The sequence below is a fragment of the Bombina bombina genome, chromosome 6 (genome assembly GCF_027579735.1).
Source record: "Bombina bombina isolate aBomBom1 chromosome 6, aBomBom1.pri, whole genome shotgun sequence".
Classification (NCBI taxonomy): domain Eukaryota; kingdom Metazoa; phylum Chordata; class Amphibia; order Anura; family Bombinatoridae; genus Bombina; species Bombina bombina.
In genome coordinates this window covers 831,540,688-831,684,866 of record NC_069504.1, presented here as the reverse complement: position 1 = coordinate 831,684,866, position 144,179 = coordinate 831,540,688, and the positions used below count along the sequence as shown (strand labels likewise).

General features: G+C 40.9%; 1 protein-coding gene across 3 annotated transcripts; it reads right to left on the bottom strand.

Moving 5' to 3' along the window:
• Nucleotides 1-37,877: 37,877 nt before the first annotated feature.
• PRNP (prion protein) lies at nucleotides 37,878-141,097 on the bottom strand. Of its 3 annotated transcripts, XM_053718191.1 has the most exons (4): nucleotides 141,014-141,097; nucleotides 138,379-138,427; nucleotides 133,835-133,906; nucleotides 37,878-40,148 (listed from the first exon to the last, which is right to left on the bottom strand). In XM_053718191.1, the coding sequence occupies exon 4, from the start codon at nucleotides 40,136-40,138 to the stop codon at nucleotides 39,386-39,388; it is 753 nt and encodes a 250-aa protein (XP_053574166.1). In that variant the 5' UTR covers nucleotides 40,139-40,148; nucleotides 133,835-133,906; nucleotides 138,379-138,427; nucleotides 141,014-141,097; the 3' UTR covers nucleotides 37,878-39,385. The 3 variants fall into 3 exon arrangements, with proteins under 3 accessions (XP_053574166.1, XP_053574165.1, XP_053574167.1); XM_053718190.1 differs by lacking the exons at nucleotides 138,379-138,427; nucleotides 141,014-141,097 and adding an exon at nucleotides 134,296-134,371; XM_053718192.1 differs by lacking the exons at nucleotides 133,835-133,906; nucleotides 138,379-138,427; nucleotides 141,014-141,097 and adding an exon at nucleotides 134,296-134,363.
• Between the last annotated feature and the right edge of the window lie 3,082 nt (nucleotides 141,098-144,179).

The following is a 144,179-nucleotide window of genomic DNA, read 5'->3' as shown; positions in this document are numbered from 1 at the left end:
GGGGGGTTTCTCAGGGGGAATGCGCGTGGCCTACACCATCTTCATTGCTAGGATTGTTATGTGAGAAAAAGTTCTGTGGGTGTTACAGGCAATTGTGTGTCACTACCTTTCTCACCCTCTCTGCCCTCGCTTCTTTAACTTGAATCCTTCCCCTGCTTAGTATAGAGGCTCCCAGGGAAGTAAAGCGGCCCACACGCTGTCTCAGCAGTTCTATATCTCAGATTGCGTAGTAAACTTTAATAGTGCAAAAACTTTAGGCCCTTCTAGTGAGCCTCTAACGTGTATTGATGTTTAATCAGCTGCAGTATGAATAAAGAGGGCTTAGAGCCGTGGGGTGAGCAATCCCTGTACTGTGGCAATCTTTATGTGTATTGAGCTGCTTAGCTTAGGTCCTCATTCTAGGTACTCACTGTATGTCTGCCCCTTCAGCCTTGAAGCAAGATGGCGGCTGCCAACCTATTGCACAGTTTGTCTTCAGGGGGTTGCGCTGTGCGCGGTACTCTTGTGGGCCTATTTCCAACTATACGAAGCTGTGGTAATTAGGATCGATGTTCCCCTTATCTCCCTGATGTTTTGGGGCTTTCTCCTATTTCCTCCGGGTTGCCGCCGCGACCTCTTGCCAGCTGTTTAGCAAAGTGACTTGCCAGCGAGGGAGCCGATGACTCTTGCTCCTTGCTTCACTAAGTCCAGGCAGGTCCAGAGAGGTGACTCTGCCAAGGAATGTAGCTTGTCGGGCAAATTATGAGATTTAACTCAGATTTAGGAGCTTGGATACTCGGAGCTCACCAAACCTGCTCCCATCCGTTGTGCCCGCCCACCGGAAGTCAACTTGATCTACTTTACGTAATATTTTCTTTAGGTATCTGGGTTGGAGGGTGTTGGGCAGATATATAGATACTAGGGTGTAGGTGACATGGTCCAGGTTGCATACCAGAATAAAATGCCTCGCTTGTGGATCTTTAATCTCTTGAAGAGACTCAAAAGCCACTCTTTTGTTAACCAAAATAGCTACGCCTTTAGACTTCTTAGAGTAAGAGGCAGCCTTTACAACAGGGTAGTCACGGAGTGATGGGCTCCTAATAGGTGTGTTTCCTGGAGGAAGGCCACATCGGCCTAATGGGAATGTAATGTTCTAGATAGTAGGCTTCGTTTACCAAAGGTGTTAAGGCCTCTTACATTCAATGTCAGAAATCTAAGGGGTGCCATTTACAAACTATGGTCACACAAGGGTTAGGGATAAGGTAAGTCAGGGAGGAAGCGTGGGAGGGTATAGAAGGGGATCAGGGATGGGGGGGGGGCTGGTGGAAATAGTCCACCTAAGTGGGACCCAAGCGCTGGTTCCGGAGTCTGGGGGGGGGAGCTAAAACCAAACTGATAAGATAGGGCTAACAAACACATAGCCCCGCTCTCTATAGAAATACAGGGTGGCTAGCAATCCGGTCGGCCACCGCACCAACCGTGAAAATCTTTCGGGTGGATATTGGCTTACTTCAACTGCAGTTGTCCAAACAGAAGCCAGCCACCCTGCACTGCTTTTAACCTATAATCAGAAACATTTGCTTACAAAGAAAATTAATAAAAACCAGTTAACACATAAGTAAATATAACAGTAAATTATCAAGTAGGTGAGGCTTGAGGCCTCGGGATGTGGTCAGGTGGATTGGGTTTCTGGCGTTTGGGCCTCTGCTCCTTTGACAGACCATGTGGGGGCAGAGACACGCAGCTTAGACTGAGCAACTGTCTGAGATTCCACTGCAGGCTGGAGGCCCCAAGTAGCCAGGAGAGTACTGCCACCGCAGGAGAAGAAACAACATGAGACTGATTGTCCTTTGTCACTATTAATTTACGTGGGGAATCCCCATCTATATTTAATGTTGGCCTTCCTAAATTGTGCAGTGATAGGGGCATATAATCTGCATTGTTGTAGCATATGTGATGAGAGATCTGGAGAGAAGCTGAATATCCTTGAAGTTATCAGGCAGATTGGGTTTATTATAGGACGCCTGCATCAGACGGTCTTTGAATTTGAAGTTATGAAAGCAAACCACCACATCTCGTGGCTTGTCGGATGACATTGACCTCAGCCTAAGAGCCCTGTGCGCTCGCTCCATATTGTGACTATCGTCCTCCAGGGGGCCAAGTAGAGCAGTGAAGAGGGATGTGAAAAATTCTTGTAAATCCCCTGGTAGAACTGACTCAGGTATGCCCTCTAAACCGTATATTATTTCTTCTGGCCCTATCTTCCACATCGGCCCAGTTGAGGTTCAAGCTGAGAGATCTGTTCTGCCAAGTTTTCAGCGTATGCTAGGATGTTAGAATTATCTGTGGCGAGGTCGACATGTTGTCTCTCCAGGGTATCTATCCTGTCACCCATCTCACCTATGTCTTTCCTGAGTTCTGCTGAGCTCCGCTGGATCTCGGCTGGGATGGATTTATTTTGAGCCGCAAGCATCTTTTGCAATGTGCTCTGTGATGTAGTGGTTTAAGTGAGCTCCTGATTGAGAGCTGGATTGCGAGTCCTCATCTTGCGGCTCGGGGTCGCTTACTTCCTTCCGCATAGGGAGAGGATCCTTTAGGGGTTGAGAGAAATGATCGAGCACAGTTTTCTTGATTGCTGCGGGAGTTCTAGGGTTCCTTCTAGATGCGTGCGGCATGGCCAATACCTCTACAGAGCAGCTGCTGACTTGAATAGTGAACCACCCTGACCACTCCGGGACCTGTAAAAAAAACTGTTAAGGCAAAAATCTGACTAGCAAAAGTTATAACACCCAAGGCTGAATACTTCGATACAGTAATGTAAAAGAGATAGAGAGAGCGGGGCTAGGCATAACCCACAAATAGTGGTAACACTTAGAACATGATGGCTTATTACTGAGCCAACGGCTCAGGGAAAGTCGGCTTTGTAAACCGTCTGGAAAAGATGGGCAGGGACCTCAGGAACCCCCACGCACCTCGGGGAGGGGGATACGACCAAGAGGAAGGGTAAAGGGTAAGGGACATGACCAACACAGACAAGCCGGACCGGAAAGGGAGAGGTACGATGGGAGAGCCAGACAAATCGGTCCGTACCCCTAGGCACTCAGATAACCGGTGCCCCCAGTGTTGTAAATAAGAGCTTAACCAATTAGTAACAATACAGTATTAACACAGTGTTTTATACAGAGACACAGGAATTGGCTAACTGATTGGAAGATTCAGGAACGATGTAATCTGAGTTTGCTGAGTGGGTCCACCCCATGCCTAGTAGCGGCAGTGACCAAACGTCAGGCCGTCAAATGGTTGCAAGCACGGCCGTGGAGCCACCCAGCAAATCCCAAAGTGCCCCCTCAGGACTCAGGGAGTAGGGGATACGACACAGAGGAAGGGAAAAAGGTAGATGGGAGTGACCAGCCACCACTTGAGTGGGCCGGAAAGGAGAGCCCTAAGGGGAGTCACTACAGTATTGCCACACAAATCATATCTTCAACAAAAGTATAATTGGGGAAAGAAAGCATATGGGCTGCAAAGGGAAATAAAGCAGTTTAATGCACAAAATGTAGGATACAGATTGGAAGGAGAGATCAGAGTGTTAACTGCAAATAATAATACTCAACTCTGAATCGGGTTCTCAGGTTACTGTATGTAGGCACAATAACCAGGCTGGCGAGGTGAGGGTGGGGGGTATAGGATAATCACATGTGTGAACTATTTGTGATATCTCCCATGCAGCTGGTTCAGTTAAGATGTTATGCTAAAGGAGCGGGAGTGGGGAAGGCAAATGTATGGGGTAGGGGATTGTGCTTACTATCTCTGAAAAGTAAATAGAGTTAGGTATTTATGGGCGACCTGGGCAAAAGTATCTAGGGCCTAGTGTGAGGGACACCAGCAGGAATGGATGAGGGTTAAATCAATACCATTAACTTGTGTAGCGTGTATGAAACAGGTATCATATAGGAGGCAAATAAAACACTCCACTCTGTGCCTGGGCAGCAGAGGAACATATGCTGACGCAGCAGCCAAAAGGAATAACAGTTATATGATAATGTCCCCTTTAATTGAGTCCAGCATTAATCACCTTACTCAAACAGTTTGTATGCTGTGGGTGGATATGACTTTGCAGGCCAAAGCCTGGGTGAGAGATCTGTTATAAACAAACGTGCAGCAGATGTTGCTTCACGTGACTGAGGAACTATAAGTAAGCTGGGAGAAGAAATGAGCTGCAGTAAGATTCACTAAAGTAGACACAGCTTATGTGGTGGAGAATAGGCTTGCAGGCTCTAATTAGGGTAATCTGGGATTTGGCTCTGAGCTCTGCTGTGGTACCCCCAGATTAAATCCAGACTTGCAGAGAAAGAAAGGCTCTAATTACCCCAGTAGGTCTGCTTAGTCTAGTTACCTGACAGTTCCCTCTTATGGGTAGTAATTGAAGGAAGCCAGAACCAGCAGGGAGGGTCAGGGGAGATAAATCTGGGCCTGCAGTACTAAAAGTTCCCTTCACACGGCAATGTTAAACCCTGGAGGGGGAGAGGGGCCTGATACCGGGTAATGACAAGAGTCAAATAAGTCTCACCTAAGGTAGCCTGAGGATTCCAAGTGTCAGGAAAGCCACCTGGCTGCGACGGCCTGTAAGGGGTTGAAAGTCCGGCTAGGCCAAGGAGGCAAGATGGCGGCCTATCCACAACTCCCCCGGTCTTCTCAGATGGAACTCCCAGACAGATGCAGGGTAATAGGTGGAAGAGCAATCCAAAGATGCGACCCGGTTACTCACAGGCCCACCAGCTCACCACCCCAGGGGCCTGTACTGCAGGGCAACTGAAGCCGACAAACCGCATCGGGATGACCTCAGGGGAGCCGAAGGCCACGTGGGTGTAGTTCAGGCCGTATCGGCCTTTCCGGGAACCTGGTCGGTGATGACTTCTGGTAAGCGGTAAGCACACCCGGAGCGGAGCCCCGAACTCTCCGGTTGTAATGTTGAGGAGTGCTGCCGAACTCAGTAGAGGTGGAGAGAGGAGAGGTGCTTCTCACTCAGCGTAGGCTTCCCGGTGTTCAGGTCGTAGGCCCCAATAGGCAGGTTACAGGTACAGTCAGATAGTGTGCCTATCACGGGCAACTGGTCCCCGGAGCGGAGCCCCGACCCTCTGGAGGACAATGTGTCTAGCTGCAGTCAGGTCGTCTCACTGAGAGAGGGTTTCTTGGTGTTGGCTGCAAGGCCTAATGGCGGGTGCGGGGGAGCCACTTAAATCTCGACCACCAATCTCTCTAAGGGGTTGCCCGGCTTCTCCAGGGGTAAGTAAGGAAGGTATAAATAAGATGTCTGATAGAAATAAACAGACAGGAGCTATTCAAGGATCAGTTCTCTAGGATTTAATCAGTTTTTTCTGAGAGAGCTTCACCTACATGCGACTGCTCAGAATGGCGGTTAGCTCCGCTCCCTCTTTTTATTTTGAAGAAAGACTTAGCTAAACTTTCTTCTTGGTTTTCTCATTTTATATGGAGTGGTAAGAAAGCCTGTTTATCTCAGGATTGACTTATGCAAAAATATACCGCCGCAGGTCGAGCTCTTCCTAATTTACGGTATTATAATTTAGCTGCTATGCTCAAAATTGCTATTGACTGGGTTGCATAAACCAATTTAGTTTCTACTTCTGAGTTAGAATCATTTGTAGTAGCGCTGTGGTCTCTAAAAGCAATTCTGCATTGTCCCGTACAAAATCTACCAGCTAATGTTAAACCACTTCTCTCGTTTAGAAATATTAGTCAGGCTTGGCAAAAATTCTGTTCTCTGTTACAGATCGATTCTACATATTCAGAATATCTACCCATAATAGGAAATCCTCAGTTTACCCCGGGTATAAATTATCATGTTTTCCAGACATGGACAGCCAAGGGGCTGCGTAATATTCAACAATTGTTGGATGGAAATAATCAAATGCTTTCTGCTGAGCAGATCTTTCAACTATATGATCTCCCTCATAATAATCTTTTTGCTTATTTTCAATTAAGGCATTTTATCTACTCTAAGAATTGGTCTGCTGTTTTAGGTGCTGCGTGTTCCGATGTTAAGTTGGGTATTTATAAATTTAGTATGGGTAAAGCTTCAATTTCTTTAATATATGATATAATGTTGTCAAAACAGGGTGCTGGATTATTAGATAGACGGAGTAATTTATGGCTCCCCATTATTCCGACAGTAGATATTGTTAGAATTCAACAAAGTTTTCATAGTTTAGCCTGTTGTCAGATTGCCATAAGCTGGAAGGAGTCTCATATGAAATTAATTAATGACTTTTATCTATCCCCGCTCAAAGTTGCTAAATTCTATCCTTCCAAGTCATCTGCCTGTCCTCGATGTTCTAATAGAGATGCTGATTTGGCACACATGTCCTGGTTGTGCCATAAAATCAAACAGCTATGGCAAAAAGTATTACTTTGGATCAATAAAACACGTCACGCCCAGTTTACCCTCTCCTTAGAGGAGATTATTTTTCTAGTTTCTAGAGACCAGGTCAATCCCTGGATAACCACACTAAATACAGTAATATTGACAGTCAGATATTACATTTTAAAGAATTGGAAAGCAAATTGTGCACCAAGCTTTTCCCTCATTTTGAAGGGGATCCAATCTCAAATTGTGTATGAATCATTTAATTTGCCCCGTGCATCGGAGAAAAGAATAGGGCGATTCTTGGAAAATTGGGCTCCAACTATTAAACCCTTTTCAACCTCGATACAAAAGCAATTATTATCTCCATTTGTTTCCTCTATAAGTTTTGCGAAACTAGTTCTTGTGGGTATATTCCCAGGGACCTGGATCAGAAACAAAAGAGAAATATATTAGTAGCTGACCCATCGGATGTAGTATACTGCTACTTTCCTGTCATGTTGACTCCAGGTTGGGCAAATGCCTTTGGTAGTGGCAGGGGGGTGGGTGGAGAAGAGAACTCAAGTTAGGGGAAAAAAAATATTTATTTTTTCTCTTTGTTTTGTTTTGTTTCTTTGTTGTGCGTTTTTTTCCCGTAACTCAGTTTTATTTTTCTTAAAAAACACTCCAACAATGCAGTTTCAGTCAATGTATTGCTGTTTTTTTTTCTCTTTTTCTTTTTCTCTTTTTTCCTACTTTATATACCCACATATGAAAGTGTCTGATTTTTTTTTAAAATTGTTTTATAGGGTAAGACTGTGTTTGTAGTCATTATTATTTTTCATGTCTTTCAAGACTTCTTGAATAGTGACTGGGGAAAAATAGAATGTTAATTTTGTTTATTCACTGCTTTGTTGGATTATAAATAAAGATTTTTTTTAAAAAACACCTCAATATGTGTTCAACAACACCTTATGAGTACAGTGATACCACCCATGAATAGGTTTGTCTGGTTCTCAGGGGGCTAAAAGGCTTTATTTTTAGGGGGCACGTTCCAGTTTTTCAACTTGGAATTTTCACATCCCATGCACCCATGTCCTATTTGGGACATCTCTGAAGCCGCCCAATGTAATTTACCCCCATCAAATCATATATTTTTGAAAAGTAGATACTCTAGGATATTTGAAATGCTGGTATTTTAACACTTTCCATGCACAAATTCAACCATCAGTCTTTGTCAATCTATTGGGCAGTAATTTTTTTGTGTTATGTTTCACACACATTGTAATTTAGCCATAGATTCTCAGCTCCTGTTATGTGTTACTGCCAAAGAAGACCCTAATATGTGGTCACCAACATCTCCTGAGTTCAGTGATACCACCTATGCATAGGTTTGTTGGCTTGTTTGGGGGGGTGCAATGCCAAATGTCTGACATACGTTTGTGATTTTTTTTCACATTTAACATATTTTCTTTGCCTTTTTGGGGGTCTTTTTACATACCCCAATTTATTTGCTTTCCATGAATCTGTAGCTATTATAAAAGTTGACCCAAGGTATTGTATATTGAGTGCTTTGATGCCTTTGATACAACCATTTTAGCCAAAAAAAATTGAGAAAGTGTATGGTGGTAATTTTTCAATTTTCATTTTTACACACACATTGCTTTTTTTACTATGATTTAGGAGAGGACTGTTGTAAGTTATTGCAAAAAAAACACTCCATGTTGTTCCTGGTTGGGCCGGATAAACTCGATCAAAATGAATACACTTCCCAGGATTTTATACCTGTTGCAAACACTTCCTATCCCCTGCCTAAAGGCTTTATACCGTCCTTACAGAATAACATTTTTGATTTCATATGGGACAAAAAAAAAGCGAGAATTAATAAAACTTTAATGTGTTTACCTGTAGTTGAGGGTGGACTGGGGGTCCCTAATTTAAAAAAGTATAGACAGGCTGTTTTTTTTACAGAGAATTGTGGACTGGTTTAAGAACTACGAGACTAAGAGGTGGGTGGCCTTGGAACATTGCATTTCAGGAAAATCACATTTAGGAACGATATGCTGGCAATTAGCGCCACATTTGTCTACAGACTTTAAACAGAACATTATATTAATGGAAACCCTCTCAATATGGAAGGAAGTATTAAGGGAATACCCGAATATCACGTTGCAGTTCTCACCGCTCACACCCCTCACAGAAAATACCGAACTCCCCATAGGCCTTCTACAAAAAAATCAACACATAGAAAATCCCCTTAGAGCATTATAGTTGTTACACTTAGGCAACGAGACGAGACTTTTTAGCCTAGATGAGTTGTTGGAGAGGGGCCTGACCTTCTTTAATAACTGGTTTTCTCTCCATCAATGTCACTCCTACATATTCAAGCACCCTGAGAGACTTAATCTGCTTAGACCCCTTAAACCCTTTGAGACCCTGTGTCAGTCTAGTTCCCCCACTAGAAAGACTATATCCTTAATGTATACATTGTTACAAAACCCCCCAACAGGTTACACTCCATACTATATAGATAGGTGGAACGAGGAGCTAGATAATGATTTGTCTATCATTGATATTTCAAAAATGTTCACTAACGTTACTAAGGTGTCTATATCGAGTAGTCTTATAGAATTAAACTTGAAGCTAATACAAAGATGGTATCTTACCCCAGCTAGGATTAATAAATTGTTTCCTTCGGCCTCTCACAAATGTTGGAGATGCGGAGGGGGACTGGGGTCCATGACTCACATATGGTGGACATGTCCACTGATAGTCCCGATTTGGTCTTCTGTAGTTAAAGCAACAAATACAATGACGGAACTGAACTTACCCTCAGATCCTCGTATCTGGTTATTCAATGTTTTACCTAACAAACTACCAACACATAAGAAAAAGTTGATTGTCATTGCTAGCAATAGTTTAAAAAAACTGATCGCAAAAAACTTTAAGTTTCAATATATCCCGAGCATGGCTATCTGGTATTCTCAATTTCATCATGTCTCTTGAAGAGTATGCCTACATGAAAAATAATAGGAGGGACACGTTTTTGCTGATGAAGGTCATGTGGGAATCATTTATTGACAATATTTAATTGATGTGAGGTTTGATAAAGGTGGGTTGGGACTGGTTATGAACGTATTTGACTTGCTGGTGGGTGAACTACTGTTACAACGGGTGGGAACTAAGCCATACAGGTATGGCACTAGAAATTTGCAGGGATATTTTGTGGAACACTGTTACACTAAGTTAAGTTGTATTGTTCATTGTTTGGTTTAATCAAAATCTGTGCAAGTTTCCGCTTTGTATAAATGTATACATTTCTGCATTTTGTATTGTGCAACGGATGCTTCAATAAAAAGTGTTTACAAAAAAAAAAAAAAAACACTCCAGGTTGTTTTCTGCAAGACCTCCTGAGTACACCTATACCCCCATGCATAGGTTTGCCAGGATTTTGGGAAGGTTCAGTTACAATTGTATGACTTGTAATTTGAGTTGAAAGTGAGAGTATTTCTTCTCATAGGCCTATCTTTAGTTTGGGCCCTTTTGCATACCCCAGTTTTATTTATTGCCATGAAAGTGTATATATTTGAAACGTTGACACCCCAAGGTATTGTATATGGAGTGCCTCGATGACTTTGATGCAACCGTTTTAGCTAAAAAAAATGGAGAAAGTGTATGGTTGAAATTGTTCAATTTTCATTTTTAGACAGTCATCACAATCGCTTCCACCGCTTTAAACCCCAGAGGACGTGCCAGGAACACGTTAAGGGTATTTATTTGTAGAACGTTCCAAAAACGTCCTCGGTCGTCAAGGGGTTAAGCAACTTTCTAATTTACTCATTTAGTCACCAATCAGCAAGCGCTACCCAGGTGCTGAACCAAAGATGGGCCAGCGCCTCAGCTTACATTCCTGCTTTTTCAAATATAGATACCAAGAGATCACAGAAAAATTGATAATAGGAGTAAATTAGAACGTTGCTTAAAGGGACAGTATACACTAGAATTTTTTTTTTGTTTTAAAAGATAGATAATCCCTTTATTACCCATTTCCTAGTTTTTCATAACCAGCACGGTTATAGTAATACACTTTTTACCTCTGTGATTACCTTGTATCTAAGCCTCTGCAAACTGCCCCCCTTATTTCAGTTCTTTTGCCAGACTTGCATTTTAGCCAATCAGTGCTGACTCATAGGTAACTTCAAGTGCATGAGCACAATGTTATCTATATGACAGTTCTCAGACAGAATACCGCAGCATGTTCCGAGTTTGGCCAAGGGCAGATACGCTCCAGAGTGCTCTGTTCTAATCAGAGCCTTGGGCACCACAACCACCTCTGGAGACCTAACCATGGGTCCCACCCTGCATGTCTTGTTCTCTGTCTGGGTAATACTCTATCTACCTATCTATCGAGTCTATCTATCTATCTAATCTAGCTATCTATCTATCTCATGGCCGGACTGTTATCTGACGGCCACTTGTCTGTCGGCATATATTATCCATCGGACAAATGTCCGTCGGATAACAGTCCGGCCACGCTATATGACACACATGAACTAATGCCCTCTAGTGATAAAAAAAACTGTCAAAATGCATTTAGATAAGAGGCGGCCTTCAAGGTCATTGAAACTACCATATAAGCCAACCTACGTTTAGCTTTCAACCAAGAATACCAAGATAACAAAGCAAAATTGGTAATAAAAGTAAATTAGAAAGTTGTTGAAAATTGCATGCCCTCTCTGAATCGTAAAAGTTTATTTTGGACTAGACCGTCACTTTAAAATTGCACGCTCTATCTTAATCATGAAAGAAAAAATTGGGTTCAGTATCCCTTTAAACATACTTTAACATTTTCTAAATAATCTGTAGAATATAACTATATTTTACAGTATGTTAAATATTTTTTATTATTTTTAAAATGTAATATTTCAAAAACGCACCTTAAGAATACTAAGTTTTCATGTGCACCCGACCGTTTTAAGATCTAAATTGAGAAACGTGACGCACAAAATGCATATTTTCCATTCTTATGTTCTTCCCATAGAAAATAATGTAGTTTTTATTATTAAATATATATTTCTATATGTATCTGATACTGTTTATGTAAAATAAATTTCTATACCTATATATCTATAGACTGTGTGAGATTACTTGCCGATACGGCTTTCTAATGCTTTTATGTGTGCTGCTGGAATTTTTCCATTTATGCTTTTAATGATTTATCATTAAACTTTGGACTTTTACTTTGGATATCCCTAAGAGTTTTTGTACCATTGTGCCCAGTTCTTTGGATCCTATTTGTCTACATTTGCATGTGAAACACACGCTTCACTGGTGCACTAGTGTTTATACTCACCCCCCCGCTCTCCATTGTGCCATCGACCTGTTACAGGTGAGAAATTAGGAAATCAGTGCACCCATACTTACAGTATGTGTTTGGAGTTATTAAATTTGTGTCTTTAAAGGGACATGATACCCAAATGTTGAAGCATTTGAAAGAGATGCAACATAGCTGTAAAATGTACCTAAAAATTTCCAAAGTATTCCCACCCCACTGTAAAGAATGCTAGTCACAGGACTTGCAAAGGAAGTATGCATCTGGCATGTGCAGGCACAGTCATGTTATTTTCCTTTTCAGTTTAAGGAAGGTTACTGTGAAATCTCATGAGATTTAAGTGAAATTTCATGAGATCATAGCAAAGCAATGCAAGATCTCAGCACTGCTGATACTGATTTGATATTGTGTTTGTTTTTTAACTTGCAGCTTTACATCAGCTCTTACTGTTCACATAGCACTTACTCTGGTGAGCTGAAGAAATTTTAAAGGTAAAATATCTTCCCTTTTTACATAGAGATGTTCAGGTGATATTTTCATGTCAGCTTTTAACAGTTATGCTGCATCACTTTCAAGTGATTAAGCATAAGGAAATTGCTTACTCATGACTTTTATAGGTAACTACTGTAATCTGTTTCCATCCACACCACTGCTAACCCATCTGACTGAAACTTTAAGGTTGTTAGTATAGGCAGACTGTGTGCTGTTTTTCTATTTCTATACAGTCACTTTGTAACTTTCACAAGCATTGTTTTAAATTTAAACAATATTTATTAGATTTTTTTGTATAAATTATTCTAATAAAAACAAACGTGTATTCACCTTAAATAAGCAATGCATCATATATACCGTACTTCCTAGCAATGGAGTCTTATATTTGAGTAAGATAAAAATTTGCCAGACACTGTAACATTTCATATGATGTGATGAGTGACATCAGTGATCTACATCTGGCGGCCCTCTGCACTAGTTTTTGCGACCACCAGGAAAATTCAGAACCAACAATTTGTGTTCTTCTTTTTCATGCTTTGGGTTCTTCTGGTTAGTGAAAAAACTAAATGGTCACACCTCCAAATAGTCTGCTGGAGTTGAGAACAGCAGACAGTGGGTACTTTATAACTGTATCTTAATCTTCTTCTGTGCCACTGGACATTTTTAGGAGATATATTATTATAAGTGTGTTTAAAAGCCATACATTTTATGCAGCCCTTAAAGGGACATGAAACCCCAAATTTTTCTTTCATGATTTAGAAAGAGCATACAATTTAAAAAAAAACTTTCTAATTTACTTCTATTATCTAATTTGCTTAATTCTCTTGATATACTTTGCTGAAAAGCATATCTAGATAGGCTCAGTAGCTGCTGATTTGGTTGCTGCACATAGATGCCTCGTGTGATTGGCTCACACAAGTGCAATGCTATTTCTTCAACAAAGAATATCTAAGGAATGAAGCAAATGAGATAATAGGAGTAGATTGGCATGTTGTTTAAAATTGTATTCGCTACTTGAATCATGAAAGAAAATGTTTGGGTTTAGTGTTCCTTTAAGTCCCTATGCATTAGGAAGTTGGACATCAGTGAGTTAGTGATCATAACACAAGCTCATTTACATGTATCGCTAACTGGCCACAGTAAAGGAGACCAGGCTTTACATGAGGTGTATCCCTAAACTTCTCTTGATTTGCAAAATCTTCTAAATTGTGCTAATAAAATTACAGTGTCAAATTATTTAAAAACATTTATGTTGTATACAGATCTTTACATTTTTTTAAAGGGACATTGTACACTAGATTTTTCTTTGCATAAATGTTTTGTAGATGATCCATTTATATAGCCCATATGGGGGTGTTTTTGTAAAAATGTATAGCTTTGTCTTATTTTTTAATAAAATGTTGCTGGTTTTAAGATCTGCTCTCAGCCCTTTTCAGTGGGTGTCCCAGCCTAACCTCATCAACAGTGCTAAATTGGGAACTTCTAAGTAAGTTTTTAAAAGGTTTTATGCTGGATTTTTATATATTTGCAGCAAATTAGATACTATGGGGGAGATTTAATAAGCAGCCGTTGCTGCTATCTCTGCTCGTAGTTTCCGGGATCGCTGGAAACAGCAGTTAAGAAGCACGACCGCTGCTCCTTAACTTGTCCGCCATCTTTTAGGCAGATTGGCCACGAATGTGAGGGGGGCAGCATTGCACAAGAATTTCACAAGATGTCGGACGGACATGGTTCACTATAGCTGATCATGTCCCCCTACATTTGGTAAATTGACCCCTATGTGAGTGGCAAAATTACTTGATTTTTTTTTAAACGTCAAACTCCACCGACTACTTGCCAATCCGGACTGGTCACTAGAGTAGCCAAGGCTTGCCACTGTCATTTTGTTAACAAAACTTAATATGATACTTTTAGCAAGAGTGTGGTAAATGTATTAAACTGCGCTCGCAGCTTTTCCAGCTATGTGGAGCAAGTTCTCATAAGCGACCTTGCTGCCACATATTTAATAAGCAAAAACTGCTTCTTTTTTCTCTCCGCCACCTCAGAAGTGGCAAGATCAATTACCCCAACACTTGCTCGTTTGGTTGGGCCTGAGCAGGTGGCAGCATTGCACAAAAATCCTGTCTGCCTCCATGGATGGTAAATTTATCCCTGTGTATTAATTACCTCCACATCATTAAAGGGACAGTAAAGTCCAAATTAAAATTTCATGATTCAAATAGGGCATGTCATTTTAAACAACTTTTCAATTTCCTTTTATCCAATTTGCTTTGTTCTCTGGTATTCTTAGTTGAAAGCCAAACCTAGGTAGGCTCATGTGCTATTTTCTAAGCCCTTGAAGGCAGCCTCTTATCTGAATGCATTTGACAGTTTTTCACAGCTAGAGGGTGTTAGTTCATGTGTGCCATATAGATATAACATTGTGCTCACGACCGTCTGTCAAAAGAACTGAAATTAAGGGTCAGCCTACAGAAGCTTAGATACAAGGTAATCACAGAGGTAAAAAGTATATTAATATACCAATGTTGGTTATGCAAAAAACTGGGAAATGGTAAGTAAAGGGATTATCTATCTTTTTAAACAATAACAGTTTTGGTGTTTACTGTCCCTTTAAGTTTTATCATAAATAGGCAGTGTGAAAAAATATGCATTACCTTTCAGTACATAAATTGAGTCCAAATCCAGGCTAGACCCTATGCCACAGGATAGTGACAGTTATGGATTCCAGCTGTCCTCCACAAAATAATAGGTGACCAATGGGTAATAGGAAAGTGATAGGAGGGTTCTTGTTCAGACCTCAGCATCTCCTCACCTCAACATGTCCACATCAGATTAGATCTTATTGCCAGCCACACCTCTTATAGACCCATATTGCACCTCTGATGTGATCTATGTCTGTTAAATCCTTGTCGATTTTATCCCCACATCAAAGCTCAGATCAAACCCATTGCCACACATTCCCTGTCAGCAATCTGCTTACAACAGAGATTAAATAAAAACAAAGGCTATGATGTATATTAAAGATCAATAAACAAAAATAATTATCTTGATACTAAATATAACATTAATGGCAAGATTGTCCCTAAGGACTGACTGCTCACTGAATAACTCCCACATTTGTATTTGTGAAGGATTCATCTCCACAAGCATAAGAACAAAAAGTATCCAGCCTGTGACCTGCAAGGCCTGTCCCCACCTACTGCACATTGTGAAGCGCCAAAAAACGGCCCCTCCCCCTCACACACAACAGTGAGAGAGATCAGAAACTGTCAGAAATTAGATCAAGCAACTGCCAAGTGGAAAAATAGTGCCCAAATATTTATTCACTCAGTACCTCAGAAAATGAAAACGATTTTACATTCCAGCAAAAACGTTTAACATAAATTAAGAGTTATTAAAAAGCCTGTTGCTAGTCCCTGCAAAACAGAATTTATGTTTACCTGATAAATTTCTTTCTCCAACGGTGTGTCCGGTCCACGGCGTCATCCTTACTTGTGGGATATTCTCTTCCCCAACAGGAAATGGCAAAGAGCCCAGCAAAGCTGGTCACATGATCCCTCCTAGGCTCCGCCTACCCCAGTCATTCGACCGACGTTAAGGAGGAATAATAGCATAGGAGAAACCATATGGTACCGTGGTGACTGTAGTTAAAGAAAATAAATTATCAGACCTGATTAAAAAACCAGGGCGGGCCGTGGACCGGACACACCGTTGGAGAAAGAAATTTATCAGGTAAACATAAATTCTGTTTTCTCCAACATAGGTGTGTCCGGTCCACGGCGTCATCCTTACTTGTGGGAACCAATACCAAAGCTTTAGGACACGGATGAAGGGAGGGAGCAAATCAGGTCACCTAAATGGAAGGCACCACGGCTTGCAAAACCTTTCTCCCAAAAATAGCCTCAGAAGAAGCAAAAGTATCAAACTTGTAAAATTTGGTAAAAGTGTGCAGTGAAGACCAAGTCGCTGCCCTACATATCTGATCAACAGAAGCCTCGTTCTTGAAGGCCCATGTGGAAGCCACAGCCCTAGTGGAATGAGCCGTGATTCTTTCGGGAGGCTGCCGTCCGGCAGTCTCGTAAGCCAATCTGATGATGCTTTTAATCCAAAAAGAGAGAGAGGTAGAAGTTGCTTTTTGACCTCTCCTTTTACCTGAATAAACAACAAACAGGGAAGATGTTTGTCTAAAATCCTTTGTAGCATCTAAATAGAATTTTAGAGCGCGAACAACATCCAAATTGTGCAACAAGCGTTCCTTCTTTGAAACTGGTTTCGGACACAGAGAAGGTACGATAATCTCCTGGTTAATGTTTTTGTTAGAAACAACTTTTGGAAGAAAACCAGGTTTAGTACGTAAAACCACCTTATCTGCATGGAACACCAGATAAGGAGGAGAACACTGCAGAGCAGATAATTCTGAAACTCTTCTAGCAGAAGAAATTGCAACTAAAAACAAAACTTTCCAAGATAATAACTTAATATCAACGGAATGTAAGAGTTCAAACGGAACCCCCTGAAGAACTGAAAGAACTAAATTGAGACTCCAAGGAGGAGTCAAAGGTTTGTAAACAGGCTTGATTCTAACCAGAGCCTGAACAAAGGCTTGAACATCTGGCACAGCTGCCAGTTTTTTGTGAAGTAACACCGACAAGGCAGAAATCTGTCCCTTCAGGGAACTTGCCGATAATCCTTTTTCCAATCCTTCTTGAAGGAAGGATAGAATCCTAGGAATCTTAACCTTGTCCCAAGGGAATCCTTTAGATTCACACCAACAGATATATTTTTTCCAAATTTTGTGGTAAATCTTTCTAGTTACAGGCTTTCTGGCCTGAACAAGAGTATCGATAACAGAATCTGAGAAACCTCGCTTCGATAAAATCAAGCGTTCAATCTCCAAGCAGTCAGCTGGAGTGAAACCAGATTCGGATGTTCGAACGGACCCTGAACAAGAAGGTCTCGTCTCAAAGGTAGCTTCCAAGGTGGAGCCGATGACATATTCACCAGATCTGCATACCAGCTCCTGCGTGGCCACGCAGGAGCTATCAAGATCACCGACGCCCTCTCCTGATTGATCCTGGCTACCAGCCTGGGGATGAGAGGAAACGGCGGGAACACATAAGCTAGTTTGAAGGTCCAAGGTGCTACTAGTGCATCCACTAGAGCCGCCTTGGGATCCCTGGATCTGGACCCGTAGCAAGGAACTTTGAAGTTCTGACGAGAGGCCATCAGATCCATGTCTGGAATGCCCCAAAGTTGAGTGACTTGGGCAAAGATTTCCGGATGGAGTTCCCACTCCCCCGGATGCAATGTCTGACGACTCAGAAAATCCGCTTCCCAATTTTCCACTCCCGGGATGTGGATAGCAGACAGGTGGCAGGAGTGAGACTCCGCCCATAGAATGATCTTGGTCACTTCCTCCATCGCTAGGGAACTCCTTGTTCCCCCCTGATGGTTGATGTACGCAACAGTCGTCATGTTGTCTGATTGAAACCGTATGAACTTGGTCCTCGCTAGCTGAGGCCAAGCCTTGAGAGCATTGAATATCGCTCTCAGTTCCAGAATATTTATCGGTAGAAGAGATTCTTCCCGAGACCAAAGACCCTGAGCTTTCAGGGATCCCCAGACCGCGCCCCAGCCCATCAGACTGGCGTCGGTCGTGACAATGACCCACTCTGGTCTGTGGAATGTCATCCCTCGTGACAGGTTGTCCAGGGACAGCCACCAACGGAGTGAGTCTCTGGTCCTCTGATTTACTTGTATCTTTGGAGACAAGTCTGTATAGTCCCCATTCCACTGACTGAGCATGCACAGTTGTAATGGTCTTAGATGAATGCGCGCAAAAGGAACTATGTCCATTGCCGCTACCATCAACCCGATCACTTCCATGCACTGAGCTACGGAAGGAAGAGGGACGGAATGAAGTATTCGACAAGAGTCCAGAAGCTTTGTCTTTCTGGCCTCTGTTAGAAAAATCCTCATTTCTGAGGAGTCTATAATTGTTCCCAAGAAGGGAACCCTTGTTGACGGGGATAGAGAACTCTTTTCCACGTTCACTTTCCAGCCGTGCGATCTGAGAAAGTCCAGGACGATGTCCGTGTGAGCCTTTGCTCGAGGGAGGGACGACGCTTGAATCAGAATGTCGTCCAGGTAAGGTACTACTGCAATGCCCCTTGGTCTTAGCACAGCTAGAAGGGACCCTAGTACCTTTGTGAAAATCCTTGGAGCAGTGGCTAATCCGAAAGGAAGCGCCACGAACTGGTAATGTTTGTCCAGGAATGCAAACCTTAGGAACCGATGATGTTCCTTGTGGATAGGAATATGTAGATACGCATCCTTTAAATCCACCGTGGTCATGAATTGACCTTCCTGGATGGAAGGAAGGATAGTTCGAATGGTTTCCATCTTGAAAGATGGGACCTTGAGAAATTTGTTTAAGATCTTGAGATCTAGGATTGGTCTGAATGTTCCCTCTTTTTTGGGAACTATGAACAGATTGGAGTAGAACCCCATCCCTTGTTCTCTCAATGGAACAGGATGAATCACTCCCATTTTTAACAGGTCTTCTACGCAATGTAAGAACGCCTGTCTCTTTATGTGGTCTGAAGACAACTGAGACCTGTGGAACCTTCCCCTTGGGGGAAGTCCCTTGAATTCCAGAAGATAACCCTGGGAGACTATTTCTAGCGCCCAGGGATCCAGAACATCTCTTGCCCAAGCCTGAGCGAAGAGAGAGAGTCTGCCCCCCACCAGATCCGGTCCCGGATCGGGGGCCGATATTTCATGCTGTCTTGGTAGCAGTGGCAGGTTTCTTTGCCTGCTTTCCCTTGTTCCAGCCTTGCATTGGTCTCCAAGCTGGCTTGGCCTGAGAAGTATTACCTTCTTGCTTAGAGGACGCAGCACCTTGGGCTGGTCCGTTTTTACGAAAGGGACGAAAATTAGGTCTATTTTTTGCCTTGAAAGGCCGATCCTGAGGAAGGGCATGGCCCTTACCCCCAGTGATATCAGAGATAATCTCTTTCAAGTCAGGACCAAACAGCGTTTTCCCCTTGAAAGGAATGTTTAGTAGCTTGTTCTTGGAAGACGCATCAGCCGACCAAGATTTCAACCAAAGCGCTCTGCGCGCCACAATAGCAAACCCAGAATTCTTAGCCGCTAACTTAGCCAATTGCAAAGAGGCGTCTAGAGTGAAAGAATTAGCCAATTTGAGAGCATTGACTCTGTCCATAATCTCCTCATAAGGAGGAGAGTCACTATCGAGCACCTTAATCAGTTCATCAAACCAGAAATATGCGGCTGTAGTGACAGGGACAATGCAAGAAATGGGTTGTAGAAGGTAACCCTGCTGAACAAACATCTTTTTAAGCAAACCTTCTAATTTTTTATCCATAGGATCTTTGAAAGCACCACTATCCTCTATGGGAATAGTGGTGCGTTTGTTTAAAGTAGAAACCGCTCCCTCGACCTTGGGGACTGACTGCCATAAGTCCTTTCTGGGGTCGACCATAGGAAACAATTTTTTAAATATGGGGGGAGGGACGAAAGGAATACCGGGCCTTTCCCATTCTTTATTAACAATGTCCGCCACCCGCTTGGGTATAGGAAAAGCTTCTGGGAGCCCCGGCACCTCTAGGAACTTGTCCATTTTACATAGTTTCTCTGGGATGACCAAATTTTCACAATCATCCAGAGTGGATAATACCTCCTTAAGCAAAATGCGGAGATGTTCCAATTTAAATTTAAAAGTAATCACATCAGATTCAGCCTGCTGAGAAATATTCCCTAAATCAGTAATTTCTCCCTCAGACAAAACCTCCCTGGCCCCCTCAGATTGGGTTAGGGGCCCTTCAGAGATATTAATATCAGCGTCGTCATGCTCTTCAGTAACTAAAACAGAGCATCCACGCTTACGCTGACAAGGGTTCATTTTGGCTAAAATGTTTTTGACAGAATTATCCATTACAGCCGTTAATTGTTGCATAGTAAGGAGTATTGGCGCGCTAGATGTACTAGGGGCCTCCTGAGTGGGCAAGACTCGTGTAGACGAAGGAGGGAATGATGCAGTACCATGCTTACTCCCCTCACTTGAGGAATCATCTTGGGCATCATTGTCATTATCACATAAATCACATTTATTTAAATGAATAGGAATTCTGGCTTCCCCACATTCAGAACACAGTCTATCTGGTAGTTCAGACATGTTAAACAGGCATAAACTTGATAAGAAAGTACAAAAAACGTTTTGAAATAAAACCGTTACTGTCACTTTAAATTTTAAACTGAACACACTTTATTACTGCAATTGCGAAAAAACATGAAGGAATTGTTCAAAATTCACCAAACTTTCACCACAGTGTCTTAAAGCCTTGAAAATATTGCACACCAATTTTGGAAGCTTTAACCCTTAAAATAACGGAACCGGAGCCGTTTTAAGCTTTAACCCCTTTACAGTCCCTGGTATCTGCTTTGCTGAGACCCAACCAAACCCAAGGGGAATACGATACCAAATGATGCCTTCAGAAGTCTTTTATAAGTATCAGAGCTCCTCTCACATGCGACTGCATGCCATGCCTCTCAAAAACAAGTGCGCAACACCGGCGCGAAAATGAGACTCTGCCTATGCTTTGGGAAAGCCCCTAAAGAATAAGGTGTCTAAAACAGTGCCTGCCGATATTATTATATCAAAATACCCAGAATAAATGATTCCTCAAGGCTAAATAAGTGTTAATATCAATCGATTTAGCCCAAAAAATGTCTACAGTCTAAATAAGCCCTTGTGAAGCCCTTATTTACAATCGTAATAAACATGGCTTACCGGATCCCATAGGGAAAATGACAGCTTCCAGCATTACATCGTCTTGTTAGAATGTGTCATACCTCAAGCAGCAAGGACTGCAAACTGTTCCCCCAACTGAAGTTAATGCTCTCAACAGTCCTGTGTGGAACAGCCATGGATTTTAGTTACGGTTGCTAAAATCATTTTCCTCATACAAACAGAATTCTTCATCTCTTTTCTGTTTCTGAGTAAATAGTACGTACCAGCACTATTTGAAAATAACAAACTCTTGATTGAATAATGAAAAACTACAGTTAAACACTAAAAAACTCTAAGCCATCTCCGTGGAGATGTTGCCTGTACAACGGCAAAGAGAATGACTGGGGTAGGCGGAGCCTAGGAGGGATCATGTGACCAGCTTTGCTGGGCTCTTTGCCATTTCCTGTTGGGGAAGAGAATATCCCACAAGTAAGGATGACGCCGTGGACCGGACACACCTATGTTGGAGAAAATAGGCTAAAGTTTTATGTACACAGTGTAATTCCAGTGAAGTACCATTCCCCAGAATACTGAAGTGTAAAATATACATACATGACATTATATCGGTATGGCAGGACTTTCTCATCAATTCCATTGTCAGAAAATAAAAGCTGCTACATACCTCTTTGCAGATTAATCTGCCCGCTGTCCCCTGATCTGAAGTTTACCTCTCCTCAGATGGCCGAGAAACAGCAATATGATCTTAACTACTCCGGCTAAAATCATAGTAAAAACTCTGGTAGATTCTTCTTCAAACTCTGCCAGAGAGGTAATAACACACTCCGGTGCTATTATAAAATAATAAACTTTTGATTGAAGATATAAAACTAAGTATAATCACCATAGTCCTCTCACACATCCTATCTAGTCGTTGGGTGCAAGAGAATGACTGGGAGTGATGTAGGGGGGATTAGCTATATGCAGCTCTGCTGGGTGAATCCTCTTGCACTTCCTGTTGGGGAGGAGTAATATCCCAGAAGTAATGATGACCCGTGGACTGATCACACTTAACAGAAGAAAGTGTATGCTGTCTGCATCAGCAATGTCGAAAGGACATATGATAAATCAACCCCATTGGCTTGAATTTTTTTTTTTTTTACTTTTATAACCATGTGGTATTTGTTGATATGTATATTTATTTAACAAAGTTTTAAATGTTATCCATTTATCCTCCTTACTTTTTATTAGCAAATACTTTGTCCCAATTTATGTTATTTAACGATTTCCTTAAATCATTGAATTAGTTAAACCTTTAAGACACTACTTATGGAAAGTGATTTCAAATGTGACCATGTTATGATCACTGTTACCCAAATGTTCTTTGACTTCTATGTTTGATATTATATCTGTATTATTTGATAGCACTAAATCCAATATAGCTTTACTCCTAGTTGGCTCCTCTATTAATTGTGTCAAGAAGTTATCCCTGAGAACATTAAAAGTCTACCCCCCTTAAATATATAAATAAAAAAAATAAAACCTAAGATAGATACAATGTAACTATTAGTTATATTGTAGCTAGCTTAGGGTTTATTTTATAGGTAAGTATTTAGTTTTAAATAGGCAAAGCAAAGAAAGTGTCCACAGCTCTCCAATGTTAAAAAGTGATCTTTATTTGGACAAATAAATGCGACGTTTCGAGGCTAATACCTCTTAATCATGCATAGGCTGACACATCATTAAAACACCTTATATACCTGTTGGTTTGGCGCCACAGGGCCCACAACCTGAAGAAATATAGCAATAGTGACACCTGCTGGTGTATATCAACATTACAATAAAATCATTTTACATATATATACACACTTACAATGAAATATTGATGAAACAAATATAGCATACAATATTATGTAATAGGGAAATATTTGATAGTTAGTATTTCTTACATAGATATTTAATAATGATTAAGAGCTTATATTGAGTGCTAGCAAGAAAATAGTATCTGACTAAGATTAAATACCCACCTAGGTATATGCAAATGAATCTCTAATGGTCTAGAACAATACGTTATAATACTTATTAAATTTAGCTTATTTTACATTAGATCCAGTCTATGTGGCACAATAAATTGAATGTTTATGATATCTACAGATAAAGATTATTTTATGTCCATTAAAAAATAGACATTTTTTGGGCCTTAATGATAAATCATACATATTATATCTCAAGAGCGAGTTAAGACGTGAGTTATTCTTTTAATGAACATTTTTTATAGATAGACAGACAAATCTAATTCTCTGTTGAGGCCTCTAGGAACCATAGTGTCTAGCTTATAAATCCACCAAGATTCTTTTTGTTTCAATAGTATTTCTCTGTCTTGACCATTTCTTTGTACTTTTATATGGTCAATGACTTGCCATCTCATTTAGCTGATGTTATGGCCTTTCTCTATGAAATGGCTAGATACAGGGGCTTCCTTATTTTTGCAACGTATATTAGAGCGATGTTGGCTCATGAGCCAACATCGCTCTAATATACGTTGCAAAAATAAGGAAGCCCCTGTATCTAGCCATTTCATAGAGAAAGTTCATAGAGAAAGGTGTTTTAATGATGTGTCAGCCTATGCATGATTAAGAGGTATTAGCCTCGAAACGTCGCATTTATTTGTCCAAATAAAGATCACTTTTTAACATTGGAGAGCTGTGGACACTTTCTTTGCTTTGGATATTTATTTGGTGAAGTGGCAGTTCACCTGTCTACACGAGCACTCCTGTCCTTTGGTGCTGTTCCACCCTTGACTAGTTTTAAATAGGAATAATTTAGTTAATGATAGTAATTTTATTTAGCTTTATTTAAATTATATTTAAGTTAGGGGGTGTTAGGGTTAGACTTAGGTTTAAAAGGTTAATAAGTTTAGAATAGTGGCGGCGACGTTGGGGACGGCAGATTAGGGGTTAATAAATGTAAGTAGGTGGCGGCAATGTTGGGGGCAGCAGATTAGGGGTTAATAAATATAATGTAGGTTGCGGCAATGTTGGGGGCAGCAGATTAGGGGTTAATATTATTTGACTAGTGTTTGTGAGGCGGGAGTGCGGCGGTTTAGGGGTTAATATGTTAATTAAAGTGGCGGCGATGTCCGGAGCAGCAGATCAGGGGTTAAAAAATGTATTTTAGTGCGGGAGGGCCTCCTTTTAGGGGTTAATATGTAGTTTATGGGTGCTAGTGTACTTTTTAGCACTTTAGTTATGAGTTTTATGCTACGGCGTTGTAGTGTAAAACTCATAACTACTGACTTTAAAATGCGTTAGGGATCTTGGAGCTAGAGGGTGTACCACTCACTTTTTGGCCTCCCAGGACAGACTCGTAATACCGGTGCTATGGAAGTCCCATAGAAAAAAACAGAATTTATGCTTACCTGATAAATTTCTTTCTCTTACGGTGTATCCGGTCCATGGCTTAATCCTTACTTGTGGGATATTCTCAATCCCTACAGGAAGTGGAAAAGAGCACACAGCAGAGCTGTCCCTATAGCTCCCCTCAGGCTCCGCCCCCCCAGTCATTCGACTGACGGTTAGGAGAAAAAGGAAAACCATAGGGTACAGTGGTGACTGTAGTTTTACAAAAATAAATTTAAACCTGACTTAATTGCCAGGGCGGGCCGTGGACCGGATACACCGTAAGAGAAAGAAATTTATCAGGTAAGCATAAATTCTGTTTTCTCTTACATTGGTGTATCCGGTCCACGGCTTCATCCTTACTTGTGGGAACCAATACCAAAGCTTTAGGACACGGATGAAGGGAGGGAACAAGTCAGGTAACCTAAACGGAAGGCACCACTGCTTGCAAAACCTTTCTCCCAAAAATAGCCTCCCAAGAAGCAAAAGTATTGAATTTGTAAAATTTGGCAAATGTATGCAGTGAAGACCAAGTCGCTGCCTTAGAAATCTGTTCAACAGAAGCCTCATTCTTGAAAGCCCATGTGGAAGCCACAGCTCTAGTGGAATGAGCTGTAATTCGTTCAGGAGGCTGCCTTCCAGCAGTTTCATAAGCCAACCGGATGATGCTTTTCAGCCAGAAAGACAGAGAGGTAGCAGTCGCTTTTTGACCTCTCCTCTTGCCAGAATAGACAACAAACAAGGATGATGTTTGTCTGAAATCTTTAGTTGCTTTTAGATAGAATTTTAAAGCACGAACCACATCAAGATTGTGTAACAGACGTTCCTTTTTAGAAACTGGATTAGGACACAGAGAAGGAACAACTATTTCCTGGTTAATATTCTTATTGGAAACACTTTTGGAAGAAAACCAGGCTTGGTACGCAAAACAACCTTATCTGTATGGAACACCAGATAGGGTGAGTTACACTGCAAAGCAGACAATTCAGAAACTCTTCGAGCAGAAGAAATAGCTACCAAAAACAAAACTTTCCAAGATAGTAACTTAATATCTATGGAATGTAGAGGTTCAAACGGAACCCCTTGAAGAACTGAAATAACTAAATTTAGACTCCATGGAGGAGCCACAGGTCTGTAGACAGGCTTGATCCAAACTAAGGCCTGTACAAACGCCTGAACATCTGGCACAGCTGCCAGACACTTGTGCAACAGAATAGACAGAGCAGATATCTGTCCCTTTAAGGAACTAGCTGACAACCCTTTCTCCAAACCTTCTTGGAGAAAAGATAATAACCTTGGAATCCTAATCTTACTCCACGAGTAACCCTTGGATTCGCACCAACAAAGATATTTCCGCCATATCTTATGGTAAATTTTCCAGGTAACAGGCTTTCTAGCCTGGATCAGAGTATCTATAACTGATTCAGAGAACCCACGCTTAGCTAGAATTAAGCGTTCAATCTCCAAGCAGTCAGTTGCAGAGAAACTAGGTTTGGATGCTTGAATGGACCTTGGATTAGAAGGTCCTGCCTCAAAGGTAGCTTCCATAGTGGAGCCGATGACATATCCACCAGGTCTGCATACCAAGTCCTGCGTGGCCACGCAGGAGCTATCAGAATTACCGAAGCCTTCTCCTGCTTGATTCTGGCTACTAGCCGAGGGAGAAGAGGAAACGGTGGAAAGTCATAAGCTAGATTGAATGACCAAGGCGCCACTAAGGCATCTATCAATGTCGCCTTGGGATCCCTGGACCTGTAACGGGGAACTTTGGAGTTCTGGCGGGACGCCATCAGATCCAGTTCTGGAATGCCCCATAGTTGGGTTAGCTGGGCAAAAACCTCCGGGTGGAGTTCCCACTCCACCAGGTGGAAAGTCTGACAACTCAGATAATCCGCCTCCCAGTTGTCTACTCCTGGGATGTGAATTGCGGATAGATGGCAGGAGTGATCCTCTGCCCATTTGATGATCTTGGATACCTCCCTCATCGCCAGGGAACTCCTTGTTCCTCCCTGATGATTGATGTACGCTACAGTCGTGATGTTGTCCGACTGAAATCTGATGAATTTGGCCTCCACTAGCTGAGGCCAGGCCTGGAGCGCATTGAATATCGCTCTCAATTCCAAAATGTTTATCGGGAGAAGAGATTCTTCCCGAGACCATAGACCCTGAGCTTTCAGGAAGTCCCAGACCGCACCCCAGCCTAAGAGACTGGCGTCGGTCGTGACAATGATCCACTCCGGTCTGCGGAAACTCATTCCCTGAGACAGGTGATCCTGAGACAACCACCAGAGGAGTGAGTCTCTGGTTTTCTGGTCCATTTGTATCTGGGGAGACAAATCTGCATAATCCCCATTCCACTGTTTGAGCATGCACAGTTGCAGTGGTCTTAGATGAATTCGGGCAAAAGGGACTACGTCCATTGCCGCAACCATTAGACCTATTACCTCCATGCACTGAGCCACAGAAGGCTGAGGAATCGCATGAAGAACTCGACAAGTATTCGAAAGTTTTGACTTCCTGAACTCCGTCAGAAAGATTTTCATTTCTACCGAGTCTATTATTGTTCCCAGGAAGGGAACCCTTGTGAACGGGGACAGAGAACTTTTTTCTACGTTCACCTTCCACCCGTGAGACCTTAGAAAGGCCAGAACAATGTCCGTATGAGCCTTTGCTCTGTGAAAGGACGACGCTTGTATTAAGATGTCGTCTATGTAAGGTGCTACTGCAATGCCCCGCGGTCTTAGTACCGCTAGAAGGGACCCTAGCACCTTTGTGAAAATTCTGGGAGCAGTGGCCAACCCGAAGGGAAGAGCCACGAACTGGTAATGCTTGTCCAGAAAGGCGAACCTTAGGAACTGATGGTGATCTTTGTGGATAGGAATATGCAGGTACGCATCCTTTAAATCAACGGTAGTCATATATTGACCTTCCTGGATCATCAGTAAGATTGTCCGAATGGTTTTCATCTTGAATGATGGAACTCTGAGGAATTTGTTTAGGATTTTTAAATCCAGGATTGGCCTGAAAGTTCCTTCCTTTTTGGGAACTACAAACAGGTTTGAGTAAAAACCCAGTCCTTGTTCTGCGGTTGGAACTGGGTGTATCACTCCCATCTTTAGAAGATCTTCTACGCAGCGTAAGAACACCTGTCTCTTTGTCTGGTCTAAAGACAAGCAAGAAATGTGGAACCTTCCCCTTGGAGGAGAGTCCTTGAATTCTAGAAGGTACCCCATAGCAACAATTTCTAATGCCCAGGGATCTGGAACATCTCTTGCCCAAGCCTGAGCAAAGAGAGAAAGTCTGCCCCCTACTAAATCCGGTCCTGGATCGGGGGCTACCCTTTCATGCTGTCTTGGTAGCAGCAGCAGGCTTCTTGGCCTGTTTACCCTTGTTCCAGCCCTGCAAAGGTTTCCATGTTGGTTTGGGCTGGGAAGCGTTACCCTCTTGCTTAGTGGCTGTAGAGGCTGAAGCCGGTCCGTTCCTGAAATTGCGAAAGGAACGAAAATTGGCCTTGTTTTTAGCTTTGAAGGGTCTATCTTGTGGAAGGGCATGGCCCTTTCCCCCAGTGATATCTGAAATAATCTCTTTCAACTCTGGCCCGAATATTAAGCAATTTTGTTTTGGACCACACATCCGCCGACCATGATTTTAGCCAAAGCGCTCTGCGCGCCACGATGGCAAAACCAAAATTTTTCACCGCTAATTTAGCTAACTGTAAAGCGGCATCTGTGATGAAAGAATTAGCCAGCTTCAGGGCGTGAATTCTATCCATGACTTCTGGAGCGAGTTTTCCAGTTCCTCAAACCAAAAAGCCGCTGCAGTGGTTACAGGAATAATGCAAGAAATTGGTTGAAGAAGGAAACCTTGTTGAACAAATATTCTCTTAAGTAAACCTTCTAATTTTTTATCCATAGGATCTTTGAAAGCGCAAATGTCTTCTATTGGTATAGTCGTGCACTTGGCTAGTGTTGAAACTGCCCCCTCTACCTTAGGGACCGTCTGCCACGCGTCCCGTCTAGGGTCAACTATGGGGAACATTTTCTTAAATATAGGAGGGGGAACAAAGGGTACACCTGGTCTCTCCCACTCCCTAGTCACAATATCCATCACCCTCTTAGGGATCGGAAACGCCTCAGTGTGTACCGGGACCTCTAAGAATTTGTCCATTTTACACAATTTTTCTGGGACCACCAAGGGGTCACAATCATCTAGCGTAGCTAAGACCTCCTTAAGCAGGACGCGGAGGTGTTCTAGCTTAAATTTAAACGCTATGGTATCTGGCTCTGCCTGCTGAGAAACTTTTCCTGTGTCAGAAATTTCTCCCTCAGACAGGCCATCCCTCACCGCCAAGTCAGATTGTTGTGAGGGCACTACAGATAAATTATCCAATGCGTCTGATTGCTCATTTTCTGTATTTAAAACTGAGCTATTGCGCTTCCTTGGAAATGCTGGCAGTTTGGATAAAAATGCTGCAAGAGAATTATCCATTACTGCTGCTAACTGTTGCAAAGTAATAGGGATCGATGCGCTAGAGGTACTGGGCATCGCTTGCGCGGGCATAACTGGTGTCGACACAAGAGGAGAGGAAAGAGTACTATCCTCAATACCTTCTGCTAAAGAATCATCTAGGGCTACATTTTTAAGTGTCACTGCATGGTCCTTAAAATGCTTAGATGCTATAGCACACTTTAAACACAAATGCAATGGGGATACCGCCATGGCTTTTAAACACAAGGAACAAGGTCTATCTGAAGGCTCAGACATGTTGACAGACTTATACAGCACTACAATGCAAGAAAAAATACTTTTTGAAAAAACGTTACTGTGTCTTTAAATAATAAAAAGCACACACTTTTTTACCAAAACATCAAAAAACATCCGATCTTAATGAAATTTTCACCACTTTATCCTAATGCTTTGAAATGATTGCACACACATTTTCAAACCAATTAGCCCCTTATTGCCCAAACCGGAGCTAAAAGAAGCAGTCAACCGGTTGCAAACACTACAGCACGATGCCACAGTCTCTACTGTGGCTTTTACCTTCCTTAGGGATTATTTGAAGATGAAAAACAGAATTTATGTTTACCTGATAAATTACTTTCTCCAACGGTGTGTCCGGTCCACGGCGTCATCCTTACTTGTGGGATATTCTCTTCCCCAACAGGAAATGGCAAAGAGCCCAGCAAAGCTGGTCACATGATCCCTCCTAGGCTCCGCCTTCCCCAGTCATTCGACCGACGTAAAGGAGGAATATTTGCATAGGAGAAACCATATGATACCGTGGTGACTGTAGTTAAAGAAAATAAATTATCAGACCTGATTAAAAAACCAGGGCGGGCCGTGGACCGGACACACCGTTGGAGAAAGTAATTTATCAGGTAAACATAAATTCTGTTTTCTCCAACATAGGTGTGTCCGGTCCACGGCGTCATCCTTACTTGTGGGAACCAATACCAAAGCTTTAGGACACGGATGAAGGGAGGGAGCAAATCAGGTCACCTAGATGGAAGGCACCACGGCTTGCAAAACCTTTCTCCCAAAAATAGCCTCAGAAGAAGCAAAAGTATCAAACTTGTAAAATTTAGTAAAAGTGTGCAGTGAAGACCAAGTCGCTGCCTTACATATCTGATCAACAGAAGCCTCGTTCTTGAAGGCCCATGTGGAAGCCACAGCCCTAGTGGAATGAGCTGTGATTCTGTCAGGAGGCTGCCGTCCGGCAGTCTCGTAAGCCAATCTGATGATGCTTTTAATCCAAAAAGAGAGAGAGGTAGAAGTTGCTTTTTGACCTCTCCTTTTACCAGAATAAACAACAAACAAGGAAGATGTTTGTCTAAAATCCTTTGTAGCATCTAAATAGAATTTTAGAGCACGAACAACATCCAAATTGTGCAACAGACGTTCCTTCTTTGAAACTGGATTCGGACACAAAGAAGGCACGACTATCTCCTGGTTAATGTTTTTGTTAGAAACAACTTTCGGAAGAAAACCAGGTTTAGTACGTAAAACCACCTTATCTGCATGGAACACCAGATAAGGAGGAGAACACTGCAGAGCAGAAAATTCTGAAACTCTTCTAGCAGAAGAAATTGCAACCAAAAACAAAACTTTCCAAGATAATAACTTAATATCAACGGAATGTAAGGGTTCAAACGGAACCCCCTGAAGAACTGAAAGAACTAAATTGAGACTCCAAGGAGGAGTCAAAGGTTTGTAAACAGGCTTGATTCTAACCAGAGCCTGAACAAAGGCTTGAACATCTGGCACAGCTGCCAGCTTTTTTGTGAAGTAACACAGACAAGGCAGAAATCTGTCCCTTCAAGGAACTTGCAGATAATCCTTTCTCCAAACCTTCTTGAAGAAAGGATAGAATCTTAGGAATTTTTACCTTGTCCCAAGGGAATCCTTTAGATTCACACCAACAGATATATTTTTTCCATATTTTGTGGTAAATTTTTCTAGTTACAGGCTTTCTGGCCTGAACAAGAGTATCAATGACAGAATCTGAGAATCCTCGCTTTGATAAGATCAAGCGTTCAATCTCCAAGCAGTCAGTTGGAGTGAGACCAGATTCGGATGTTCGAACGGACCTTGAACAAGAAGGTCTCGTCTCAAAGGTAGCTTCCATGGTGGAGCCGATGACATATTCACCAGGTCTGCATACCAAGTCCTGCGTGGCCACGCAGGAGCTATCAAGATCACCGATGCCCTCTCCTGCTTGATCCTGGCTACCAGCCTGGGGATGAGAGGAAACGGCGGGAATACATAAGCTAGTTTGAAGGTCCAAGGTGCTACTAGTGCATCTACTAGAGTCGCCTTGGGATCCCTGGATCTGGACCCGTAGCAAGGAACCTTGAAGTTCTGACGAGAGGCCATCAGATCCATGTCTGGAATGCCCCACAGATGAGTAATTTGGGCAAAGATTTCCGGATGGAGTTCCCACTCCCCCGGATGAAATGTCTGACGACTCAGAAAATCCGCTTCCCAATTTTCCACTCCTGGGATGTGGATTGCAGACAAGTGGCAGGAGTGAGTCTCCGCCCATTGAATGATTTTGGTCACTTCTTCCATCGCCAGGGAACTCCTTGCTCCCCCCTGATGGTTGATGTACGCAACAGTTGTCATGTTGTCTGATTGAAACCGTATGAACTTGGCCTTTGCTAGCTGAGGCCAAGCCTTGAGAGCATTGAATATCGCTCTCAGTTCCAGAATATTTATCGGTAGAAGAGATTCTTCCCGAGACCAAAGACCCTGAGCTTTCAGGGGTCCCCAGACCGCGCCCCAGCCCACCAGACTGGCGTCGGTCGTGACAATTACCCACTCTGGTCTGCGGAAGCTCATCCCCTGTGACAGGTTGTCCAGGGACAGCCACCAACGGAGTGAATCTCTGTTCCTCTGATTTACTTGTATCGTCGGAGACAAGTCTGTATAGTCCCCATTCCACTGACTGAGCATGCACAGTTGTAATGGTCTTAGATGAATGCGCGCAAAAGGAACTATGTCCATTGCCGCTACCATCAAACCTATTACTTCCATGCACTGCGCTATGGAAGGAAGAGGAACAGAATGAAGTATTTGACAAGAGTTCAGAAGTTTTGTTTTTCTGGCCTCTGTCAGAAAAATCCTCATTCCTAAGGAGTCTATTATTGTTCCCAAGAAGGGAACCCTTGTTGACGGAGATAGAGAACTCTTTTCTACGTTCACTTTCCATCCGTGAGATCTGAGAAAGGCCAGGACAATGTCCGTGTGAGCCTTTGCTTGAGGAAGGGACGACGCTTGAATCAGAATGTCGTCCAAGTAAGGTACTACTGCAATGCCCCTTGGTCTTAGCACCGCTAGAAGGGACCCTAGTACCTTTGTGAAAATCCTTGGAGCAGTGGCTAATCCGAACGGAAGTGCCACAAACTGGTAATGCTTGTCCAGGAATGCGAACCTTAGGAACCGATGATGTTCCTTGTGGATAGGAATATGTAGATACGCATCCTTTAAATCCACCGTGGTCATGAATTGACCTTCCTGGATGGAAGGAAGAATTGTTCGAATGGTTTCCATTTTGAACGATGGAACCTTGAGAAACTTGTTTAGGATCTTGAGATCTAAGATTGGTCTGAACGTTCCCTCTTTTTTGGGAACTACGAACAGATTGGAGTAGAACCCCATCCCTTGTTCTCCTAATGGAACAGGATGAATCACTCCCATTTTTAACAGGTCTTCTACACAATGCAAGAATGCCTGTTTTTTTATGTGGTCTGAAGACAATTGAGACCTGTGGAACCTCCCCCTTGGGGGAAGCCCCTTGAATTCCAGAAGATAACCTTGGGAGACTATTTCTAGCGCCCAAGGATCCAGAACATCTCTTGCCCAAGCCTGAGCGAAGAGAGAGAGTCTGCCCCCCACCAGATCCGGTCCCGGATCGGGGGCCAACATCTCATGCTGTCTTGGTAGCAGTGGCAGGTTTCTTGGCCTGCTTTCCTTTGTTCCAGCCTTGCATTGGTCTCCAGGCTGGTTTGGCTTGAGAAGTATTACCCTCCTGCTTAGAGGACGTAGCACTTGGGGCTGGTCCGTTTCTGCGAAAGGGACGAAAATTAGGTTTATTTTTGGCCTTGAAAGACCTATCGTGAGGAAGGGCGTGGCCCTTGCCCCCAGTGATATCAGAGATAATCTCTTTCAAGTCAGGGCCAAACAGCGTTTTCCCCTTGAAAGGAATGTTAAGCAATTTGTTCTTGGAAGACGCATCCGCTGACCAAGATTTTAACCAAAGCGCTCTGCGCGCCACAATAGCAAACCCAGAATTTTTCGCCGCTAACCTAGCCAATTGCAAAGTGGCGTCTAGGGTGAAAGAATTAGCCAATTTGAGAGCACGAATTCTGTCCATAATCTCCTCATAAGAAGAAGAATTATTATTGATCGCCTTTTCTAGCTCATCGAACCAGAAACACGCGGCTGTAGTGACAGGGACAATGCATGAAATTGGTTGTAGAAGGTAACCTTGCTGAACAAACATCTTTTTAAGCAAACCTTCTAATTTTTTATCCATAGGATCTTTGAAAGCACAACTATCTTCTATGGGTATAGTGGTGCGTTTGTTTAGAGTAGAAACCGCCCCCTCGACCTTGGGGACTGTCTGCCATAAGTCCTTTCTGGGGTCGACCATAGGAAACAATTTTTTAAATATGGGGGGAGGGACGAAAGGTATACCGGGCCTTTCCCATTCTTTATTTACAATGTCCGCCACCCGCTTAGGTATAGGAAAAGCTTCGGGGGGCCCCGGGACCTCTAGGAACTTGTCCATTTTACATAGTTTCTCTGGAATGACCAAATTCTCACAATCATCCAGAGTGGATAACACCTCCTTAAGCAGAGCGCGGAGATGTTCCAACTTAAATTTAAATGTAATCACATCAGGTTCAGCTTGTTGAGAAATTTTCCCTGAATCTGAAATTTCTCCCTCAGACAAAACCTCCCTGGCCCCCTCAGACTGGTGTAGGGGCCCTTCAGAACCAATATCATCAGCGTCCTCATGCTCTTCAGTATTTTCTAAAACAGAGCAGTCGCGCTTTCGCTGATAAGTGGGCATTTTGGCTAAAATGTTTTTGATAGAATTATCCATTACAGCCGTTAATTGTTGCATAGTAAGGAGTATTGGCGCGCTAGATGTACTAGGGGCCTCCTGTGTGGGCAAGACTGGTGTAGACGAAGGAGGGGATGATGCAGTACCATGCTTACTCCCCTCACTTGAGGAATCATCTTGGGCATCATTTTCTCTAAATTTTGTGTCACATAAATCACATCTATTTAAATGAGAAGGAACCTTGGCTTCCCCACATTCAGAACACAGTCTATCTGGTAGTTCAGACATGTTAAACAGGCATAAACTTGATAACAAAGTACAAAAAACGTTTTAAAATAAAACCGTTACTGTCACTTTAAATTTTAAACTGAACACACTTTATTACTGCAATTGCGAAAAAGTATGAAGGAATTGTTCAAATTTCACCACAGTGTCTTAAAGCCTTAAAAGTATTGCACACCAAATTTGGAAGCTTTAACCCTTAAAATAACGGAACCGGAGCCGTTTTTATATTTAACCCCTTTACAGTCCCTGGTATCTGCTTTGCTGAGACCCAACCAAGCCCAAAGGGGAATACGATACCAAATGACGCCTTCAGAAAGTCTTTTCTATGTATCAGAGCTCCTCACACATGCATCTGCATGTCATGCTTCTCAAAAACAAGTGCGCAATACAGGCGCGAAAATGAGACTCTGCCTATGATTAGGGAAAGCCCCTAGAGAATAAGGTGTCCAATACAGTGCCTGCCGGTTATTTTACAAAATTCCCAAGATTAAAATAATTCCTCAAGGCTATGGAGTATAAAATATGTTTATATATAAATCGATTTAGCCCAGAAAATGTCTACAGTCTTAAAAAGCCCTTGTGAAGCCCTTTTTTTTCTGTCTGTAATAAAAATGGCTTACCGGATCCCATAGGGAAAATGACAGCTTCCAGCATTACATCGTCTTGTTAGAATGTGTCATACCTCAAGCAGCAAAAGTCTGCTCACTGTTCCCCCAACTGAAGTTAATTCCTCTCAACAGTCCTGTGTGGAAACAGCCATCGATTTTAGTAACGGTTGCTAAAATCATTTTCCTCTTACAAACAGAAATCTTCATCTCTTTTCTGTTTCAGAGTAAATAGTACATACCAGCACTATTTTAAAATAACAAACTCTTGATTGAATAATAAAAACTACAGTTAAACACTAAAAAACTCTAAGCCATCTCCGTGGAGATGTTGCCTGTACAACGGCAAAGAGAATGACTGGGGAAGGCGGAGCCTAGGAGGGATCATGTGACCAGCTTTGCTGGGCTCTTTGCCATTTCCTGTTGGGGAAGAGAATATCCCACAAGTAAGGATGACGCCGTGGACCGGACACACCTATGTTGGAGAAATAAGCCTCTCTGAAGTCCTCCCTGAAGTCTCTGGACTCTACACGTGAAGCTGCATGAACTGCCTAGTAAAACAACTGCGCAACTGAGGCGCGAAAATGAGGCCCCCTCCCTCTTCATTCCGGAGTGATGGGGCCTTCTGAAATAGATTAGGTGTCTAATAAAATGCCAGGCAAAATAAAAAAACCCAGAAAGTGTTTTATAAGTCTAAATACACTAGATTCAATATGAAATCATGCTAATAAAGCAATCGATTTAGCCCAAAACAGTGTCAACCAGTATTTAAGCCCTTAACCTAAGCTATCCTTCTATACTGAGTCTCAGAAAATGGCTTACCTTCCCTCATTGGGATTCCTGTCAGTCTTCTAGCATTACTGGGTCTTGTTAGAAAAAATGACTGATCATACCTGAAGCAGTTAAGCCTGCAAACTGTTCCCCCCAACTGAAGTACTCTGGTACTCAACAGTCCTGCGTGGGAACAGCAATGGATTTTAGTTACGGGTGCTAAAATCATATTCCTCTCAGCAGAAATCTTCATCACCTTCTGCCTCAGAGTAAATAGTACAAACCGGCACTATTTTAAAATAACAAACTTTTGATTGAAGAAATAAAAACTACAAATCTAACACCACAAACTCTTTACCCTCCCGTGGAGATGCTACTTGTTAGAGCAGCAAAGAGAATGACTGGGGGGGCGGAGCCTGAGGGGAGCTATATGGACAGCTCTGCTGTGTGCTCTCTTTGCCACTTCCTGTAGGGATTGAGAATATCCCACAAGTAAGGATGAAGCCGTGGACCGGATACACCAATGTAAGAGAAAGGATTTACAAACTTTACGTAAGTCGGTTTGCGGTAAGGCCAAAAAAGTGTGCGGTGCCCCTATACCTGCAAGACTCGTAATAACAGCGGTAGTGAAAATGCAGCGTTAGGACCTGTTAACGCTGCTTTTTCATCTTACGGCAAAACTCGTAATCTAGCCGAATGTGTTTTTTATACTTAGCCCAGAAAAAGAGGCAAAGTTGGAAAAGTTTGTTTTCTTTTCTAAAAGTGCACCTAAGCACTTATACTTTGTATTCTGTACTGTCTGTCACATATGGTTATGGCAAAGCCTTTAGAATGAAATGATAAGGTGTTTACTATTTAACGTTTTTACTAAAGATTTTTACATATAAAAACTGAGCTCCAGGCACCGTGACCCGGTACCTGTACTGAAGAGCCTGAAGCTCAATCTCATAGGGGCATGTTTCTTTGAGAGAATCTGCCTGTTTGGCCCCGCCTTTTTGTGGCCACACCCTTTTGTGGCCCCGCCCACACATGGCCGGTATTTTTTTTAGGAAAAGGTGGCAACCCTAATGCTAAATAGCAGTGCAAATTGAACATATAGATGAGACCAACAAAAAAGAGAAAGATATAACAACAAACAAATCAGGACTGATGAGGTGTCTGAGAATATCATAGTGGTAATCACTACAGGGATTTTTTTTGCTCGCAGAGTGTGCAACAATGGGCTTCTCAGTTGTAGGCCAGTTACCCTGTTGAAGTGGACTAGTGTGTTAGTGATTGATTATATCAATGAATATTCCATACAAGTGGATCCAATTTCAAAGACACCTCAGCAGTCCTGATTTGTTTTTTGTACAATATACTTTTTAAATGCAGGCATTTAGGCCTTGTTGATGAGCTGTTACAGGCACATAGGCCTTATTGATGAGCTGTTACAGGCACATAGGCCTTGTTGATGAGCTGTTACAGGCACATAGGCCTTGTTGGTGAGCTGTTACAGGCACATAGGCCTTGTTGGTGAGCTGTTACAGGCACATTATAGGCCTTGTTGGTGAGGTGTTACAGGCACATTATAGGCTTTGTTGATGAGCTGTTACAAGCATATAGGCCTTACTGATGAGCTGTTACAGGCACATAGGCCTTGTTGATGAGCTGTTACAGGCACATAGGCCTTGTTGATGAGCTGTTACAGGAACATTATAGGCCTTGTTGGTGAGCTGTTACAGGCACATAGACCTTGTTTTTGAGCTGTTAGAGGCACATAGGCCTTGTTGATGAGCTGTTACAGGCACATTATAGGCCTTGTTGATGAGCTGTTACAAGCACATAGGCCTTGTTGATGAGCTGTTACAGGCTCAAAGGCTTTGTTGATGAGCTGTTACAGGCACATAGGCCTGCGCATAGACCTTGTTGATGAGCTGTTACAGGCACATAGGCCTTGTTGATGAGCTGTTACAGGCACATAGGCCTGCGCATAGACCTTGTTGATGAGCTGTTACAGGCACATAGACCTTGTTGATGAGCTGTTACAGGCACATAGGCCTTGTTGATGAGCTGTTACAGGCACATAGGCCTTGTTGATGAGCTGTTACAGGCACATAGGCCTTGCTGATGAGCTGTTACAGGCACACAGACCTTGTTGATGAGCTGTTACAGGCACATAGGCCTAGTTGATGAGCTGTTACAGGCACATAGGCCTTGTTGATGAGCTGTTACAGGCACACAGACCTTGTTGGCGAGCTGTTACAGGCACATAGGCCTTGTTGATGAGCTGTTACAGGCAATATATATTAATATAGGTACATATGAAATAAGGTAAGAAATATAGAGCCAGAGTGACATTATACAAGCCATTTATCCCAGGAATAGTCAAGTACAAACAAGACAATCAGACATAGTTGTCAAACTCATACTGTAAATATAACCAGGCTTTGTGAGTACAAATTTGTGATTTTATTACTCGTTAAGAGCTCGGCATGCTTTATTGGGTTACACGTTTCTAACCTTAAACAGATTAATTTTGCCAGGAACAGTGAAACACAAGAAACACTAAGTACTTTAAACAGAAGATATTCAGAGGTGGAGAAACAAGTAAGAAATTAGGCTTTAACTATATTTAAAGAGATATTCCAACCAAAATTGGAATGCACACTGGTGCACTTCTTTTTGAAAAGAAACATTTTTCAATATACTTGTATTATCAAAAATGCTTCTAGTAAAAGCTATAGCGGTTTCAAGAGGGTATTTAAGTATGCTCTGTGAACTAGCATTTTAAACAAATCACTTGCTCAGTGAGCCTAAGGTGCTTATATCATTTGGTAATGACTCAATTTGCAACACTGCTGACATGATACAGTCTCTCTAAGCAGCTGAATTATTTAAAATGTTGTTGCACTGAAAATATCTTTTTACATATCAGTGATTTCCAGCACACGCTGTTTTCACGTGCACAGTGTGGATAGGGCTACTGCACATTCCCCATATATTCTTCCAAAATATATATTCCAAAAAGTGGCAATGTTTGGAGTTATGCACATTTAATCATGGCATGATTAAGGGTGCATAACTCGAAACGTTGCCACTTTTTGCCTGAGACCCATATGTTCCAATAAAGGTAGAGATATTCTCAGTGGAAAATAAAGCACTTCCACCAGCACCATGGAATATCTACCTGAAGAATTTTTGCAAATACATGTATATTGCAGATATGTTTCTATTCAAAGGTGCAATTCATCTATGTGCATTTTAATTTTGACTGGAATGTCCCTTTAACATTAGACTAGTAACTTTTCACCCTTCCCTTTTCCATCCTTGTGTGTGTGTGTGTGTGTGTGTGTGTATATATATATATATATATATGATATAAACAAACAATGTATGTAAAATTACGCATTCAGCTTGGTAATACACCCTTATAATAATATTTTTCTACATTCTACTGATTGCGTGTTTTTAAGCCCTGCAGATGACAAAAGCAAAATTAAGACATGTAAAGGAAATCTATAAGACGGTCACAGGAAAAATTAAACCTACACAATCTGTTAATTATGACATGCATGTACATGTTCCTTAAATGTAAAAAAAACACATAATAAATTATACATGTCAACCAGTGTGGTAATACAGATCAGTTTCCTAGTGAGAGTCCACTGCTTGCTTTCATACTGTATGCAGCGCTGATACTTGATTTAACATGATTGTATGGCGCTGCATACTTTTGTATAGAATTCCACATCGGTGACTACTGAGGGAATCACAACAGATGATAGGCAGTGGTACATGACATTTTTGATCCTGCATATACTTAGAAATCTCTATATACACAAACGAGCTCTTTAGAACCTTCACTGGATAACAAAGTAAATGAAGATACTAAGTGAAATTACAAGCCATGGACTGGAAAAAAGTTTCAGTCCAGATCCCCTTCTGTACTCGCTAATACACATCTCACGGATCATTTGTCTCTTGACGCTGTTTTCCAGTGGATTAATCTCGCTGGCATTCTTCCCTTCATCTAGTTTTATGACGTACTCAGTCACTGATACGTTGTAGCAATCAGTCACAAACTTATCCCTTGAGACATCCATGTTTTCGTCGTACACTGGTCTATAAACCCGATTAGGCATCTGGTTGCGATATTGGTTGTAATAACGGTACTCATCGTCATTGCTAAATTGGTACCTCATGTTGCTAACAGCATTTCCCAGCATGAACCCACCGAGAACACCAACTCCTGCTGCTCCGGCCACCATTCCCATGTTGGTTTTGGTCTTCGGAGGCTTAAATTGCTTATTGTAGTTGTGGCCACCACTGGGATTGTAATTGTGGCCCCAGTTAGAGCCAGTATTCCAGGTATTGCCAGGGTTGTTTGGGTAGGCAGGGTTACCAGGGTAACTAGGGTTCCTTGGATAACTAGGGTTCCCCGGGTAACTAGGGTTTCCCGGGTAACTAGGGTTCCCCGGGTAACTAGGGTTACTAGGATTCCGGTTATTTCCTGTGTTCCACCCACCACCTTTCTTTGACCCTTTCTTTCCGGCTTCAGCCAATAGGAGGAAAACGGAGATGATGACTAAGAAGATGTGAAGATACTTCATCATGTCGAGAAATCTGCAACCAAAAGAAAGACTCATTAAAGGGACAGTACACCAGAAGTTTTGTTGTTTAAAAAGAAAGATAATCCCTTTATTACCCATTCCCCAGTTTTGCATAACCAACACAGTTATAATAATCCACGTTTTACCTCTGTAATTATCTTGTATCTAAGCTTCTGCTGACTGCCCCCTTATTTCAGTTCTTTTGACAGACATGCAGTTTAGCCAATCAGTGCTCAGTCCTAGGTCACTTTACGTGCATGAGCTCAATGTTATCTATATGAAACATGTGAACTAATGCCCTCTAGTGGTCAAAATGTATTCAGATTAGAGGCAGTCTTTAAGGTCTAAGAAAATAGCATATGAACCTCCTAGTTTTAGCTTTCAACTAAGAATACCAAGAAAACAAAGCAAAATTGGTGATAAAAGTAAATTGGGAAGTGGTTTAAAATTGCATGCCCTATTTAAAACATGAAAGTTTTTTTTGGACTTGACTGTCCCTTTAATGAACTGATTTGCTTGGTTTTATTATACAGCAATAATAGGATAGCTACTGCTGTATCAAACTCCCTAAACTTTACAGAACAAGATTGCATTTTTAAGCTAAAATCTATATAAAAATATCTGTGAATCTTTTGTACTTCACTAACACAGATGTAAGAAGGTTTAAAACCCAACATTTTTCTTTCACTATTCAGATGCATATTATTTTTTTGTATACAACTTTCTAATTTACTTCTATAAATGTTTCTTCGTTCTCTTAGTATATTTGGTTAATAAGCAAGGATGTATGCTTAGGAATCAGCCCATTTCTGGAGCACTATATGGCAGCAGTTTTGCAATAATGTTATTCATTTGCAAGAGCACTAGATGGAAGCACTATTTCCTGTAGTGCTCCAGATGCCTACCCAAGTATCTCTTCAACAAAGAATATCATGAGAACGAAGCAAATTTGATAATAGAAGGAAATTGGTATGTACTGTCTGAATCACAATACACATTTTTTGGGTTTCATATCCCTTTAATGTGCTTGCAATTTACTTGTTATACCACCTGCAGAGTATAAAATGTATGAGAAATTGCATTGTTAGTGTTATTTTTGTATATGAAGTAGCTGGTTTTGTTCTTGGAAACAACAACACATAAATATGGGTTGAGCTTGCAGGGAAATCAGATCTCCTTATTTTATCACTTTCTGTACACACACATACTTGTCTGTATACCAAACCCTAATAGATAACAATTGAAAAATAAAATTGTATTACTTATATCTCCTAACCCCCACTGTTAATAATTTAGTGTAATTTTTTCTGCAGTCTATGTTTACACAGCTTTTCTATAGCCAATGGTATAGAAACTTTTAGTATAGGTAGGGATACCACAGGAGAAATGTATTATTTCATATGTCAAAATGAAGGATAAAATATGTATATACATTTTAATACACTCCAGCAGGTAAAATGGACCATTGGGTACAAACTAAAGCAGAGAAAAAGAAGCATTTTTGAAATGTACTTCCATCAGCAAAAATGCTTCTGGTAAAAGTTATTAGTGTTTTAACTGCATTCGCACATATGCTACGTTTGACTAGAGGATCAGGATTCAAACACTATATATTTTAAAACTGAAATGCACCTATGCACAATTTTGAACTTTCTATCCCTTTAAGTGATATAGAGCAGAGGTTGACAAATTCATATAGAATATTGAGAAGTAGTGATGTCGCGAACCTAAAAATTTCCGGTGTCCACAAGCCCTGAGCTTTCAGGGAGTTCCAGACTGCACCCCAGCCCAGAAGGGCTGCATCTGTCGTTACTATTGTTCAATCTGGCCTGCGGAAGGTCATACCCTTGGACAGAAGGATCCGAGATAGCCACCAGAGAAGAGAATCCCTGGTCTCTTGATCCAGATTTAGTAGGGGGGACAAATCTGTGTAATCCCCATTCCACTGACTGAGCATGCAGACTTGAAGCGGTCTGAGATGTAGGCGGGCAAACGGCACTATATCCATTGCCGCTACCATTAAGCCGATAACTTCCATACACTGAGCCACTGAAGGGCGAGAAGTAGAATAAAGAACACGGCAGGAATTTAGAAGTTTTGACAACCTGGCCTCTGTCAGGTAAATCTTCATTTCTACAGAATCTATCAGAGTTCCTAGGAAGGAAACTCTTGTGAGAGGGGATAGAGAACTCTTTTCTTCGTTCACTTTCCACCCATGCGACCTCAGGAATGCCAGAACAATGTCTGTATGGGACCTGGCGATTTGAAAATTCGACGCCTGTATTAGAATGTCGTCTAGGTAAGGGGCTACTGCTATACCCCGTGGCCTTAGGACAGCTAGGAGTGACCCCAGAACCTTCGTAAAGATTCTTGGTGCCGTAGCTAACCCAAAGGGAAGAGCCACAAACTTGTAATGCCTGTCTAGGAAAGCGAACCTGAGAAACCGATGATGATCTCTGTGTATCGGAATGTGCAGATAAGCATCCTTTAAGTCCACGGTAGTCATATATTGAACCTCCTGGATCATAGGTAGGATGGTTCGAATAGTCTCCATCTTGAAGGATGGGACCCTGAGAAATTTGTTTAGGATCTTGAGATCTAAGATTGGTCTGAAGGTTCCCTCTTTCTTGGGAACCACAAACAGATTTGAATAGAAGCCTTGCCCCTGTTCCTCCTTTGGAACTGGGTGGATCACTCCCATAACTAGGAGGTCTTGAACACAATGTAAGAATGCCTCTCTCTTTATCTGGTTTGCAGATAATTGTGAGAGATGAAATCTTCCTTTTGGGGAAGAAGCTTTGAAGTCCAGAAGATATCCCTGGGACACGATTTCCAACGCCCAGGGATCCTGGACATCTCTTGCCCAAGCCTGGGCGAAGAGAGAAAGTCTGCCCCCTACTAGATCCGTTGCCGGATCGGGGGCTGATCTTTCATGCTGTCTTAGAGGCAGCAGCAGGTTTTTTGGCCTGCTTTCCTTTGTTCCAAGCCTGGTTAGGTCTCCAGACCGGCTTGGACTGGGCAAAATTTCCCTCTTGTTTTGTATTAGAGGAAGTTGAAGCTGCGCCACTCTTGAAGTTTCAAAAGGCACGAAAATTAGACTGTTTGGTCCTTAATTTGTTGGACCTATCCTGAGGAAGGGCGTGACCTTTTCCTCCAGTACTATCAGAAATTATCTCCTTCAGTCCAGGCCCGAATAGGGTCTGCCCCTTGAAGGGAATGTTGAGAAGCTTAGACTTTGAAGTAACGTCAGCTGACCAGGATTTAAGCCATAGCGCCCTACGCGCCTGAATAGCAAAACCTGAGTTCTTAGCCGTTAGTTTGGTTAAATGAACAACTGTGTCAGAAACAAATGAATTGGCTAGATTAAGAGCTTTAAGCTTGTCAAGGATATCATCCAATGGGGTTTCTACCTGTAGAGCCTCTTCTAGAGACTCAAACCAGAAGGCTGCAGCAGCAGTGACAGGGGCAATGCATGCAAGGGGCTGGAGAATAAAACCTTGTTGAATAAAAATTTTCTTAAGGTAACCCTCTAATTTTTTGTCCATTGGATCTAGAAAAGCACAACTGTCCTCGACAGGGATAGTTGTACGCTTCGCTAGAGTAGAGACTGCTCCCTCCACCTTAGGGACCGTTTGCCACAAGTCCGTGTAGCGGCATCTATGGGAAACATCTTTTTAAAAACAGGAGGGGGAGAGAACGGTACACCTGGTCTATCCCATTCCTTAGTAATAATTTCTGAAAACCTCTTAGGTATTGGAAAAACATCAGTGTAAACAGACACTGCGTAGTATTTATCCAATTTACACAATTTCTCTGGGACTACAATGGCGTCACAGTCATCCAGAGTTGCTAAAACTTCCTTGAGCAACATGCGGAGATGTTCAAGCTTAAATTTAAATGTAGACATATCAGAATCAGGTTGAAGTATCTTCCCTGAGTCAGAAAAATCACCCACAGATAGAAGCTCTCCTTCTTCGGCTTCTGCACATTGTGAGGGTATATCAGACATAGCTACTAAAGCATCAGAGAGCTCTGTATTTGTTCTAGCCTCAGAGCTGTCTCGCTTTCCTTGTAACCCTGGCAGTTTGGACAATACTTCTGTAAGAGTATGATTCATAACTGCCGCCATGTCTTGTAAAGTATATGCAATGGGCGCGCTAGATGTACTTGGCGCCCCTTGAGCGGGAGTTAAAGGCTCTGACACGTGGGGAGAGTTAGTCGGCATAACTTCCCCCTTGTCAATTTCCTCTGGTGATAAATCTTTTAAAGCCAGAATATGATCTTTATAACATAGCATTGCACCCACTTGCAAATGGATGATTAACACCTCAGGTTCAAAAACAAAGCAAAAAAACTGTAAAAACCGTTATAACAGTCACAAGCAAACTGCCACAGCTCTACTGTGGCTCCTACCTTCCCATAAAACGACTTTGTGGGCACAAAAATCCTTTACAGAGATCCAATATGTCAGGGGACTCCTTCAGGGAAGCTGGATGTCTCAGAATGTAAAAACAACTGCGCAATTAGAGAGCGAAAATAGGCCCCTCCCACCATGCACTCAAAGTCAGAGGGCCTTAAAAAACTATTCCTAGGAGTAAAATAACAGCCATGTGGAAACTAGGCCCCAAAAGATTTATCACCTCAGTAAAAAACGTTCTTTATATATATGCAAACGTTTTACATACTAAGCCATAATAGAAAGTAATATGAAAATTACCCTCTACTGCAAGCATGATGCCAGTCGTTATTAAATCACTGCACTCAGGCTTACCTTAACTATATCAGGCACTGTCAGCATTTTCTAGTTCTTATCATCCTCTAGAAAATAATATACTGAACAGGACAGTTAATTCTGCAGGCCGTTCTCCCAGCTGAAGTTTCCCCATATTCTTCAGTTATGCGTGAGAACAGCAGTGGACCTTAGTTACAACCTGCTAAGATCATCAAAAACCTCAGGCAAATTCTTCTTCTAATTTCTGCCTGAGGTAAAAAACAGTACAACGCCGGCACCGTTTAAAAATAACAAACTTTTGATTGAAGATAAACTACACTAATTGACCACATCTCTCTAGCTACTTCCCTTGTCGAGAGCTGCAAGAGAATGACTGGGGGTGGCAGTTAGGGGAGGAGCTATATAGACAGCTCTGCTGTGGGTGATCCTCTTGCAGCTTCCTGTTGGGAAGGAGAATATCCCACAAGTAATGGATGAATCCGTGGACTGGATACACCTTACAAGAGAAAACAGAACTTTCCAAGATAGAAGCTTAATATCTATGGAATGCATAGGTTCAAACGGAACCCCTTGAAGAACTTTAAGAACTAAATTCAAACTCCATGGTGGAGCAACAGGTTTAAACACAGGCTTGGTTCTAACTAAAGCCTGACAGAACGACTGAACGTCTGGAACATCTGCCAGACGCTTGTGCAGTAAAATTGACAAAGCAGATATCTGTCCCTTTAAGGATCTGCATACCAAGTCCTGCATGGCCACGCAGGTGCTATCAAAATAACCGAAGCTCTCTCCTGTTTGATTCTGATGATCAGACGAGGAAGGAGAGGAAATGGTGGAAACACATAAGCCAGGTTGAACGACCAAGGTACTGCTAGAGTATCTATCAGTACCGCTTGAGGATCCCTTGATCTGGACCCGTAACAAGGAAGTTTGGCATTTTGACGAGATGCCATCAGATCCAATTCTGGTGTGCCCCATTGATGAATCAATTGTGCAAACACCTCCGGATGAAGTTCCCACTCCCCCGGATGAAAAGTCTGACGACTTAGAAAATCTGCTTCCCAGTTCTCCACTCCTGGGATATAGATTGCTGATAGATGGCAAGAGTGAGTCTCTGCCCATCAAATTATTTTGGAAACCTCTATCATCGCTAGAGAACTCTTTGTTCCCCCCAGATGATTGATATATGCTACAGTAGTGATATTGTCCGACTGGAATCTTATGAATCTGGCCGAATCCAGCTGAGACCACGCCTGAAGCGCGTTGAATATTGTTCTCAGTTCTAGAATATTTATCGGGAGGAGAGTCCACACTCCCTGTGCTTTCAGGGAATTCCAGACTGCACCCCAGCCCAATAGGCTGGCGTCCGTCGTCCGTATACTGGCCTGCAGAAACACATTCCCTGGGACAGATGATCCTGTGACAACCACCAAAGAAGAGAATCCCTGGTCTCTTGATCCAGATTTATCTGAGGAGATAAATTTGCATAATCCCCATTCCACTGGTTGAGCATGCACAGTTGCAGTGGTCTGAGATGCAAGCGAGCAAACGGAACTATGTCCATTGCCGCTACCATTAGTCCTATTGCCTCCATACACTGAGCCACGGACGGCCGAGGAATGGAATGAAGAGCTCGGCAGGTGGTTAAAATCTTTGATTTCCTGACCTCCGTCAGAAAAATTTTCATGTCTATCGAATCTATCAGAGTTCCCAGGAATGGAACTCTTGTGAGGGGAATAAATGAACTCTTTTTTACGTTTACCTTCCACCCGTGAGATCTTTGAAAAGCCAACCCGATGTACGTGTGAGATTTGGCTAGTTGGTAAGTTAACGCCTGAATTAAGATATCGTCTAGATAAGGCGCCACTGCTATGCCCCGCAGCCTTAGAACCGCCAGAAGGGACCCTAGCACCTTTGTAAAAATTCTGGGAGCTGTGGCCAACACGAAGGGAAGAGCCACAAACTGGTAATACTTGTCCAGAAAGGCGATCCTGAGGAACTGGTGATGATCTTTGTGGATAGGGATGTGCAGATACGCATCCTTTAAGTCCACGGTGGTCATATATTGACCCTCCTGGATCATTGGTAAAATAGTCCGAATGGTCTCCATCTTGAAGGATGGGACTCTGAGGAATTTGCTTAGGATCTTGAGATCTAAAATTGGTCTGAAGGTTCCCTCTTTTTTGGGAACCAAAAACAAATTGGAGTAAATCCCCTGCCCCTGTTCTGATCTTGGAACTGGGCATATAACTCCCATGGTATATAGGTCTTCTACACAGCGTAAGAACGCCTCTCTTTTTGTCTGGTTTACAGACAATCGAGAAAGATGGAATCTCCCCCTTGGAGGAGAATTTTTGAAATCTAGAAAATACCCCTGGATCACAATTTCTAAAGCCCAGGAGTCCTGAACGTCTCTTGCCCAGCAGAATGGGAACGGCTAGGGGCTGGGATTGAAAACAATCTGAGAGCCAGGCAACAATCAATGGGCTGCTGCTTTGCAGCTCTACTGCATAAATGACTGTTCACTTTAAACATCACTTTGCTGTGGATGTGCTTTGTTAAGGAAAACTTACACAGTGCAACCAGAGCACGGCACTGTTTGAAGAAATCAGTCTGATGTGAAGCAGTGCTGCAAAGTTAAAGTAATAACAGTTCCTGCATGTGTCCTGTTCCTTCTGCAGACATGTTGCATTTTCTGCAATGACATCTCATATCACTGTATGTTCTGCCTTGGGGTGTCAAACATATTGAAAAGGCCAGTTTAGCACACCCTTTGTCAGGGCCAGACTGGGAAATCAGACCGGCTCTGGAAATTTGTATAGACCGGCCCAGCCACGCCCCCTCCAAGCCAGCCAACTAGTTTTCCCTTCAACTCATATAAATATATATATATATATTAGTCATTGCACCATACACATGTTGTTACATACATATATGTGTCTGTCACACTGAGCAGCTATTTCCCTCGCCCGATGACTCACTGAAATTGAAGAAGAGTCGATACTACCGTCTGCAGGATGTGGGTATGGTCCCAGAACAGGTCATCTCGCTGATGTACGGCCGCCATTGTAACCGGTGCGCGGTCTAAACACACTGAGATGGATAATGGGGGGGGGGGGTGTTGACGGGGGCGGGGAGGGACTAACCTGACAAATAGTTACATGATACATCATCAACTGCAGCAGGACGGAACCAGTGTAGTGTGGAAATTTGCGACACCGGTGCTCTAGAATGAATGTAGTAAGATGTCACATCATGTCAATTGTTAATCCCGCCCACACACTATGTTCCTGCAGTGAACGCCATGTGTCACTCAAACACATGTGCTATATACCGGGTAGGGACTGGGAGGCTAGTGGTTTTTTTTTACCACATATTACCGAGGCGGGCAGTGACAACTGTGCTAAGTTGCTTGCTGCGCTCTCTCCACTGCAGCTGCCTGAGAGTCAGAGTGAGCAGCATCTGCCGGCCGGCGGCCCACAGGGATTTTTTTTTTTTTTGTGTGTTGAATTTGATGTGTCTATTTTTTTTGCTGAAAAAAACCCTGCAAAACCCGTGGTCGGAAAGGAATGTGATTGCCAAATCCATTGCTGTTCATGGATCACAAGGGTGATTTTCCTACTATTTGCTCGGATCCGATCTGAACTTTTCTCAATACGCAAATGTTACTGTTATTATTGTGATCACTCAGAAAAATACAGATCAGGAGCCGAAAACCAGCCGATAAAAAAATGATTGGAAGGTTGGAATCAACCCCAATGTGTTTAAATCTTGAGAAGGGGTTAAAAACATAGCCTGGTGCAAACATATTTTGCTCCAGATGAGTATAGTAAGCAAATTATGAGTGTCATACCTACATATTTTACATTCACCAGCTGTACTCTCATCTATAATGTCCCTTTAATCATGGGCAGGGTGGATTTGATTTTAATCACAATGTAAATCACTAGTTAGTAAGACCAATTTAAATCATGGTTTTCATTTTTAGAAAAAACTAAATTTATGCTTACCTGATAAATTTCTTTCTCTTGTTGTGTATCCAGTCCACGGGTTCATCCATTACTTGTGGGATATTCTCCTTCCCAACAGGAAGTTGCAAGAGGACACCCACAGCAGAGCTGTCTATATAGCTCCTCCCCTAACCACCACCTCCAGTCATTCGACCGAAGACAAGTAAGAAAAAGGAAAAACTATAGGGTGCAGTGGTGACTGTAGTTTAAAAAATAAAAACACCTGCCTTAAAGTGACAGGGCGGGCCGTGGACTGGATACACCACAAGAGAAAGAAATTTATCAGGTAAGCATAAATTTTGTTTTCTCTTGTAAGGTGTATCCAGTCAACGGGTTCATCCATTACTTGTGGGATACCAATACCAAAGCTTTAGGACATGGATAAAGGGAGGGACAAGGCAGGCACTTAAACAGTTATGCGTGAGAACAGCAGTGGACCTTAGTTACAACCTGCTAAGATCATCAAAAACCTCAGGCAAATTCTTCTTCTAATTTCTGCCTGAGGTAAAAAACAGTACAACGCCGGCACCGTTTAAAAATAACAAACTTTTGATTGAAGATAAACTACACTAATTCACCACATCTCTCTAGCTACTTCCCTTGTCGAGAGCTGCAAGAGAATGACTGGGGGTGGCAGTTAGGGGATCCATATAGACAGCTCTGCTGTGGGTGATCCTCTTGCAGCTTCCTGTTGGGAAGGAGAATATCCCACAAGTAATGGATGAATCCGTGGACTGGATACACCTTACAAGAGAAAACAGAACTTTCCAAGATAGAAGCTTAATATCTATGGAATGCATAGGTTCAAACGGAACCCCTTGAAGAACTTTAAGAACTAAATTCAAACTCCATGGTGGAGCAACAGGTTTAAACACAGGCTTGGTTCTAACTAAAGCCTGCCAGACGCTTGTGCAGTAAAATTGACAAAGCAGATATCTGTCCCTTTAAGGATCTGCATACCAAGTCCTGCATGGCCACGCAGGTGCTATCGAAATAACCAAAGCTCTCTCCTGTTTGATTCTGATGATCAGACGAGGAAGGAGAGGAAATGGTGGAAACACATAAGCCAGGTTGAACGACCAAGGTACTGCTAGAGTATCTATCAGTACCGCTTGAGGATCCCTTGATCTGGACCCGTAACAAGGAAGTTTGGCATTTTGACGAGATGCCATCAGATCCAATTCTGGTGTGCCCCATTGATGAATCAATTGTGCAAACACCTCCGGATGAAGTTCCCACTCCCCCGGATGAAAAGTCTGACGACTTAGAAAATCTGCTTCCCAGTTCTCCACTCCTGGGATATAGATTGCTGATAGATGGCAAGAGTGAGTCTCTGCCCATCAAATTATTTTGGAAACCTCTATCATCGCTAGAGAACTCTTTGTTCCCCCCAGATGATTGATATATGCTACAGTAGTGATATTGTCCGACTGGAATCTTATGAATCTGGCCGAATCCAGCTGAGACCACGCCTGAAGCGCGTTGAATATTGTTCTCAGTTCTAGAATATTTATCGGGAGGAGAGTCCACACTCCCTGTGCTTTCAGGGAATTCCAGACTGCACCCCAGCCCAATAGGCTGGCGTCCGTCGTCCGTATACTGGCCTGCAGAAACACATTCCCTGGGACAGATGATCCTGTGACAACCACCAAAGAAGAGAATCCCTGGTCTCTTGATCCAGATTTATCTGAGGAGATAAATTTGCATAATCCCCATTCCACTGGTTGAGCATGCACAGTTGCAGTGGTCTGAGATGCAAGCGAGCAAACGGAACTATGTCCATTGCCGCTACCATTAGTCCTATTGCCTCCATACACTGAGCCACGGACGGCCGAGGAATGGAATGAAGAGCTCGGCGGGTGGTTAAAATCTTTGATTTCCTGACCTCCGTCAGAAAAATTTTCATGTCTATCGAATCTATCAGAGTTCCCAGGAATGGAACTCTTGTGAGGGGAATAAATGAACTCTTTTTTACGTTTACCTTCCACCCGTGAAATCTTTGAAAAGCCAACCCGATGTACGTGTGAGATTTGGCTAGTTGGTAAGTTAACGCCTGAATTAAGATATCGTCTAGATAAGGTGCCACTGCTATGCCCCGCAGCCTTAGAACCGCCAGAAGGGACCCTAGCACCTTTGTAAAAATTCTGCGAGCTGTGGCCAACACGAAGGGAAGAGCCACAAACTGGTAATACTTGTCCAGAAAGGCGATCCTGAGGAACTGGTGATGATCTTTGTGGATAGGGATGTGCAGATACGCATCCTTTAAGTCCATGGTGGTCATATATTGACCCTCCTGGATCATTGGTAAAATAGTCCGAATGGTCTCCATCTTGAAGGATGGGACTCTGAGGAATTTGCTTAGGATCTTGAGATCTAAAATTGGTCTGAAGGTTCCCTCTTTTTTGGGAACCAAAAACAAATTGGAGTAAATCCCCTGCCCCTGTTCTGATCTTGGAACTGGGCATATAACTCCCATGGTATATAGGTCTTCTACACAGCGTAAGAACGCCTCTCTTTTTGTCTGGTTTACAGACAATCGAGAAAGATGGAATCTCCCCCTTAGAGGAGAATTTTTGAAATCTAGAAAATACCCCTGGATCACAATTTCTAAAGCCCAGGAGTCCTGAACGTCTCTTGCCCAGCAGAATGGGAACGGCTAGGGGCTGGGATTGAAAACAATCTGAGAGCCAGGCAACAATCAATGGGCTGCTGCTTTGCAGCTCTACTGCATATATGACTGTTCACTTTAAACATCACTTTGCTGTGGATGCGCTTTGTTAAGGAAAACTTACACAGTGCAGCCAGAGCACAGCACTGTTTGAAGAAATCAGTCTGATGTGAAGCAGTGCTGCAAAGTTAAAGTAATAACAGTTCCTGCATGTGTCCTATTCCTTCTGCAGACATGTTGCATTTTCTGCAATGACATCTCATATCACTGTATGTTCTGCCTTGGGGTGTCAAACATATTGAAAAGGCCAGTTTAGCACACCCTTTGTCAGGGCCAGACTGGGAAATCAGACCGGCCCTGGAAATTTGTATAGACCGGCCCAGCCACGCCCCCTCCAAGCCAGCCAACTAGTTTTCCCTTCAACTCATATAAATATATATATATATATATTATATATATATATATATATATATATATATAAATATATATATATATATATTTTAATATATAAATATATATATATATATATATTAGTCATTGCACCATACACATGTTGTTACATACATATATGTGTCTGTCACACTGAGCAGCTATTTCCCTCGCCCGATGACTCACTGAAATTGAAGAAGAGTCGATACTACCGTCTGCAGGATGTGGGTATGGTCCCAGAACAGGTCGTCTCGCTGATGTACGGCCGCCATTGTAACCGGTGCGCGGTCTAAACACACTGAGATGGATCATGGGGGGGGCGGTTGACGGGGGCGGGGAGGGACTAACCTGACAAATAGTTACATGATACATCATCAACTGCAGCAGGACGGAACCAGTGTAGTGTGGAAATTTGCGACACCGGTGCTCTAGAATGAATGTAGTAAGATGTCACATCATGTTAACTGTTAATCCCGCCCACACACTATGTTCCTGCAGTGAACGCCATGTGTCACTCAAACACATGTGCTATATACCGGGTAGGGACTGGGAGGCTAGTGGTTAGTGGGGTTTTTTTACCACATATTACCGAGGCGGGCAGTGACAACTGTGCTAAGTTGCTTGCTGCGCTCTCTCCACTGCAGCTGCCTGAGAGTCTTCCTACTACCTTAGGAAGAAACCCAGGTTTGGTACGCAAAACTACCTTATCTGCATGGAAGGTCAGATAAGGGGAATCACACTGCAAGGCAGATAACTCTGAAATTCTTCGAGCCGAAGAGATAGCTACTAAAAACAGAACTTTCCAAGATAAAAGCTTGATATCTATGGAATGCAAGGGTTCAAACGGAACCCCTTGAAGAACTTTAAGAACTAAATTTAAACTCCATGGCGGAGCAACAAGCCTGATTCTAACCAAAGCCTGACAAAACACCTGAACATCTGGAACATCAGCCAGGCGCTTGTGCAAAAGAATAGACAGAGCAGAAATCTGTCCCTTTAAGGAACTAGCCGATAATCCCTTTTCCAATCCTTCTTGGAGAAAAGATAGTATCCTAGGAATCCTGACCTTACTCCATGAGTAACCCTTGGATTCACACCAATGAAGATATTTACACCATATCTTATGATAGATTTTCCTGGTGACAGGCTTTCGAGCCTGAATCAAGGCATCAATGACCGACTCGGAGAAACCACGTTTTGATAAAATCAAGCGTTCAATCTCCAAGCAGTCAGACGCAGAGAAATTAGATTTGGATGTTTGAATGGACCTTGGAGTAGAAGGTCCTGCCTCAGCGGCAGAGTCCATGGTGGAGAGGGTGACATGTCCACCAGATCCGCATACCAAGTCCTGCGTGGCCACGCAGGCGCTATCAAAATCACTGAAGCTCTCTCCTGCTTGAGAGGAAACGGTGGAAACACATAAGCCAAGCTGAAGGACCAGGGCACTGCTAGAGCATCTATCAGCGCTACCTGGGGATCCCTTGACCTGGACCCGTAACAAGGAAGCTTGGCGTTCTGATGAGACGCCATCAAATCCAGTTCTGGTTTGCCCCAGAGTTGAATCAGCTGGGCAAATTCCTCCGGATGGAGCTCCCACTCCCCCGAATGAAAAGTCTGCCGACTTAGAAAATCCGCCTCCCAGTTCTCTACTCCTGGGATATGGATAGCTGAGAGATGGCAAGAGTGAACCCCTGCCCATAGAATTATCTTGGAACGCACCATCATTGCCAGGCGACTCCTTGTTCCCCCCTGATGGTTGATATAGGCTACAGTGGTGATATTGTCCGACTTAAATCTGATGAACTTGGCTGCAGCTAGTTGAGGCCAAGCCTGAAGAGCATTGAATATCGCTCTTAGTTCCAGAATGTTTATCGGAAGGAGGGCTTCCTCCTGAGTCCACGAACCCTGAGCCTTCAGGGAGTTCCAGACTGCGCCCCAGCCCAGAAGGCTGGCATCTGTCGTCACTATAGTCCACTCTGGCCTGTGGAAACTCATTCCCCTGGACAGATGGACCCGAGATAACCACCAGAGAAGAGAATCCCTGGTCTCTTGATCCAGATTTAACAGAGGAGACAAATCTGTGTAGTCCCCATTCCACTGGTTGAGCATGCAAAGTTGCAGTGGTGTGAGATGTAAGCGGGCAAACGGAACTATGTCCATTGCCGCTACCATTAGGCCGATCATTTCCATACACTGAGCCGACGGCCGAGAAGTGGAATGAAGAGCACGGCAGGAAGTTAGAAGCTTTGATATCCTGACTTCTGTCAGAAAAATTTTCATTTCTAAAGAATCTATCAGAGTTCCTAGGAAGGAAACTCTTGTGAGCGGAGAGAGAGAACTCTTTTCTATTTTCACTTTCCACCCGTGAGACCTCAGAAAGGCCAGAACAATGTCCGTATGGAACTTGGCGATTTGAAAAGTCGACGTCTGAATCAGAATGTCGTCTAGGTAAGGGGCTACCGCTATGCCCCGCAGCCTTAGAACCGCCAGAAGGGACCCTAGAACCTTCGTAAAGATTCTTGGTGCCGTGGCTAACCCGAAGGGAAGAGCGACAAACTGGTAATGCCTGTCTAAGAAGGCGAACCTGAGGAACTGATGATGATCTCTGTGAATCGGAATGTGGAGATAAGCATCCTTTAAATCCACGGTAGTCATATATTGACCCTCCTGAATCATAGGGAGGATGGTTCGGATTGTCTCCATCTTGAAGGATGGGACCCTGAGAAATTTGTTTAGGATCTTGAGATCCAAGATAGGTCTGAAAGTTCCCTCCTTTTTGGGAACTATAAACAGGTTTGAATAGAAACCCAGCCCCTGTTCCTCTCTTGGAACTGGGTGGATCACTCCCATAACCAGTAGGTCTTGAACGCAAAGTAAGAATGCCTCTCTCTTTATCTGGTTTACAGATAGTTGTGAGAGATGAAATCTCCCCTTTGGAGATGAACCTTTGAATTCCAGAAGATATCCCTGGGAAACAATCTCTAGTGCCCAGGGATCCTGGACGTCTCTTGCCCAAGCCTGGGCGAAGAGAGAAAGTCTGCCCCCGACTAGATCCGGTCTCAGATCGGGGGCTACTCCTTCATGCTGTCTTAGAGGCAGCTGCAGGTTTCTTGGCATGCTTCCCCTTGTTCCAAGCCTGGTTAGGTCTCCAGACTGGTTTGGACTAGGCGAAATTTCCCTCTTGTTTTGCATTAGAGGAAACTGAAGCTGCGCCACTCTTGAAGTTTCGAAAGGAACGAAAATTATTCTGTTTGGTCCTTAACTTATTGGACCTATCCTGAGGAAGGGCGTGACCTTTTCCTCCAGTAATATCAGAAATGATCTCCTTCAGACCAGGCCCGAATAGGGTCTGTCCCTTGAAGGGGATGTTAAGAAGCTTAGACTTTGAAGTAACGTCTGCTGACCAGGACTTAAGCCATATCGCCCTACGCGCCAAAATGTCAAAACCTGAATTCTTAGCCGTTAGCTTGGTTAAATGAAAAACGGCGTCAGAAATAAAGGAATTAGCTAACTTAAGAGCTTTAATCCTGTCTAGAATATTGTCTAACGGGGTCTCCACCTGTAGAGCCTCCTCAAGAGACTTGAACCAAAAAGCAGCTGCAGCAGTAACTGGGGCAATGCATGCAAGAGGCTGGAGAATAAAACCTTGATGTATAAAAATTTTCTTAAGGAGACCCTCTAATTTTTTATCCATAGGATCTAGGAAAGCACAACTGTCCTTGACGGGGATAGTTGTACGCTTAGCTAGGGTAAAGACTGCTCCTTCCACCTTAGGGACCGTCTGGCACGAGTCCCGTATGGCGGCATCTATGGGAAACATCTTTTTGAAAGCAGGAGGGGGAGAGAACGGTACACCTGGTCTATCCCATTCCTTAGTAATAATTTCCGAAAACCTCTTAGGGACTGGAAAAACATCGGTGTAAACAGGCACTGCAAAGTATTTGTCCATTTTACACAATTTCTCTGGAACCACAATGGGGTCACAGTCATCCAGAGTCGCTAAAACCTCCCTAAGCAATAAGCGGAGGTGTTCAAGCTTAAATTTAAACGCTGTCATTTCAGAATCAGACTGAAGCAACGCCTTCCCTGAGTCTGAAATGTCACCCACAGATAGAAGCTCACCTGCCTCTGCTTCTGAGTATTGTGAGGGTATATCGGACACAGGCATTAAAGCGTCAGAAAGCTCTGTATTAGTTCTAGCCCCAGAGCTGTCTCACTTTCCTTGTAACCCTGGCAGTTTGGACAATACCTCTGAGAGGGTAGCATTCATAACTTCCGCCATGTCCTGTAAGGTAAAAGAATTAGACGCGCTAGATGTACTTGGCGTCACTTAAGCGGGAGTTATAGGTTCTGACACATGGGGAGAGCTAGATGGCATAATCTCCCTTTTTTCAGTCAGAGAATCCCCTGGAGATAAATCTTTAAGCGCCATAATATGGTCTTTATAGTTTATAGAAATTTCAGTACATTTGGTGCACATTCTAAGAGGGGGTTCCACAATGGCTTCCAAACATATTGAACAATGAGTTTCCTCTATGTCAGACATGTTTAACAGACTAGTAATGAGACAAGCAAGCTTGGAAAACACTTTAATAAAGGTGAAACAGCAATTAAACAAAAACGTTACTGTGCCTTTAAGAGAAAAAAACTAGCACTTAAACTGCAAAACAGTGTAAAAATATAGTAAAGTCTTTGAAATTTTTACAGTGTGTGTAAGGGACTAAAGCAACATTGCACCCACTTGCAAATGGATGATTAACCCCTTAGGCCCCAAACCGGATTTAAAAACGTTAAAAGACAGTTGAGCACCTTGCCACAGCTCTGCTGAGGCTCCTACCTGCCCTCAAATAAGCTTTTGTGCAGAAATAAACCCTTTGTCATGGTCCTCAGATGCCAGAGGACTCCTCTAGGGAAGCTGGATGTCTCAGTCTGAATTAAAACTGTGCATCTAGAGTGCTAAAATAGGCCCCTCCCACCATGTACTGGATGTCAGAGGGGCCTTAAGAAAATACTCCTAGGAGTATCTGACTAGCCATGTGGAAACTAGGCCCCAAATAAAGACTTATCTCCCTCAGAGAAAAAACGTCCTATTTATGAAATCATGTAAACGTTTTGTCACTAAGTAATATGAGTATTAAGATGAGTATTACCCTGTTTTGTAAGCATGATCCCAATCGCTGTTAAATCACTGCATCAGGCTTACCTCAAATACACAAGGCTCTGTCAGCATTTTCTAGAACTTATTCATCTCTCTAGAAATAAAAATACTGAACATACCTCAAAGCAGGTAATCTGCAGACCGTTCCCCCAACTGAAGTTTTCTCATACTCTTCAGTTATGTGTGAGAACAGCAATGGAACTTAGTTACAAACCGCTAAGATCATCAAACCTCCAGGCAGAATTCTTCTTCTAATTTCTGCCTGAGAGTAAATCAGTACAACGCCGGTACCGTTTAAAAATAACAAACTCTTGATTGAAGGTAAAACTACACCACACCACATATCTCTTGATACTTCCTATCTTGTCGAGAGTTGCAAGAGAATGACTGGGGCTGGGGGTTAGGGGAGGAGCTATATAGACAGCTCTGCTGTGGGTGTCCTCTTGCAACTTCCTGTTGGGAAGGAGAATATCCCACAAGTAATGGATGAACCCGTGGACTGGATACACCTTACAAGAGAAATAACATTTTTAAGATTATTTTTCCAGTTAGACTAGACCATTACTGCTTTGGTTATATATCATAAGATATGCATAGATAGATGATTGAAATTAATTTAATTATTGGAAGGTCAACTATTTCCATTTCAATAAGTTAATCATTTATATTTGATCAGCTGATAAGCTGTACTTTTATTGGAAGGAGAACAAATAAAAAATAAAATAGATTACCTTAAAGGGGCAGTCTACATTTTAGTAATCTTAAAGTCTTAACTTAGATTAGATACTAAACCCAAAATTGTTTTTTCATGGTCCAGATAGAGCATGCAATTTTAAACAACTTTCTAATTTACTCCTATTATCAATTTTTCTTCGTTCTCTTGCTATCTTTATTTAAAAAGCAGGAATGTAAAGTTTGGGATCCGGACCATTTTTGGTTCAGACCTGGGTTACGCTTGCTTATTGGTGGCTAAATGTAGCTACCAATAAGAAAGCGCTATCCAGGGTGCGGAACCTAACCTTTAAATTTCTACCTTTTAAATAAAGATACCAAGAGAAAGAAGAAAAGTGAATAACAGGAGTAAATTAGAAAGTTGCTTAAAAATGCATGTTCTATCTAAAAAAATGTGGATTTAGTATCCCTTTAATCTAAGGTAAGACTTTAAGATGACTAAGGTGTAGATGCCCCTTTAAGGGCATCTATTTTATTTTTTCTCCTTCCAATAAAGTACAGCTTAACAGTTGATCAAATATGAATTATTAACTTATTACAATGGAAATAGTTGACCTCCCAATAATTAAATTAATTTCAATCATCTATCTATGCATATCTAAAAATATATAACCAAACCAAATAGCCCCCTGCGCCTTTTCTTTATTATGCAGCAGGAAAAAAAAGTTATTTTAAATACTATGAAATGGCTGCCAAGCTCCACCCACTGATAACATCACAATCTGGGCTACATATGACATCCAATCACAAATGGCTCAATAGTTGTATTCAACAGAATATCAATGATATTCAGCAGAGTGCCTAGATGTAGCCCAGATTGTGATGTCATCAGTGGGAGGAGCTTGGCAGCCATTTTAAAGTGACCAGAAATAATATTAATTTAAAAATTACTTTTTACCATTCCTGCTGCATGATATAGAAAGGGTTGCAATAGGCTATTTTTAGCTTAATCTAAGGTAAGACTTTAAGATAACTAAGGTGTAGACTGACCCTTTAATTTGCAGGGGAGCAATGGCATTAAAGGGACAGTACACTGTAAAATTGTTTTTCCATAAATGTATTTTAAATGACTTGTTATACCAACTGCAGAGTATAAAATATTTGAGAAATTGCATTTTCGGGTTTATTTGTGTATCTGAAGTAGCTGGTTTTGTGCTTTGAAACCACAGCCTATTACAATGGGTTGAGCTTCAGGTAATATCAGATCTCATTATGTTATCACTTTTATGTACACAGACTTGCTTCCTTATCTTATATTTGTATGGAACACCAAAGCTCAATACATAGAGAGAACAATGGAAAATTATCATTTTATTACTTAACTATCATGCCCCCCACTGAGGGTGTAATCTCTTCTGCTGGCTGTGTTTACTTAGGCTTGTCAATAGCGTATACGCCAGTATCAAAACTTTCAGTATAGGTTGGGAAACCACAAGCTAAATCAGTTATTTCAAATGCTGAAATATGAGTAAAGGAGCTACTTGCAACCAATTTAATACACTCTAGCAGGTAAAAAGGATCATTGGGAATAATTTATAGGGTATATGTATACTAGTCTGTGATTGGCTGATTGCTGTCACATGATACAGGGGAACAACTCTTCAAAATATTTTTATATTTATTTTGCCCCCTTTCATGTATCTTTGCTCTGAAAATTAAGGATACACTGCCGACTTTTCAAGGCTAACCCTACTAAATATCTTTCCAGAATTGTCTTAAAGGGACACTGAATTTTTTCTTTCGTGATTCAGATAGAGCATGCAATTTTAAACAACTTTCTAATTTACTCCTATTATCAATTTTTCGTCGTTCTCTTGCTTTCTTTATTTGAAACAGAAGGCATCTACGCTATTTTTATGGTTCAGGACCATGTAAAGCACTTGTTTATTGGTGGGTGAATTTATCCACCAATCAGCAAGAACAACACAGTGTGTTCACCAAAAACGGGCCGGAATCTAAACTTACATTCTTGCATTTCAAATAAAGATACCAAGAGAATGAAAATAATTTGATAATAGGAGTAAATTAAAAAGTTACTTAAAATTGCATGCTATATCTGAATCATGATAGAAAAAATTTGGGTTCAGTGTCCCTTTAACTGATAAGACAGAAGTGCAAAAGGAAAAAATCCATGTGCTAGTGTCACCGCAACAGTAAACCGTTAATCACTGAGGAAAAGGAAGATTCCCTGTTTACATGAAGCTGCAGTGGGATCGGAGGTAAACTGTACTTGCGCAGTTGGACAATCTGCCGATGCAGCTTGAAATGATAAGCCCGGCGTTTTGTCAGAATAAGATATAAGAGCAGTGCACATGCAGTTTTTAACGTCACCTCATTCCAAATATGTTTAGAACACCTGAAACGTGCAGATAAAAAAAAATTGCATAGGGTGTATGGTACATCCGCTAGTCAAAATAGCGGATGTCTCCAGTATCAGTTCCCAGAGAGTCCTCAAGTCCCAATGTTGTCCCCAAAAGGATTATAATGTTCCATATATAGCAAACAGTTAAATGATTTAGATTAAGATATGCGTATAGCTACCACCACGCTCAGTCAGAGCCTCTGACGAAGTAGGGAGATCCCCTACGAAATGCGTAAGGCCACGCCCACCGCATCACGTCACCACGTCAGCCGTTTTCAGCAACCGCAAGCAAGCCGGCATTATACTTGCGCATCAGTTGTTTTGAGGACTGAGCGTGGTGGTAGCTATACGCATATCTTTATCTAAATCATTTAACTGTTTGCTATAACTGTTTGCTATATATGGAACATTATAATACTTTTGGGGACAACATTGGGACTTGAGGACTCTCTGGGAACTGATACTGGAGATCACTAGTGAGGAATTAACACCTAAACCTCCAGACCGAGTGAGCTGTATTTAAGACACTGCAGCATACTTGCCTTGAGAGACCCATAAGCTGTTCTCCCAGTGCTTTTACATACCTCACATGTTTGAGGTTTGATTGTGTGAGTGTGAAATCGTTTTTTTAATAAAATCTTGTCTGTAACAAACATATTACACTTAGAGGGGATGCGCCCTGCCTTTGTTCTTTTCTTTATCCTGTAGTTTATCCGGTTCCAGAACCGTGTATTTGTGGTGGCAGCAACCCTTTCTCTGTGAAAAGAATCTTTGGAACTTCTCTCTGGATGTAAATTACACATCATATATCCTTTTAATGTGGGGCGCTTTTTAGTGTGTTGTAATATTTACATATACAGTATATTTAATTGGTTAAACATTTATATTATAAGAACTATAATTAGAGAATTTACCATCACTTTAGTAAAGTTATTCCATATATCAGTATGCACTAATAATGTTACTATAAGTTATCCATGCTGTGTATTTGCTGCCCTTATGTGTTAAAATCAAGCTATGATATGCCTGTACAACCTTTTTATAGGGAAAAGAAACAGTCAAGGCCTGAGCACAGAAATTTAATCTATTGCTCAGGGTCGATTCTAAAGTCCTGACCACTTGTCTTTCCCCAAGGACAGATTTCAGATCCATTAACCTCAAGCAAGTTTACATGGGGGTTGAACACAATGGATTTACTGGTAAGTCTTAAAAGGACCACTAGATACTTTAGAAAAAAAATGACTGACAAATACACAATAAAAAGACAATGCAATAAAACTCACTTTGAATTTAAAATGAGCAATAGAATATTTTCTACAACATTTCAAAGTAAATTAAATTTTCCCTCCCCCTTTACCATGTGACAGCCATTAGCTAATCACAAAATGAGTATACACACTTTTGCACATGCTCAGTAAGAGCTAGAGAATCAGAAAGCGTGCATATGAAAAGAATGGGAGAATATTGGATTTTTTTTTAAATTGCTGTTGGTATTTATCATTGCACAAGCATTTCTAGTGAAATGCTTGTACAATGCCGCCCCCTGCACATTCGCGGCCAATCGGCTGGTAGCAGGGGGTGTCAATCAACCCGATCGTATCCGATCGAGCTGATTGCTGTCCGCCACCTCAGAGGTGGCGGACGAGTTAAGGAGCAGCGGCCTTATGACCGCTGATTCTTAACTTACATTACAGCGAGCCGGAAAGTACGGGGGTAGATTTCCAATTTTCTCTCTAAGTATTGGGATTTAAAATATGTACAGATAAGGTAAGAAAACATTTGTGAGTATAGAAAGTGATAGAATATGGAGATCTGAATTTCCTGCAAGCTCAACCCACTTTAATGGGTTGTGGTGTCAAAGAACAAAAACAGCTATTTAATATACACAAATAAACATAAAGGAGCTGTTTATCATACATTTTATATTCTGCTGCTGGTATAACAAGTCTCTGGAAATACCTTAACGAAAAAACTATTTTACAGTACACCGTCCCTTTAATTTTGACTTTAGTGTCCCTTTAAAAAAGTAACACACACACACTATCTCAAGTGCATTATCACTGTTCCACAGTAAATAAATGCTAGATAGAATGATATATCCAAAGCAAAGATTACCCTGTGAATAATATGTAGATTTTAAAAAAGTATATTAGCTGTTTAAATATTGAAGATAAGTGTGAAGGTTTAGTTTTTATAGAGTATTTTAGTTTCAATCAAGTAATGGGGCAAATATAAAACAGCCAATAAAAAAACAAGCACTCTCTTTTATATCTGCCCCTTATTGTCCTCAGCAGAAGAAAATGATAAGGGCAAAAAATTATGTTCTCATTACTTAGAAACTCAGTGCAATAAAGAAAACCAACAATTTTCCAATGTTAAATTACAGAAAAAATGTGACACAGTAAATAAGTATATTGCATATTTTCCCTACTAATAATAAAATATTTTATAATAAAACCTTTTGACTTTATGTTATATCTGACTATAATCTATGCCATTTGACTAGCACCCCTTGATTTCACCACGTGCCCCTCCCTAGTCCTTCATATTACCTCTTCATACTAGGCTCATTCCTTGATTACCCTTCACCAGTACACCACTTCCTGCAATGTGCCTCAAACCCAGATATCATCACACAAGCATCTACAGCATGCTTTGCATTCAGGCTGAGGGAGAGGTCCAACACAACTAAATATTACTGAGTTCCTGGGAGCTTAGAGACACAGGTGCTGGCAACAAGCACACACGTGTGTGAGGGGGATGTGTAATGCCCTCCAATTGGATTATTCACTCTTTATGTGTGGCACATGCAGGCAAGGGGTAAACCACAGTGATTCTGTTATGCTACTATTTCTGTGTCTTGACTAGCAGCAAAGACAATCAATCAAAAGGGTTAATCAAACTGATTTTGTATATTATCAGAAGATAACAATCAACCATTATTTTACTGTAATTTAATCTACTTATTGATCTCTAGTTCTCAAATAACTGATTTTAACTTGATATACTGTCCCTAGGAAAAAAAAACTCTGTCAAATGGCTTTGGATAGGATGAAATCTGTAGTATAGTATTCCACTGCCCCCACCCAGCTACTTTAGACAAGTATATATATATATATATATATATATATATATATATATATATATATATATATATATATATATATATATATATATATATATATATATATATATATATAGGGAGTGCAGAATTATTAGGCAAGTTGTATTTTTGAGGATTCATTTTATTATTGAACAACAACCATGTTCTCAATGAACCCAAAAAACTCATTAATATCAAAGCTGAATAGTTTTGGAAGTAGTTTTTAGTTTGTTTTTAGTTTTAGCTATTTTAGGGGGATATCTGTGTGTGTGCGCAGGTGACTATTACTGTGCATAATTATTAGGCAACTTAACAAAAAACAAATATATACCCATTTCAATTATTTATTTTTACCAGTGAAACCAATATAACATCTCAACATTCACAAATATACATTTCTGACATTCAAAAACAAAACAAAAACAAATCAGTGACCAATATAGCCACCTTTCTTTGCAAGGACACTCAAAAGCCTGCCATCCATGGATTCTGTCAGTGTTTTGATCTGTTCACCATCAACATTGCGTGCAGCAGCAACCACAGCCTCCCAGACACTGTTCAGAGAGGTGTACTGTTTTCCCTCCTTGTAAATCTCACATTTGATGATGGACCACAGGTTCTCAATGGGGTTCAGATCAGGTGAACAAGGAGGCCATGTCATTAGATTTTCTTCTTTTATACCCTTTCTTGCCAGCCACGCTGTGGAGTACTTGGACGCGTGTGATGGAGCATTGTCCTGCATGAAAATCATGTTTTTCTTGAAGGATGCAGACTTCTTCCTGTACCACTGCTTGAAGAAGGTGTCTTCCAGAAACTGACAGTAGGACTGGGAGTTGAGCTTGACTCCATCCTCAACCCGAAAAGGCCCCACAAGCTCATCTTTGATGATACCAGCCCAAACCAGTACTACACCTCCACCTTGCTGGCGTCTGAGTCGGACTGGAGCTCTCTGCCCTTTACCAATCCAGCCACGGGCCCATCCATCTGGCCCATCAAGACTCACTCTCATTTCATCAGTCCATAAAACCTTAGAAAAATCAGTCTTGAGATATTTCTTGGCCCAGTCTTGACGTTTCAGCTTGTGTGTCTTGTTCAGTGGTGGTCGTCTTTCAGCCTTTCTTACCTTGGCCATGTCTCTGAGTATTGCACACCTTGTGCTTTTGTGCACTCCAGTGATGTTGCAGCTCTGAAATATGGCCAAACTGGTGGCAAGTGGCATCTTGGCAGCTGCACGCTTGACTTTTCTCAGTTCATGGGCAGTTATTTTGCGCCTTGGTTTTTCCACACGCTTCTTGCGACCCTGTTGACTATTTTGAATGAAACGCTTGATTGTTCGATGATCACGCTTCAGAAGCTTTGCAATTTTAAGAGTGCTGCATCCCTCTGCAAGATATCTCACTATTTTTGACTTTTCTGAGCCTGTCAAGTCCTTCTTTTGACCCATTTTGCCAAAGGAAAGGAAGTTGCCTAATAATTATGCACACCTGATATAGGGTGTTGATGTAATTAGACCACACCCCTTCTCATTACAGAGATGCACATCACCTAATATGCTTAATTGGTAGTAGGCTTTCGAGCCTATACAGCTTGGAGTAAGACAACATGCATAAAGAGGATGATGTGGTCAAAATACTCATTTGCCTAATAATTCTGCACTCCCTGTATATATATATATATATATATATATATATATATATATATATATATATATATATATATATGTATGTACACATACATACATATATACACATACACACACACACGTGTGAGCCTGTATACATTTTGGTTTATATGTATTTTAATGGAAATATAAAAAATAAAACACACAAATAAATAGTCTGACGGCTAAATGCTTTAATAGTTTCACATATTTTATACCAATTTGTCCCATTCTGTAACAGGCTAGAGTGCAGAGAAAAACTGATCCTTCTCAGACATATGAGCTCACTCGGTATTCTTGCATGTTAAAGGGACACTGAACCTAATTTGCTTTCTTTCATGATTTAGATAGAGCATGAAATTTTAAGCAACTTTCTAATTTACTTCTATTATCAATTTTTCTTCGTTCTCTTGCTATCCTTTTTTGAAAAAGAAGGCATCTAAGCTATTTTTGGGTTCAGTACGCTGGACAGCACTTGTTTATTGGTCGGTTAAATCGATCCACCAATCAGCAAAAACAACAAAGTTTGTTCACCAAAAATGGGCTGGCATCTAAACTTACATTCTTACTTTTCAAATAAAGATACCAAGAGAATGAAGAACATTTGATAATAGGAGTAAATTAGAAAGTTGCTTAAAATTGCATGCTCTATATGAATCACAAAAGAAAAAAAAATTGGGTTCAGTGTCCCTTTAAGCATGTACATAACAGAGACTGATTTGTAATTTCTCTCCCATTTTCTATTCTTTCTCTTGTTAAGTGTATTCAGTCCACGGATCATCCATTACTTATGGGATATATTCCCTTCCCAACAGGAAGTTGCAAGAGGATCACCCAAAGCAGAGCTGCTATATAGCTCCTCCCCTCCACGTCATATCCAGTCATTCTCTTGCAACTCTCAACATAGTATGAAGGTGTGAGAGGAGTGTGGAGTTTTTATACTTAATTATTTCTTCAATCAAAAGTTTGTTATTTTAAATGGCACCGGAGTGTGCTGTTTTTCTCTCAGGCAGTATTTAGAAGAAGAATCTGCCTGCGTTTTCTATGATCTTAGCAGAAGTAACTAAGATCCACTGGCTGTTCTCGCACATTCTGAGGAGTGGGGTAACTTCAGAAAGGGAATAGCATGCGGGGTTCCCTGCAGATGAGGTATGTGCAGTAAAATATTTTTCTAAGGAATGGAATTGACTAAGAAAATACTGCTGATACCGATGTAATGTAAGTACAGCCTTAAATGCAGTAGTAGTGACTGGTATCAGGCTGATGAATGTATGTGCAGTAAAGTAATTTTCTAAGGAATGGAATTTGACTAAGAAAATGCTGTTAATACTGAAGTAATATATGAGCCTTAACTGCAGTAGAAGCGACTGGTAGCAGGCTTATTGATAACACTACATAACTTTTAAAATGTATGTTTAAAACGTTTACTGGCATGTTATTCGTTTTTGTGAGGTACTTTGGTGATAAATCTTTTGGGGCATGATTTTTTCCACATGGCTGACGTATATTTCTGCATAGAAAAGGTTAACTGAGTTTTCCCACTGTTGTAATATGAGTGGGAGGGGCCTATTTTAGCGCTTTTTTGCGCAGTAAAAATTCAGTCACAGTCTTCCTGCTTCTTCCTCCTTGATCCAGGACGTCTCTAGAGAGCTCAGGGGTCTTCAAAATTCATTTTGAGGGAGGTAATCAGTCACAGCAGACTGTGATAAAAACGTTAATTGTTAAATTGATTATCCGTTTTGGGTATTAAGGGGTTAATCATCCATTTGCTAGTGGGTGCAATACTTTGCTAACTTAATACATTTACTGTGAAAATTTGGTTGCTATAACTGATTTGGTTCATTGTTATTTCAATTGTGACAGTTTTTTTGTGCTTCTTAAAGGCGCAGTAGCGCCTTTTATATTGCTTGTAAACTTATTTGAAAGGATTTTCCAAGCTTGCTAGTCTCATTGCTAGTCTGTTTAAACATGTCTGACACAGATGAATCTGTTTGTTCACTACGTTTGAAGGCCAATGTGGAGCCCCATAGAAATATGTGTACTAAATGTATTGATGTCACTTTAAATAAAAGTCAGTCTTTATCTGTAAAGAAATTATCACCAGACAATGAGGGGGAAGTTATGCAGACTAACTCTCCTCACGTGTCAGTACCTTCGCCTCCCGCTCAGGAGACGCGTGATATTGTGGCGCCAAGTACATCAGAGAGGCCCATACAAATCACTTTGCAAGACATGGCTGCTGTTTATCTAAATTGCCAGAATTAAGAGGCAAGCGCGATAGCTCTGGGTTAAGGACAGAGCGCGCTGATGATGTGAGAGCCATGTCCGATACTGCGTCACAATTTGCAGAACATGAGGACGGAGAGCTTCATTCTGTGGGTGACGGATCTGATCCAGGGAGACCGGATTCAGAGATTTCTAATTTTAAATTTAAGCTTGAGAACCTCCGTGTATTGTTAGGGGAGGTATTAGCGGCTCTGAATGATTGTAACACGGTTGCAATTCCAGGGTTGCAATTCCAAAGAAATTATGTAGGCTGGATAGATACTATGCGGTGCCGGTGTGTACTGACGTTTTTCCTATACCTAAAAGGCTTACAGAGATTATTAGCAAGGAGTGGGATAGACCCGGTGTGCCCTTTTCCCCTCCTCCGATATTTAGGAAAATGTTTCCAATAGACGCCACCACACGAGACTTATGGCAGACGGTCCCTAAGGTGGAGGGAGCAGTTTCTACTTTAGCTAAACGTACCACTATCCCGGTGGAGGATAGTTGTGCTTTTTCGGATCCAATGGATAAAAAATTAGAAGGTTACCTTAAGAAAATGTTTGTTCAACAAGGTTTTATCTTACAGCCCCTTGCATGCATTGCGCCTGTCACTGCTGCTGCGGCATTCTGGTTTGAGTCTCTGGAAGAGGCCATTCGCACAGCTCCATTGGATGAGATTATGGACAAGCTTAAAGCACTTAAGCTAGCTAACGCATTTGTTTCTGATGCCGTTGTACATTTAACCAAACTAACGGCTAAGAACTCCGGATTCGCCATCCAGGCGCACAGAGCGCTATGGCTTAAATCCTGGTCAGCTGACGTGACTTCTAAATCTAAATTGCTTAATATTCCTTTCAAAGGGCAGACCTTATTCGGGCCCGGCTTGAAAGAAATTATTGCTGACATTACTGGAGGTAAGGGTCATACTCTTCCTCAGGACAGGGCCAAATCAAATGCCAAACAGTCTAATTTTCGTGCCTTTCGTAACTTCAAGGCAGGAGCAGCATCAACTTCCTTCGCTCCAAAACAGGAAGGAACTGTTGCTCGTTACAGACAGGGCTGGAAAGCTAACCAGTCCTGGAACAAGGGCAAGCAGGCCAGAAAACCTACTTCTGTCCCTAAGACAGCATGAAGAGAGGGCCCCCTATCCGGAAACGGATCTAGTGGGGGGCAGACTTTCTCTCTTCGCCCAGGCTTGGGCAAGAGATGTCCAGGATCCCTGGGCGTTGGAGATCATATCTCAGGGATATCTTCTGGACTTCAAAGCTTCTCCTCCACAAGGGAGATTTCATCTTTCAAGGTTATCAGCAAACCAAATAAAGAAAGAGGCATTTCTACGCTGTGTACAAGAACTCTTAGTAATGGGGGTGATCCACCCAGTTCCGCGGACGGAACAAGGGCAAGGTTTTTACTCAAATCTGTTTGTGGTTCCCAAGAAAGAGGGAACCTTCAGACCAATCTTGGACCTAAAAATCTTAAACAAATTCCTAAGAGTTCCATCATTCAAAATGGAAACTATTCAAACCATCCTACCCATGATCCAAGAGGGTCAATACATGACCACAGTGGACTTAAAGGATGCCTACCTTCACATACCGATTCACAAAGATCATTATCGGTACTTAAGATTTGCCTTTCTAGACAGGCATTACCAGTTTGTAGCTCTTCCCTTCGGGTTAGCTACGGCCCCGAGAATTTTTACAAAGGTTCTGGGCTCACTTCTGGTGGTGCTAAGACCGCGAGGCATAGCGGTGGCTCCGTACCTAGACGACATTCTGATACAAGCGTCAAGTTTTCAAATTGCCAAGTCTCATACAGAGATAGTTCTGGCATTTCTGAGGTTGCATGGGTGGAAGATGAACGTGGAAAAGAGTTCTCTATTACCACTCACAAGAGTTCCCTTCCTGGGGACTCTTATAGATTCTATAAAGATGAAGATTTACCTGACGGAGTCCAGGTTATCAAAGCTTCTGAATGCTTGCCGTGTCCTTCATTCCATTCCACGGCCGTCAGTAGCTCAGTGCATGGAAGTAATCGGCTTAATGGTAGCCGCAATGGACATAGTACCATTTGCGCGCCTGCATCTCAGACCACTGCAATTATGCATGCTAAGTCAGTGTAATGGGGATTACTCAGATTTGTCCCCTCTACTAAATCTGGATCAAGAGACCAGAGATTCTCTTCTCTGGTGGCTTTCTCGGGTCCATCTGTCCAAGGGGATGACCTTTCGCAGGCCAGATTGGACGATTGTAACAACAGATGCCAGCCTTCTAGGTTGGGGCGCAGTCTGGAACTCCCTGAAGGCTCAGGGATTATGGACTCAGGAGGAGAAACTCCTCCCAATAAATATTCTGGAGTTGAGAGCAATATTCAATGCTCTTCTAGCTTGGCCTCAGTTAGCAACACTGAGGTTCATCAGATTTCAGTCGGACAACATCACGACTGTGGCTTACATCAACCATCAAGGAGGAACCAGGAGTTCCCTAGCGATGTTAGAAGTCTCAAAGATAATTCGCTGGGCAGAGTCTCACTCTTGCCACCTGTCAGCGATCTACATCCCAGGCGTGGAGAACTGGGAGGCGGACTTTAAAAGTCGCCAGACTTTTCATCCGGGGGAGTGGGAACTTCATCCGGAGGTCTTCGCTCAACTGATTCATCGTTGGGGCAAACCAGAACTGGATCTCATGGCGTCTCGCCAGAACGCCAAGCTTCCTTGTTACGGATCCAGGTCCAGGGACCCGGGAGCGGCGCTGATAGATGCTCTGGCAGCCCCTTGGGTTTTCAACATGGCTTATGTGTTTCCACCATTTCCGCTGCTACCTCGACTGATTGCCAAGATCAAACAGGAGAGAGCATTGGTGATTCTGATAGCGCCTGCGTGGCCACGCAGGACCTGGTATGCAGACCTAGTGGACATGTCGTCCTGTCCACCATGGTCTCTGCCTCTGAGGCAGGACCTTCTAATACAAGGTCCTTTCAACCATCCAAATCTAATTTCTCTGAGGCTGACTGCATGGAGATTGAACGCTTGATCCTATCAAAGCGTGGCTTCTCGGAGTCAGTTATTGATACCTTAATACAGGCACGGAAGCCTGGTACCAGAAAAATTTACCATAAGATATGGCGTAAATATTTATATTGGTGCGAATCCAAGGGTTACTCATGGAGAAAGGTTAGGATTCCTAGGATATTGTCCATTCTACAAGAGGGTTTAGAAAAGGGCTTATCTGCTAGTTCGTTAAAGGGACAGATTTCTGCTCTGTCTATTCTCTTACACAAACGTCTGGCAGAAGTTCCAGACGTCCAGGCGTTTTGTCAGGCTTTGGCTAGGATTAAGCCTGTGTTTAAGACTGTTGCTCCTCCGTGGAGCTTAAACTTGGTTCTTAAAGTTCTTCAAGGGCTTCCGTTTGAACCCCTTCATTCCATTGATATTAAGCTTTTATCTTGGAAAGTTCTGTTTTTGATGGCTATTTCCTTGGCTCGAAGAGTCTCTGAGTTATCTGCCTTACATTGTGATTCTCCTTATCTGATTTTCCATTCAGACAAGGTAGTTCTGCGTACTAAACCTGGGTTTTTACCTAAGGTAGTTTCTAACAGGAATATCAATCAGGAGATTGTTGTTCCATCATTATGTCCTAATCCTTCTTCAAAGAAGGAACGGCTTTTGCATAATCTGGACGTAGTCCGTGCCCTGAAGTTCTATTTACAGGCAACTAAAGATTTCCGTCAAATTTCTTCCCTGTTTGTCGTGTACTCTGGACAGAGGAGAGGTCAAAAAGCTTCGGTAACCTCTCTCTCCTTTTGGCTTCGTAGCATAATACGTTTAGCCTATGAGACTGCTGGACAGCAGCCCCCTGAAAGAATTACAGCTCATTCCACTAGAGCTGTGGCTTCCACCTGGGCCTTTAAGAATGAGGCCTCTGTTGAACAGATTTGCAAGGCTGCAACTTGGTCTTCGCTTCACGCTTTTTCAAAATTTTACAAATTTGACACTTTTGCTTCTTCGGAGGCTGTTTTTGGGAGAAAGGTTCTACAGGCAGTGGTTCCTTCCGTTTAAGTTCCTGCCTTGTCCCTCCCATCATCCGTGTACTTTAGCTTTGGTATTGGTATCCCATAAGTAATGGATGATCCGTGGACTGAATACACTTAACAAGAGAAAACATAATTTATGTTTACCTGATAAATTTATTTCTCTTGTAGTGTATTCAGTCCACGGCCCGCCCTGTCTTTTTTAAGGCAGATCTAAATTTTAATTAAAACTCCAGTCACCACTGCTCCCTATGGTTTCTCCTTTCTTGTCTTGTTTCGGTCGAATGACTGGATATGACGTGGAGGGGAGGAGCTATATAGCAGCTCTGCTTTGGGTGATCCTCTTGCAACTTCCTGTTGGGAAGGGAATATATCCCATAAGTAATGGATGATCCGTGGACTGAATACACTACAAGAGAAATAAATTTATCAGGTAAGCATAAATTATGTTATTGTGCTCTTTCTCCTACAAGTCATGCTACCCAAGCTTAGTTTCTCTCAAATTAAACACATTTCATTCACCTTCATCCTTCTTTCTCATACGTCCTGCCTTCTCTCCAAATGTGTTTACCTTACTTCCTACTCACCCTCAATTTTGCATCTTCTCTATCCCTCAGCATGCCTTATTTTACCTTCTCCCTCCCTATACTTTCTCTTGCTTCCATTTTTTCTATGTATTTCCATTCTAGCAATCTATGTTAAAGGAACATGAAACCCAAAATTTTTCTTTCATGATTCAGATAGAGAATACAATTTCAAACAACTTTCCAATTTACTTCTATTATTTAATTTGCTTCTTTCTCTTGTTATCCTTTGCTGAAATGTTTATCTAGGCAAGTTCATGTGCAGCAGAGAACCTAGGTTCTAGCTGTTGATTGGTGGCTGCATATATAAACTGATAATTGGCTCACCCATTGTATTCTCTATCTGAATCATGAAAGAAAAATGTTAGGTTTCATGTCCCTTTAAAGGACCACTCAATGCAGTAGAATTACATCATTAACAAATGCATAATAAAAAAAAATGATTTAACACCTACTATATGAATATCAAATAAGCAGATTTTTTTCTGACAAATTTACTTTTTCTCCCATTTTCCGTCCCCCTTTACCATGTGACAGACAGCAGCCAATCACAGAATAGAATACATATACCCTGTGAGCTTGTGCACATGCTCTGTAGGATCTTGCTCCCCAGAAAGTGTGTATATAAAAAGACTGTGCAGAATTTGAAAATGTCTTGCTCTTTCTAAAGCATAAAAGTTTATTTAGACTTAAAATGAAAGTCAATCCTAGCGTTTGTGAAATGCTAGGATTGACCATTGGAACAAATAAAGGAGACTTTGATTCATGAAGTATAAAATACTTCATGTAGAAAGCTCCTTTGTTTCAAGCGTTCGCCGTACCGAGTTGCTCAGGCAGCCCACGGCAGAACGCTATTTTGCTTGAGCGGTGACGTTTTCACCTCTTAGCCAATAGCCGTGCGGGAAATCTGGCTGGATTTCCCACACACTATTTGCTAAGAGGTGGAAATGTCACCTCCTAGCAAAACAGTGTTCTGCCGGGGCTGCCTGAGCAACTCGGTACGGCGAACGCTTGAAACAAAGGAGCTTTCTACATGAAGTATTTTAATACTTCATGAATCAAAATCTCCTTTATTTGTTCCAATGGTCAATCCTAGCGTTTCACAAATGCTAGGATTGAGTTTCACTTTAAGTGTCCCTTTAACTGACCATCTAATTCCCCCTGCTTCTATTTTTTCTTCTATGGCTTTTTTCTCTAGCAGGGGGTAATTACAGGGGTCACAGAAGCCTCAATGGGCCAGCATCTGTTTGAGGCCTATCAGTAGTGAAGTTGGCACTGGTGGTACCTGGGCTCCACCTGCATCATCTGACCCCTCTGTGTGCCCCCCCCCCCGCCAAAAAGAGTTCAAAGTTTAAGGGAAAAGCATGGATTAACCTTTACAATATGGTCTCAGAGTTTCCAAGATGGCCGTCGCAGTGTTGTTGTACAGAAAAAAATGCTAATGACTTTGTAGAGGAAGGCTGCACAAGTGAATATCCTATGACATAGACTAACCAGAGGGGAAGAATGTCACAGAGAAGAAGCTCCTCTTCCTCCCATAAGGCTGCCAGCTCAGCTTCGGCTGATTGAAACTGGAGGAGTCCCACCAAAACCTCTGTCCTGAAGCCCAGTGAGATCTAGTCATTTCCCCTTTCTCTAGCCACCCTGTATGCTAAGTAGAAATCCCCATATGCCGTTCAATAATCATGCTCAGATCTCTCAAAATGAATTTCTGAAAAACCATCTTGCATGTCTCCGTTTCTCAAGAGATCTGATAATGCTAATCAAACTAAGGTTAAGATGCATGTAATTGTATGCTTATTATTACAGAATTTAATTAAGTAAAACAAAAAATGTGATGTGGATGCCCATTTTGAGCAGAAGACTGCACAGAATATTCAAGTAAGGAGCTACTTATCTTCTAGCAAAATACAGTGTTCTGTTGCAAATACAGACTATTGTTGAATGGTGTGAACAACCTAGAAATTACCCCCAAAAAACAAAGAAACCACAAACCTCCTCTCTTATAACCAAAGCTAGCTCCTTATTTCTTCATACAATGACTTACTGGCAGAAGGAGGGCTACATTAATAATAAAGCAATCAGGAAACATGTAGAGTAATATTAAAACCTTTAATGGCTTTAAGTGTTTTTTCCATGACTTGTATTACCAGCTGCAGCATATAAAACGTATGAGAAAGTGCTCATTTTTGCAAAATAAATAGCTGGACTTTCACTTTGAAACCACAGCCCATCAAAATAGGCCTGGCTTGCTGACAGATCAGATCTTATTATCTTATCATTGAAATGCTTTTCTTTCTTATCTGTGTCTCTGTACAATACTTAGAAAGAACAGTGGCGTCACTAGGGTTGGTGTCACCCGGTGCGGTAAGTCATGGTGTCACCCCCCCCAGAAAGCAGACACACACAAAAGCACAGGCAAACACACATACAAACACTCAGACACACTTAAAAACATACTCAGATGCACACACAAACACTCGGAAACACACTCAGACACACACACACAAAAACACACACACAAAAACACTGAGACACACAAAAACTCAGACACACACATACAAAATATGTAAACTGCACTGCATTAATTATAAAGCTCATGCATAGAGCTGCTCCCTGGCTCAGCAGAGCATCAAATGAAAGATAAACAGAGCACTCTAAAATAAATCACTGAAGAAAAGGTTTAGGCGTGCAAACTATGGCCTAGATTTGGAGTTTGGCGTTAGCCGTGAAAACCAGCGTTAGAGGCTCCTAACGCTGGTTTTAGGCTACCGCCGGTATTTGGAGTCGTGTAGGTAAGGGTCTAACGCTCACTTTTCACCAGCGACTTTTCCATACCGCAGATCCCCCTACGCCATTTGCGTATCCTATCTTTTCAATGGGATCTTTCTAACGCCGGTATTTAGAGTCGTTTCTGAAGTGAGCGTTAGAGCTCTAACGACAAAACTCCAGCCGCCGAAAAAAAGCAGGAGTTAAGAGCTTTCTGGGCTAACGCCGGTTCATAAAGCTCTTAACTACTGTACCCTAAAGTACACTAACACCCATAAACTACCTATGTACCCCTAAACTGAGGTCCCCCCACATCGCCGCAACTCGATTAAAATTTTTTAACCCCTAATCTGCCGACTGCCACCTACGTTATCCTTATGTACCCCTAATCTGCTGCCCCTAACACCGCCGACCCCTGTATTATATTTATTAACCCCTAACCTGCCCCCCACAACGTCGCCGCCAGCTACCTACAATAATTAACCCCTAATCTGCCGACCGCAAAGCGCCGCCACCTACGTTATCCTTATGTACCCCTAATCTGCTGCCCCTAACACCGCCGACCCCTATATTATATTTATTAACCCCTAATCTGCCCCCCTCAACGTCGCCGACACCTGCCTACACTTATTAACCCCTAATCTGCCGAGCGGACCTGAGCGCTACTATAATAAAGTTATTAACCCCTAATCCGCCTCACTAACCCTATCATAAATAGTATTAACCCCTAATCTGCCCTCCCTAACATCGCCGACACCTAACTTCAATTATTAACCCCTAATCTGACGACCGGAGCTCACCGCTATTCTAATAAATGTATTAACCCCTAAAGCTAAGTCTAACCCTAACACTAACACCCACCTAAGTTAAATATAATTTAAATCTAACGAAATTAATTAACTCTTATTAAATAAATTATTCCTATTTAAAGCTAAATACTTACCTGTAAAATAAACCCTAATATAGCTACAATATAAATTATAATTATATTATAGCTATTTTAGGATTAATATTTATTTTACAGGCAACTTTGTAATTATTTTAACTAGGTACAATAGCTATTAAATAGTTAAGAACTATTTAATAGTTACCTAGTTAAAATAATAACAAAATTACCTGTAAAATAAGTCCTAACCTAAGTTATAATTAAACCTAACACTACCCTATCAATAAATTAATTAAATAAAATACCTACAATTACCTACAATAAAACCTAACACTACACTATCAATAAATAAATTAAATACAATTTCTACAAATAACTACAATTACATAAACTAACTAAAGTACAAAAAATAAAAAAGAACTAAGTTACAAAAAATAAAAAAATATTTACAAACATAAGAAAAATATTACAACAATTTTAAACTAATTACACCTACTCTAAGCCCCCTAATAAAATAACAAAGCCCCCCAAAATAAAAAAATGCCCTACCCTATTCTAAATTAATAAATTTAAAAGCTCTTTTACCTTACCAGCCCTGAACAGGGCCCTTTGCGGGGCATGCCCCAAGAAAATCAGCTCTTTTGCCTGTAAAAAAAACATACAATACCCCCCCCCAACATTACAACCCACCACCCACATACCCCTAATCTAACCAAACCCCCCTTAAATAAACCTAACACTAAGCCCCTGAAGATCTTCCTACCTTGTCTTCACCTCACCGGGTATCACCGATCGGTCCTGGCTCCGATATCTTCATCCAACCCAAGCGGGGGCTAGACATCCACTGAAGAAGTCCAGAAGAGGGTCCAAAGTCTTCCTCCTATCCGGCAAGAAGAGGACATCCGGACCGGCAAACATCTTCATCCAAGCGGCATCTTCGATCTTCTTCCATCCGGTGCGGAGCGGGTCCATGTTGAAGCAGCCGACGCGGATCCATCCTCTTCTTCCGGCGTCTCCCGACGAATGACGGTTCCTTTAAGGGACGTCATCCAAGATGGCGTCCCTCGAATTCCGATTGGCTGATAGGATTCTATCAGCCAATCGGAATTAAGGTAGGAATATTCTGATTGGCTGATGGAATCAGCCAATCAGAATCAAGTTCAATCCGATTGGCTGATCCAATCAGCCAATCAGATTGAGCTTGCATTCTATTGGCTGTTCCGATCAGCCAATAGAATGCAAGCTCAATCTGATTGGCTGATTGGATCAGCCAATCGGATTGAACTTGATTCTGATTGGCTGATTCCATCAGCCAATCAGAATATTCCTACCTTAATTCCGATTGGCTGATAGAATCCTATCAGCCAATCGGAACTCGAGGGACGCCATCTTGGATGACGTCATTTAAAGGAACCGTCATTCGTCGTTCAGTCGTCGGCCAGGATGGATGTTCCGCGGTGGAGGTCTTCAGGATGCTGCCGCTTCGCTCCGGATGGATGCCGCTTGGATGAAGACTTCAATCGGATGGAAGAACTCTTCTGCCCCGCTTGGATGAAGACTTCAGCCGGATCATGGACCTCTTCAGCCCCCCGCTTGGGCTTGGATCAGGACATCGGAGGAGCTCTTCTGGACCGATCGGTGAACCTGGTATGGTGAAGACAAGGTAGGATGATCTTCAGGGGCTTAGTGTTAGGTTTATTTAAGGGGGGTTTGGGTTAGATTAGGGGTATGTGGGTGGTGGGTTGTAATGTTGGGGGGGGGGTATTGTATGTTTTTTTTACAGGCAAAAGAGCTGATTTTCTTGGGGCATGCCCCGCAAAGGGCCCTGTTCAGGGCTGGTAAGGTAAAAGAGCTTTTAAATTTATTAATTTAGAATAGGGTAGGGCATTTTTTTATTTTGGGGGGCTTTGTTATTTTATTTGGGGGCTTAGAGTAGGTGTAATTAGTTTAAAATTGTTGTAATATTTTTCTTATGTTTGTAAATATTTTTTTATTTTTTGTAACTTAGTTCTTTTTTATTTTTTGTACTTTAGTTAGTTTATGTAATTGTAGTTATTTGTAGAAATTGTATTTAATTTATTTATTGATAGTGTAGTGTTAGGTTTTATTGTAGGTAATTGTAGGTATTTTATTTAATTAATTTATTGATAGGGTAGTGTTAGGTTTAATTATAACTTAGGTTAGGACTTATTTTACAGGTAATTTTGTTATTATTTTAACTAGGTAACTATTAAATAGTTCTTAACTATTTAATAGCTATTGTACCTAGTTAAAATAATTACAAAGTTGCCTGTAAAAACATAATTTATGCTTACCTGATAAATTCCTTTCTTCTGTAGTGTGATCAGTCCACGGGTCATCATTACTTCTGGGATATTACTCCTCCCCAACAGGAAGTGCAAGAGGATTCACCCAGCAGAGCTGCATATAGCTCCTCCCCTCTACGTCACTCCCAGTCATTCGACCAAGGACCAACGAGAAAGGAAAAGCCAAGGGTGAAGTGGTGACTGGAGTATAAATTAAAAAATATTTACCTGCCTTAAAAACAGGGCGGGCCGTGGACTGATCACACTACAGAAGAAACAGAATTTATGTTTACCTGATAAATTACTTTCTCCAACGGTGTGTCCGGTCCACGGCGTCATCCTTACTTGTGGGATATTCTCTTCCCCAACAGGAAATGGCAAAGAGCCCAGCAAAGCTGGTCACATGATCCCTCCTAGGCTCCGCCTACCCCAGTCATTCGACCGACGTTAAGGAGGAATATTTGCATAGGAGAAACCATATGGTACCGTGGTGACTGTAGTTAAAGAAAATAAATTATCAGACCTGATTAAAAAAAAACCAGGGCGGGCCGTGGACCGGACACACCGTTGGAGAAAGTAATTTATCAGGTAAACATAAATTCTGTTTTCTCCAACATAGGTGTGTCCGGTCCACGGCGTCATCCTTACTTGTGGGAACCAATACCAAAGCTTTAGGACACGGATGAAGGGAGGGAGCAAATCAGGTCACCTAAATGGAAGGCACCACGGCTTGCAAAACCTTTCTCCCAAAAATAGCCTCAGAAGAAGCAAAAGTATCAAACTTGTAAAATTTGGTAAAAGTGTGCAGTGAAGACCAAGTCGCTGCCCTACATATCTGATCAACAGAAGCCTCGTTCTTGAAGGCCCATGTGGAAGCCACAGCCCTAGTGGAATGAGCTGTGATTCTTTCGGGAGGCTGCCGTCCGGCAGTCTCGTAAGCCAATCTGATGATGCTTTTAATCCAAAAAGAGAGAAAGGTAGAAGTTGCTTTTTGACCTCTCCTTTTACCGGAATAAACAACAAACAAGGAAGATGTTTGTCTAAAATCCTTTGTAGCATCTAAATAGAATTTTAGAGCGCGAACAACATCCAAATTGTGCAACAAACGTTCCTTCTTTGAAACTGGTTTCGGACACAGAGAAGGTACGATAATCTCCTGGTTAATGTTTTTGTTAGAAACAACTTTTGGAAGAAAACCAGGTTTAGTACGTAAAACCACCTTATCTGCATGGAACACCAGATAAGGAGGAGAACACTGCAGAGCAGATAATTCAACGGAATGCAAGGGTTCAAACGGAACCCCCTGAAGAACTGAAAGAACTAAATTGAGACTCCAAGGAGGAGTCAAAGGTTTGTAAACAGGCTTAATTCTAACCAGAGCCTGAACAAAGGCTTGAACATCTGGCACAGCGGCCAGCTTTTTGTGAAGTAACACAGACAAGGCAGAAATCTGTCCCTTCAGGGAACTTGCAGATAATCCTTTTTCCAATCCTTCTTGAAGGAAGGATAGAATCCTAGGAATCTTAACCTTGTCCCAAGGGAATCCTTTAGATTCACACCAACAGATATATTTTTTCCAAATTTTGTGGTAAATCTTTCTAGTTACAGGCTTTCTGGCCTGAACAAGAGTATCGATAACAGAATCTGAGAATCCTCGCTTCGATAAGATCAAGCGTTCAATCTCCAAGCAGTCAGCTGGAGTGAAACCAGATTCGGATGTTCGAACGGACCCTGAACAAGAAGGTCTCGTCTCAAAGGTAGCTTCCAAGGAGGAGCCGATGACATATTCACCAGATCTGCGTACCAAGTCCTGCGTGGCCACGCAGGAGCTATCAAGATCACCGACGCCCTCTCCTGATTGATCCTGGCTACCAGCCTGGGGATGAGAGGAAACGGCGGGAACACATAAGCTAGTTTGAAGGTCCAAGGTGCTACTAGTGCATCCACTAGAGCCGCCTTGGGATCCCTGGATCTGGACCCGTAGCAAGGAACTTTGAAGTTCTGACGAGAGGCCATCAGATCCATGTCTGGAATGCCCCACAGCTGAGTGACTTGGGCAAAGATTTCCGGATGGAGTTCCCACTCCCCCGGATGCAATGTCTGACGACTCAGAAAATCCGCTTCCCAATTTTCCACTCCTGGGATGTGGATAGCAGACAGGTGGCAGGAGTGAGACTCCGCCCATAGAATGATTTTGGTCACTTCTTCCATCGCCAGGGAACTCCTTGTTCCCCCCTGATGGTTGATGTACGCAACAGTTGTCATGTTGTCTGATTGAAACCGTATGAACTTGGCCCTCGCTAGCTGAGGCCAAGCCTTGAGAGCATTGAATATCGCTCTCAGTTCCAGAATATTTATCGGTAGAAGAGATTCTTCCCGAGACCAAAGACCCTGAGCTTTCAGGGATCCCCAGACCGCGCCCCAGCCCATCAGACTGGCGTCGGTCGTGACAATGACCCACTCTGGTCTGCGGAATGTCATCCCTCGTGACAGGTTGTCCAGGGACAGCCACCAACGGAGTGAGTCTCTGGTCCTCTGATTTACTTGTATCTTCGGAGACAAGTCTGTATAGTCCCCATTCCACTGACTGAGCATGCACAGTTGTAATGGTCTTAGATGAATGCGTGCAAAAGGAACTATGTCCATTGCCGCTACCATCAACCCGATCACTTCCATGCACTGAGCTATGGAAGGAAGAGGAACGGAATGGAGTATCCGACAAGAGTCTAGAAGTTTTGTTTTTCTGGCCTCTGTCAGAAAAATCCTCATTTCTAAGGAGTCTATTATTGTTCCCAAGAAGGGAACCCTTGTTGACGGAGATAGAGAACTCTTTTCCACGTTCACTTTCCATCCGTGAGATCTGAGAAAGGCCAGGACAATGTCCGTGTGAGCCTTTGCTTGAGGAAGGGACGACGCTTGAATCAGAATGTCGTCCAAGTAAGGTACTACAGCAATGCCCCTTGGTCTTAGCACAGCTAGAAGGGACCCTAGTACCTTTGTGAAAATCCTTGGAGCAGTGGCTAATCCGAAAGGAAGCGCCACGAACTGGTAATGTTTGTCCAGGAATGCGAACCTCAGGAACCGATGATGTTCCTTGTGGATAGGAATATGTAGATACGCATCCTTTAAATCCACCGTGGTCATGAATTGACCTTCCTGGATGGAAGGAAGAATAGTTCGAATGGTTTCCATCTTGAACGATGGAACCTTGAGAAACTTGTTTAAGATCTTGAGATCTAAGATTGGTCTGAACGTTCCCTCTTTTTTGGGAACTATAAACAGATTGGAGTAGAACCCCATCCCTTGTTCTCTTAATGGAACGGGATGAATCACTCCCATTTTTAACAGGTCTTCTACACAATGTAAGAATGCCTGTCTTTTTATGTGGTCTGAAGACAACTGAGACCTGTGGAACCTCCCCCTTGGGGGAAGTCCCTTGAATTCCAGAAGATAACCTTGGGAGACTATTTCTAGCGCCCAAGGATCCAGAACATCTCTTGCCCAAGCCTGAGCGAAGAGAGAGAGTCTGCCCCCCACCAGATCCGGTCCCGGATCGGGGGCCAACATTTCATGCTGTCTTGGTAGCAGTGGCAGGTTTCTTGGCCTGCTTTCCCTTGTTCCAGCCTTGCATTGGTCTCCAAGCTGGCTTGGCTTGAGAAGTATTACCCTCTTGCTTAGAGGACGTAGCACTTTGGGCTGGTCCGTTTCTACGAAAGGGACGAAAATTAGGTTTATTTTTTGCCTTGAAAGGCCGATCCTGAGGAAGGGCGTGGCCCTTACCCCCAGTGATATCCGAGATAATCTCTTTCAAGTCAGGGCCAAACAGCGTTTTCCCCTTGAAAGGAATGTTAAGTAGCTTGTTCTTGGAAGACGCATCAGCCGACCAAGATTTCAACCAAAGCGCTCTGCGCGCCACAATAGCAAACCCAGAATTCTTAGCCGCTAACCTAGCCAATTGCAAAGTGGCGTCTAGGGTGAAAGAATTAGCCAATTTGAGAGCATTGATTCTGTCCATAATCTCCTCATAAGGAGGAGAATCACTGTCGACCGCCTTTATCAGCTCATCGAACCAGAAACATGCGGCTGTAGCGACAGGGACAATGCATGAAATTGGTTGTAGAAGGTAACCCTGCTGAACAAACATCTTTTTAAGCAAACCTTCTAATTTTTTATCCATAGGATCTTTGAAAGCACAACTATCCTCTATGGGTATAGTGGTGCGTTTGTTTAAAGTGGAAACCGCTCCCTCGACCTTGGGGACTGTCTGCCATAAGTCCTTTCTGGGGTCGACCATAGGAAACAATTTTTTAAATATGGGGGGAGGGACGAAAGGAATACCGGGCCTTTCCCATTCTTTATTAACAATGTCCGCCACCCGCTTGGGTATAGGAAAAGCTTCTGGGAGCCCCGGCACCTCTAGGAACTTGTCCATTTTACATAGTTTCTCTGGGATGACCAACTTGTCACAATCATCCAGAGTGGATAATACCTCCTTAAGCAGAATGCGGAGATGTTCCAACTTAAATTTAAATGCAATCACATCAGGTTCAGCTTGTTGAGAAATGTTCCCTGAATCAGTAATTTCTCCCTCAGACAAAACCTCCCTGGCCCCATCAGACTGAGTTAGGGGCCCTTCAGAAATATTAATATCAGCGTCGTCATGCTCTTCAGTATCTAAAACAGAGCAGTCGCGCTTACGCTGATAAGTGTTCATTTTGGCTAAAATGTTTTTGACAGAATTATCCATTACAGCCGTTAATTGTTGCATAGTAAGGAGTATTGGCGCGCTAGATGTACTAGGGGCCTCCTGAGTGGGCAAGACTCGTGTAGACGAAGGAGGGAATGATGCAGTACCATGCTTACTCCCCTCACTTGAGGAATCATCTTGGGCATCATTGTCATTGTCACATAAATCACATTTATTTAAATGAATAGGAATTCTGGCTTCCCCACATTCAGAACACAGTCTATCTGGTAGTTCAGACATGTTAAACAGGCATAAACTTGATAACAAGTACAAAAAACGTTTTAAAATAAAACCGTTACTGTCACTTTAAATTTTAAACTGAACACACTTTATTACTGCAAATGCGAAAAAACATGAAGGAATTGTTCAAAATTCACCAAATTTTCACCACAGTGTCTTAAAGCCTTAAAAGTATTGCACACCAAATTTGGAAGCTTTAACCCTTAAAATAACGGAACCGGAGCCGTTTTGAACTTTAACCCCTTTACAGTCCCTGGTATCTGCTTTGCTGAGACCCAACCAAGCCCCAAGGGGAATACGATACCAAATGACGCCTTCAGAAAGTCTTTTCTAAGTATCAGAGCTCCTCTCACATGCGACTGCATGCCATGCCTCTCAAAAACAAGTGCGCAACACCGGCGCGAAAATGAGGCTCTGCCTATGCTTTGGGAAAGCCCCTAAAGAATAAGGTGTCTAAAACAGTGCCTGCCGATATTATTATATCAAAATACCCAGATAAAATGATTCCTCAAGGCTAAATATGTGTTAATAATCAATCGATTTAGCCCAAAAAAAGTCTACAGTCTTAATAAGCCCTTTTTGAAGCCCTTATTTACAATCGTAATAAACATGGCTTACCGGATCCCAGAGGGAAAATGACAGCTTCCAGCATTACATCGTCTTGTTAGAATGTGTCATACCTCAAGCAGCAAGAGACTGCTCACTGTTCCCCCAACTGAAGTTAATTGCTCTCAACAGTCCTGTGTGGAACAGCCATGGATTTTAGTGACGGTTGCTAAAATCATTTTCCTCATACAAACAGAAATCTTCATCTCTTTTCTGTTTCTGAGTAAATAGTACATACCAGCACTATTTCAAAATAACAAACTCTTGATTGAATAATAAAAACTACAGTTAAACACTAAAAAACTCTAAGCCATCTCCGTGGAGATGTTGCCTGTACAACGGCAAAGAGAATGACTGGGGTAGGCGGAGCCTAGGAGGGATCATGTGACCAGCTTTGCTGGGCTCTTTGCCATTTCCTGTTGGGGAAGAGAATATCCCACAAGTAAGGATGACGCCGTGGACCGGACACACCTATGTTGGAGAAAAGGAATTTATCAGGTAAGCATAAATTATGTTTTCTTCTGTTAAGTGTGATCAGTCCACGGGTCATCATTACTTCTGGGATACCAATACCAAAGCAAAAGTACACGGATGACGGGAGGGATAGGCAGGCTCTTTATACAGAAGGAACCACTGCCTGAAGAACCTTTCTCCCAAAAATAGCCTCCGATGAAGCAAAAGTGTCAAATTTGTAAAATTTGGAAAAAGTATGAAGCGAAGACCAAGTTGCAGCCTTGCAAATCTGTTCAACAGAGGCCTCATTCTTGAAGGCCCAAGTGGAAGCCACAGCTCTAGTAGAATGAGCTGTAATTCTTTCAGGAGGCTGCTGTCCAGCAGTCTCATAAGCTAAACGAATTATGCTACAAAGCCAAAAAGAAAGAGAGGTAGCGGAAGCTTTTTGACCTCTCCTCTGCCCAGAGTAAATGACAAACAGAGAAGACGTTTGTCGAAATTCCTTAGTTGCCTGTAAGTAAAATTTTAGAGCACGGACTACATCCAGGTTGTGCAGTAGACGTTCCTTCTTTGAAGAAGGATTTGGGCATAAAGAAGGAACAACAATCTCTTGATTGATATTCCTGTTAGTAACTACCTTAGGTAAGAACCCAGGTTTAGTACGCAGGACTACCTTATCCGAATGAAAAATCAAATAAGGAGAATCACAATGTAAGGCTGATAATTCAGAGACTCTTCGAGCCGAGGAAATAGCCATTAAAAATAGAACTTTCCAAGATAACAACTTTATATCAATGGAATGAAGGGGTTCAAACGGAACGCCCTGTAAAACATTAAGAACAAGGTTTAAACTCCATGGTGGAGCAACAGTTTTAAACACAGGCTTAATCCTGGCCAAAGCCTGACAAAAAGCCTGGACGTCAGGAACTTCTGACAGACGTTTGTGTAACAGAATGGACAGAGCTGAGATCTGTCCCTTTAATGAACTAGCAGATAAACCCTTTTCTAAACCTTCTTGTAGAAAAGACAATATCCTAGGAATCCTAACCTTACTCCAAGAGTAACCTTTGGATTCACACCAATATAGGTATTTACGCCATATCTTATGGTAAATCTTTCTGGTAACAGGTTTCCTAGCCTGTATTAAGGTATCAATAACTGACTCAGAAAACCCACGTCTTGATAAAATCAAGCGTTCAATTTCCAAGCAGTCAGCTTCAGAGAAGTTAGATTTTGATGTTTGAAGGGACCCTGTATCAGAAGGTCCTGTTTCAGAGGTAGAGACCAAGGTGGACAGGATGACAAGTCCACCAGGTCTGCATACCAAGTCCTGCGTGGCCACGCAGGTGCTATTAGAATCACTGATGCTCTCTCTTGTTTGATTCTGGCAATCAATCGAGGAAGTAACGGGAAGGGTGGAAACACGTAAGCCATCCTGAAGTCCCAAGGTGCTGTCAGAGCATCTATCAGGACTGCTCCTGGATCCCTGGATCTGGACCCGTAACGAGGAAGCTTGGCGTTCTGCCGAGACGCCATGAGATCTATCTCTGGTTTGCCCCAACGTCGAAGTATTCGGGCAAAGACCTCCGGATGAAGTTCCCACTCCCCCGGATGAAAAGTCTGACGACTTAAGAAATCCGCCTCCCAGTTCTCCACTCCCGGGATGTGGATTGCTGACAGGTGGCAAGAGTGAGACTCTGCCCAGCGAATTATCTTTGATACTTCCATCATAGCTAGGGAGCTTCTTGTCCCTCCCTGATGGTTGATGTAAGCTACAGTCGTGATGTTGTCCGACTGAAACCTGATGAACCCCCGAGTTGTCAACTGGGGCCAAGCCAGGAGGGCATTGAGAACTGCTCTCAATTCCAGAATGTTTATTGGCAGGAGACTCTCCTCCTGACTCCATTGTCCCTGAGCCTTCAGAGAATTCCAGACGGCACCCCAACCTAGAAGGCTGGCGTCTGTTGTTACAATTGTCCAGTCTGGTCTGCTGAAAGGCATCCCCCTGGACAGATGTGGCCGAGAAAGCCACCATAGAAGAGAATTTCTGGTCTCTTGATCCAGATTCAGAGAAGGGGATAAGTCTGAGTAATCCCCATTCCACTGACTTAGCATGCACAGTTGCAGTGGTCTGAGGTGTAAGCGTGCAAAGGGTACTATGTCCATTGCCGCTACCATTAAGCCGATTACCTCCATGCATTGAGCCACTGACGGGTGTTGAATGGAATGAAGGGTGCGGCAAGCACTTTGAAGTCTTGTTAGCCTGTCCTCTGTCAGGTAAATCTTCATTTCTACAGAATCTATAAGAGTCCCCAGGAAGGGAACTCTTGTGAGTGGAACGAGTGAACTTTTCTTTTCGTTCACCTTCCATCCATGTGACCTTAGAAATGCCAGCACTAACTCTGTATGAGACTTGGCAGTTTGAAAGCTTGAAGCTTGTATCAGAATGTCGTCTAGGTATGGAGCTACCGAGATTCCCCGCGGTCTTAGTACCGCCAGAAGAGCACCCAGAACCTTTGTGAAGATTCTTGGAGCTGTAGCCAATCCGAATGGAAGAGCCACAAACTGGTAATGCCTGTCTAGGAAGGCAAACCTTAGGTACCGATAATGATCTTTGTGAATCGGTATGTGAAGGTAAGCATCTTTTAAATCTACAGTGGTCATGTACTGACCCTCTTGGATCATAGGTAAAATTGTCCGAATAGTCTCCATCTTGAACGATGGAACTCTTAGGAATTTGTTTAGGATCTTTAAGTCCAGGATTGGTCTGAAAGTTCCCTCTTTTTTGGGAACCACAAACAGATTTGAGTAAAACCCCTGTCCCTGTTCAGATCGTGGAACTGGATGGATTACTCCCATTAACAAGAGCTCTTGTACGCAGCGTATAAACGCCTCTTTCTTTGTCTGGATTGTTGACAATCTTGACAGATGAAATCTCTCTCTTGGAGGAGAGTATTTGAAGTCCAGAAGGTATCCCTGAGATAATATCTCTAGCGCCCAGGGATCCTGAACATCTCTTGCCCAAGCCTGGGCGAAGAGAGAAAGTCTGCCCCCCACTAGATCCGATCCCGGATCGGGGGCCCTCAATTCATGCTGTTTTAGGGGCAGCAGCAGGTTTCCTAGTCTGCTTGCCCTTGTTCCAGGACTGGTTAGGTTTCCAGCCTTGTCTGTAGCGAGCAACAGCTCCTTCCTGTTTTGGTGCAGAGGAAGTTGATGCTGCTCCTGCTTTGAAATTACGAAAGGAACGAAAATTAGACTGTCTAGTCTTGGCTTTGTCCTGAGGCAGGGCATGGCCTTTACCTCCTGTAATGTCAGCGATAATCTCTTTCAACCCGGGCCCGAATAAGGTCTGCCCTTTGAAAGGTATATTAAGCAATTTAGACTTAGAAGTAACATCAGCTGACCAGGATTTTAGCCACAGCGCCCTGCGTGCCTGAATGGCGAATCCTGAATTCTTCGCCGTAAGTTTAGTAAGATGTACTACGGCCTCCGAAATGAATGAATTAGCTAGTTTAAGGACTCTAAGCCTGTCCGTAATGTCGTCCAGAGTAGCTGAACCAATGTTCTCTTCCAGAGACTCAATCCAGAATGCCGCTGCAGCCGTGATCGGAGCAATGCATGCAAGGGGTTGCAATATAAAACCTTGTTGAACAAACATTTTCTTAAGGTAACCCTCTAATTTTTTATCCATTGGATCTGAAAAAGCACAGCTATCCTCCACCGGGATAGTGGTACGCTTAGCTAAGGTAGAAACTGCTCCCTCCACCTTAGGGACCGTTTGCCATAAGTCCCTTGTGGTGGCGTCTATTGGAAACATTTTTCTAAATATCGGAGGGGGTGAGAACGGCACACCGGGTCTATCCCACTCCTTAGTAACAATTTCAGTAAGTCTCTTAGGTATAGGAAAAACCTCAGTACTCGTCGGTACCGCAAAATATTTATCCAACCTACACATTTTCTCTGGTATTGCAACTGTGTTACAATCATTCAGAGCCGCTAACACCTCCCCTAGTAATACACGGAGGTTTTCCAGTTTAAATTTAAAATTTGAAATATCTGAATCCAGTCTGTTTGGATCAGAACCGTCACCCACAGAATGAAGCTCTCCGTCCTCATGTTCTGCCACCTGTGACGCAGTGTCTGACATGGCCCTAATATTATCAGCGCACTCTGTTCTCACCCCAGAGTGATCACGCTTACCTCTTAGCTCTGGTAATTTAGCCAAAACCTCAGTCATAACAGTAGCCATATCCTGTAATGTGATTTGTAATGGCCGCCCAGATGTACTCGGCGCTACAATATCACGCACCTCCCTCTGAGCGGGAGATGTAGGTACTGACACGTGAGGCGAGTTAGTCGGCATAACTCTCCCCTCGTTGTTTGGTGAAATTTGTTCAATTTGTACAGATTGACTTTTATTTAAAGTAGCATCAATACAGTTAGTACATAAATTTCTATTGGGCTCCACTTTGGCATTGCAACAAATGACACAGGTATCATCCTCTGAATCAGACATGTTTAACACACTAGCAAATAAACTTGTAACTTGGAAATACAATTCAATTAGAATAATATTAAAACGTACTGTGCCTGTGTAGAAAAAGCGCCAAAAAACGGCCCCTCCCCCTCACACACAGCAGTGAGGGAGAACAGAAACTGTCAGAAAACAGATTAAGCAACTGCCAAGTGGAAAAATAGTGCCCAAACATTTATTCACTCAGTACCTCAGTAAATGAAAACGATTTTACATTCCAGCAAAAACGTTAAACATAATCTCTAGTTATTAAACAGCTTTATGTATTTCTTACAGTGTAATTCTAGTGAAGTACCATTCCCCAGAATACTGAAGTGTAAAGTATACATACATGACATTATATCGGTATGGCAGGATTTTCTCATCAATTCCATTGTCAGAAAATAAAAACTGCTACATACCTCTATGCAGATTCATCTGCCCGCTGTCCCCTGATCTGAAGTTTACCTCTCCTCAGATGGCCGAGAAACAGCAATATGATCTTAACTACTCCGGCTAAAATCATAACAAAAACTCTGGTAGATTCTTCTTCAAACTCTGCCAGAGAGATAATAACACACTCCGGTGCTATTTTAAAATAACAAACTTTTGATTGAAGATATAAAACTAAGTATAATCACCATAGTCCTCTCACACATCCTATCTAGTCGTTGGGTGCAAGAGAATGACTAGGAGTGACGTAGAGGGGAGGAGCTATATGCAGCTCTGCTGGGTGAATCCTCTTGCACTTCCTGTTGGGGAGGAGTAATATCCCAGAAGTAATGATGACCCGTGGACTGATCACACTTAACAGAAGAAATAAATATTAATCCTAAAATAGCTATAATATAATTATAATTTATATTGTAGCTATATTAGGATCTATTTTACAGGTAAGTATTTAGCTTTAAATAGGAATAATTTATTTAATAAGAGTTAATTAATTTCGTTAGATTTAAATTATATTTAACTTAGGGGGGTGTTAGTGTTAGGGTTAGACTTAGCTTTAGGGGTTAATACATTTATTAGAATAGCGGTGAGCTCCGGTCGTCAGATTAGGGGTTAATAATTGAAGTTAGGTGTCGGCGATGTTAGGGAGGGCAGATTAGGGGTTAATACTATTTATGATAGGGTTAGTGAGGCGGATTAGGGGTTAATAACTTTATTATAGTAGCGCTCAGGTCCGCTCGGCAGATTAGGGGTTAATAAGTGTAGGCAGGTGTCGGCGACGTTGAGGGGGGCAGATTAGGGGTTAATAAATATAGGGGTCGGCGGTGTTAGGGGCAGCAGATTAGGGGTACATAAGGATAACGTAGGTGGCGGCGCTTTGCGGTCGGAAGATTAGCGGTTAATTATTGTAAGTAGCTGGCGGCGACGTTGTGGGGGGCAGGTTAGGGGTTAATAAATATAATATAGGGGTCGGCGGTGTTAGGGGCAGCAGATTAGGGGTACCTAGGGATAATGTAAGTAGCGGCGGTTTACGGAGCGGAAGATTAGGGGTTAATAATATAATGCAGGGGTCAGCGATAGCGGGGGCGGCAGATTAGGGGTTAATAAGTGTAAGGTTAGGGGTGTTTAGACTCGGGGTACATGTTAGAGTGTTAGGTGCAGACGTAGGAAGTGTTTCCCCATAGGAAACAATGGGGCTGCGTTAGGAGCTGAACGCAGCTTTTTTGCAGGTGTTAGGTTTTTTTTCAGCTCAAACAGCCCCATTGTTTCCTATGGGGGAATCGTGCACGAGCACGTTTTTGAGGCTGGCCGCGTCCGTAAGCAACTCTGGTATCGAGAGTTGCATTTGCGGTAAAAATGCTCTACGCTCCTTTTTTGGAGCCTAACGCAGCATTTTTTTGAACTCTCGATACCAGAGTTAATTTTATGGTGCGGCCAGAAAAACATAATTTATGCTTACCTGATAAATTCCTTTCTTCTGTTGTGTGATCAGTCCACGGGTCATCATTACTTCTGGGATATTATCTGCTCCCCTACAGGAAGTGCAAGAGGATTCACCCAGCAGAGTTGCTATATAGCTCCTCCCCTCTACGTCACCTCCAGTCATTCGACCAAAGACCAACGAGAAAGGAGAAGCCAAGGGTGTAGTGGTGACTGAATTATAATTTAAAAAATATGTACCTGCCTTACAAAACAGGGCGGGCCGTGGACTGATCACACAACAGAAGAAAGGAATTTATCAGGTAAGCATAAATTATGTTTTCTTCTGTTATGTGTGATCAGTCCACGGGTCATCATTACTTCTGGGATACCAATACCAAAGCAAAAGTACACGGATGACGGGAGGGATAGGCAGGCTCATTATACAGAAGGAACCACTGCCTGAAGAACCTTTCTCCCAAAAATAGCCTCCGAAGAAGCAAAAGTGTCAAATTTGTAAAATTTGGAAAAAGTATGAAGCGAAGACCAAGTTGCAGCCTTGCAAATCTGTTCAACAGAGGCCTCATTCTTAAAGGCCCAAGTGGAAGCCACAGCTCTAGTGGAATGAGCTGTAATTCTTTCAGGAGGCTGCTGTCCAGCAGTCTCATAGGCTAAACGTATTATGCTACGAAGCCAAAAAGAGAGAGAGGTAGCAGAAGCTTTTTGACCTCTCCTCTGTCCAGAATAAACGACAAACAGGGAAGAAGTTTGGCGAAAATCTTTAGTTGCCTGCAAGTAGAACTTGAGGGCACGAACTACATCCAGATTGTGTAGAAGACGTTCCTTCTTTGAAGAAGGATTTGGACACAAGGATGGAACAACAATCTCTTGATTGATGTTCCTGTTAGAGACAACCTTAGGTAAGAACCCAGGTTTAGTACGCAGAACTACCTTGTCTGAGTGAAAGATCAGATAAGGAGAATCACAATGTAGGGCTGATAACTCAGAGACTCTTCGAGCCGAGGAAATAGCCATTAAAAATAGAACTTTCCAAGATAACAATTTTATATCAATGGAATGAAGGGGTTCAAACGGAACACCCTGTAAAACGTTAAGAACTAAGTTTAAACTCCATGGCGGAGCAACAGTTTTAAACACAGGCTTGATCCTAGCTAAAGCCTGACAAAAGGCCTGGATGTCTGAATTTTCTGACAGACGCCTGTGTAACAAGATGGACAGAGCTGAGATCTGTCCCTTTAATGAGCTAGCCGATAAACCCTTTTCTAAACCTTCTTGTAGAAAAGACAATATCCTAGGAATCCTAACCTTACTCCAGGAGTAATCTTTGGATTCACACCAGTATAGGTATTTACGCCATATTTTATGGTAAATCTTTCTGGTAACAGGCTTCCTAGCCTGTATCAGGGTATCAATAACCGACTCAGAAAAACCACGTTTTGATAAAATCAAGCGTTCAATTTCCAAGCAGTCAGCTTCAGAGAAGTTAGACTTTGATGTTTGAATGGACCCTGAATCAGAAGGTCCTGTCTTAGAGGTAGAGACCAAGGCGGACAGGATGACATGTCCACTAGATCTGCATACCAAGTCCTGCGCGGCCATGCAGGCGCTATTAGAATCACTGATGCTCTCTCCTGTTTGATTTTGGCAATCAATCGAGGAAGCAGCGGGAAGGGTGGAAACACATAAGCCATCCTGAAGTTCCAAGGTGCTGTCAAAGCATCTATCAGAACCGCTCCCGGATCCCTGGATCTGGATCCGTAGCGAGGAAGTTTGGCGTTCTGGCGAGACGCCATGAGATCTATCTCTGGTTTGCCCCAACGTCGAAGTATTTGGGCAAAGACCTCCGGATGAAGTTCCCACTCCCCCGGATGAAGAGTCTGGCGACTCAAGAAATCCGCCTCCCAGTTCTCCACTCCCGGGATGTGGATTGCTGACAGGTGGCAAGAGTGAGACTCTGCCCAGCGAATTATCTTTGATACTTCCATCATTGCTAGGGAGCTTCTTGTCCCTCCCTGATGGTTGATGTAAGCTACAGTCGTGATGTTGTCCGACTGAAACCTGATGAACCCCCGAGTCTTTAACTGGGGCCAAGCTAGAAGGGCATTGAGAACTGCTCTCAATTCCAGAATGTTTATTGGCAGGAGACTTTCCTCCTGACTCCATTGTCCCTGAGCCTTCAGAGAATTCCAGACAGCGCCCCAACCTAGAAGGCTGGCGTCTGTTGTTACAATTGTCCAGTCCGGCCTGCTGAACGGCATCCCCCTGGACAGATGTGGCCGAGAAAGCCACCATAGAAGAGAGTTTCTGGTCTCTTGATCCAGATTCAGAGTGGGGGACAAATCTGAGTAATCCCCATTCCACTGACTCAGCATGCACAATTGCAGCGGTCTGAGATGTAGGCGTGCAAAGGGTACTATGTCCATTGCTGCTACCATTAAGCCGATCACCTCCATGCATTGAGCTACTGACGGGAGTTGAATGGAATGAAGGACACGGCATGTATTTAGAAGCTTTGTTAATCTGTCTTCTGTCAGATAAATCTTCATTTCTACAGAATCTATAAGAGTCCCCAAGAATGGAACTCTTGTGAGAGGCAAGAGAGAACTCTTCTTTTCGTTCACTTTCCATCCATGCGACCTTAGAAATGCCAGAACTAACTCTGTATGAGACTTGGCAGTTTGAAAGCTTGAAGCTTGTATCAGAATGTCGTCTAGGTACGGAGCTACCGAAATTCCTCGCGGTCTCAGAACCGCTAGAAGAGCACCCAGAACCTTTGTGAAGATTCTTGGAGCCGTAGCCAATCCGAATGGAAGGGCTACAAACTGGTAATGCCTGTCTAAGAAGGCAAACCCTAGATACCGGTAATGATCTTTGTGAATCGGTATGTGAAGGTAAGCATCCTTTAAATCCACTGTGGTCATGTACTGACCCTTTTGGATCATGGGTAAGATTGTCCGAATAGTTTCCATTTTGAACGATGGAACTCTTAGGAATTTGTTTAGGATCTTTAAATCCAAGATTGGCCTGAAAGTTCCCTCTTTTTTGGGAACCACAAACAGGTTTGAGTAAAACCCTTGTCCTTGTTCCGACCGCGGAACCGGATGGATCACTCCCATTAATAATAGATCTTGTACACAGCGTAGAAACGCGTCTTTCTTTATTTGGTTTGTTGACAACCTTGACAGATGAAATCTCCCTCTTGGGGGAGATAATTTGAAGTCTAGAAGGTATCCCTGAGATATGATCTCTAGCGCCCAGGGATCCTGGACATCTCTTGCCCAAGCCTGGGCGAAGAGAGAGAGTCTGCCCCCCACTAGATCCGGTTCCGGATCGGGGGCCCTCGGTTCATGCTGTCTTAGGGGCAGCAGCAGGTTTTCTGGCCTGCTTGCCCTTATTCCAGGACTGGTTAGGTTTCCAGCCTTGTCTGTAACGAGCAACAGCTCCTTCCTGTTTTGGTGTAGTGGAAGTTGATGCTGCACCTGCTTTGAAATTCCGAAAGGGACGAAAATTAGACTGTCTAGCCTTAGCTTTGGCTTTGTCTTGAGGTAGAGCGTGGCCCTTACCTCCTGTAATGTCAGCGATAATTTCTTTCAAACCGGGCCCAAATAAAGTTTGCCCCTTGAAAGGTATATTAAGTAATTTGGACTTAGAAGTTACATCAGCCGACCAGGATTTTAGCCACAGCGCCCTACGTGCCTGAATGGCGAATCCTGAATTCTTAGCCGTAAGTTTGGTTAAATGTACTACGGCCTCCGAAATGAATGAATTAGCTAGTTTAAGGACTCTAAGCCTGTCCGTAATGTCGTCCAGCGTAGCGGAACTAAGGTTCTCTTCCAGAGACTCAATCCAAAATGCTGCCGCAGCCGTAATCGGCGCGATGCATGCAAGGGGTTGCAATATAAAACCTTGTTGAACAAACATTTTCTTAAGGTAACCCTCTAATTTTTTATCCATAGGATCTGAAAAAGCACAGCTATCCTCCACCGGGATAGTGGTGCGCTTAGCTAAAGTAGAAACTGCTCCCTCCACCTTAGGGACCGTTTGCCATAAGTCCCGTGTGGTGGCGTCTATTGGAAACATCTTTCTAAATATTGGAGGGGGTGAGAACGGCACACCGGGTCTATCCCACTCCTTAGTAACAATTTCAGTTAATCTCTTAGGTATAGAAAAAACGTCAGTACTCGCCGGTACCGCAAAGTATTTATCCAACCTACACATTTTCTCTGGTATTGCAACAGTGTTACAATCGTTAAGAGCCGCTAAGACCTCCCCTAGTAATACACGGAGGTTTTCCAATTTAAATTTAAAATTTGAAATATCTGAATCCAATCTGCTTGGATCAGAACCGTCACCTACAGAATGAAGCTCTCCGTCCTCATGCTCTGCAAGCTGTGACGCAGTATCAGACATGGCCCTAGAATTATCAGCGCACTCTGTTCTCACCCCAGAGTGATCACGCTTGCCTCTTAGTTCTGGTAACTTAGCCAAAACTTCAGTCATAACAGTAGCCATATCTTGTAATGTTATCTGTAATGGCTGCCCAGATGTATTAGGCGCCATAATATCACGCACCTCCCGGGCGGGAGACGCAGGTACTGACACGTGAGGCGAGTTAGACGGCATAACTCTCCCCTCGCTATTTGGTGAAATTTGTTCAATTTGTACAGATTGGCTTTTATTTAAAGTAGCATCAATACAGTTAGTACATAAATTTCTATTGGGCTCCACCTTGGCATTGGAACAAATGACACAGGTATCTTCCTCTGAATCAGACATGTTTAACACACTAGCAATAAACATGCAACTTGGTTACAATCTTATTTAACAAAAACGTACTGTGCCTCAAAGAAGCACTAAACGATTAAATGACAGTTGAAATAATGAACTGAAAAACAGTTATAGCATCACTCTTTAAAAACAACACAACTTGTTAGCAAAGGTTTGTTCCCATTAGTAAAGTAACACTAATTAAATTTTAAACATAAAAATCACAGAGCAACGTTTTAAAACACAGTCACTACATAAGTCTCACAGCTCTGCTGAGAGAATCTACCTCCCTTCAAAGAAGTTTGAAGACCCCTGAGTTCTGTTAGAGATGAACCGGATCATGCAGAAAATACAAGAGTAACTGACTGGAAATTTTTGATGCGTAGCAAAGAGCGCCAAAAACGGCCCCTCCCCCTCACACACAGCAGTGAGAGAGAAACGAAACTGTCATAATCAAAACAAGCAAACTGCCAAGTGGAAAAAATAATGCCCAAATATTTATTCACTCAGTACCTCAGAAATGCAAACGATTCTACATTCCAGCAAAAACGTTTAACATGAATTAAATACCTATTAAAAGGTTTAATGTACTTTTACAGAGTAATTCCGGTGAAATACCATCCCCAGAATACTGAAGTGTAGAGTATACATACATGTCATTATAGCGGTATGGCAGGATTTTCTCATCAATTCCATTCAGAAAATAAAAACTGCTACATACCTCAATGCAGATTCAACTGCCCGCTGTCCCCTGATCTGAAGCTTTTACCTCCCTCAGATGGCCGAGAAACAGCAATATGATCTTAACTACTCCGGTTAAAATCATAAGAAAAACTCTGGTAGATTCTTCTTCAAACTCTGCCAGAGAAGTAATAACACGCTCCGGTGCTATTGTAAAATAACAAACTTTTGATTGAAGTTATAAAAACTAAGTATAATCACCATAGTCCTCTCACACCTCCTATCTAGTCTTTGGGTGCAAGAGAATGACTGGGGGTGACGTAGAGGGGAGGAGCTATATAGCAACTCTGCTGGGTGAATCCTCTTGCACTTCCTGTAGGGGAGCAGATAATATCCCAGAAGTAATGATGACCCGTGGACTGATCACACATAACAGAAGAAAAAGCCTGCGTAGCGTTAACAGCCCATCTACCGCCAAACTCCAAATCTAGGCCTATGAAAATTCTGCTCTCTGACTCTGTTCCAAGTCTGTCAGTGCACAGCCCTGAGCCGCATGTCACTGAGCAGTGAGCACAGATAGGCAGGCAGGTTTAGGCTAGCAGCGCAACTTTGCAAGCCCCACGGCACACCCACAACATTCATAGTGAAATTGGGCTGGGGCAAAGTACAAACAAGCAAAAGCAGCCGGGAAAACTATTTGTTGAAATTGCAGCACTGGCTCAAGGGGCAAAAAAATTGTGTGTCTACAACTTCCCCAGTCCCACTAATGTTCACAAATGCCAGCCTCTAATAAAATAATCTATGCATCTCAACATTGTATTTCTTTGAATTTCAATAAAATTTAAAAAAAATAAAAAAAAAATTTTTTTTGTGTCACCCAGGTGCGGCCCGCACCCCCCGCACCCCCCTAGTGACGCCACTGAGAAAGAACAACTGAAAATTAAAAAATTTGAGCTTTATCTTTTCCACCTCCCACTGAGTGTAATTTCTTCTGCTGGCTGTGTTTACATAGTTATAGAAACTTCAGTATAGGTAGAGGTACTACAGGCTAAGGGCTAGATTACAAGGTGCACAATATATTTCTTTCTTACATGTAATTGGCAAGAGTCCATGAGCTAGTGACGTATGGGATATACGATCCTACCAGGAGGGGCAAAGTTTCCCAAACCTCAAAATGCCTATAAATACACCCCCACCACACCCACAATTCAGCTTTACAAACTTTGCCTCCTATGGAGGTGGTGAAGTAAGTTTGTGCTTAGATTTCTACGATGATATGCGCTTCTCAGCATTTTGAAGCCCGGTTCCTCTCAAGTACAGTGAATGTCAGAGGGATGTGAAGGGAGTATTACCTATTGAATGCAATGGTTGTACTCGCGGGAGATTTATTTCATAGGTTCTCTGTTATTGGTCGTAGAGATTCATCTCCTACCTCCCTTATTCAGATCGACGATATACTCTAATATTCCATTACGTCTACTGATAACGGTTTCAGTACTGGTTTGGCTATCTGCTATATGTGGATGGGTGTCTTTCGGGAAGTATGTTTTCATTACTTAAGACACTCAGCTATGGTTTGGCACTTTATGCATTAATATAAAGTTCTAAATATATGTATTGTACTTATATTTGCCATGAGTCAGGTTTATGTATATTTCCTTTTGCAGACTATCAGTTTCATATTTGGGAAAAAAACATATTTAGGAAATATTTTTCTTACCTGGGGTTTAGTCTTTTTTCAAATTGACTGCTTTTTTCATTAAATTTCGCGGGCAAAATTAGGCTTGCGAGGGTGCAAAATGCCAAAGTTTGGGGGCGGAGCCTACAGCTGTAGTGGCAGGACGTGTCTTATGGGAGCTCCTGGTTCTATCACAGAGTTTTATGTAATATTTTATTAGTTTTCCATAGAGAAAGTATTTTATTTTGTGACCAGAGACCAGCAGACTGCTATATGATTCAAGAAATTGATAATCCTGGGGGAAACTCTTTGGATTCACATCTCTGCCTAAGCTCTGCAGTTAGGCCACGCGGCTGTTGCATTTATTTGGTGCCAAGCAGTTTGTGGAGCCGGGGCCTTCGCATATTCCCCCCCTAGGTGACTGGGGTTACGCGCAGTACTAATTACTGCTACTTCTGCAATTTGTTCCTGCAATTACATGACAATATGTGTGCACCTAAAAATGCCATTACTGCACAGGACATGCAACGCATATTACAAGAACATTTTTTGAACCTATCTAAGAGTATACATAGGGCCTGGAATGATACTCCTACACAACAGAGTTCAGACACGGCTCCAGTGGACGGTGGAGCGGTAACCCCGGACATCGTAGAGAGCACAGCAGTGAACGAGATAGATAGGGCTCTGACTACCGAAGTACAAACAGCAATCGAGAGCCCGCGGGAGTCTAGGCGGCTTGCGGTATTACAGAAACAAGCGGTATGCCCTGCCACTCCTTCAAGGGTCGAAATGTTGAAGCGGCCTGTTTTAGTGAGGAGCGCTGACCTGTTAGATGAGACGAGCCAAACACCAGCTGGGATTGTGATAACACGGCTCGCTAAGCACCTACAGCCCGACATGACCACAGGAACGGTGAAGGGCCTAATCACAATACTGCCCGGAATAAGAATTAAAGTACCTCATTCGGAGAAACTTCCATCTTCTACCCCAAGACCTCAGGGGAACCACTGTTCGCTGACCGCAGAGAAATATCACTTAACTTTCCGACGCACTGCTCCCACGAGAGCCTTCAGAGACTGGCGACAAGGTATTGGGTAAGCTGCGCTTCACATGGAAGGCCAGACTATTGCCGGGTCTGGTGTGGTCATACTTTGATCGGATGGCTACACAGCAAGAACTGGCTCTTATGGTGACTTTATATGGCAACTTTATTTGACTCAGCATTGGGACCTAATTATTTTTGGCTCCATGTAACACCAACCATTGAGAATAGTTCCCTGCTCCTAGAGACTTACTCTATATTTGTGTTGGCATTTTTGCTTGAACATGGAGGGATATCTACTCTCCCTTCTTAGCTACATAGGCTTGTTTAACTATAAGTTTGATCAAATGGTTCACAGTTTATAAGTTTGTGTGTTGATTTGTAGAATTTCCAGTTGTGCTAGGTCTTATTTATATCTGGTTTATTATGAGAGACCGTCTGTTTTATTAAATATGTATACCAAGAGCCCAGAATTTAGTTACACCCACTATGCTTGTCCTAGCCTCTGTATATTCTGTCAATGGAGAACACCTGTGTATTTATTTGTGTATGTCATGTCCAGGGTATTGTATATTTATGAGCAGCCCAAAGTCTCCCACCCGGCTAAGTTTGCTCTTATATAACCTGCTGTTAGTGTTTAACTAGAAGATGCCTTTATACCATGGTATTTACTTATATCAACCAGATGTTTCCACAATATATAAGTGGACTCTGGTATATATTCCCTTATAAATTTCCTTCGACCCCCTATTGCCCATTTGCCATTTAAATCCCCCCCTACGCCTTGTACTGTTTGGACACTGGAGTTGTGCTCAAAATGGTGGCATGGGAGTGTTCTTACTGCATTTGAAAGATAGATCCTTTTTTTGTTTTTTATGCCCTTAACAATACTAGCTACATGTTCTTACATCTCATGTATATATATATGTATCTATAGTCACTATGTTCACCAATGTTTTGAAGGTCCAAAAGCGGCCTTATATTACTATATATTCCTCCTAGCTTTGTCTTATGATACCATGGCGGTCCAAAAGTGACCTCATATACACATAGGAGGCACAAAAATAGAGGGTTTAATTTTATAGGTCACTAATATTTAGGTCATTTAGCTACGGTATATACTCTACACACCATAGCGACATATGCAACTCTTTTATACCTGCAAGTGTCATTGTCTTTGTGCAATTAATGTATTGTAGCAGGTCATTTATTGTATGTATAGTGATCTTATTACCTCATTGTAATGTTTACTAACTCTCAATAAAAAAATTTAATATAAAAAAAAAAAAAAAAAAAAAAATGCCAAAGTTTATTGCGTCATTCTTGGCGCGAGAATTTTCTTAGCACAAAGGTACGTCTGATGACGCAAATTCTTAATTTCCAGTGTCTTAGTTGACGCCGAGTTCCTTGCTCAAGGTTGCGTCATTTACGGATTTTGTTAGCGCCAAAAAAAAACCCCATTCCTATATGCCTCTTGCCTTTTTCTATGTCAGAGGGCTATGCTGTTTGCATTTTTTTCCCATTCCTGAAACTGACATATAAGGAAATTGATAATTTTGCTTTATATGTTGTTTTTTTCTCTTACATTTGCAAGATGTCTCAATCTGATCCTGTCTCAGAAATCACTGTTGGAACCCTGCTGCCTGATAACAGTTCTACCAAAGCTAAGTGCATTTGTTGTAAATTTGTGGAGATTATATCTCCAGCTGTGGTATGTAATAGTTGTCATGATAAGCTTTTAAATGCAGATAATGTGTCCATCAGTAATAGTAGAATGCCTGTTGTTCCTTCAACATCTAATGTACATGATATACCTGTGAATATAAAAGATTTTATTGCTGATGCGATTCAGAAGGCTTTGTCTGCCATCTCGCCTTCTAATAATCGTAAAAGGTCTTTTAAAACCTCTCATAAAGTTGATGAAATTTCAAATGACCAACAACATACTGAATTATCCTCCTCTGATGAGGATCTATCTGATTCAGAAGATCCTTCCTCAGATATTGACACTGACAAATCTACTTACTTATTTATTTAAAGTGGAGTATATTTGTTCCTTGTTAAAAGAGGTGTTTACATTGGATACTGAGGAAACTAGTCCTCTTGATATTGAAACTAGTAAATGTTTAAATTCTGTTTATAAACCTCCTGTGGTTACTCCAGAGGTTTTTCCAGTTCCTGATGCTATTTCTGATATGATTTCTAAGGAATTCAATAGGCCTGGTACTTCTTTTATTACTTCTTCAAGGTTTAAAAATCGTATCCTTTGCCAGCAGTTAGATTGGAGTTTTGGGGAAAAATCCCCAAAGTTGATGGGGCTATTTCTACGCTTGCTAAACGTACTACTATTCCTATGGAAGATAGTACTTCTTTTAAAGACCCTTTAGATAGGAAACCTGAATCTTATCTAAGGAAAGCTTATTTATATTCTGGCTATCTTCTCAGGCCTGCCATTTCTATGGCTGATGTTGCAGCTGCATCAACTTTTTGGTTGGAAAGTCTAGCGCAACAGGAAATGGATCCTGATTTGTCTAGCATTGTTCGCTGAATTCAACATGCTAATCATTTTATCTGTGATGCCATTTTTGATATCATCAAAATTGATGTTAAATCTGTCTTTAGCTATTTTAGCTAGAAGAGCTTTTTGGCTCAAATATTGGAATGCTGACATGGTATCTAAGTCTAGATTACTATCTCTTTCTTTCCAAGGTAATAAGTTATTTGGTTCTCAGTTGGATTCGATTATTTCAACTGTCACTGGGGGGGAGTTTTTTTGCCTCAGGATAAAAGACCTAAGAGTAAATCTAAAGCTTCTTACCGTTTTCGTTACTTTCAACAAAATAAGGAACAGAAACCTAATCCTTCCCCCAAAGAATCTGGTTCCAATTGGAAATCTTCTTCAAGTTGGAATAAATCCAGACCGTTTAAGAAACCAAAGCCAGCCCCCAAGTCTACATGAAGGTGCGGCCCTCATTCCAGCTCAGCTGGTAGGGGGCAGATTAAGATTCTTCCAAAACATTTGGGCAGATTCTGTCCAAAATCAATGAATTCAGAGTATTGTCTCTCAAGGGTACCGACCTCCTGTGAAAAGATTTTCTCTCTCATGCATCCCAGCAAATTTAGTAAAGGCTCAGGCTTTTCTGAAGTGTGTTTCAGACCTGGAGTTTTCAGGGGTAATCATACCAGTTCCGTTTCAGGAACACCGTCTGAGGTTTTATTCAAATCTATTCATTGTCCCAAAGAAAGAAAACTCATTCAGGCCAGTTCTGGATCTGAAAATTTTGAATCGTTATGTAAGAGTGCCAACTTTCAAAATGGTGGCTATAAGGAGTATTCTGCCTTTTGTTCAGCAAGAGCATTATATGTCCACAATAGACTTACAGGATGTATATCTTCATATTCCGATTCATCCAGATCATTATCAGTTTCTGAGATTCTCTTTTCCAGACAAGCATTACCAATTTGTCGCTCTTCCATTTGGCCTAGCGACAGCTCCAAGAATTTTTTCAAAGGATCTCGGTGCCCTACTCTCTGTAATCAGAGAACGGAGTATTGCGGTGTTTCCTTATTTGAACGATAGCTTGGTACTAGCTCAGTCTTTACATTCTGCAGAATCTCACACAAATCAACTAGTGTTGTTTCTTCAACGACATGGTTGGAGGATCAAATTACCAAAAAGTTCCTTGATTCCTCAGACAAGGGTCATCTTTTTAGGTTTCCAGATAGAGACAGAGTCATGGACACTGAATCTAACAGACAAGAGACGAATAAAATTGGTTTCAGCTTGTCGGAACCTTCAGTCTCAATCATTTCCTTCAGTAGCTATGTGCATAGAAGTTTTAGGTCTCATGACTGCAGCATCGGACGCGATCCCCTTTGCTCGTTTTCATATGAGACCTCTCCAGCTTTGTATGCTGAACCAATGGTGCAGGGATTATACAAAGATATCACAATTAATATCCTTAAATCCCAATGTTCAACTCTCTCTGACTTGGTGGTTAGAACACCATCGTATAGTTCAAGGGGCCTCTTTTGTTCGTCCAACCTAGACTGTGATCACAACAGATGCAAGTCTCTCAGGTTGGGGAACTGTCTGGGGATCTCTGACAGCACAAGGGGTTTGGAAATCTCAAGAGGAGAGTTACCAATCAATATTTTAGAACTCTGTGCTATTTTCAGGGATCTTCAGGTTTGGCCTCTGTTGAAGAGAGAACAGTTCATTTGTTTTCAGACAGACAATATCACAACTGTTGCATATGTCAATCATCAGGGTGGGACTCACAGTCCCGAAGCTATGAAAGAAGTATCTCAGATACTTGCTTGGGCGGAATCCAGCTCCTGTCTAATTTCTGCAGTTCATATCCCAGGTATAGACAATTGGGAAGCGGATTATCTCAGCCATCAGACTTTACATCCGGGGGAGTGGTCGCTCCATCCAGATGTGTGTTCTCAGATTGTTCAGATGTGGGGTCTTCCAGAAATAGATCTGATTGCTTCTCATCTAAACAAGAGACTACCCAGGTACCTGTGTCCAGGTCCAGGGATCCTCAGGCGGGAGCAGTGGATGCGTTAGCAATTCCTTGGTGTTACCAACCTGCTTATATCTTCCCGCCTCTGGTTCTTCTTGCAAGAGTGATTTCCAAGATCATCATGGAATAATTGTTTGTGTTGCTGGTAGCTCCAGTATGGCCTCACAGGTTTTGGTATGCGGATCTTGTTCGGATGTCCAGTTGCCAACCTTGGCCACTTCCATTAAGGCCAGACCTTCTGTCTCAAGGTCCGTTTTTCCATCAGGATCTCAAATCATTAAATTTGAAGGTATGGAAATTGAACGCCTAGTGCTTAGTCATAGAGGTTTCTCTGACCCAGTGATTAATACTATGTTACAGGCTCGTAAATCTGTTTCTAGGAAGATTTATTATCGAGTTTGGAAGTCTTATATTTCATGGTGTTCTTCTCAGAAATTCTCCTGGCATTCTTTTAGAATTCCTAGAATTGTATAGTTTCTTCAGGATGGTTTGGATAAGGGTTTGTCTGCAAGTTCCTTGAAGAGACAAATCTCTGCTCTTTCTATTTTATTTCACAGAAAGATTGCTAAGCTTCCTGATATTCACTGTTTTGTACAGGCTTTGGTCCGTATCAAGTCTGTCATTAAATCAATCTCTCCTCCTTGGAGTCTTAATTTGGTTTGTAAGGCTTTACAGGCTCCTCCGTTTGAGCCTATGCATTCTTTGGACATTAAACTGCTTTCTTGGAAAGTGTTGCTCCTTTTGGCCATCTCTTCTGCTAGAAGAGTTTCCGAATTATCTGCTCTTTCTTGTGAATCTCCATTTCTGATTTTCCATCAGGATAAGGCAGTTTTGCGGACTTCATTTAAATTTCTACCTAAGGTTGTGAATTCTAACAACATTAATAGAGAAATTGTTGTCCCTTCTTTGTGTCCTAATCCTAAGAATTCTTTGGAGAGATCCTTACATTCTTTGGATGTGGTAAGAGCTTTGAAATATCTCTATTTGTTATCTTTTTTAGTCTATTTGTTATCTTTTCTGGTTCTAGGAAAGGTCAGAAGACTTCTGACATTTCCTTGGCATCTTGGTTAAAGCTTTTGATTCATCTGGCTTATTTGGAGTCGGGTCAGGCCCCGCCTCAGAGAATTACAGCTCATTCTACTAACTAGATCAGTCTCCACTTTGCAGGCTTTTAAAAATGAAGCTTCAGTTGATCAAATTTGCAAAGCAGCAACTTGGTCTTCTTTGCATACATTTACTAAATTCTACCGTTTTGATGTATTTTCTTCTTCGGAAGCAGTTTTTGGTAGAAAAGTTTTTCAGGCAGCTGTTTCAGTTTGATTCCTCTGCTTATGTTTAAGTTTTTTTCTTTTCATTATGAAAATAAACTTATAATTTGGGTTGTGGATTATTTTTTTTCAGCGGAAAATGGCTGTTATTTTATCCCTCCCTCTCTAGTGACTCTTCTGTGGAGTTCCACATCTTGGGTATTACTATCCCATACGTCACTAGCTCATGGACTCTTGCCAATTACATGAAAGAAAACATAATTTATGTAAGAACTTACCTGATAAATTAATTTCTTTCATATTGGCAAGAGTCCATGAGACCCACCCTTTTTATGGTGGTTATGATTTTTTGTATAAAGCACAATTATTTCCAAGTTCCTTTGTTGATGCGTTTTACTCCTTTCTTTATCACCCCACTATTCGTTAAACTGAATTGTGGGTGTGGTGAGGGGTGTATTTATAGGCATTTTGAGGTTTGGGAAACTTTGCCCCTCCTGGTAGGATTGTATATCCCATACGTCACTAGCTCATGGACTCTTGCCAATATGAAAGAAATTAATTTATCAGGTAAGTTCTTACATAAGTTATGTTTTTTCGCGATTGCGAAAACTACGCTAGAGTTAAGCTTGCGATAGTCTGGTTGCGTTTGTATTACAATGTCCCAAAAAAAATATTTTGAGCTAGCGGTAACCCAAAGTCGAAAATCACGATTGAGTTTTCGCATCCCCCCCCATAGAAGTCAATGAAGCAAAAAAATTTAAATAAAACAACACCCACTTTCTTGTGCAAACATGACATTCTCATTAGCGCAAATGTTCTTTACATAACGGAATATGTACTAATTATTCATAAATAAATATTTCTACATATATCTGATGGTTTTTAAAACAAATATATATTTATACCTATATAGAGCTGCAACAACTAATCGATATAATCGATAATAATCGATTATGAAAATAGTTGTCAACAAATCTCATTATCGATTAGTTGGTTGGCACACATCACCAGCTGCTTCACTTCGATAAACTCCTGCACATGGTATTGTGTTTTATGATTATGTCCTCAACTGCGGCGGTCCTCCACAGCGTGGAGGCTCCTCTTTATGCGATCGACTGTTGTACACTGAAGATTGAATGTAAGGTACCCTATATTTATTAGGGTACCTTGCATTTCTATTGGCTGAAAATTTTGAAATCAGCCAATAGGATGAGAGCTACTGAAATCTTATTGACTAATTTAAACAGCCAATAGGATTTCAGTAGCTCAAATACTTTTGGCTGATTAGTTTAGGTTTAATTTTTTTATTTTGGATAGCTTTGTTTATTTTTTTCTGTAATTTTATATTTTTCATTTTTTTTAATTTTAGCTTTGGGGGTTGTATTTTTTTTTTTTTTTTTTAAATAGACTGCCCTCTGGGCAGGCTTATCGCCTTTATATATATATATATATATATATATATATATATATATATATATATATATATATATATATATATATATATATATATATATATATATATATATATATATATATATATATATATATTATTTTTTTATAAAAAAAAAAAAACAGAACATATTCTGCTATGTGCAGAACTGCAGAACATTAGAATGTGAAATATGTACAGTTAATACACAGTTAAACATATTTATATGCATACAAATACATCTTTAGCATTGTATCTGTATGTATCTCTATGTTAAAGTACTCATATCTTTGAGCCCTTATAACTTTTTTGTGCAATATTTTTTGAATAATTTTTATTAGACAGTGTTATTATGTGTAACTGTACTTTGTAATGTATTTTTTAAGTGTTTTATGTAACTTTTTAGTTTCACAAAAGAGTTAAAAAAGGCTCATCATGGTAAGAATTATAGCATTTTCGCTCAACTTGTAATATAAGCGCAATTAAAACCACTTGCAAAAACACATCGCTGGCGCAAAACCATTTGCGCTTCACTTGTAATCTATTCCTAAATCATCTATTTCAAATACCAATATAAAGGCTAAGGACCTATTCGTAAACAATTAAATGCGCTCCAGCAGGTAAAATGGAACATTGAGAACAAATTAAAGGAGAGAAAGTTTTGGGGTAAACTGTCCCTTTAAAAGGGACAGGAAACGTCACATTTTTCTTTCATGGTTCAGATAGAGAATACAGTTTTAAACACCTTTCCAATTTACTAATATTATCAAATTTGTTAAAGTCACTTGGTATCCTTTGTTGAAGGAGCAACAATGGACTACTGGGAGCTAGCTGAACACATTGGGCGAGCCAATAACAATATTGATGTGTACAGCCACCAATCAGCATTTAGCTCCCAGGAATGCATTGCTACTCCTGAGCTTACCTATGTATGCTTTGCAACGAAGAATACCAAGAGAACAAAGCAAATTAGATCAAAAGTAAATGACGTTCTTTGTGAATCATGAAATAATATTTTTTACTTTACTGTCCCTTTAATTTCAAACGATCATCTATTGTATCCATCTGATATTTCAAAACCACCTCAGTTGACACTGATCCACTGGCTTAAATGTAGGCCCTAGCTTGATGAGGCTGAATCCTTTCTATGTGTCACAGAGAGCTGTTTGGGAGGGATCCTAAACTGCAGAAAATATATTTTTTTATTTTTTTTTAAAAGCCTTTTAATTTTAATATTGGCAGACTGTCTGCCAGTACCTAAGATGGGGTGAGGGAGGGAAGAGAGCTGTTTGGAAGGGATCAGAGGCTGGGAGGTGTCAGGTGTGAGGGTAATCTCTACACTAAAGCTAAAATTAAAGTGACAGTCTAGTCAAAAATAAACTTTCATGATTCCGATAGGGCATGTCATTTCAAAACAACTTTCCAATTTATTTTTATCAGCAATTTTGATTTGTTTGCTTGGTATTCTTAATTGAAAGCTAAAACTGGTAGTTTTAGGGTTTCATTAAAACAGAGTGTTTGTGACTTTTTTTTAGTCAAAATTTTTCTGCAGGTCATTTTGAAATTAAATAAAATTATAAATTAGGAAGTTATACTAAAGCACGAGCTCAATATACTGATTAACTGGAGAATAAAGCAATTTTTAAATTTTGATATATTATATTGCAGCAGTTAAAAAGAGGCAGTCATCAATCAATGTGCTGCTGCTTTGCAGCCCAACCCAGTATTTCTCTGTTCCCTTCAAACAGTGCTTCACTGTGGCTGCACCGTGTTAAGGAAAATTTACACAATACAGCCACAGCAAAGCGCTGTTTAAAAAAAACAACCTGTTGTGGAGCAGCGCTGTAAAGCGAAAGTGCTAACAATTCCCTCATGTGTCCTGTTCTTTCTGTAGACATGCTGCATTTTCTGTGATGACATCTCAGATCACAGCATGTTCTGCCTTGGGGCTCATAAGTAACTCCATGGGTGTGAGCACAATGTTATCTATATGGCACACAGGAACTAACGCCCTCTAGCTGTGAAAACTGTCACATGCATTCAGATAAGAGACGGCTTTCAAGGTCTTAGAAATTAGCATATGAGCCTACCTAGGTTTAGCTTTCAACTAAGAATACTAAGAGAACAAAGCAAATTTGATGATAAAAGTAAATTGGAAAGTTGTTTAAAATTATATGCCCTAGAGGTTCCGGTGGAGGAGGAGCAAGCATGTGCTGCTGAGCTACCTGCTTCAACCCTACAGCTGCTGGCGGTTTCCTTCGCGCCATATCCCAAGCCAGGGGATAGCTATTGGGATAGCCTAAGACATCGCACCTGAACCTAAACAAGCGACAAACTACACCTCGCTGTTATAGAATGATTTTCAGCCCCCTTCTATGTCTGAAATAAAAGGAACAGACACTAACCCAGGAGATACCTTTCTATCTTTAAAGATCCCTCTGCTCCCCTTTTCGGTACAAACAGACCTATACCCCTAAGACCCATGGAATTCGGCAACCACTGAGAATTTACCTGGGGTGGTCTGTACTCTACTTTCCACTGCTGACGAGGACTCACAGTAAGTTTCTCAGAGCCACACTCGCCCACTGTGCACCGTTCCTCTTTTCCTCCTGCTCTCGTGAAGTGAGCGAAGCTGAAGCTGGGTCCTGCCTCGACGGAGGACCAAGAACACCAGGCCTATCACAGGCAAGTCCGCCCACCGTAGCCGCTGATTCCCTTCCTGCTTGTTTTGGCAGCGTGCCCGGAGTTCCGGGACTGCTGTCTCTGAGTGGTGTGGGACTTCATCCGCCCTCCCGAGGCGGCCTCCCTCTGAGGCTTACCGCCGGATTTCGGCTGCAGCGCTGACTACTCCATCCCTCTCCCACCGGTGCTGCGTGAGAGGGATTGGAGCTTGTGCTACCCCAGGGCCAAGAACCAAGGAAGGAATCCCTGCTCGAGAAAGGCTCGCCCTGCCACCTTCTCCCCTCTCTCCCACCGGTGCTGCGTGAGGGAGGGAGAGCTCGCTAGGTGGCCCAGGCTGAGACCTGGAACTGCTGGAGGTGAACCTGCTGGGAACAGGTTTACCTAGGAGAGACAGCCACTGTTATTATAAGAAGCCCATCTTCCAGGACAAGATAGGTCACGGCGTGCAGTGAGCGAGGAGAGGTGAGTCTACTTTGCCCCCTAAACCCAGAACTGTACAATTCAGCACATAACGTATAATTTAAAGAGCTGTATGGGCGAAACAGGAAAAGAAGGGAAGAAAAAAGAAAAAAAAAGGGGAGCAGATAGGGGAATGGTTCAACTTTTTCAGCATAAATATTAAGCACTCTCCTTCTTGAAATGATAATGAAAATTGAGTAGCTTTATTTCACTCATAGCTCACTCAAAGGAGACATCCCTTTCAGCTTGTTGTTAATTCTACTAACTTTTGCATGAACTCCTGAGAAAACTAACACATACAAGCATGAGCCACTTGCCTTCTATTAAATGTATTTGCTAAAAATGCTGCTTGCTATGCTTTCTGGCTGAGAGATTAACAGATACCTGCTTCTATTACTAAGACTTTGCTATTAACTAACATGGACAATTTTGCATATGTTGCTTGCAGAATAATAAGCTAACCGCTGGACATCTCTTTTTTTGCAATACTCTGCCTCATTGACTATCCAAGATTATAGAAGCCTTAAGGACAAGATAATAGTTTATAACTTCTCTTAACTGCCTAGGTTTAAGGTCATGCTTTTCTTTTTTTTTCTCTTTTCTTTTTTTAAAACTAGTACTAACCTGAGTAAAACTAAGTTTTTTGTACTTTTCTTGCAAACAAACACTTTGACTAAAGTTAGACTACAAGTTTAGAGGTGTATATACAGAAAGCACCCCATATCAGAGGCATATCAAAATTTTGTAACAAACAAGGTGTGCAAAATAGTGTGTTATCAACCTTTACTTGCTGATCTTACTTGGTCTTGCAGATTAGTAAAACTATCGTCTAACTGCATTAATGTCTAACAGAAACATCAATACTATTTGCCTGAAAAATTATTTGATAAGGTTTGTTGTAATCAATAACGTTTTTTTATTTATGCTTTTTCTTCTCTTTTTTTTCTTATATAAGATAAAAGGTGATTTTTCATCATTAATAGGCAGGCGCACTGTCCAAACACTAACTTGCCCAAGTTGCACAGTTAGACAGTAGGGAAAATAAGACATAGGTTACCCTTCTTCAAGAACTACATATAACGGTTGGATATAATATATCTCAGTCATCAAGATAAAGAAGGTCTAACATAATAATAAACATAGGAGAATTAAAGTACATCTCGACCTGCTCTGATTAAATTACTCTCTTCTTAAAGTTAAAAATTGCAGTCTCTCTGACTGGCGTGGGGACTTCTACACACAGGAAGCCACATCCACTACCTCACTAAAATAAAAAATAAATAAATAAAAAAAAAAATTTTTATTTTTTTTCTCCCCCTCACCTCCCTCACTCCTTCCTACCTCACTCCATCACCCCCTTACCCTTCACTTCCATATCCCTTTCCCAATAAAAGCACTAAGCTTTTATAGCACAATATTAACTGATCACTATCTAGATTACCACCACATCTTATGGACAAATTTTTTCATAGTCACTCCCGGACTCCCCCGCTAGCCATGACAGCAAAAACAAGAGAAAGAAGAAATAAAAATAGCACAGAAACATCTATGGAGGTACAACCAACCCCTATTAACCCTTTAGTCACCAACGAAACCTTTAATATGCAGGCCCTGGTGACAAATATTGCAGAAGCCTTAAACCCCAAATTTGAAGCCCTTAGGGCAGAGATTAAGCAAGAAATTACACTGTTGTCCCAAGAACTGAGACATTTCACTAGTAGGATTAATGAAGTGGAACAAAGGGTGTCTGATCTTGAGGACCTTACCTTTACACATAGTACTAGCATAGACTCCAATGCAGCGTCTCTATCTAAAATGAAAATTAAAATCGAAGATTTAGAAAACAGGGCCAGAAGAAATAACATTCGTATTATTGGGCTACCGGAGGGGAGACAACCTGAGAATTTAAATTTGTTTATTACAAATACATTGGTACAACTACTTAAAATCCCCCCCAGCAACCCTCAAATAGTGGTAGAAAGGGCTCACAGAATAGGGAAGCTTCAGGTTGATAATAGGGGTAACAACAGACCCAGGCCAGTAATAGCCAAATTGCTTAATTTCAGTGATAAAGTAACTCTTCTGCAATATTTTCGCAAGAATCAGCCTATTATGTTTAAAGACAGTAAGCTTCTCCTATTTCAGGACTATTCGGCAGAGACGTCATCTAGGAGAAGAAATCTTGCCCCAATCTGCTCTAAATTTATTCAGCAGGGTTACCAGGCCCTAATTAATTACCCCTCTAAACTTAAGGTTATTGCCAAAGGAGAAGTCCATTTTTTTGAGAATGCACAAGAGGCAGAAAAATTATTAACCCAATTAAACTCTAGTGAGTAAACTGAAGAAATATCAGTGACTCACTGACTTTGTTGTTACCTCATCTTAAGTTAGGGATGGCAGGGAAAACGGTAATAAAGGTGTCTTGCGGGAGGTTCCCCCTTTCTTTTTTTTTTTTTCTCTCTTCTTTCTTTCTTTTCAATTCTATCTATCTATCAAAATAAATGGTCAACTTTAAAATAGTATCGTGGAATGTAGGGGGTATTACCACTCCTATAAAGAGGAAATCGATTATTACCCAACTAAGAAAAATGAATACAGATATAGCTTTCCTCCAGGAGACTCATCTTAACTTAGAAGAAGTATTAAAATTAAAAACATTGTGGGTTAAGGAAGTTTTTGCTGCACCGGGACAGGGGAGGAAGAGAGGGGTAGCCATTTTGGTAGGAAAAAGGATTAATGCAGAGATACTACATGTTGTGACAGACCCAGGGGGGAGATCAGTGAGTCTAAAAATAAAAATCAATAATCGTGTGTTTACAATGTGTAATGTTTACGCGCCTAATATCCTTGACCCAGAGTTCTGGAATCAAGTGCAGACTGAAATATTCTCTATATTGGAAGGTAACCTTATTCTTGCAGGAGACTTCAATATGGCCCCACAGTGCCCACTTGACAGGCTGAGACTAAACACAAAACAAAAAAAGCATAAAAAAGATAATCTGGAAACTAAAAATTTTTCTAGGCTTATGCAAAACCTGGGCATTAAGGACATCTGGAGGATGCAAAATCCCGATGTTAGAGAATACTCTTGCTTATCCAAAGCTCATAAAACACTATCAAGAATTGATCTTTTCCTGATAGACGATAGATTGTGCACATATGAGGTTAAAGCAAAAATTCTTCCTATTAGTATCTCTGATCACGGGCCAATTACCCTAGATCTTCAGGATAAGCAGCCCAAGCTTAAGCTAAATCGTTTTTTTTTTCCTTCTCACCTTGCATCAGATATGAAATTTAAGAACTGGTTGAGAGCCAAGTTCACTGACTACGATCTCTGTAACTCAGAGTATAGAGATCGTCCTGCCATATTTTGGGAGGCAGCAAAGGCTGTAATACGAGGTGAAATCATAGCCTATATGGCAATACTGAATAAAAAAATGCAACAAAGAGAAAAGGAACTAACCAATGCAGTAATAAACGCATATAATAGATTCCTTCTTGACCAAAACTCTGCCAACTGGGCTAAGTATAACAAAGCAAAAAGTAACAAAGATGATTTCTTGTTATACAGAGAAACTCAGAAAGAGTTAAAATTACAGTCTAAACTATATAAGTATGGTAACAAGTCTGGGAAACTCCTAGCTAAATTGGTCAAAAGTGAAAAAAAATCCTCAATTATTGAGAAACTGGTGCTAGGTGACAAAGAAGTATTTAAGCATGAGGAGATAGCGGAAGAAATGGAAAAATATTATCAAGAATTGTATCATTCCAGACCCTCTGACCTAGGTCAAGCAGAGGACTTCTGGAGCAAAATATCAGTACCTAAGATATCCACTGATTCAGCTGGCACCCTCAATGCACAAATCACAGAGGAAGAAATTAAAAAAACAATTTCCGACCTTGCTCTGAATAAAACCCCTGGGCCAGATGGGCTACCTAATGAACTATATAAAATTTTATCTTCTGAAATATCAGCCCATCTTTGTGAGCTCTATAATTCTATCTATATAAATGGAGGAGAGATGTCGAAACTTTTCACATCCTCCTATACAACTTTGATACTCAAGAGTGGAAAAGATCCAACTTTAAGGGAGTCATATAGACCAATTGCTTTACTAAACTCCGATTACAAGATCTTCACATCAATTATAGCCCAGAGGTTACAAAAAATATTAGGCGATATCATCCATAAAGATCAGGCCGGGTTCTTAAACTCTCGAAACTCTGCAGCAAAAACCAGAGAGATTCTGATAACATCAGAATACTTTTTTAACAAAAGGGAAGGGGGGGAAGGGACCCCACCAGACCTGGCGGTTATCTCGCTTGATGCCGAAAAGGCTTTCGACTCCGTTCATTATAATCATCTTTTTGTCTCTTTAGCAAAGTTCGGATTTACAGGAAGCTTTTTTGACTTCATTAAAAACTTATATAATCAGCCCTACACAAGGTTAACTGTAAATAATTTAATATCCTCTCAAATTGTATTGGATAGAGGAACCCGCCAGGGCTGCCCCCTTTCCCCTCTTCTCTTCAATCTCTCCATTGAACCTCTGGCAATCGCAATTAGGCAACAACTTGAAGGCATTAAAATTGAGAACTACGAAATAAAGTTAGCTTTGTATGCAGATGATATTCTTATATATTTATCAAACAGCAAAATTAATCTTCCTAAGCTACTACAAATTATTGACCAATTTGGCTCTTTTTCAGGCTACAAAGTAAATACTACAAAGTCAGAATTACTCTGGCTCAGGAAAAACAACTCCTCTCCTAGCAATATCCCTTTTCATCTAGTTAAAGACTCATTCAAATATCTGGGTATTAACATTCCTAGTGACCCAAAAGATTTATACAAGCTTAATATCTTACCAATTATATTAACATTTAGAGAAAAGCTCAGAAATTGGGCGGGTTTACCACTCTCTATTTCTGGACGGATAGCACTTTTTAAGATGGTCCTCTTCCCTAAGTTGCTTTACGTGCTACAGAACACAGCGATAATGCTTTTAGAAAGGGATATACGAATAATAAATAGCCTGCTCAGAAGGTTTATCTGGCAAAAAGCCAGGCCGAGAATCTCACTGAATAAATTGTCATCTTCTAAAACCTACGGAGGCTTTGCATTACCAGATATCAGGTTGTATAATTTGGCTTTCCTAGCGCGATTTGTAGCTGACTGGATCTTCTCCAAAGATTATGTCTTGAATAATAAACTTGAAGAAAAAATCTGTTATCCATATGCACCCATAGCTCTTTTACACTGCGAACCAAAAGAATGGCCAGCTAACATTAGAGCACTTAAAATGCTCTCAAACCCCCTGAGGGCCTGGAGGAGAATAGGGAAGCTCATGGACCTAAACTGTCAGATATCTCAATATTTACCTCTAAGAGGCAACCCTAAATTTCAGGCAGGCCTTGATTCAGCTGTATTTAAACACTGGCACACTTTAGGTTTAGACAAACTTATACAACTTGTGGATCAAGAGAGAAAATGCATTAAACCATTTGATGAACTTAAAAATAACTTTAACCTCTCCAACAAAGATTTTTTCGCATATTTACAGGCAAGGCACTATATTACAGATATCATGAGGGCAGTTAACTGGCGCTGGGACCTAGGAAGCTTGGAGGGCTGGCTCACCCTGGTAAGGAACGGGTTGATGTCAATCACTCCATGTTACCATCTACTGGGGGAAGGCAAAGGGAAGCATCTTCTTGAAAAACTAACCCAGGACTGGAATCTAGTCCTGGTACAGGACCACATTGACAGCCGATTCATAAAAACATCTATCTGTAGGATATCTCAAGCTACAATCTCAGCCATCTGGAGAGAGGCTCATCTGAAACTCATTCACAGATATTATTATACCCCTGAGAAAGCATTTAAGTTTATGAATTTAAATTTTGATAAATGTCCCAAATGCTCTAAGGAGGCTGCAGATTTGAGACACATGATCTGGGACTGCCCACTGATTAGACAGTGTTGGTTTAAAGTTGAATTCTGGATAAAAACGTCACTTGGAATCTCCCCTCTGGGTCTATCATTGATCCAGATTATATTTTGTTTAAATAACCAAGAAGAACATACCCCCAATGAAAGGCTAATTACCTCAATTATTTTAGCAGTCAGGTATTTAATTTTTAAGAAATGGAAGTCAAGAAATTTACCAACAGTTCCAGAGATTAAAAACTTTCTTAAAAAGCAATGTATCTTAGAGCAGCGAGAAACCAACATTGATAAGGAACTTGATATCCAATCTTTCCTTAAAAAGTGGGCACCATTTATTAAATCACTTACAGCGCCAGAGATTGACCAAATAATATTTCCCTTCCAGAATTCAGAAATGGTACTACTGGGAATATGGTAAAGTGAGGTTTATTCTAATTTCTCTCTCTTTCCCCTTGATGTGGTGTTAGAGGATCTTCTTTTCTCTTTACAAAATTTTTTATTTTATTTATTTTTTTCTCTCTCGCAAGATTAACCTTGAACATGTTGATACTATCGTGACCTGAGATAGCCTAGGATCTTACCAACAAGATATGAGTCATAATGTATACTCCCTGAGTTAACGATAGATGCTTAGAGGAGGAGGGGGAGGGGGGAGAGGGAAAGATTGCTTTGGGACCTGTTCCTGGCCATTGTTTATGTTGTTGTTGTTCCCGTTGGGGGGGAGGGGAGGGAAAGGGAATAAAAAATGGTAAAATATACTCCAACAGAGAAATTATAACTATTAAGGAATGACAGAATGGAATTTAATTCATAATATTTTGCGTTTTGTTTGCTGATGTTTTTTGACTGTTTATTCTTTGTTTTGGAAATCATTGAAAATGTATAAACCTGTTGGAGTTCAATAAAGATGATTTAAAAATTATATGCCCTATCTGAATCATGAAAGTTTAATTTTAACTAGTCTTTCCCAGGCAGTTAGCTATTCCTTCCCTCTTCACTGCCCAGACTATGGTGAAAACAATTATTAAAAGGAAAGGGTGTCTGAACACATATTCAAGGACTGAGTGGCTGAATGTCTTCCTTGCTGCCAGAGGGTGCAAGCAGTTCTTTTATAAGGTTCAAGTTTATTTAAACTGTGATTATAAATTATTTGGATTACTGAATCCCAGACGGTTAAATCACTGCTGTTTGTGCAAAAATCATCTTATTCATTATTATTTTTTTTATTTTAAATATATTTTTATTGAGGTTGTGAGCATATATTACAACAGGTATTTGCAGATAAATAAAGATAACAGTTTGGTACAGAGTACACTTCTTAGTAAGAGAAAAAAGAACAGAGTACAAATATAAAGCGGCAATAACTCTAGACATGCAATCTATAGTACTCTAGACAAATTTACATGGTCTAGCAATGCAGTATATAGCCCAAATTATTAACCTATCTAACTATATAATATCCAGTTGGGTCCAATGAGTAAGGGTATTAGTCAAAGTAGAGTAGGGGGTGAGTGAGGGGGAAGGGGAGTCGTGTCCAGGGGGTTCTAATGAAATTGTGTCAAATAGAATAGGGTAAATTTAAAAAAAAAAAAAAAAGTCACTCTTAGAGCCTACAGACAGCTAAAAGTATGTATAGAGAGAGGGCTAGGACTCATCCAGAGAGTACACTGCTTTAGAGGGCATACAGAAGTCTAAGCCAACATACCGTATAGTGCTCACCTAATATCTACATGTCAAAAAAAAAGAAAATGAGTCCTCAGCGGTGCAAAGTTAGTGGCTAAGATTGGATATAGTCTGCAGGGAGTAGAATATTAATATTAGAGAGTAGTGTGAGAGGGGGGCATGGCACTATGTTAGGTAGGAGATAATGGATTTTAGAGATAGGGCGTAATAGGCCTGTGTCAACAAAAGAAAACTACGAGAGGATCATGGCTCACGATGATGAGCTACTAGCTATGTGGTTCATAATGTAAGACATTCACAAGCGAGGTGGATGATTACTGTGTGACAGGCTACGAACCCTAAAGAGATGAATGGGTTCTGAGGTTTATACGTGTGCCAAATTGTGTATCCACATAATCTAGGGACAGTCAAACTTTGAAGGGAGACAGTTCAGGTATAATTATATGAGGATACCTGAAGGTCTGGTTTCTTCATAAGAGGTTTAAAAATCTGAGGCAATGTACAACATGAGCCTATCAGGAGCACTAACTGTGTAGGGGATATGAGATAATCCACACCTGGGAAATTCAGATAGCAGAAGGAGCTATAGCCCGATTCCTGCGAATATGTGAGATTATATATAGAAGAGCTAGAATTTAAATAAGAGGTCTAAGTGACCTAATGACTTCTTATGTCCACAGGTCTTGGAGGCCAAACAATGAGTACAATCATCACAGTGTAGTGAAAAGTGTAGGCAGTTATGGACTTTTGGACAGTGTACAGTAGGGGATGTAGGTAAAACGGCATTTATACCTCTATGAGGCAGATGCAGCCCCTAAATATCTATGCTCCAAAGGTAGTGTAGGGTGTCATGTCTAGCACACACTAAAAGTTAGGGTTCTTCAGCACATTAAAATAAACTATAGTCTCCGTTACTAATATACACAGAAAGGGAACAATATATAACATATTAAAATATAAAACCTTAGAAATCAACATTTTACCATGCTTAGTACTCCCATGCTTACAATCCCAACGTGAGGACTAAATAGGTCCCTTTAGTCTACATAGGAATAACCTGGGCTGTCAGTTAGAAAAGACAAACAGTCTAATGTAATTTATATCCCTTAATCCCCGAAACTCAGTATGCTAGTTAGAGATCCCTCTATAGGCTATGAGAAACATGCTGCAGATACATGCTATTAGGAGAGCCAAAGGTTACAGTAGTATATAAATACTATAGTTAGCTAACAATAGGAATATAAATACTCAAGAAAAAGCATACAACACAGTGAGAAACAGTCAGGAGGGTTTTCAATATAAAGGACAAGCCGGGTGATCATCAGGTTACAGTCCTTGTTCAAAATTTATCATGTACCTGGGATGCCTCTCTGACGCTAATGTCTCTAGATACAAAAGTGGAAAACGGGGTTCATAGCTGCTAGTCGTAGGGGATGCGCTCAACAAGGGTGTCTAAACTAACTATTAATAGGCATTCCAGGCTGCAGCGTCTCTCTAAAAACTTTGAGAGCGTCTAACCGACTCCTCTCCTGCAGCAAACAATAGTCTCATACCCATAGTGACCAAAGAGCAGGTCCGCTTCAGATGGGGAGGTTGACCTGGTAGAGCTAGAGTTCATCGTGACGAAACGGGTGTGAGAGGGATCTGAGGTGATCGGTGGAGGAATAGCAGGCCTTGTCGAATCACCTACTGTATCAGGTCTCTTCCCAATCAGCTGCAACACAAGGGAGCTCTTTTCCGATTTCAAACCCTGTTGTGTATTTGTGTGTGGCTCTGAGTAGCAATCGGTGTTTTCTCCCAGCTCTAGAGCCGAACATATGAGATGCGCTTCAGATGTTAGTAAGTGAAAGTTGGTGCCGAGCGACTGTTGAGAGGTCATATTCAGGGGAGCCTTGCCCGACACTGCTATCCCGCTCCAGGCTGTTTCTGTGTCTGCCAATCCTCCTGTCATGCGGGCGGTAATAGGCGACTTAAGCAAGTTATGAGATGCGGCCTCAGGTTCAGTGCCACAACTGTTGATAAGTGGAGGCTGGTATGAAAACACTTGTAAGGATTCCGTAGCTTGCACTTCTGGCATGACCCTTGAATCTGTGTTATCAATTGTGTCGCTGGCCGCTCCCTGCATAGCCGTTTGTACCGTAGCTGCTACGTCAGAGAAGCAATTATCCATATGTCGACCTAGGTCTTGTAGTAAAAGATATAAGAGCCCATGAGTCTCCTCCATATAAGGCATCGTTATAGACTGGTTATAAGATCTCCCAGAGTGAATTGTTGTATGCAGCGTGACGGGAGATGGCGGTAAGGAATCTGCGCCACAAGGCCTCTATAGTCAGGATCCTAGTATAGATGGGATTAATATCCCTGATTTTGGTATTTTTGTAGTCCGCAAGTATTCATTCAGGTGGCTGAATAATATTTTATATCAAGTGCCGACCAATATTCATGAGATGTAAGAAAGTTGGAGTCTCAGCCTAGAGATCCTAAATTTTGCGTCCTCTCCCGTTGCTGGCTGGACACGCCCCCCATCTTATTCATTATGATTGTAATATTAAACTTTCACATTTAGTTATAGTTAATTAACTATTATACCAGGAATAGGGCTGCAACTAACAATTATTTTAATAATCAATTAATTGGGAGATTATTTTTTGATTAATCAGGTAAAAGAAAAAGAAAAAAAATTTTTAGATTTCTTAAAGGGACAGTTAAACTGTACATATCATTACCGCTTCCAAGATTTCCACTGAACAATCCTCCTGCAGTGTGTCCTAACGAGAAGTCAATTATGCAATTTACACATTTTCAAACTTTTAATGCTGAATAAAATGGCCGCCAAACTCCTCCTACACATGACATTATCATTTCTGGTCTGTTAGTAACTCCTTGTGTTTTATATACTCATAAATAATCTTGTGCATGGCTGAATACGTTTTGCGCTTGTGCACTGTTCATCTAGCAATATCTATATTCACAACTGGGACAATTATTTAAAATTTGCTGAAACTGTAATATATAGCAAATGTTCAGCAGATGATTGTCACCGAACATCATAAGCACAATTGTCTTGGTATGAGGTGGCTCCTACACTGTTACACTTATTTATTGTGATATGTTTCTGCTTGATATCAATTAGTAAAGGGTGTACAAGTAGAAAATCCTTTATCCAAACTGCTTGGTACCGGAAAAGGTTTGGATTTTGGAATATTTCCATCTTTAAAATGGGACAGTTGGGGGAGGGGATGGGACCAAGTGTAAACAACAATATCTTATGTCATTTAGGAAATATAAATGTCTTAATACAGCTTATACATGCAGCCTACTGGTAGTTTTATATAATTTGTAATACTTTTGTGACTTAGAGGCAGGGGAAATAGTAGTTTATGTAAAGTTTATTTAAAAAGAAAATATTAATTAAAAAGTGTGGATTTTAGAATAAATTTGGATTTTAGAATATGTACCTGTATTGCAAACTGGTTCAGAGGATAGTACTGTACACTCTGGAACGATGATTTCATGCGAATGAGGAGTTTGGCGGCCATTTTATTAATCAAGGAGCAGCATTAAAAGTTTAAAACGTGTAAATTGCAAAACAAGCCCCCGCTATCGCTGACCCCTGTATTTTATTTTTAACCCCTAATCTGCCGCTCCGTACACCGCCGCCACCTACGTTATCCCTATGTACCCCTAATCTGCTGCCCCTAACACCGCAGACCCCTATATTATATTTATTAACCCCTAATCTGCCGCCCCCAACGTCGCCGCCACCTACCTACACTTATTAACCCCTAATCTGCCGACCGGACCTCACCGCTACTATAATAAAGTTATTAACCCCTAATCCGCCTCACTCCCGCCTCAATAACCCTATAATAAATAGTATTAACCCCTAATCTGCCCTCCCTAACATCACCGACACCTAACTTCAAGTATTAACCCCTAATCTGCCGACCGGACCTCACCGCTACTCTATTAAATTTATTAACCCCTAAAGCTAAGCCTAACCCTAACACTAACACCCCCCTAAGTTAAATATAATTTTTATCTAACAAAATAAATTAACTCTTATTAAATAAATTATTCCTATTTAAAGCTAAATACTTACCTGTAAAATAAACCCTAATATAGCTATAATATAAATTATAATTATATTGTAGCTATTTTAGGATTTATATTTATTTTACAGGCAACTTTGTATTTATTTTAACCAGGTACAATAGCTATTAAATAGTTAATAACTATTTAATAGCTACCTAGTTAAAATAATTACAAAATTACCTGTAAAATTAATCCTAACCTAAGTTACAATTAAACCTAACACTACACTATCAATAATTACATACAAATACCTACAATTAAACACAATTAAATAAACTAACTAAAGTACAAAAAATAAAAAACGAACTAAGTTACAAAAAAATAAAAAAATAATTTATAAACATTAGAAAAATATTACAACAATTTTAAGCTAATTACATCTACTCTAAGCCCCCTAATAAAAGAACAAAGCCCCCCAAAATAAAAAAAATGCCCTACCCTATTCTAAAATACAAATAGAAAAGCTCTTTTACCTTACCAGCCCTTAATAGGTCCTTTTGCGGGGCATGACCCAAAGAATTCTGCTCTTTTGCCTGTAAAAAAAAACATACAATACCCCCCCCCAACATTACAACCCACCACCCACATACCCCTAATCTAACCCAAACCCCCCTTAACACTAAGCCCCTGAAGATCTCCCTACCTTGTCTTCACCACGCCGGGTATCACCGATCCGTCCAGAGGAGGATTCTATCAGCCAATCGGAATTAAGGTAGGAAAATTCTGATTGGCTGATGGAATCAGCCAATCAGATTCAAGTTCAATCCGATTGGCTGATCCAATCAGCCAATCAGATTGAGCTTGCATTCTATCGGGAAGTAGTCGGCCAGGATAGATATTCCGCGTCGGCGGGATGAAGATGGATCCGGAAGAAAGAAGATGCCGCTTGATAGAAGACTTCAGCCCGATGATGGACCTCTTCAGCCGGATGATGGATCTCTTCAGCCCGATGATGGACCTCTTCAGCCCGATGATGGATGTCTTCAGCCCCCGCTTGGGCTTGGATTAAGACTTCTGAGCCTCCTCTGGACGGATCAGATACCCGGCGTGGTGAAGATAAGGTAGGGAGATCTTCAGGGGCTTAGTGTTAGGTTTATTTAAGGGGGGTTTGGGTTAGATTAGGGGTATGTGGGTGGTGGGTTGTAATGTTGGGGGGGGTATTATATGTGGTTTTTTTACAGGAAAAAGAGCAGAATTCTTTGGGGCATACCCTGCAAAAGGCCCTTTTAAGGGCTGGTAAGGTAAAAGAGCTTTTCTATTTGTATTTTAGAATAGGGTAGGGCATTTTTTTATTTTGGGGGGCTTTGTTATTTTATTAGGGGGCTTAGAGTAGGTGTAATTAGCTTAAAATTGTTGTAATCTTTTTATAATGTTTGTAAATTATTTTTTTATTTTTTGTAACTTAGTTCTTTTTTATTTTTTTTGTACTTTAGTTAGTTTATTTAATTGTATTTATTTGTAGGTATTTATTTAATTAATTTATTGATAGTGTAGTGTTAGGTTTAATTGTAGATAATTGTAGGTATTTTATATAATTAATTTATTGATAGTGTAGTGTTAGGTTTAATTGTAACTTAGGTTAGGATTTATTTTACAGGTAATTTTGTAATTATTTTAACTAGGTAGCTATTAAATAGTTATTAACTATTTAATAGCTATTGTACCTGGTTAAAATAAATACAAAGTTGCCTGTAAAATAAATATTAATCCTAAAATAGCTACAATATAATTATAATTTATATTGTAGCTATATTAGGGTTTATTTTACTTTAGCTTTAAATAGGAATAATTTATTTAAGAGTTAATTTATTTCGTTAGATAAAAATTATATTTAACTTAGGGGGGTGTTAGGGTTAGGCTTAGCTTTAGGGGTTAATAAATGTAATAGAGTAGCGGTGAGGTCCGGTCGGCAGATTAGGGGTTAATAATTGTAGGTAGGTGGCGGCGACGTTGGGGGCGGAAGATTAGTGGTTAATAAATATAATATAGGGGTCGGCGGTGTTAGGGGCAGCAGATTAGGGGTACATAGGGATAACGTAGGTTGCGGTGGTGTGCGATCGGCAGATTAAAGGTTAAAAAAATTGAATAGAGTGACGGCGATGTGGGGGGGCCTCGGTTTAGGGGTACATAGGTAGTTTATGGGTGTTAGTGTACTTTAGAGCACAGTAGTTAAGAGCTTTATGGACCGGCGTTAGCCCAGAAAGCTCTTAACTCCTGGCTTTTCTCTGCGGCTGGAGTTTTGTCGTTAGATTTCTAACGCTCACTTCAGCCAAGACTCTAAATACCGGCGCTAGAAAGATCCCATTGAAAAGATAGGATACACAATTGACGTAAGGGGATCTGCGGTATGGAAAAGTCGCGGCTGCATAGTGAGCGTTAGATCCTTTCCTGACTGACTCTAAATACCAGCGGGCGGCCAAAACCAGCGTTAGGACCCCCTAACGCAGGTTTTGACGGCTAACGCAGAACTCTAATCTAGGCGTTTGTTAGCAAATTTGATTCAATATCTTGATATCTTTTGATGAGCGAACAGCATTGCACTGCTGACAGCTAGCTAAAAACATAGTTTAGCCAATCAGAAGAGACAAATGTGAGCAGGCACCAATCAGCAGCTAGCTCCCACTAGTGTAGGATGTATGTGTATTCTTTTTTCAACAAGGGATACAAAGAGAACAAAGAATATTTGAAAATAGAGCATGTAATTTTAAGACACTTTCAAATTCATTTTTTATCTGAATCATATAAGTTTAATTTTGACTTTCCTATCCCTTTAACTTCTATTATCAAATTTACTTTGTTCTCTTGTTATCCTTAGTTGAAAAGCATGCTTACATATCCTCAGCAGCAATGCACTACTGGGAGCTACAAGGTGACTGATGGCTACACGCATTTTACTTTTATCATTGGCTCACCAGATGTGTTTAGCTTGCTCCCAGTAATGCACTGTAGCTCTGGAGCTGACTTTGACTATGTGTTTAATTCCTTTGCAGGGGTTAAACACATAGTTATATACAAGCAGTGGTGCAATAATAAAATGCTGTAACATATTAGATTTTCTTTTTGAACTTTTATGTCCCTCTAATTGTTGATATATATTATTGATTTTTAAGAAAAAATAACTTTAATATTTCATTAAAGTGATTGTTAAGTTTAATGACTTTACAAAGACGCTTCTTTTTTAAATAAATACTTACCATTTTGTTACGCTAAACATACCACCGATCCTCCGCCTGCATCTCCTTCTGAGCATATCGATGCGAATCCGGCTTCCTCCAATCGTTGCGTGCCCCCTTTGGCTTCCAGCTCGTGAGGCACACAACAATTGGAGGATTCGTCATCAATATGTTAGCTACAGTAGGAGATGCGGGCGGAGCATCAACGGTAAGTTTACAGTAGAAAATGGTAACTATTTAAAAAAAGAAGCGCCATTGTAAAGTGCCTTTACATAGATGTAAATGTGGACTGTATTTTCACTATAAACACAAATATATATGTATATATTCATATACATTTTTATTTTGCTGCCCAACGTTGCACGAATTACCCCCTGGGCTGCACTAGGTGCTTTGCCATGTCTGACGGCATGAGTACGAGGCTCCCATTAGAGCCTATGGAAGCGCAATCTTGTGATTTCAAGGCTTTCAGGAAATGTGAATGCGAGACCGCGCTCAAATTGCGCCTAACTTGTATTACTAAGTGGAGCACAAATATTGCACTCGCAAAAGCGCAATATTGCACTCCACTTGTAATCTAGACCTTTATAAACTAAATGATAATGAAATTGTAAAAGGCACCATCTAGGGCCAAACGGGGTGATTATTGGTGCTGCTCGAGTTTCCTAGTATAGTATTGTCACACTTTGTTTATCTGGTAAGCCTCATTTTACATTTGGGGTTATATTTTTATAATAGTTCTACACTATGTACACTTTTCATTTTTAGGAATCCACATCTATAAGGTCTTTGGAGGACTTTACATGTGATGTTTATTATACAAGGACACTTGGACACTTTTTCTGACAATTATCAGACACTTTTTCTAATATCACTATTTTTTATGGATCCCTTTTAATATTACTTTATTTATTGGTACATGCGCATATACATATTTTACTGTAGCTCCTACACTTTTGTTTTTAAAGTGATGGTAAATCTGAGAGTTTAAAAACACCCAATAGTCGTGCTAGTCATATGACAGTATTCTAAACCAATAGCTATGCAAGAATACAGAGGTGGAAACGCCACCACCTCATTGAGAAAAGAGCGCTGTGCCGTGGGCAGCCGGAGCTGCTGAGTATTGCAAGGAGACAGCGGCGCCTCAGAAAGACCAAGTTTAGAACCCTTTTGTTTTTACAAAATCACTAACTGATCACTGAAAGTCCTTTTTATTCTTAGTTATATAGTAACATAGTAGATAAGGTTGAAAAAAGACTGAAGTCCATCAAGTTCAACCTATACAAATCTAAAATACTAACAAAAAGGTCCAGTTATGCTTAAATAACCCCACTAAAAAGGTGACCCATTTAATACTAGCAATCATATCCATGAATTTTGTTTATATACAGAAATGTATCCAGACTATTTTTAAATGTATCTAGGGTATTGGCATTCACTACCTCCTTTGGTAATGAGTTCCACAAATTTTATTGCTCTTACAGTGAAAAAAACGTTTCCGTTGCAGGAGATTAAATCTCCTTTCCTCCAACCTTAAATTGTGACCTCTTGTCAGAAACAATTTTCTTGGAATAAACAGAGCTTCTGCCAACTCTGAATATGGGCCTTAAATATATTTATATAAAGTAATCATGTCACCTCTCAAGCACATTTTTTCTAAAGAAAACAGACCCAGTTTGGCTAGCCTCTCCTCATAGGTTAATTTCTCCAATCCCCTTATTATATTTGTGGCCCTTCTCTGAACTTTTTCTAGTTCTGCAATATCTTTTTTTGCGATCGGTCCCCAGAACTGCACTCCATACTCAAGGTGAGTTCTTACCAGGGCTTTATATAGTGATAGAATTATGCTTTCCTCCCTTGAATCAATGCCTCTTTTAATACATGCTAGTATCTTATTAGCTTATGAAGCCGCTGTCCTGCATTGTGCACCCATCTTTAGCTTGTTATCTATTACTACTCCCAAATCCCTTTCCTCCTCTGTTTGGCTAAGTCTTGTCCCATTTAAAAAATACGTTGCCTGCTTATTTTTACTTCCAAAATGTATAACCTTGCATTTTTCCGTATTAAATCTCATTTTCCATTTACTTGCCCATACTTCTAATTTTTGCACATCCCTTTGTAATGAAAGTTCATCCTGCTCTGACCTAATGACCTTACTTAACTTAGTATCATCTGCAAAAATAGAGATGTCGCTATTTAGTCCTTGCTCCAAGTCATTTATAAAAATATTAAAAAGAACAGGGCCCAGTACTGATCCCTGGGGGACTCCACTGATTACCTTTGACCAATCTGACCAATCTGAGTATGATCCATTTACTACTACTCGTTGCTCCCTATCTTTTATCCGGTTATTTATCCATGAGATAACATTTTCAGCTATTCCCAGTCCCTTTATTTTGTGCATTAATCTCTCATGTGGCACTGTATCAAATGCCTTTGCAAAATCTAAGTATATCACATCAACTGATCCCCCTTTATCTATATTTTTACTTACTTCCTCGTAGAATCTAATTAAATTAGTTTGACATGATCTATTTCTCCTAAAACCATGCTGATTAGAACTCATAATCTTGTTTACACGAATATGCTCGTCAATATAATCCCTTATAATCCCTTCAAATATCTTCCCCACTATTGATGTCAGACTAACTGGTCTATAGCTTTCTGGATCATCCCTGCTTCCCTTTTTGAAGAGTGGCACCACATCAGCTTTACGCCAATCCTGGGGTACCATGCCTGAGGATAATGAGTCTTGAAAAATTTAGAGTAGAGGTTTGTCTACAACAGTTATGGTAAATCCTAGCTTTTTTTTTTTTAAATATTCAGATTTACCATTACTTTAATATATATTATGTTCTAATAAATCTGTGTATATATGTATGTATATATATATATATATATATATATATATATATATATATATATATATATATATATATATATATATACACATACTTTTATATATGTATATTCCAGTTGGCGTTTTAATATTAGTAATTTATTGCAGATAATGTAATTGTGTAAATATTTTCCTGGTTTCAGCAAATTAATATCCTATTACTTAGATTAAAAAAATAAAATTAAAAACAAATTCCAAAGTCCCTATGGGCATTACCAGCCAGAGATTCCTTACAGCAGCATGATTTCCTGTATTGGGAATTCATAGAATTCTTTGATGTTTTTCATTTCAAACAAATATAATTTTTCATCTGTGACTAATGAAAAATGTAGGCAAAACTTAAACATGCAATGATCCCTGAAAACATGTTTGTATCTGCAAACACTCTGCACAAATTGTCTAGCTCTTAAAACCTTCTAAATCCAGTACAAATACATACAAAGGTTCAGCCATACTACAGTAATAGCAGATATATCCCTTTTTCAGTTAAAGGGGCAGTAAAACACCTTGTAATTAGAAAACATTAAAGGGACATTAAACACTTTGAGATGGGAATATAAAATGATAAATTGTATATATAAAACAGCTCTGCAATATACTTTCATTATTTATTTTGTCCTCTTTGCCTGTAATTCCATTCTGAAATTGTGAGCTTTTCAGTTCCTGTTAGAAATGGAAGTGCAGAACACTGTTATATTCCACACAACCATTGGCTAGATACTCTAGTGACCTATGTATAACTGTCCCTGATTGGCCACAGCAGAGAAGGTAACACAAGTTACAACATGGCAGCTCCCAGTGTTTTATAGACACTAAAACTTTACACTTATTTTGTCACTTTTTAAACAACTAATGAAACTTTAAAAAATACATCTACATGTTAGTCATGGACTAATCTTTTCTTTGAATGCCTCATTCTATCTAGCATGTATTTAGTGTTTAATGTCCCTTTAATGTTGTGTTCCTATAGAATAAAACACATCAGCCAAGTCTTAACATTTTTAAAACAAATTGAACGTCTTTTTTACTGCAATTATTTTTTAATAGCCAAACTCCACCCACACTTTACCTTATTTGGAGGAGACAATCTGGGCTTTAGTCCACAGACAAGAAGGCTAGTGGATGTCATAATGTTAGTATAAAGTGTCTAGTTTTGCAGTTGTTATCTTATAAACCCAATTAGATAGATATGTAGCATAGTTAGCCTTGATAAGTCAGCAGGGTGCATTTTCGGTTTGGTGAAAAATGGTCCTATAATTGACATGTGCCAGTTCTCTTTCATTAATCGCAATCACAGACAAGCAATGCACTGAACACATCTGGTGAGCCAATTACAAGGGGACACGTGTGTAGCCACCAGCTAGCACCCAGTAATACATTGTTGCTTCTAAACCTACCTAGGTAATTTTGGCTTTCATGATCCTTTAACACTTGTTATTAGTTATGCATGTGTTTTTCTGTTATTTTTTACCTGTAAAATATCCCATACTTACTTAAAGGGACATGAAACCCAAACATTATCTTTCCTGATTCAGACAGAGAATACAATTTTAAACAAATTTCTCATTTACTTCTATAATCTATTTTGCTTCATTTTCTTGGCATCCTTTGTTGAAAAAGCAGCAATACATTGTTGGAAGCTAGTTAATGCTCTGGGTGAGCCAAAAACATGAAGCATATATGTACAGCCACCAATCAGCAGTTCCTCAGCCTACCTAGGTATCCCTTTCAACACAGGATGCCAATAGAACAAAACAAATAAGATAACAGGAGTACATTGTAATGTTGTTTAAAATTGTATCTGATTCATGAAAGAAAAAAAAAATGGTTTTCATATCCCTTTAAGGTTTTCCACAAACCAGATGAATAATGAGTTTTAACTTTGCTGAATGCACTAGTGAATGAGACGTGTGATATTTATATCTCAGGCCAGGCATCTTACCAGCCCTATGACATTACACAGTCTGTAGGGAAACGGAAATTATTGGATTTTTTAAATGATGTTATTTGACAACAGATAAGAGGATATCCACTGCTCTGGCACACAAATGCCAAATGTAAATAGCTGAGTTATTTTCTGAGGGATTCTGGGTGTTGTGGTCCTGCTTGTGTGCAATAATATTTACAGTCCAAAAAACACACACAAATTTCAGAATCCTTTGGTAGAAAACTTCAGTATTACTCAATGAAGGGAACAATTAAAAAATGCCTAGGTCAGAACATGAACTGAAATACACAGTTCTAAGAATTCCAAGATGGCAAACAACTGACTGGTGGCCGGAGGTGCTAACTTTAGCGAGGGCCCACGGTTTTTTAGAAACTCATCACTGAAAGTCCACTTTATTTTTAGTGATGGTAAAGTTCCACTCTTATGGGGAGCGACTAACTAAAATAAATTAAGCGTCTTTGTAAAGTTTAATTAAATTAAAGTGCCCCTGTTTTTAACATTATTTTTAGATACTGGGCAGTAATTCATTAAACGTTACAATCACTTTAATATACTTTTTACCTTTGTGATTACCTTGTATCTAAGCCTCTGCAGACTGCCCCCTTATTTTAGTTCTTTTGACAGACTTGCACTTAAGCCAATCAGTGCTGACTCTTAAATAACTTTACGGGAGTGAGCACAATATTATCTATATGGTACACATGAACTAACACTATCTAGCTGTGAAAAACTGTCAAAATGCACTGAGATAAGAAAGGGCCTTTAAAGCCTTTGAAATTAGCATATGAGCCTACCTAGGTTTAGCTTTCAACAAAGAGTACCAAGAGACCAAAGCAAATTTAATAATAAAAGTACATTTCATTAAAACTGCATGCCCTATCTGAATCATGAAAATTATATTTTGACTAGACTGTCCCTTTTATTATCTAATTTGCTTTGATAACCTATCCCTTACTACCGGTTCATTCCCATATTCTTTCAAAAATGCAAAAATTACCCCCATCCTCATAAAATCCTCCCTCAACCTAAATTCTCCTCCAAATTACTGCCCCGTATCACTGCTTCCGCTAGTTTAAAAACCCCTGCCTAACCCGCTTCCTCTCCTCCAACTCCTTTCTTGACACTCTGCAATCTGGATTAGGTCTCCAACACTCAACTGAGACTGCCCTCACCAAGGTTACTAGCAATTTGCTTTCTGCTAAAACAACGCCCACTACTTATACATCTTACTTGACCTCTGCTGCCTTTGACACCGTTGACCATCCCCTCCTCCTACAGACTCTCTGCTCTCTTGGGCTCTGTGACACTGCCCTCTCCTGGATCCAATCTTGTCTCTCTAATAGGTCATTTTCTGTCTCATTTGCTGGTGACTCCTCCTCTTCAATGCCTTTGTCTGTTGGAGTACCTCAAGGCTCTGTCCTGGGTCCTCTACTCTTCTCTATGTATACTTCTTCACTGGGTAAACTTATCAACAACTATGGCTTCAAATAAACCCTCTATGCTGATGATACTCAGATCTTCCTTTCTACAACTGCTCTCTCTCCTTCGATCCTCAAGTCAGTGACTGCTTATCTGAAATTTCTTCCTGGATGGCCTCTCACCACCTAAAAATTAACATGGCCAAGACTGAGTGCCTTTTAACCCCCCCCCCCCTCTAACTCTTCCCCCGGTCTCTAACCTTTCTATCATTGTTGGTGGCACTAGTATCTCCCCATCACCCCAAGATCGCTGCCCCGGAGTTACACTTGACTCCAATCTGTCCGTCATACTCCATATCCAATTGTTCTCGTCATCCTGCCGCCACCACCTATGCAATATCTCTAAAAGTCATGTTTCTGAGCACTGACACCACTAAGCAGCTAATCCAATCCCTGCTAATTTCCAAACTTGACTACTGTAATAAACTTCTAACTAGACTTTCTCTCTCCATCTTTTAATCCAACCTAAATGCCTCTGCCAGGCTAATCCACATTTCCTGACGCTCTGTATCTGCTGCACCTCTCTGCGAGTTCCTCCACTGGCTCCTCATTCACAGCAGAATTAAATAAAAAATTCTCACCCTGATCTACAAATCCCTTACCAACACTGCCCCCCTACCTGTCCTCACTAATCAACAAATATACTCCAGCCTGTCCTCTAAGGTCCAACAATGACCTGCTCCTTGTATCTTCTACCTCATCTCCTCTCATGCTAGACTGCAGGACTTCTCTCGTGCGGCACCTACCCTCTGGAATGCACTTCCCTGTGCTGTCAGACTCTCCCCCAATCTGTCCTTCTTTAAATGCTCCCTAAAAACATTTTTATTCAGGGAAGCCTATTACCCAACTCAGTAACAAATGAATTCCACTTGCCTTATAATTGCCCTCATAAAACCTTATTCTCGCATTTTGCAGTCCCCACCTCCTGTTTCTCACCCTCCTACCCTTCTGGATTGTAAGTTCCCACAGGAATAGGGCCCTCAATTCCTCCTGTATTTGTTTGATTCATTTTGTCTTGTCTCTTAAAAAATAATGTATTATTGTTGTGCTTTTGTACCCATGGGCAGCGCTGCAGAATTTGTTAGCACTTTATAAATATATAATAATACTAAAAATAATAATATCCTTCGTTGAAAAGCACACCTAGGTGGGCCTAGTAGTAGCAGCATCGCACTACAGGGAAACTAACTGCTGATTGGTGGCTGAACACGTATGCCTTGTGCCATTGACAGTCTGTGTTCAGCCAACTCCCTCTAGTGCATTGCTACGCCCTCAACAAAGGAAAACAAGAATAATGGAGAAAAAAAAAGTAAAATTGGAATTATTTTAATTTAAAATTGTATCCTCTATTTGAATCATGAAAGCAACAATTCGTGTTTCATGCCCACTTTAACATAAAATCCACATACAATGATTGCACTGTGTCTACACATGCCCGTGTTTGCGTAACGAAATTTAGGTAACTTAGCCAAGCTTTTAAGATGCCCTAAAGTAACCAAATCACATACTGTATATTTAGCACTTCCACCCTTTTTTCTCCAGTTGGCAACATGTAATCTATAAAATATTCTTTTTTTTTTTTTTTTTTGGCTGTGCAGAGAGATTTATTAATATTCTTTTTTTTTTTTTTTTTGGCTGTGCAGAGAGATTTATTCTGCAGTTTGGCATACAGAGAATAAAAAGGAGACTAATGAAAGACATTTTGCATTAACACTACACTATACAAACTGCAGGCCTAATGGCCAAACCCGAAGCGTCGCCATGACAACCCATGTCATTATACAGCCATCTGCCTTTCCTTTATTCACATGCACACATACACACACTAAAAAGAAAAACTATGGAAAATAGCCTAGGAGCTTCAATGATAAATGCCTGTAAAGAAGCCTAAATCTAAGTACTGAGGATGTTTTCTTATATAATTTCCATAACATGGGTATATTCTCCTAATATGGTCTATTTTTAATGAGCTTAAATGATGTAATCTTCAAATCATTTCTAATTGGTATTGATCTGCTTGTTTATACTTAACAAGGTTTGCATGCAATATTATCTGCATGAATTATTACTACACTTATCTAGAGGTTATTTAGTAAATATGAAAACGAGATAAGCATAATGTTAATGGTTATCAATAAAGTTTTAATAAACTATCATTAAAATGTTACCTTTAGATACAATAATTTCAAATTGTGCTTAATAACTTCAGCTCAATTATTATAAGTGCAAAAACATTCAGAATACAATAACTGCAACATTGTTTTTAGAGGAAATATTTGCAATATGCAATATGAAAGAGACATGTTTTAATCATTTTACTGTGATACTGGATAATACTGATCCATGGGCTAAGCTCATTGGCTAAAAGCAAAAATCCTGCATTTCTATTGGTGAACAGTGACAAGCGTCACAACCATAACAAAAGTGTTATTTTTCTCCATACAGGAAAATTAATTAAAAAAATAAAATAAATAAAAATGTAACATCTTTAACATATAGAAAAACAATGTCTTAGATGCAACAAAGAAAATACAAAACATATTAACGCCCCTTTAATGGTTATTTTGCCAATCTAGGGCGGAATCATGGAGTCTGGCATTACAAGGATTCTCTGCGTTACTTGTTTCCCTTTTCCTCTAACCCAATTGTCTTTTTACCCATCTCCAGTTATATCAGACCCAACCCATTATAATATTGTATTTCCCTTTTGGTTTCATTTTATTAAAGGAAAGGTATTTTATCAAAGGTCTTAGGTATTATTGCATTTATATGTTACATACACACACAGAGGTTCAAAACATCAACTTTATATTTCTACAAAAGTATCAGTACAACTAACAAAATGTATTTCAACTAATAATATATTACAGTGAATGTTGATCCTTTTAAACCATCTGGAAAGATAAGATACACTTGCTGTTTTTAAAATGATTTTTTTCTGATGTGGGAAAAGCACTCCCCCCATAAAATAAGGGTCTTCTTGCTCTATAATGATTTATTTACACATTTCCACTGCACCAAAATAATCTGAGATTCAGAAAAAAAACAAGTTTCTAGAAAAGCAATTATTAAAATCTAACCTTTGATAATATAATGCTAGGGCTGCTTTGTTCACTGTAAGTTTACAAAGGCTGTGAAAATTGTTACACCATTTGGATCCTGAATGTTATAAGCAATAAGATGCAAACTCTATTTAACAATATGAAGAATAATTTTGAGCTTTTTTGTATATGTTGGCTGTCTGAACATCAAACATATTTATCAAACTACCACTATATGACAATAAATTGTTATTGGTGCAATTTATGTTACACTATAAAATACTTAATAAACACCATAACACAAAATAATATATATATTATCTAGCAAATGCATTAATGCTATTACTATGCCACAGAATCTAATAAACATTTATTAATATAAGCCTAAATCAGAATGCAAACTTTACTGAGCATATCATGTTATGTATGTGAATGTGTAATCATATTAAATAAAATAATGGATGTCTATAAAGTATAAACACAATTCTAACTACTATAGAAAATTCAAACACATCAAAACAAAATGATAGTTTTCATTGATGCCATATTAAATAATAATACAAATGTAAGAGAAAAACATGTCGTCTTCTTGTCGTGTTACCAGGGGATTTATTGTTAGGCAGATGAGAGTGGATGTAAATAGAGGTATTATCTTTGCCTCTGAACTAAAATAGTACAGCTCTAATCAGCAGAATGTTCATTAATATGGACTTGCTCTATATCTATAATGAGTTATAGATGAACCTTACCTCTGGAGTGATCCTGTTTAGTAAAAGCCCTTGTGTAATGAGACAGCTGGCAACCAGATATTGGGGTCTACCCTGTTTACAGAGAAGCAGCGTATTAAAATGACAGGAGCTGGGGCTGAGGCTCTGGAAGAATCTCTAACACATTGGAAATTAGTGCTCATGTCAGCCCTCCCACCCAGCCAGTGACAATTCTCCCTTTCATTAATCTGTGATGAACACGCATTACATTTTCACACACTACTGTATCCATAAACATGTTTTATATGGTTCATTTTTTTACTAGCTGTACTTAAACAAACAGGGTACATTAACTCATTGCCTGCCAAAGAAAGCTTATTACATAAAATTAATTTTAAAGACATTGGTTTATCTATGTTAAAATTATTTAATGGTTAAAAACATGCATTTGAAATGAAACATCAACAGCTAATTAACCCCCTGTGAAAATAAATACCACCTACCTAGAGAGGCCGCCCTGCAGTAGATCTGGTATCTTAGACTGTTATAAATGAGACCTCGAGGGGCGGAGCGGGAGTGAGTGTATGGATCATATGAGTGTGTTTATGTCTTGCCTTATATGGGCCTAGTATCCGCCTCAGGCTACGTCTGTTGTTTCATTATTTACCATGTGATACAGGGCACATTCAGATATTTTACATTCTGTTTTAGTAAAGGCTTTTTTTTTATATCGTTTAGTTTAATAAAGCAAACGGAAAATAGATTTTTTTTTTTATTATATAAACGTGTTATCTAGTGAACTCTGAAGTTTTTTGTTAATAAAAAAGAAAGCCATGCGTTTACCCGAGGACCCACCCATTGTAGTTTTAATAGCAAACTGTGAAATGTGTATATGGCAGTAAATAAAAATCAGTTTGGCTTTATTTTAAATGAGAAAAACGTGCCTGTTCATTCAGACGCAGGTTAACCAGTTGGGTTCCTATGGTACTGAAACAATTCTAAGATTTTTTTAACTCCTTAAAGGGACACTGAACCCACATTTTTTTCTTTCATTATTCAGATAGAGCATGCAATTTTAAGCAACTTTCTAATTTACTCCTATTATCAAGTTTTCTTCGTTCTCTTGGTATATCCTTATTTGAAAAAGCAGGAATGTAAGCATAGGAGACAACCCATTTTTGGTTCAGCACCCTGGATAGCGCCTGCTGAATGGTGGCTACATTTAGCTCGTAAGCTAACATTACTGCTTTTTCAAATAAGGATACCAAGAGAATGAAGAAAATTTGACATTAGGAGTAAATTCGAAAGTTGTAGAAACAATTTGGGTTCAGTATCCCTTTAACTGATGAGCCATTTCTTCTTACCCCTGTGATAGAGCCTTTTTTTTCTAGACTCATCTTATTTACAATTTCAGTGTTGCATACACATACCATATTTTGATCATAAGAAGAGCATAAGATCAAGTAGTATGATATTTATTGCATGCTATAAATACATTCTGATTATGCCTGTACTTTTATGGCATATTGGATATGTTTGTTTTACACACACAAAAAATGCAAAACACCTTGGCTTCGCAAAAGCTAACAAAGTGGTTTGTGATTCAGCAATGTATAGCTCCCACTCAAATAAATCTAGTACATGAACCCTCCATGACAAATACCCCCTGAAGTGCCAGATAATCAGTTGCAAACACCCCCCTAAGCGACACAACTTTGCACTTGTTTTACTCCCCTAAATGCCCAATCCCCTATAATTTTTTCCTAAAACACCATAACCCTATCACTGTTAACCCCCTGTCAGTAGCCACCACAGCCAATACCTTCCTAACTGCCAGCCCCCCCCCCCCCACACACACACACACACACTCAGGGCCTGATTTTATACTCGTGGCAAGCTTAAAAAAGATGTCCGTGCTCACATGCAGTGCTGTTATTGTACTGGCAACGGCAATCTTAGTTAAAGGGACACTGAACACAATTTTTTTTCTTTCATGATTCAGATAGAGCATGAAATTTTAAGCAACTTTCTAATTTACTCCTATTATCAATTTTTATTCGTTCTCTTGCTATCTTTATTTGAAAAAGAGGACATCTAAGCTATTTTTTTGTTTCAGATTCTGGACAGCACTTGTTTATTGGTGGGTGAATTTATCCACCAATCAGCAAGAACAACCCAGGTTGTTCACCAAAAATGGGCCGGCATCTAAACTTACATTCTTGCTTTTCAAATAAAGATTCCAAGAGAATGAAGAAAATTTGATAATAGGAGTAAATTAGAAAGTTGCTTAAAATTGAATGCTCTATCTGAATCACAAAAGAAAAAAATTGGGTTCAGTGTCCCTTTAAGGTTACTGGCTGACTAGTATTTATAATAGGCAGTGACAGGCACCCCTCTATGGAAGGCACCTGTAGGTACATGCCTACTCTGCCTTACTATATATCCAGCCCTACCCACACTGCTACTAACTCTTTAACTGCTAAACAATTTCCACCCCAGTGCTGAGCTTTTGCAATTTTTAGATGCTGCTCACATTTAAGTCCTACTGTAGTTTTTCAGTAGCATCAAATTAAATATATTGTGACGTGAGAAAACTGCAACAAAAATTGTGGGAAAAGATGCATTTTTTAAATAAAATGTTAATAAACAAGGTTGTGAACAATATTGTGTGTGGTTTTCCTAAACTCTAAAGTAAAAAGAAAGAGTTATCCTCATTGTTCTCCACAGGATCTGATTTATAAGCACACCACCGGCTGATTTTGCTGACCACCCAGCTAATTAAGCCAAATATTAAGCTAAATGCACTAATATTAAATCATTTCAGTGTTCATTGCACAAATTACCGTCAAATAAATTTATGTTAAATCATGCATTTGTGCTTTGGACAGCTTAAAGGGAAAGTCTAGTTGAAAATTATTATTGTTTAAAAAAATAGATAATCCCTTTATTACCCATTCCCCAGTTTTTCTTAAGCAACACTCTTATATTAAAGGGACATTGTACACTAGATTTTTCTTTGCATAACTGTTTTGTAGATGATGTATTTATATAAGCTAACTAGTAGTGTTTTTGTAAAAATGTATAGTTTTGCTTATTTTTTAATAACATTGTGCAGATTTTCAGACTCATAACCAAGCCCAACAGTGGGCTAGATTACAAGTGAAGCTGTAATTTATTGTGTGTCCATAAACGGGCAAATTCGCCCTCGTATGCTTATATACGTATATATATTTATGTGCAGTGGCGGCTCTCTAATTAGGGCAATTAGGCAGCCGTCTTAGGCCTTGCGCTTGCTAGGGGCCACGCAGGCCGGCAGCCGGCTAATTTAATATTTGCTTCCCATCTCTGTGCTACTTACCCCCCAGCGCTAGGTTCTCAGCCATGTCTCAGGGCATGAAAACGAGGCTCCCAGAGGAGCCTATGGAGGTGCGCTTTTGTAAACGCAAAGGTTCCCTGCAATGCCTTCATGCCTAACTTGTAATACCAGCGCACTCATAATCTGGCCCAGTGTCAGATGTAGACATGCATTTACAGACTCCTGCTGGCTTATGTTTATGATAACTGCCTTTTCATATGCAGGGAAGGGAGGGGTTGCCTGCTCTTCTTGTTTTCCCAGCCCCTTTCACTGGGTGTCCTAGCCTAACATCATCAACAGTGCTAAACTAGAGGCTTCTAAGTAAGTTTTAATAGGTTTTATAGTGGCTTTTTAGATCAGTATCTGTGCATATTCTTCTTTATAGTAGTGTCTGTTACATGCAGTTATCTGAAAACTGGTGTATGCTGTCCCTTTAATATACTTTTTACCTCTATGATTACCTGTATTTAAGCCCCTGAAGACTGTCCCTTATCTCAGTGCTTTTTTCAATCTTGCATTTTAGCCAATCAGTGCTTGTATAAGCATTATCATTCTCCACGGCATACATGAACTAGCATTGTCTGACTGTTGTGCAAGATTTAAAAAGGCTTAGAAACAGGCACACTTAGAATTTATAAAGTACAATATAACAATGTTGGTTGTGCAAAGCTGAGGAATGGGTAGTGAAGGCGTTATCTATCTTTTTAAATAATAAAAAACAGGTAGACTGTGCCTTTAAAGGTAAAGTATACACCAATTTTCATATTACTGCATGTAATAGACTCTACTATAAAGAAGAATATGCACAGATACTGATCTAAAAACCCAGTACAAAATCTTTTAAAAACTGACTTAGAAGCTCCCAGTTTAGCACTGTTGATTAGGTAAGGCTGAGACACCCACTGAAAGGGGCTGGAGAAACAGGAACATCAGACACTCCCCCTCCCTGCATATGAAAGGACAGATTACACAAAAAATAGCAGCTAGAATCTGTATACCTCAGTATAAATCTTAAACTTTGGGGCTTGGTTAGGAGTCTGAAAATAAGCACAATGTTATTAAAAAATAAGCAAAACTATACATTGTTACAAAAACATTCCAAGATGGGCCATATAAATGGACCATCTACAAAACATTTATGCAAAAAACATCTAGTGTACAATGTCCCTTTAAGTAACATTTCTAAATAGCAGAAAATGCTATGATACTGAAAAGTATTACACTGTCTTACCAGGCCACTTCATAATCCCACTGGTTGGTAAAATGTTCAATTGTGAAAGCTGTAAAAAAAAATGGCATTTCAGTATAGTTATGTAACTTTGATCTGCACAAATGGACATTTATTCATGTCAGGTGATCATTATTACCACAGGGTAGTGGGTAGTAAAACTTATTTAGGTGCTTTATTTTAAAGAGTGGCTTCTAGACTTTAACACAAGGAGTCTTGGTAGTCTCCAGGTCTTTTTGATGGACTGTTATAAGTGGGTATAACTGTTAAGTGTGGGTCATGGGGTTTTCTAGGACTTAAGGGTGTTGAAATTGAAATACCTCCTCCCATCCAGCTCCCCTGCCTGCACTTCTGGGTTCCTGGGGCTTGGTGCACATGTGTAGTGATATCGCTGGTATTCCCGGATTCTTTTGGAGATGCCGGACCACTAGACCACCATCGATGCAGGAGTAAGTGCAGGGGAGGGGCATTGATGAGGTCTGAAAATCCCCCAAGATGACAACACGTGGTCGCCATCAACACTGAATACATTGTGCACATCTCATCATCCTCACTTGAGGGTTTAAAGGGCCAGTGTACTGTGATTTTTTTTTTCTCCCCTTTAATGTAATTTTTTTCCCAAGTATCCATTTTATTTGCTTGAGTGTATGAAATAGTTTACAAATAGCTCCTTTATTTTTATTTTGTCATTTGAAATATCTGCTTTTGCTTATTGTATCCACGCCTACACTGAATATTTCAATACTTAAGTATGGGTTATAAAAAATACATGTATACAAAGATATGGCATTGCAGGGTATGCATGGATCTATGAGTCATGACATGACCACAATAAAATGAGGCTAGCTGTTGCTGCCAGGTGATTGTTATTACTATGCAATCACTTGGCTCAAATAAAAAACCCATATTTGAATTTTGGGGTCTAGTATTAATTATTGAGTTAAGGTGTTTCAGCTATACCCATTGCAAACAGGTGCATCAAATCTTACACTTAGCCATGAAATCTAAAACAGTACAACGGGGTGTCCTGAAGAGCTCAGTTAGTGAAATTGATGCCCTACTATATCTGCCCCAGTCAACTTTGAATGCTATTATAGTTAAGTGGTAGCATCTTGGAGCAACATAAGCCTAACCAGAAAGTGGTAGACCATGCAAACGCATGGAGATGCTGAGTGTTAAAGTGTGTAGCGCGAAAAAAAATTGTCTAAAAAACCATCAACCTCCACAAAAATTCTAGAATTCAATTATAAAATTTTAACTAGTGGTATTTCACACCAGTTAGTATAAAACTAAAAAATCATCATCTTAAAACCCAAAATTAATAGATAAATATTGGAGGGGATGTGGGGAGAAATGTACACGTCTCCATATTTGGTGGGAGTGTCCAAGGTTACAATCTTTCTGGAATTTAGTACAACAGCTTTGCGCTTGTTGTTCGGCATTTAAAGGGACATAAAACAAGTTGGGATAGAGACAAAATATAATAATTTATACTTTAATTACTTTACCTGCAAATTTATACAGCAGTGCCTCGCCATTAACCCTTTATTTTAAGTTTACGAATTGTAAAGCTCTAACCCCCTCCCCCCCCCACACACACACACACATTTCCTTCTATGGCTGTATCTATATCTATTGTTGCTTTGGTAGAATGCAAAAGTGCATAGGGATTATCTGATGGAGCATGCCTAGAAGCTGTGAACTCAGTTGAAATATAATGCCTGTGCCTAAACACTAATAAGAGGGGGTGTAGCAGACTGCTCCAAACAGCATGGCTATTTAAGTATCTTTGCTTATTTTTGAAAATTATTTTAAAATACTTGCCAGCAATTTTTAAACAGTTTTTTTATGCAAATTAATTAGCCCTTTTAGGATATGCACATATCTCAACATGTTTTATGGCACTTTAAGCTTGGACCAAAATTGCACTTTGAATTTGCTACCCAAATTCCACTGCAAGCTTCATGTTAAATTAGCTTAGGTTGCTTTAAATGCAGCCAAAATACTTATAGCAAGACTTTGGAAAACAAATGCAGCCCCAAGAGAAAAAGATTCATTTGATCTCATTAATGAATTCCTTTCCCTAGAGGAGTATGGTTATAAGAGAGTTAACAAATTAGACATGTTTTGGGAAAGGATCATACAGAAATGCAACAGAGGCATAAGGACTAGATAGGGGAACCTCTCCACCTTTTTTGTCTTCCCCATCTTTTGTCTTCTTTTGCTCCAACTTTTATAACTTTATAATGGGTAATAAAAATGTTATGCCTTTCTGATGCTTTATATACCCAGGGAGTTTACAATTTATTTCACGTTGGAACTTCCACGTATTTACACAAAATATTTTCCATAAAATCTGTTTATGCTCCAGAGGGGAGGCTAGTAGATACTATGTAGACTACAGAAGGGTTCTTGGACTTAAGAGTTGCACTTAATTATCACATGATCTTAGCCGTTATGAACTGTTACTTATTTCATGTACTGTCACACATGTCGTGATGTAGAACCCACAGTTAAAGGGACAGTCAACACCAGCATTTTTGTTGTTTTAAACGAAAGATAATCCCTTAATTACCCATTTCCTAGTTTTGCATAACCAACACAGTTATAATAATACACATTTTACCTCTGTAATTACCTTGTATCTAAGCCTCTGCAGACTGCCCCCTTGTTTCAGTTCTTTTGACAGACTTGCATTTTAGCCAATCAGTGCTCACTCTTCTGTAAATTCACGTGCATGAGCTCAATGTTATCTATATGAAACACAAACTGTCAAAATGCATTTAGATTAGAGGCGGCCTTCAAGGTCTAAAAAATTAGCATATGAACCTCCTAGGTTTAGCTTTTAACTAAGAATACCAAGAGAACAAAGAAAAATTGAGGGTAGGAGAATGCTACCTACGGAAATGCATAGTGCCTTCTATAAAGTTTTGTGGAGGAGGGATAATGGTCTGAGACTGAGAGTTTTTCAGGGCTTGGACTAGGCCCCTAAGTTTCAATCAAGGGTCATCCGATTGCTAAAGGATACAAATACGTTTTAGACAATTGGGTGCTTAAAAAAGTTAGGGAAAGGCCCTTTAGTGTTCAGGCATGACTGTGTACAAAGCAGTGGAGGCTCCTCCAGTTGTGCAAATTCGCACGTGAACCCCCTGGGCTGGGCAGGGCAAGGAGGAAAAAATTGAGCAAACAAAAAAAATTGTTAAAATTTTATTTTTATTAGTGTGTGTGTTTTATTATTTATACATTTTATACATTCATTATTGATTATAAGTATAGTATACAGTACACTTGTTGTTATGTATGTATTATAATATTGTTGTAAGCAGCCAAGCAAGAGGGAGCTAGGACCAGGCGGACGCCGGACGACGACAGAGCAGCCAGAGCCAGAGAAACTGCAGGATTTCAGCTCAGCTGACGTCACCAGACCAGTCCACACCTCGTCAGTCACTAGCTTCTCACTCCTCCTCCTCTCTAAGAGCTCTGCTGCTGTGTACTGTGCGCACACCACTCCCACAGAAGTCGTCACCTGACCTCCCCTATCCTAAACCTGATCGCACATGCGATAAAGAAAACCCCTATCCTGCACAGTGATCTCTATGCATCACTGTGCAGGCGTAGCTCCTCCCAGCCCGGCACTGCTAATAGACTCCTATTCGCACAGGCTGAAGTGTGCGAACTGACTTCAGCCTGTGCTCTGGCTCCTCCCACAGTCTGGCTGATGCCCTGATCTCGCCTCTGATACGCTGTTGCGTACACATGACCGCCCCCACAAGGTTCCTCCCCCTCAACGGCGCGAAAAGCTCATTGAGGAGATAGCCGTTGAGGAGAGGAGCCTTGTTTTACAGAGCGCCTCTGTCACAGGCCAGCGCCAGCACTGTCATGTCATATTCTGGAGTCTGGACCGGAGCAGGGGCAGGGGCCAGGTTAACTTATTACAGGTATGTGACAGCCTCAGGCACATTTTATTGCAGTGGGGGCTGGCTGGGGGCATCATTTTATTGCAGTGGGGGCTGGCTGGGGGCATCATTTTATTGCAGTGGGGGCTGGCTGGGGGCATCATTTTATTGCAGGGGGGGCTGGCTGGGGGCATCATTTTATTGCAGTGGGGGCTGGCTGGGGGCATCATTTTATTGCAGTGGGGGCTGGCTGGGGGCATCATTTTATTGCAGGGGGGGCTGGCTGGGGGCATCATTTTATTGTAGGGGGGGCTGGCTGGGGGCATCATTTTATTGCAGGGGGGGCTGGCTGGGTGCATCATTTTATTTCAGTGGGGGCATCATTTTATTGCAGGGGGGCTGGCTGGGGGCATCATTTTATTGCAGTGGGGGCTGGCTGGGGGCATCATTTTATTGCAGGGGGGGCTGGCTGGGGGCATCATTTTATTGCAGGGGGGGCTGGCTGGGGGCATCATTTTATTCAGGGAATATATGTAGTAGTCCTGACTTAGAGCTTTAGAAATGTCTTCTCTGCCCTGGTTGTCTAGCCCTAGAGGAGCTTTTTCTCTGTCCCTTTCACCTATTCCTCTGTCCATGACCTTGTGTAGTCCTAAAGAGCATACAGGGATGATTTCCAAAAAAAATGCTACTGCTACGCTGAATAAAATTTAAATACATTTATAAATAAAAACAAAAAAACAATCACTTAAATGGGGACTATGGTAATGTTTTTTTTTATGGGGAACCACGTTTTTAATTTCAATTATCCATTTTGCAAAGTCATTTTATGTTTTACTAGAGATTAATTTATTAAATAGAATAGATTAGATTATATACTTTGTGTTAGATTTAGATTTTTTTTTATTCAACCTTTAAAAGCCAGCAGTAACCTTTGTACATTTTTCTACCCTTTTAATAATACCTTTTCTTCTCTCCCTACATTAATTCTAAAAGACTCCTTGTTTTTTGATTGACATGCCTCCTGGCTGACATATGTATTTAGTACATAAGTACTAAATACATATGTCAGCCAGGCATGTCAATCAAAAAATTTGTAATGCGTGCTAATTAAATACATTAATATTTTACTCTGAAACCCACTAACTAAGATTAACATTAGACTTATGAGCTGGATCACTAGTGTTTTATGGATGGGTCCTTAGCTAAAGTTGTGGGGTCATGGTAGTGCATCTTGGGTGTGTTATGGGTGGAGTAAGGCATGTCCTGGGTGGAACTGGAGAAGTGCAATTCACTGCTGCTTTTCATACAGGGGTGTACTGTGTCCTACAAACTGAGAATAATGTTGAGGAATCAGTCACAAAGTTGAAGTTACGCTGGGTCTGGATATTTCAACAAGACAATGACCAAAAACACTGCTGGTTCAAATGGGCGTGGCTTTCTCGAACGGGCGTGGTTTTCTCAAAGGGGTGTGGCTTTCTCAAAGGGGCGGGGTCTTGTGCACCACCATCTTAAAAATTCACCAGCCGCCACTGGTGCAAAGTAATGTTCATAAGACGTGGTTTAAAGAGTTTGGTGTGGAGGAACTCAAGTGGCCTACACAGAGCCCTAACGTCAACCCTAATGATCACCTTTGAGATGAATTGGAATGCAAATTTCATGCCAGACCTTTTCATCCAACATTGCCTGACCTTACAAATGCCCCATTACCCCACTTTAGTACATGTATGGGGGTGTTAGAGTCCCCTTTAGAGCCCAGAACACCCTAATGTGAACTAGAAGATAGATATTTTATATTCAGTCACATTCATTTAAAAAAAAAAAATTATATTTATGAAAGAGCAGTCATTAAAGGGATATGAAACCCAAATAATTTATTTTGTGATTCAGACAGATCATACAATTTTAAAA

What these genes read in the sequence shown, in the direction of transcription:
- PRNP (XM_053718191.1), bottom strand. Translation starts at nt 40,138, where the DNA reads ATGATGAAGTATCTTCACATCTTCTTAGTCATCATCTCCGTTTTCCTC.